This window comes from Megalops cyprinoides, chromosome 1, assembly GCF_013368585.1.
Source record: "Megalops cyprinoides isolate fMegCyp1 chromosome 1, fMegCyp1.pri, whole genome shotgun sequence".
Taxonomy (NCBI): domain Eukaryota; kingdom Metazoa; phylum Chordata; class Actinopteri; order Elopiformes; family Megalopidae; genus Megalops; species Megalops cyprinoides.
In genome coordinates this window covers 33,108,059-33,213,655 of record NC_050583.1, presented here as the reverse complement: position 1 = coordinate 33,213,655, position 105,597 = coordinate 33,108,059, and the positions used below count along the sequence as shown (strand labels likewise).

At 40.5% G+C, this 105,597-nt stretch overlaps 4 protein-coding genes across 5 annotated transcripts; all 4 read right to left on the bottom strand.

The window, feature by feature from the left end:
• Positions 1–23,256: 23,256 nt before the first annotated feature.
• Positions 23,257–29,894, bottom strand: ube2ib (ubiquitin-conjugating enzyme E2Ib). The gene is made up of 7 exons (XM_036534972.1): positions 29,766–29,894; positions 26,861–26,936; positions 26,531–26,614; positions 26,274–26,346; positions 26,061–26,170; positions 23,997–24,076; positions 23,257–23,700 (listed from the first exon to the last, which is right to left on the bottom strand). Exons 2-7 carry the CDS (start codon positions 26,924–26,926, stop codon positions 23,637–23,639), a joined length of 477 nt encoding a protein of 158 aa, XP_036390865.1. The 5' UTR covers positions 26,927–26,936; positions 29,766–29,894; the 3' UTR covers positions 23,257–23,636.
• A 3,574-nt stretch (positions 29,895–33,468) lies between these two features.
• On the bottom strand, positions 33,469–69,122 carry kctd5b (potassium channel tetramerization domain containing 5b). Of its 2 annotated transcripts, XM_036527977.1 has the most exons (7): positions 68,797–69,122; positions 50,663–50,771; positions 50,322–50,413; positions 48,170–48,265; positions 44,731–44,835; positions 39,190–39,315; positions 33,469–34,954 (listed from the first exon to the last, which is right to left on the bottom strand). In XM_036527977.1, exons 1-7 carry the CDS (start codon positions 69,016–69,018, stop codon positions 34,925–34,927), a joined length of 780 nt encoding a protein of 259 aa, XP_036383870.1. In that variant the 5' UTR covers positions 69,019–69,122; the 3' UTR covers positions 33,469–34,924. The 2 variants fall into 2 exon arrangements, with proteins under 2 accessions (XP_036383870.1, XP_036383879.1); XM_036527986.1 differs by lacking the exon at positions 44,731–44,835 and having other exon boundaries at positions 68,797–69,117.
• Positions 69,123–72,260: 3,138 nt separating this feature from the next.
• On the bottom strand, positions 72,261–90,559 carry pdpk1b (3-phosphoinositide dependent protein kinase 1b). Its single transcript, XM_036544253.1, has 14 exons — positions 90,448–90,559; positions 79,650–79,934; positions 79,285–79,327; positions 78,924–79,061; positions 78,595–78,739; positions 78,299–78,396; positions 77,868–77,943; positions 77,689–77,757; positions 77,030–77,126; positions 76,745–76,918; positions 75,723–75,919; positions 75,198–75,255; positions 74,826–74,978; positions 72,261–74,600 (listed from the first exon to the last, which is right to left on the bottom strand). Exons 1-14 carry the CDS (start codon positions 90,469–90,471, stop codon positions 74,487–74,489), a joined length of 1,671 nt encoding a protein of 556 aa, XP_036400146.1. The 5' UTR covers positions 90,472–90,559; the 3' UTR covers positions 72,261–74,486.
• Positions 90,560–94,820: 4,261 nt separating this feature from the next.
• LOC118772929 (interleukin-21 receptor) lies at positions 94,821–101,225 on the bottom strand. The gene is made up of 9 exons (XM_036521613.1): positions 101,183–101,225; positions 99,364–99,440; positions 98,737–98,863; positions 98,242–98,411; positions 97,284–97,435; positions 97,017–97,185; positions 96,770–96,881; positions 96,565–96,649; positions 94,821–96,461 (listed from the first exon to the last, which is right to left on the bottom strand). Exons 2-9 carry the CDS (start codon positions 99,425–99,427, stop codon positions 95,994–95,996), a joined length of 1,347 nt encoding a protein of 448 aa, XP_036377506.1. The 5' UTR covers positions 99,428–99,440; positions 101,183–101,225; the 3' UTR covers positions 94,821–95,993.
• Positions 101,226–105,597: the final 4,372 nt, after the last annotated feature.

Here is a 105,597-nt window from a genome sequence, read left to right as displayed (position 1 = left end):
TGCATGATTAACCCCGGCAGATTAATGGGGAGGACACATGTTTACATTTGGCACATGTCTGGGCATTGGGAGATGCTCATATTCCAGAGAGCAGATCTTCATCACTCATCTGCCAAATCCTCCACCGCTCACTGCTTCTGGCTTTCGCAAACAGCATTATGAAGCAGGGCGGTGAAATTCTGAGTAGGGATGTTTTTCTGTGCAAGATTAGTTACCAGAGTGTGTTCACTCCTGTAGATAACTGAATTCAGGATCAAACAGCAGAATGTGCAAGGCTGAGGGGATTCTGCTGCTTTACTGCCATTAGTGCTGCCAACTGCTGCCAACCAGTCACTTAGCCTTGCATGTGTAGTTCATGCACAGGGCTGAAAACCAAACACTACATCAAAAGTCATGCAATGCAGAGACAGTTGTCAGCAATTGTACAAGCAGCACAAGAGTGCCAGTTCTGTCACGGACTAGAGTGTGCGTCAGTCTACTCCAATGCTCTCCCGGTGCAATGTTACTATTCAGTGTGCCCCCTCTCAACACACACAATATACTCCCGACCATGTCTTTCTGTACATGGCAAAAAACCCTGGGCTCTGCTAGTATGGACAGGTCTCTATGGTAACAGCCAAAGAGGAAGGACGAAAAGTCCAGAGGCATAGATCCCTTCATGGTCAAATAACGAACACCCAGAAAAAGTTATTTTAGTGCTATACTCACTGGTTGAACATATTAAAAACAACAAACACATTATCCTTTAAGGTCAAATATCCTTGGTTATCACCATATTCCAGTACTCAAAGTCAGAAGCTAAAAAGATCATACAGATATACAGATAACAGTACACCATTTGAGGAGCAGTGAGTTATACTTTTCTATTTTCTCTAACAGTAAAAGTTAATGAATCTAGGATCTATAAATTTGACTATTAACATATGTAGAGTACAAGTCTTCCCTTTCTTTTACTGGTGACTCAGTGTACACTATCACTATTAATGTTATTCTCATCCATTTGGATTGGCTCCTTGCTGGTGTGTTTTAATTCACTCATCAGTATGTTGTAGACTAGGCAGCCAGGCTTCATTTCTTGTTTATTTCTGGACTCATACATACATGCAGCTGAATCTACTACATATATGAAATGAACAAGGCAGCTCAAAAGGAGAGAAAAACTCTCAGGGAGTGACAGTTTATTTTAGTCTTTGCTTTTCCTCCACACACTATGCAGGTCTAAGACATTATTAAGTGGTACTCAATGAAAATAAATATTGATAGTCTCATATGTGTGTGTCTCTTTGTCAGAAATTTATGCAAAATGTTATTTTGTATATATGCACTGTCTTTGCCATAGTTCATTGTCTCCATTGCACATCCTGATTTCAGCTCATGCATATGTAATTGTAAACGAAAAAAAAAAACTGCAATTACCATAGCCATCAGTCTCAATCCTGGAACCATGTTCCTTCCTGATTTCTGCTCATACCCTGTCCCATGAAAACAGAAGGAATATGGTTCCAGGATTGAGACTAATGTTTTTGGCAATTGCAGTTTTTTTTCTTTTACAGTTACATATGTCATATCTCCATTTCCAACAACTAGGTAAATTGTTCTCTGAATCATCTATGATAGTTGTTTGTCATTCTTGCTTGTATAATGGACTCTATAGCTGTGATTGGAAGCTACAGCTGTATCATTATGGGCATAACCTATGCACATTAAGACAATAGACCTGCTCTGTCCTGCACTGACTCAGTAGCACATCAGTCTAATTATGTCTCACAACCAATGACTAATAACCAGTAACCAATAACTAACAACATCTGGTAAACAGTATTTTGTGTCTTGTTAATCCTTGTTGCTGTATGCAGTCAGCTGGCACAATTTTTACTGAAAAACTCAGGACAAAATGATATCATAGTTTAACTGCTCACCAGATTTGCATTCAGTCTGGCGAAATTCAGTATCTCTATATTCACCTCTCCTCATTTCACCATAATTTTTGACAAGATTTTATGCACCAAATCTGACAATGATAACCAATAAATTGCTACTTGTAACGAAAGAGTCAGAAGACCCAAGTGCAGAGCTCCAGTACAATAGAGTCCACAAATCCAAAACAGAATCTTCAAGAATGGTCCAAACACAAGCCAGGGTCAAAGAACTTGGAGGGCAAACAGTAATACCAAACAACCAATCCAAACCACCAGACAATAAGCAGGGTCAAAACACAGGCAAACAGGTCAAAACAGGAACAGAACAGAGCAAAGCACAAACACCAAGACACCGGTTCAGCATGCAAGTGCAATACCTCACAAAGAGGTGCTTGAATTGTAGTCCTTAAATCCCCCGTGGTGATTAACTGGATTTGCTACAGGTGTGGTTAAAACTCAGGTGACTCAGAGCGTGGGCTTGGCTGAACAGGGAGTTGGCTGGAGGCGGGTCTGACACTACTATGGTTGCAAAAAAACATAGAGTAGTTTACAAAAAGTTTATAACATAAAATAAAAAAATAAGTTGGCCTTTTCATCAGTGCAAACTTTGCTCTCAAATACTGAACAGTTTACTGAACACTACTTTTAAAATGTCAAATGATTTGTACTATGAACAGTAACAGTGCTTTTTCCTAACCAAATCATTTTTGGGGGCGTAGATTTTATTAAAATGAATTAAATGTTCAATTTACTTCCCTATTGAATGTAATGGTGTATGCACAGCAACATGTTAACATTTCACAGCCAGAGGCCCTGCAGTATCAATCAAATGACCAGACATGGTTGTCACCACTAGCAACCCATAACAAACTGAACTGGATTGGAAGTGGAAGCTACTTCCTTTTGCAAGAGTTGAAGCAACTAATATGGTGACGAGCACACCACAACTTTGATAGTGTTTATAATAAACTAGTACAATATTAACTTCTACATTCACATTGGTATTTTCCACTTGTTTGTATTAACAATGAATATATAACATGGAAATGGTGTCTTTTGTCTTGACACCATTCCAAAATGAAGTGTGCTCGTCTGACGGACTGACTCTCTACAAGTGATGGAACAACAACAAACAGGTGACAAAGACAAAGGACTGAGTGAAAGGGATTACCACAATATACACCACAAGCGTACAGTTTGTCACCGGCACTAATTTCGCAAACAACCCCATACATTGTAAACTGTGCATTTTGTTATGCTTGTAATGATCATTTCACTATAATAAATGAATGTATAATATTGTTGCTCTCGGTGTACCTATTGGAATAAATGGCAGTAAGCACTTGCCATCAGGTACACGTACAGTACATCTTTCATGATATGGTCTTACTAATATTATAAGGACACTTGGATAGCATAATTTTGGATTTGGCTGCTAGCTAGGTGGGGGTGGACTGTGCCAAGACTAGGAGTAATATTCATGACACAGAATTGTCAGTTAAGATGGCTACTGGTGTTCCATTCAGCAATAAGTGTACTCAGTTACTGACTGTGTCATACCTGCCACTGGCTAGCTAGCCCACATTTTATTACATAATTGGTCTACCAAGACACGCTATCTCACTAGCTGTAGGAGACATATTAGTATCAGAACACTGTATAGTGGGCTTATATTGAAGCTGTTCTTATATTCTAATGCATCTCATGCATGAGTAATTTGGATAACTAGCTAACTACTACGGAATAGGTATTTGTGATTCATAAATATGTAAGCGTAAACAAGATTTATATATTACAATGAATAATACATCTCCTAGGCTAAATCAAAGTAGTCCTGCTCAATCAAGTCAAAAGATGTTTTGAGCACATAAAACCTGCATGCTTCATAATGTGTCAAATTAGCTTGATGCTCTGTAGTTGTATAAAATCATATGACACATTCTTTCTTTTTGAAGTGATCACATCAAAGTAAGAGAAAGTAGAGAAAACATTTAGCTAAACGCTTAGGCTACAGGTTTAGGATTAGCTTGTGAGTGTGTCACTGTCAGTCCCTCCAACACAGCCCACTCTCTTTCTCGACACCCATTTTGTTCATGAGGTATTTGCAGAATGCAGTTAAGACCAAAGTTTCATTGAAATTTACTTTGGGGAGTTTGGTTCAAGCCAACAGGTTCACATATTTCTTAAAGCTAATGACCTCCAGTTATTCTAAGTGGGCTCAAGCTTGTTGTAGGTGTACTTTCATTGCAACTCGTAGCATTGTTATTGTTAGCTTTGTTATTTATAGGTCAAATCACCATCTGGGTCGAAATATCTTAAATTCATTTCAGAAAATTCAGAAAAACCTACTTTTGTGTTCAAGTTGAATGCTGGCAAAAGCCAAAAAAGACAGGAAATTCATGACATCACTATGGCATTAAAGTGGGAATGTGCCCAGCTAAGGTTTTGATAACATGCTATGATGTTTCAGCTATATTGGGTTATAGTGGTATAGTACAATTATAGCCATCTGTATGCACCTGGTCTATACATAATTTTGAATGGAAATTTTAATTAAAAGTGATTTTCAGTCCAGCTGTTTGGAAAACTGACTTTGTAAGTTTTTGTGTAGTGACTCACTTGGCTACTTGCTAGAAACATAACTGGTAAATTTTATGTAGCGACTAACATCTAAGTACATTTAGTGACCAAATACTTACATGGTTATTGCCTTTATTCATCTGAGAGCTGCATATTTCACTTTTTTAGATAAAATCTGAAGTCTTAATTAATCTGCCCAGTGTTCAAATACATGCAGTGTGAAGTAACCCAATATAGCCAAAGTATTGTGCCACATATCAAATCAGTGTGCTGAAAAGCCTAAGCAATGCAAGGTAATGCAGAAATGCAGCAAGGCAGGGGTAATTTCATGAATTTCCTGTCTTTTGTGGCTTTTGCCAGAATTAAATTTGAATATAAAAGTAGTGTTCTGTAAATGAATTTAATCCTATACCCACGTCAATCAGGCAACAGCTTTGACCTTCTGTCTAGTCATAGCACTCAAATCAAATTAGTCCTTCAAGGAACACAATACTCTGTCTTCCTAAGTGGTTTTAGCAAGGCTGTGTATGCACTAAACTGCTTTCATTAAAGCGTTAAACATTAAACTGAACCCCAAACTAACACAGTTTTATATGATGCCTCACATAGGGACAAAGGCACTTCTAGAAACGTATAAGAAGAAAGACACTACCAACAGACAGATATATCTTCAGACCATGTCAATATTTTAATATTATATATCAAACAGTTCTCAAAGACAACTATTCTTTGATTTCTGTTTGATGTCCCATGGCTTTAAATTTAAAAGTTATAAGCCATTTCTGGACAGCAGTTAAACTGCCTGTTTGGTTGACAAGTAGTAGTAGACTGGGGTGGGAAATGTCAGAGAACAATGGGATTTCAGTGAGAGCTGAGTCCTATGAGCTCCCAAGCAGAGATCCAATCTGCTGTGTCGATCAGCACTGACACTGTGCCAATGAGACGGAATCACTGTGACAGTGGCTCAGCTTTAACAGTTTTGTGGGTGCAGGGGACAAAAAACCTATCCATGTGCCCGACAGTAACACTGCAGCACCATTGTGGGACCACCATTGTCTGCCACCAGATAGAACATTGCACAATGCATTAAAAAAAGAAAAGATTTTCTTCAGCTGCATTCAAAACAAGGACCTTTTCATGTTCACCATCATGATGATCCCCTGTGCTTTCCTCACAAGCTTTGCAAACTATACATAATTCAATCTAAATGACTCACATAGAGCAATTAAAACAGTCAGCTTAACATGTTACAGCAGTACGTAGATGCTAGTATTGAGAATAGTATGTTTCTTGCAGTCTAGGGAGGCAAGGTATTATCCAAGTCACTTCTGCTTCCATTTTTACTGATGTACAGCACCCACTATGAGGCTGAATGTGTTAAAGGAGAAACACCGGTGGCCATTATTTTAATGCTATCATATATGACTTTGGTGCAAGAGCTGTGGTGAGGCTTCTGTAAAAGGTGTCAGAGGGCCAAGTGGTCCTGGGTATGTGTTTTTCTCAGATCAGAGCACTAACTGAGGCCTTCTGCAGGGCAAGCCAGTTAAAAGCATTAATGCAAGTAATTGCTACCTAGATGTCACTAGGTCTAAAAGGAGATAATGTATCTCTGCAGCAGAGCTAAACTGCCACCCTCCACTTGTTATGCTTTTCCACCTGTTTTGGAATCGTCTCACCACAACAGCCTCTGTACTTGTGCAAGAGCATTGAAGTAAGACAGTGCAATCCTCTGATATAGATGCACTATACTACTATGCTCTACATTTTCGCTCTACACAGTGCACTCACATTGAAGAGATCACTCATTGGAGGATAGGTGCTACTCTACTGACATCATCCAAGCAGCTCACAGGCACCTGACAAATCACAGGGTACCTGATATTTGAAATGAGGAATTGCTTGTGGTCTTACCCACCCCTACCTTCACTGGAACAAACCCAATTGTTCTGCTGCTTGGGGCTCCAAGTCATTCTCAGCAAATGACACAGACAATGACACAACCTAAGCCTGCGCTCAAGACAAACGCCTTGCTAACTGAGCCACTTGGGAGCACCCCCTCCCTTTATAACATGTATTCCTTGTTCCAAAGGCACATGCACATGTTTGACAGTTTATGTGGTGCACTGGAAACCAATGAATGCAGTATTTTCATCAGCATTCATTAATCCTGCTTAGCTGCAGGAGCTGCAGTTAACGGGCCGTGGCTAGCAGGTGAAACGGAAAGGGGCCGATGCTCTGTGAGGTCCATGTTACGTTCTCTAATGAAGAGATGCATTCATTTAACTCTCAATCAATGAGGGAGCTCATCTGTAGCGTAACATAATTGTGATTGCCCCCCCCCCCCCCAAACACAAGCACATGCGCACGCTCCTGCGCACACACATGCACGGACACACACATTCATTCGATGAAGCACAAATAAAAAAAACTAATTTTGTCAGTTTAGCAGTGCACTCATCCTGATCTCTTTTCTCCTTCCTCTTTTGAGGACCACATTTTTGTTTGGGCTTGCTAAAAATTATTTATGCTGCTAACATATTGTCCATTTGCTGAAGAACACTTGCTTCTTGCTAAAAGGTTGAACTGTTGAGAAAAAATTGATGTCACAACGCAAGTTATCACAAATGACAGGGAGCAAGGTCATTGGACAAACAAATTAGCATTTCCCAGCAAGCCTTCTTCCTTCGTAACTTTTGAGAACAAAGCAACCAAATTAAATAAGTGGTGGGTAGAAATAATATTTATTCTTAATAAAACATACAGTTTTGGAACATTTCAATAATGACAAATAAAAATATATAAAAATAGGCTATGACTCAAAACCATAAGTGTTGTACACAAGGGGGTAAGGTAGTGTATATATAGGCCTAGCTATCACAATTACAAGTAATTTTAGTGATATTATTGAATGGTTACTTTGAAGACTGTGTGAAACAGTCAGTGCATGAGGGGGCCCACCCACAATAGTAAAGCAGCAAAAAAAAATCGCCTTCCTACATGGGCCCCTGACAGCTTCTGGGCCCTGGTGCGCTGCACCGGTTGCACCGTCGATATTTACGCCAGTGGAGCTCATGCAGTCCTGGCTCATTTAATTACCAAACTATTTTCCTATTTATAAGATCCATGTTTTCAAAAGGCTAGGCACAAAAAGGCAGGCACAAACGCTGAACAGACCCGATCAAAGTAGTGATTGGCAATTTGAATGCATTGCTAAAAGGACTAAATGATTCGGGTGGCAAATCATATTCATATCACTAGGATGACCACTATCTGCAGTGGGAGAAGAGATCCATCAACAGTGATATTGGTGCTGCTTACAAAGACAGTCTCTCACTACATATAACAGTGCTTCAGATAATGACAGAACTTGGTATTAAAGAATTTACATTTGGCTGGCTGTGTTACAGGCAGGTAATTCCACACAACTTCACAATGGGCATTTTATAGCAAGTTGAGAAAATGCAGTTTCTAATAATCTACCTTTACTGATTCTTGCCTAAGTTTCGTCATGATAACAAATCAGCAATTGCTCAATCTTAGCAACATAGTATTGGAAACCAAAACATAGACTGAAACACATTGTACAGAACAGTTGGTGGCCTGCACCCAGCCCGCTTTTGGTTTACATAGAAATTTTAGCAGGATAAGGCGAATAATATGTTGCGCTTTAGATTCATGTGCGCTGCCGTAAAAAAAAGGAAAACCCTGTACAGCATACTTCTAAGTCACCCCGCCGCACTCAAATGCAAAATACGGATTCGTACAGGGGTATGGCGTTTGAATGGTCCGAAATTCTCCATTCAGTTCGCCTGCTCCTGTACTCGGGTACTGACAAATGCCAAGAAGGAAACGGACTGAAATCTTTCTTACAAACACCTTCTGCTCAGCAACCACCTTCCTGATGTCAGCTATGGATTGCAAAACCGTTGAGTAAAGGGCGCCTTCGCCGTTTCTACGACTTTCTTCTCTCCAATCGACACTCACACAAAGAAAACCAATTTTAAAGTACTAACTTGGGTTTCTAAATAATGCTAACTGAATTTATTGACTCTCGTTCTTTAAGCCTTTAATTACAATAAACCAATGCATTTTGGGGGCACGGTCACGTTCCTCGAGCACTTAATTGACTATAATGATTCACCAAAACATAACAAAAGAGTTCCTTCACAGCCGCAATTTGGATCTGTCAGGTTCCAATAGATTGATTGGCGTAGGCTTCTGCACATGATAAAATCAATAGGGTTATTGTTGCACAGACATCTGTCAAAACAACCATGCTGCGTAAATCAGAATTCTCTATATTGTGCTCCATGCTATTCAAATGAATGATATAGTTGAAAAAGAGACAGTGATTATTGTTTTATTCATGTTTTTTACATAGCACGAAATCTCACATTTCAACATTTCATAGGAGTACAAGCAGTGACAAAAGTGCTGTAACATGCATCCTTTAAAATGTGAGGACTCAACAATAAATAACATAAGCGGCAAATCAGTCAAACTCCATGCAATAAATTATTCTTAGAGGTTCTAGATGTACTGGACACAGGAATCAACAGGTTGAATAAGTGACAACTGTGCACACGCGCGTATCACAGAACACCACATGTACCTGTACATGCTAATTGTTTATTTATCGCCAATGCTGTATTACAGTTATTCGGAAACTCAAAACTCTACATCTAAAGTTGGACACAAGAATAACACTCACCTGGTAACCAGAGATCTCTCATGCACACTGCTGCAAAGCGCTTTTGATAAGGTCTTCTATTAAGTAAAACAAGTGGTTACGTCTGTTAAAGGCTCAGGACTGTCACTTGCTACAGCAAAACACATTTATTTCTTTATTTCCGTGGACAAATCCTTTAATTTTTCTGAGATTTTTCCCCTGCGCGCGGCTCCCGGCACTTGCCATATATGGTCAGGGGGGAACTGCGCGAACACCTTTCTTGCTTGGAGTTGTTGCTGAGGGTTATCCAATCCCTTCTTAGTCAAGAAGTGGGAAGACTGTCTGCAGTTCCACATCTCACTCTTCCCCTATTTTCTAGCAAACACAAACAGATGCGCACACATAGTGACGGATAACAGTCAAAAGTCCCCATTAAATATTTATAGAAAAGGAATGATAAACATTTATTATTGTGGATTTCGGATGAGAAAGCAGTCGTACAGTTCGTGCTGCTATTTGCGTTTATCCTTATTATATCTTCAGGGTAAAAAAGGACAGAAGCAAAGCAAGATCACCCGTTCGCTAGTTAAAATACCGTAATTTTAGAATATACTTTCATTTTGCGAGGTAACTTAAACTGGTAGTGAAGTCAGTTGAGATTATTGTCTTTTAATGGAGTGAGAGAGATCGTGGATACAATGTTCATTCTAATCAAGCCCAATAAAAGTAGATAGTCCTCCTGGTGTATAATGTTCATTAGGAGTGCTGTCCCCATTGTCTGAGCTCACTGTAAGCGTGAGGAGGTATTTGGCTTATCTTAAATGTGCATTTTCCCTGAGCAATTGTATGGCACTTGGTCACAAGATTAAATGAAAAATAAACTATTCTTAAACTTTAGTCACCCGATACGAATAGGTATATAGAATATTTCAGGGTCCAATCATGTTTGATGTAACACAATGTACAGTCATGTAAAAAGAATTTGGTGAATAGCATGTATTACGGTAGCCATTTTAATGACACATAAAATTTAGCCTCATTGTTTTATAAGCTTATTATCTGTAGGTGATGCACGGGACAAAGCCATGGTTCCTGCAGTATTTTGACCAGGACAAATGTAAAAATGTACATTACATTAGTAGGCTGCACATGTTTTCTTTTGCAAAGGCTTACTGTTGTGTGCAGGTCCTCCACCTTCGTATTTTTCCCTTGAAATCACAGGAACTTAAAACACCTGCGTTATAAAAAGGCAGATCAATGCATAATAGGTTTTACACTCTGGTCATAATGTATGAAATAAAAGGAAGAGTTTTCAATGTTCAGAATGTTGACTTTTGATTGACAAGCCCTCTAACTTTCATGGACATTAGCAGATATTATCACAGGGTTTTGACAAACAGGAAAAACAGCATAAATTCCATCACAGTGGGCATGTAGCAGATGGCTCTGAGGCCTGAGTACGATAACTGCAGTAATACTACAGTAATAACTAAAGTTGGTGCATAAATCAGGAAAGATTTCATTTTCATGTCTTTTTAAGAGCTCTTAGGATCTTCATGCCAAAACCCATTACACTTAATATCAGCTAATGAGCCAAGATGGTGCTGGATTCTGCATGCCCTGCAACCTTCACAGATGGAGGGGATACATTAAAGAACACTGGGAGAAGGATTGCTGAAAAATAAATACAAGACAAGTACTGGAACCTCTGACACAAATTGATTTCTAGTAGTTCTGTACCCATATGATGGTAGGGAAGCACTTTTTCCTCAATACATCAATTGAATCTGCCAGCTTCATCTTGAAAACTCCTGGTTATGAGACAAACTGTTTCAGAGATCCCAAAGCGTGGAGAAGTTATACTTTGGAGACAGAGGAACTAGAGAATTTTTGGCAAGAGAAAAACTACAACTTTGGGCTTGTGTTTTCGAAACGGTGCCATGACTCATGCAGTCTGCAAGAAGCTGTCAGGGTTATGTGTTCAGAAGTGCCAGTGACAGCAGACGGCATATTCGGGGTACAGCAAGCGAACTCCAGTCTCAGAACACTCATTCCTCCTCAATCTGTCTCCAAAGGAAAAAGATTACAGGGCTATAACTCCTAATGCTGGTCATCATGCTGTGAGGCTAGGATAATTCAGACAAATGACTCCCAGACATCTGCTGGGGGATACGAATGAGTTTCTACTTATTTAACTTCTGCTTTAATGAAATTCTGAAATGCATTCAAACAGGTGACCCTGTTAACGGATGTACTTTATTCCAGGGCTTTCGCACTGCAGGAGGGATACCTTTTTGCTTATATGACCCAAGATTGTTCCTTCAGCAATGGCATGGCAATGCATCTCAGTTGGTGTCCCGCCAGAGCCAACCAGTGGAAATTTTTCACAATTAAAAACTCTACTCCATCTCAATCCATTCCTAAAAGTTTGTACTTAGACCATTATGGTGTCAGTTTTTGGTCAATATAGGTCCATAATGAAGGTCTACCAAAGCTACCAAGGTTTCACACTCAAAATAAGACCTGTTTATATGGTCATGATTTTAGAGGTATATAAAGTTTTGGTGGTTGGCGGAGTTAAGGGTGTGCCACACATCTTTGCTATTTATGGAAAATGAACAAACGAACAAAAAACCTCCAATAACATGTTATTCTTTCCAACAGAAGGGATGCCTGTGTGTATTCTTCCCAAAAGCTTTGGCACAGACTCACACAACATTAAGCAGTTCACTAACCACTACCCACCTGCTTGTAACATGACCAGCATCTAATAGGTTATATGACCAGAACTTTCTCTTAGATTCTCACTGGGTTCCACATTAATACAATGACAAATGTAGGAAAAGGTATTTGTGTCAAGCAGCTTGAATGGATAATATGTGTGTCATCCTGGATATAGGTTGGCCATTAAGCAAATAATTCATAACACAGTTGTTTCCTGCCATCATCAGCAGAAAGTAATAAGAGATCTGACTAATAAGGGACAGCAATGGAATGAATATTGCATTCCATATTCCCCTCCTTCGTGTCACTATGGCTACTTGTGTGATTCTTCTATCACTGTCCTTCTGACATAAAAGCACCCAGCAGGACAAGGCAGTTGCAGGATTCTCCCCATTGCACTATAAATAGACTGGGACACATTAATTAAGCTGCTGCCAGGGTGAGGCATCTCTCTGCACAGGAATTATCCTCCACGTTGATGGTAAAACACTGCCACAAATCAGGCACCATCTCGTCTTCAAAAGAGTGACACTCACTCAGAGTAGTGCCACTTGGAGCCAGTGACAAAGCCAAGGTGCTTCAGCCGACACGATGATTACAGGATGTATCCCACCGGTTGGTTGCTTTCACTGATCTTCCAAGGGCTGGCTAATTTAGTGTTATTATGCATTCCCTTTGAGTATGAATGGACCTGAATATAGTGAATGTGAATTTCAGCTCGTGTTGGATGATGTTTTCAGTGTCCAAATTGGAATAGCTCTCTCAACAAGCCCTGTCAATAAGTGAATGTTTTTCATTTTGTTTCTCGCATCCATTTTGGGGTTTGGGTTTTCATTTCCCACATCCATTTTGTTCAAAACCCATGGATACAGTACATGTCCTCTGAAGTGGAACCATGTGTGGTGTCGTCATTGTCAAATGAGTTAACAATGAGTTATCTTTTGGAAATACTATCTGACTGCATCAGAAACTCACCGTGCAGAGGATGTCAACCATAGATTAAAATATATACTTCTATTTAAAACATTTGCATTATAATTGACTCAATGGATGACAAATAAAAACATAATAATAATAATAATAATAAAATAGATAAATAAATACATGAAGAAGAGGACTATAGACCAGTGGTCCTATTTATGAGGATATCTGCATAGTGGTGAAATTGGGATTCATTTAGATGGACAGAAGAGGATTTTTGGGCAGTGGTGGCTGAGGGAGAGCGGAGCTGGAGCTCTCAGTCACAGCCCTGGGGGATTCAGAAAGTCTTCAGCAGCCTTGCTTTTTCTCACTTTGGTAAAGCTTCTACACTCTTCCCACAATCTGGGACTCCTCCAAAGAAACAGTAACACGATGGAGACTGAGATGAAGAGAGATATATGTACATGTCAGATTTGTCTTTGACAACACAGAGGGAACACAGTGTCACTGTTTCACCAACAGGTTTTTTCCATCCCCACCCAAACGGTATTGCATTTGGCTCCATATGTCCGTGCGGCTGTTTATCAAAAATGAATTTGTTTCACTAGGGGTCAAGGTGGAATCAATGAGAGGAGATTCTACAATCTTTAAATACACATTTTATTTTTGAAGGCTGAAGCCTTTAGCCTTTATCCTGAGTATCAACAGAAACCTACCACTCTATTTATGAACATATTTAGAAAAATAAATAAAAAATAATTCCATTTATGTTTTTTTTTCAATTTTTGGTGCATCTGGCTTAATAACAGTTAAATTCCATCTCTGACTAATGAGGTGATAAAGTGCTTATGCAACGGTCAGAGTCAGTAGAGTGTTTCATGGTCAGTCATTAATGTTCCCTTTATCAAATTAATTTATTTAATAAATATCCAAATCCTTATAATTATTTTCTCTAAAAACATACATGCATTCATTCAGTGAAGTGTTTATTCTCTATAGCAAATAATATGTACTTTTTGAAACTGTGTGAGTATCAGAGAAGTACAGAAAACCATGGCATCTTGCTTTGGAGCACTGTGACCTATGGGGCTGGGTCACATCTGTGCTAACACTCATACAGAACAATAGTTCTGTATGGCAATGTTCATGGTGACCAGCATTATAAGAAGTTGTTTTCCAGTCACCTTATCTGGCCTTTGCCCTGCCTAATGAGGTGTATTATCTGGCTGTGCCTAGATAATACATTGCCATGATGAACATGGTTTAAGTTGCTGAGCTCTTTTGAAGTCTTCACTTGCCTGTTCCACTGCTCCATAGAGTTGCTGCTCACAGTGCAGTTTTCTTTCCTAATCAATCATGGATTTCAGCTTAACTGTAGCATGTACACCATATCTACTATTTGAACCATGTTAATCATCACACAAATGGAAGCTTAAAAATGTCAAATGAAAAAAAAAAACCCAACAAAATATAAAACAATCTAATACAGTATAACACAGTCTATGTAACAATCAGTAGCTAAGGCCTCAGCTACACAACACTGTAAAGGCCATTACCCTCTGGTCATTGTTTGATCTCAGATGTTGAGAAAATGATGTGATATGCTGGCAGCCAGCAATGAGTTTCCCTCTTCTTTTGTGCTTGTTGTTCTTCCTTTGTAACTGTATACAATAATATACATTTTAATACCAAAGATCTCAGTGTTCATGCTGCCTCGTTGAGTGAGGGTGAATAGAGCACTGTAGGTTACATGAGCAATGCCCAGCCCCTAACTCACCTGATGGCCAGGGCAAACTTTGGCGAGGCAACTGAAATGCACTGTAAGATAACAGAAATTTCCCTGTGGCACACACTACCTTGTCCCCACACTGTGCACACGGCATGTAAATATTAAGTTTTGCTTAATCAAACATCACGCTGTTCAGGAAGAGGCTGTTTGCAACTTTGTGCATCACAGTTTCATGGTGAGATTCTGTGAGACTCTGCAGTGGCACCATGGGTGCATGATTAGCTTGTCGCCTACTGAGGAACACCTCTAGAATAAGAAGACCTCCAGTTCCCACAGACAAGGGTGGAAATAACTCGTCTGACTGACCTGAAAATACATTTGCCCTGGCCCCCTGGTGCTTCCTGCATAAATCTGTCTCTGTCTTTGAAATGTTTCCCGTCTATTTTTCTTCCACTGTAGCTTATTTCACTGCACAAGAAGATGCTCTTGCCTTGCATTTTCATTTGTTATTTTGTGAGTTTGACTGTATGTGTTTGTCCCGCTGGTCACAGTTTTGATTTTCCATAATTTCAGATGCTCACCAGGGCTGACCTATTGATGGCTTATTTTCCCTTTTTTGAATATTTGACTGTTTAAAGCTACATTCACTTTAAAGAAACGGGACAAAGCAGACAGAGCAGAGGAACTCATCAGTGGATGCAGCCCTGATTGCACACATTGATTCGGTCCTGATGGCAAAGTTGGGTCACGCTGGTGGAGGAAGAGAAGGCCAGCGGGGTCCTACCCTGCATGCACTGCTGAATCAATGGGCTGTTGAGGGGGGGATGAGCGCAGCAGAGACCTGCGCAACTCTCCCTCTAGGGATGCCTGTGTGAGCATATCTGTTGCTGTCTGTTGAGGCTCAGATAATAATGAAACACCCCCAGCAGTTAAAAATATTTTTCCACAGAGTATGCAGGGATAGACCTGGAACCAGAAGAAGGATATGCTGGATTGATTTCTTCAAATGTGCATATGTACTGTTGTTTAATGTGGAACAAAAGATCTTCCCCCAAATAGTGGAGTATTCAAATGACATACAGTTGGTGGTAAGCAGCTCTGCTGGGAAGTGACACAGTCGTGTAATGGTGTTTCTACACATCTCCTCCCATGTCCCTGGAAAGGTGTCCAAAACCACCAGCCATCTGGTGGGTTGGTGGGTTCCCAATGTGCTGCTCAGGATTCCAAGCTACAGAATATGGACTGCTAAAAGCAAAGCGTAACAAAGTAAATGTAACTTTTTGTCTCCGTATTCAGGTTAAATTATACATTTTTCACAGATATGGCATAAACATTTTTAAGATTGAAAATATCCTAAATGTATATTTTATACATATCTTACTTTGCCTTCTTGTTCCCATTTCAGATGTGGAAACTAGCTACGTTATCACGTCATCCTTCAGCCACAATATAGCTCCTTGGCACGGGTCTGTGTTTCCTCAAAGCTGTCATTTTACAGTATTTCCTTGTTTGTTCTAAGATTTCTTGGCTTATACAACTTGGCACTGTCATAATTAACTGGCTCTGCATGTGGCTAAATAGAGTACAAGTGATCCATCTATCTTGTTGCTCATCATTGCTAATGTAGCTTCATGTCCCACAGCAACAGTGCAAGTCCCTTGAAGCCCTTTTGGCTCTGCTCGGGCCAATTTTGTGCCTCGCTGCACTGCCATCCGCTGATGGGCACACATTCCCAAACATTGACCATACAAAAATGCGAGCACCTGAAAAATATGAGCAGCTTTGGGGCTACATTTGGCATGCAATGACAGACAAGCCTATAAAAAGGAAGAATGTGTAAGGATATCTGCACAGAATTACATCCATGTTATTATATTAGCATGTCTACTGACAATATCTGACATCCAAAGGCCAGCTGGAGCATGGAGGTGCATTAAAGACAGGGATTGACTGGAACTGGCAGATGCACTTTCTGATGCAGAAATGCCAGATAGCTGCCTGACTTGTCCACTCATTGCCTTCAAAACCCTGAATATCCCATCTAAGATTCTATAAACTCTTAAAGATCACTTGTCCATGGATGCAGAGTAGAGGGATTATTCACTAAATCCACACTTAGCTTTGGCCCCTCTTTTTCTGTTCAATGGCAAAGATACCTGACGTAACCTCCATGGATTAGAAAAAAAAGGATGCAAATTATAATAGATAAAATAAACAAGAGCAATCTTCATGGAGAAACAAACAGGCAACGAGATGCGGAAATGATCATTCAGCCCACACAGCATCCTACAGCCTAATAAACATGATTAACTGTCATTTCTGCTGCCACATTATTTTTAGAATTTACTCTGTGCAAAACAGGATGTACAACCTGAGTATGCGTGAGGTGGGTGATGGCACTAATGATTTAATTTGCATGGCAGAACCCCACCATTTGTATTGTGTGTTAATTGCATTTCACCTGCTGCTTTTAGCCAGTAATCAGAGAGGCCCATGGGGTTATTGAGCAGAGGATTCCCCCTGTCAAGAGCACAGGCTGCCATCAGCACTCGTTTCAAACACTGCTACATCTTTGCTTGTTCAACACTGCATTAAAGAGCTTATTGAACTCACCAATATAAAGCCTTTCAGTAATTGTAAAAATTACATATTTATCTCAGTGTTCAGAAAAATACATATCTGTTGTAGCTAACACTAATTCAATTTAGCAATAACAATTTTTGGCATTGTTTATATGAATTCAGTTGCATGTATATCTCATATATGAATTCAGTTTTGTGACCATAGAAAAAAGACGTTCTGCAATTCTGCACCCCTTCCAGTGATAGACACACCTGTGGTGTAGAGGACTGATACTATTCCAGAAAATAAACATGCCCTATATATCTTCTGTTAGGAAATGCTGCACCAAACGAATGCATCCACTTTGCCTCAGCATAACGACATTTTGTTCCATTCCTCTTTCTGGATGCTTGACCATTATTATTCTGCAAAACATCAAAGAAAATATCATCTATATATCAGACCTGAATAGAGAATATTATGAAGGTAATTAATGTAAAATGTAAGGATGTAATTAAAATAAATTGCATTGTGTGGAGGAAACAGATTTGGTCTGAGGATCCACAGATGGCATCATTTTTATGTTCTACCACTGGTGGTGATGACATCTCCTCATGATTCCATTCTGGAGAGGACAGAGGTGTTTAGCTTAACAATGGTGCTGCCACTCCCCAGGCTGCGGTTATGCAACATGAACACATGAACTCTATGTTATGATGTTCCCTCGGCTGGCTGTGAAGTAAAACTCCTTTCTTCCCTTATGAAAATCATGTCTCTTATTAAATGTGGAAATCATTATATTCCATTTGATTTGGTGTTTACCAACAAAACATTAAGCAATACAGTGCCTCGGATGTCTCCTGTGTGTAAATAAAAAGCAGTTATATGAACCAATTGATCCATATACACTTGGAAGGAAGTGGGTTAACTGTGGGTAATGTCTCAAAAACTCAAGTTCAAGACCGATGATAAGCTGTGGACAGATCTTACATAGTGACAAAATGATTATGCTTGGAAGCACAAAACCACTAGTATATAATATACATGAGAATGGAGGGACTGGGCAAACCCTTTCAGATGAAAGTCATTTGAGATTATGGCTCTATTAGGGCATAGATAGATAAAAATTTAAAAATTAATGTTACATCTTTCAAAGTTTTAGTCATACTTTCATCTTAAATTTTCAGTAACTGTCAAGTTGGTATTGACAAGAACTCCTAATGGTGCTAGTGGTTGTGAATTCCTAACACTTAGAGGTTCTGATTGCACCGGAGGCATATGTGATTGGATAATTGTGCAGCATTAGAATGTGGATGTGTGAATTTAGAATTTGATGGGGAGCAGGGGGTGGAGGGAGCAAAGAAAGAGAAAAATGAAGACAAGAGAAATACACAATTGATGTTAAAGGTGAACGTAACTGCAAAGGTTTGAGCTCAAAAATTGACCTCAAATGAAAATGAGGATTTTACTGTATTTCCACAGAATTTCTTTGCTGGTGATGTCCTGACAACTTCCTTGATGAGCTGGAAAGGTGTGACAAAATTCACAGCGTTGTAGTCCATCAGTCGGTGTATGCTGAGTTTAGTGGAGAGACATTGCTTTGTCACCTCAAGTCAAACAAAGTTCTGGAAAGCATCTGAAGGAAATTCTAAAAGTGGATCACTCCATCTGTCTGCCTGTTATTGCTGAAAATATTTGATTTGTAATTCAGCATGCGACACGAGGGTTTCATAGGGACAACTTCTCTCATATGCAATAATTCATTCCATTTGTGTTTCTCTCCTAAATGGACAGGGTGCTGAAGCGCATAGAAGTTACAATAGTGCAGTGATGTAGTGATGAGATGCAATAGTCAATATCAAAAGTTTATTCCCTTTAAAAACTGGTTCTTACATTCATTAAAAGGGGAGTTACTGAATTGAAACACATACACTACTTCAGTCACGGAGCTTAACAAATGTTGGAAAAAGTCACTAGCATGACTTTTTTTTACAAGTAAAGCATCCAGTAATTTGGTGGATGACACCAAAGGAGATTTTTTTTTTTTTTTTGGGGGGGGGGGGGGTATGAAATTGCAATAATGACAATAATGAAGGAAACTGCAATCTTTGTGCAAATTGTAAATGCTTCTTTTCTCAAAGATGCAGTCAGTACTATTCTGAGCCATGTCATTAGCTTTGCTTGCTCCTAACTATGTGGTCTTGAAATGCTTTCTTCTGAGGGCTGAGGAGCGCCGATTTCGATAATTGCTGATGAATCTAACTCCAGGAGGGCCCACGTTCAGCAGGTGTTCCAAATCTGGATCACCGACCAGTGGTCTGAAGTCAAAGTGAGTCAAAGACAGTACTCAGCTCAAGTAACTGGATTAAGCCTAGGGTGAAATATTCTATTGCACTGTGGAAACACAGGACCATTATTTAGGCACCACTGTTTAAAATCATATATTTCTGACACCATTGAAACTTCACTTAAATTTTCCACATCAACAACAAAGCTACGGGGTGTGGTACAGATTTATACACTATTCACAAGCACAAATTAAAGCTCAAGGATGCCTACAGCATCCATTGTAACCAGGTCAATGAGGTTTCCTCATTGTGTGTGGACGTATCAAAGCTGTTTTTGTTTATATAAAGCCACTTAAATGAAGGACGTGGTCAGATGCAAGCAGTACATTATCAAACAGGGGATGACTGTTTATAGCAATTATAATTATGCTTTACAGATTATTAGCATGCCTATGAAAAGAATTCCAAAGACCGGGTGAAGATCACATTCCTGCATACCACGAGCACCAAGCAGGCTTTTCTGTGAACACCATCTTTAAAAATAGTCTTTTGATAACTACAGAACATATTGTGCTTCTGTTTGTTTTCTTTATAATACAATCAATTTGGGAAGACTCCACTGTGAGTAGGTCCTAGTTATTTTATCCTTTGGATAACTCCTTTGCTCACATGAAATTGAAGTGGCTGCAAAGTATTGAGACTGCATTAGCAGCAGCTGGGTCCAATATGAAAGTCGTGTCAAAGGCTGTTCATTCTTGTGGCGGGTGACGGGAAGGGGGCATGAGAACCACCGTACAGTGCTGCCAACATGATCTCAGCAAGCACTGACCAGACAGTCAGTGCAATGATCATCAAATCATTTTAGCTCCTGTGTCTGCCCCAGACCCAGAGAGTTGTGGGTTCATTTCCCTGGTGAGTTATACCAAAAAAATTACAATTGTCGCCCATGGCCTCTATGTTTGGCTTGCAACAGTAAGAGAAGGATTGGGGTGATGTCAGCCCTTTGATGGACAAGTATCCTGACCAAGGGGGGTATCCAACGGGCTTACTGAATTCACACAGTAGTGGAGTAGGTGAAGATGATGCACACTTAAAAACAACATGACCTGGAAGCAACAGCCAGATAAGGAAAAGAGTAGTGCAGTCGGCACCATGGTTAACAACGGAGTGGGTATTCATTCTAATTCAATCCTTTACCATAATTTTGAACCAATGTGTTCAAGGCAAAGTATGATTTTATTTTTACTTAGTCTGCTTCCATATATAACTGTTCATAGAATGTGTCAATATAACTTGTCTTCCATGTAAACTGAGCTCATTTGTCAAAGGTTTCACTCCATTCACCTCTTATTGTAATGGTCCTGGTAAATCAACTGCAGCCTTTTTGATTTGGCAGTTATAGTGTTCTTCGAATGCCATGATCAGACAGTTGATGCATAAATGCATCTGAAATTTTGCCATGTTGCTCTGCATTGAGGAAGTAAAATCTTCCCCAATGGTTCTTGCAGGTACTGTCATGCATTTTGAGACAGCATTAGCAGCCAGAAGAGGTGAACTATTATTGCTGTCCCAAAAAAAGATGGCAGAGCCCAGCAGGAGCCACATACCAATTGCTTTTGCTTTCAAACCGAGGCCTGTTTAATGGCTCCTAACATAATCCCATATAAAATTTGTGATTGTGAATGAGGTAAATGAAAACAAAGACAGCTATTAAAAGTACAGCTGTAGTTGGGCTGAGTGCATATGGCATACAAAAACATTACAAATGCAGGGGAAACAATGAATACGCACTCCATAAATACCATTTTCACTACTGCAGTCATACTCTAATAAATGACATGCAAACTACTCTGGGGTCTACGGAACTAGAAGCTTAAGAAGCAGTGAGGACTACTGTTGCATATAGGACATGCTGTGCATTTGCAGGCAGTTAAGGAAACTTCATTCATTAAAGTTTTGACAGAAATAGTTACCAAACATTACACATTAAAGCTGTATCTTGGCCAAGATTTTTTTTTTTTTTTTTTTTTTTTTTAAGTTCAACTTTCTACCAAACTACATGACTGCTACAGGTTATCAACCAACTTTATTTCTACTTTCTACCAAATTGAAATAAACTGGTTTGCAACAATGGCCTTGGTACAAATGCAGCTAGAACACCCACCATTTTACATAAAATACGATATATGAGCAGAACCATAATAATTTCTCTTTCTGTGTTAGGTTCCACTTGGATGACTAAGTATGAATGCATCTTCAAAAAAAAAAAAAAGTCCAAAAGCACTACATGCTCTATTATCAGCTGTAATAAGGGCCACGTCAATAACAGTTGGCTGCTGACAGGGTTTGATCCACCTACATCTGAACATGGCCAATGACAATGAGGCATTACAGCCAATTTATTTTGACCTTTCCATCATCGTGCTCCAAGGGTATATTACATTTGTTAGGATGCCATTTAGCACTTGCCTCTTGCAAAGTGCATTACTTGTTGGCTTTATTCCACAACAGTCTACTATTTGAGAGATCAGGGCCTTCTGGGTGCCGCTACCAATCAGGCCTCTCAAAAGCAGGAATTTGTACCAGTTAACTTTTCACTCAGTCTTAGTCTTCAGCTCAGACTCATTTTCACATCTCAAAGAGAGCCATCTCATACAGGGAGCTGCTCCCACACCTCCCCTCTCCACTCAGACACTTTCTGTGAACATTTCAGAGTTGGTGTAGTGTGTGTGCACGCATGCTCATGCAAGGGTGCCACTGGGGGGCTTGATCACCATAGCACAAAAAGTTACATTTAACAGAAGGCCTGGAACCCCCCCCCCTTTCACAAAAATGGCAAGGACCCATGGCAGTTATATAGGGGCCTATTCTCATTAGTCAAACAGGAACACACAGCCCTCCATATGAGTAACATCAGCATCAATGTTAGACATAAATGAAAATTCCTTTCCTACACATATGAAATACATTACCGTTACTCCTTATAGTGTGGATCTTGTTTTTATTCCAACAAAAAAAAAAATAAATGCACAGGAGTGTAAGCAATATCCCCACCAAAATAACAGAGAAACCATTTTCCATATCAAGGCAGAGACTTCAATGTATCCAAAGTCAAAACAATGCACATCACAAAATTACAATTATGACAGCAAAGCAATGTTACTAACCTGTTATCATTTTTGATTCACATATTTCAGAATGAAATATTTGTTTTGATTGGTTACACACAACATTCCACCAATTAAGCAAACCGGTGACACAAAAATGTCTGACTAAAAATGTTCAAGATTGGCACCAATGACAAAACACTGGCTTTGTATAAACTTTTTTTATTTACTCTAAACACTTACATGAACAAAACACCATATAAACAGGAGTCTGATGCAGAAATAAGCTAATCTGCCTTTGATTCACTGTGGCTATTTTTTCCTCGTTTTTAGCTAAACATACTTAATGGCCAAGGCAGCAATATGCTATCATATATTACAACATGCCAAGTACAATGCCTGCATCAGAGATGGAAAGTAATCTAGAGACACTAGTGTAATCATAGAAAGTATAAAAGTTTTATAATTTTACAGCAGTTGAAATACTGACATTAAAGAAATAGCAAGGTTTACATCATTAAAACCATGGAAAATACAAAGACTGGAGGAATAGACCCTGTGAGAAAGTAAAGAAAGCCAAAAAAAAAATGCAACAAAGAGAAAAGGAATAAGTGAAAGACAAGTCAACCCATGGTGTGTTTGTGTAACAAAATATTTTTCAGTTGACATAGAATTGGACAATTTGCTTTATTTGGATTAGTCCTGCCCTGTGCCATGTCACTTGCGCCTAGAGAACTAAAAAAAAAAAAAAAAAAAAAAAAAAAAAAAAAAAAAAAGAATAAAAGCAAGCAACCCACCCACCCTTCCAATCCCCATATACAAACTGCAATTCACCAGACCTCAGCTGGGTTCTGAGCTCCTGCATCAGTATCAAGTCAGCTCAAGTGGGGAAACGCTGTGGCTACACTCCTGGCCTTGTGTCATTGCAGCCAATGAGAAGGTCGAGGGGAAACATAGGTGTAGGACAGGTGTCAAGACAGTAAATGGCACAAAATATATATGTAATATATATTTGGCTTTAAATAAGTCTGCAGTAAGTCTAATTGTGAGGAGCATATTTTTTGCGGAGAGAAACAAAATTGAGAAAAGAATCCTTGTCAAACCAATGCCTTCCATTAAGCAGATAAGTCTTGGTGCTTATGACGGTGAGAATTTTTTGGCCTGTGCTCGAACCCTTTTTTCATATTCTACTCTGTTTTGGCTGAAAAAAGAAAGAAATGGATTTAAATGTGATTTTTCCAAAACTGAGAACATACAATAAACAAATTCATTATGCAGCAATTTTAATGTTGCTCTACTGCCACCTACTGTGAAAGAAAGTGAAAACTAGAAGTCAGCTACATCTAAATCAGCTGCAAGCCTTATGCTGCTGATGTAAAACTTCACACCTATGACATGGACTGCCTTGTTTCAAACTTTGAAAATGACTTGATTCATTTCCTGCCTGCCTGTTATCAAGGCTTGTGTAGTCTGAAACTAACACCTAAGGAGACTCACCAGTAAATTGTATATGCCTCTGCTTGGGCAGGATCCTGGATATTTGGTTCGTTCAGAAGTTCTTGGATTCCTAACAGGATCTGTGGAGAAAGTGAAGAGGAGGACCAACACAATTATGTGCTGTACTGCTCAGCACAAGACTCACGGGTGCCATCCACTATGCTATGTGTGGCTGCAGTGCCCTTTCCAGTCATTTTCAGTGTCATCCTTGATAGAAGAGCACTGCCCAAACTTGATGAAACTGCACTTAATTGTGTGGATGCCCTCTGTTCACTTATCTTAATGGAGCCAAGAAAAGAACGTAGGAAATGAGTTACTGCATTTGTGAAATAATGATGTCAGTTGCAAAACTCAGACTTTGCCACACTGCCACACAGTGGATTTTCTAGGGTCCGGAGTAGGTTGGTGGTTAAGGTGCTTGCATTGAATGTGATCTGATCAGCTGATCATGGTAGAGGGGTAACAGTCGAACTGTTTGTTTTTGGAGTCAAAATTTAGTGACTTCACACACAGAAAAAGGGCTCTTAAGAGGCTCAGTCAGCTAAGGTGCTTGTTCTGAGTATATGCTGAGCCCTGCTGCTTTACCTGCCAACAAATGACAATGCCCACAGCAGCCCACAAATTAGCTTCATTCTGTATGACAGGGGTGGGCTTACTTGCCAGGGTTCCACCACTATAGGGCACCCTATGACCCGTGTAGAAGCTGCTCATATTATGTCCAAGATCTTCAATGTGTATTGAAGAATTGCATTTGCTACTCCCTGAGCAAGTGCAGAAGTTGTTGCAGTAAGCCAAGCCTTTAGTACAAGTGGCAATTACAAATGCTGGGGAACAAAACCGGGCAAACAAAAGTCCAACTGCCCTTAGGGATTATCCACATGATAAAACTACTAAAATAAGCAACACTGGGTATCATTGCACATTTGGACATGCGGTGCATGCAATTTAAGTGTATTCAAAGAAGAAAAAAAAAAAAAAAAAATCCAACTCACATTTCAGATGACAATGAATGTTGTCCTAACACAAAAGGACAGCTGTACTAATGCAGAATGTCAGCTTGGCATTTGCTCTTAATGACAATGTTTCCTTTACACTGACTGTGCATGAAGGCAAGAAACTGATGATGCCTTTAGCATATCACCTTCTCTGTGAGTGAGTAGAAATTAGAATGCTGGGCTAACTGAACACCTCCTGTTTCTATCACGTATGAGACACTTTACACACCAAGTGCCCCCAATAGAAGCAAAGCCATTAGCAATGACCACATACATCCAAAATGCTTTCTCTTCAAAGAAAGCATCTTCATTGCTACAGGTTTCCAACAGGAACTCAATTGCTCACCTTTTGTTGCTCAGCTTTAACACTGAAGTTGCATTTTAGGTATTGGCCTGTAAGCCTCAAGTATTTTGCTTAAACTCTATAAAACACCCTGTGCTTTTTCCACTTCGTCCTTGGATAATTTCCTAGACAGACAGTAACCACATTACTTTAAGGTGTCTGTTGTGCATTTACTAGTCTGTTGCTACTAGCCTCAAACATGAATCAGCAGTATACTAAACTATACCAACAACCGTTTTTGTAATCTACTTCTGCGGAAACTGGCAATAGCAGCCGTCACTCATCTGTAAATCTGACTATTAAAAATATTGAAAAACCTGCACCGATCAGAGAGAGCACTGGTCAGGTAAGCATTTCCGTTCACAGCTCTAGGGGCATAGGAATGTTTGTCATGATCCCTCACATTGGGATATTTCTCCACCTGACATCTAGTTTTGGTATTGACTTTCTCTGACAAGTTTGCAGGACTTCACACACTGTGTTTTGGACCCACACAGTGACTGGAGATATACAAAATGTGTGCAACAGTATTGTGTGAAACACTGCTGAAAAAGAAAAAGGGACTGCCATTCAACATATGGCAATTAATTCCCATAAAGACATTTGGTGGCCCAATGAACTAACTCTAGATCATGGCAAGTTGTATGCGAAGCAGACAGTATCCAGCCATTGGCATTTGGAGCAACACAGGGAGGGATCTACATATCATGATCACCTCCTGCTTACCTGCTTGATTGTGATGGCTGGCCTCCAATCTTTGTCTTCCTCTAGAATTGACAGACAGACTGTGCCAGATGGATATACGTTAGGATGGAATAACGGAGGCTCAAATTTACCTGGGAGAGAGAAAAGACAATCACTCAAGGTTCATAACAAATGAACCATATGACTGAAGAGCAGATTTTACAAGGAGAACTGGAGGAGGCAAAATTGCCTTACACTTTGGAGGGGAAGAAGGATAGTCATCCTTGAACAGCATTCGCAGTTTAAACAAGCCTCCCTCCCAGGGTGTCTAGACAGGAGAGGGAGAGTAGCAAGAGCTCAGCACCACATTCAAAATGCACACATAAGATGTACAGCAGCACATGGAGGTTTAATTCATCATACACACATCTTTCATAATCCACCATGCGTGCACTTCAAACCAAGGAGCAGATACATTTTCCAAGCTGAAAACTTGAGTGCTAGACTCTTACCCCTTTCTTTCCAGGAATGGCACACTCCCAGTTCATCAGGTTCATTGTTCCATCAGGATTTTTTGTTGGCACTGCCACAAAGCCCTGAAAAGTGGAGGATTTTAATGTACAACCCTGTTATCAAACTCCTGTTGAAAGAAAGTCACAAATTTCATTCAATTGCAGCAAGATTTTTTTTGTCCTTGTTTGGCCCACGAGTGTCACATAATCTGATAAACCCATAAAGGGACAGCATGACACACAGTACAGATGTGAAACTGGTCTGTGGAACCAAAAGGCCGACAAATATGTAATAAGGTAGTTACCGTTTCTGGAAAGTATATTACTTACAAATGGGTGGTCTTTTCGCCAGGCCTTTCGTTCCTGCGCAAGTCGGCTTAAAGCTATACCAGACATGACTTGTTCCCTGGAAGATGAATGAATACAGTAAACATTAAGCCCACATGAACTCTCAAGATACAAACATTCAAAATCTTAAAACCTCTTGGATCCAAATCAAAGGGCTCTTTTTTTTTTTTTTTTTTTTTAAAGTTAAAACTGGTTACTTCCCCTTACCTTCATGAGACAAGTTATCCATGATAAAATCTCATTTGTTTTAAAGAAAACATGACTATTTGAAATGCTTTTGAGGATGTGCAACTAACTTCACGCTTCAGAAGCCACTGCTCCATCTCTCTGAATTGAGTCTGCATTACTGATTCATTAAGAACTAAGAATTTAGATCAAGGTCTAAGAACCACTTGTTTTACTTAAATGCAGAGGTGTAGCATAGTGGCAAGGAGCAGGGCTTGTAACCGAAAGGTTGCGGTTTTGATTTCCTGCCAGGCTATTGCTGTTGTACCCTTGGTCAAGGTACTTAACCCACAATTGCCTCAGTAAATATCCAGCAGTATAAATGGATAAAACTGAAACCTGTGCAAGTGACTCTGGATAAGAGCATCTGCTTAATGACAATAACGCAATTTAAAATTTGTGCCATATTTTTTTCCAAACCTTTTCTTTGGGTTGGCTAAAGATTCCTATGCTGTCCATTTTTGTGCTTTAAAGCTTTTTAAAAAAAAAAAAAAAAAAAAAAAAAAGCAGCTCACTTCTAGCACATTAATAAAAACAATACAAACCAAAAATAGCATATGTACCTAGTGGTAAGCATACAAGGTTCACATTTTAATTTTCAATGCAAAGAGTTTACACACAGAGGCTGCAAAAGCAGCATTACATGTACCTAGCTTCAAATAATTCCCAGCTAATGATAGCTAACCACAAGGCAATATGCCAATAGTTAAACCCTGATTACCTCAGATTTTAGAAAGATTTGTATTATTCAATCTGAGTCATTTATCAGGAAAAAGTCAATGCCCATTTTAGGACTTTCTCCTGCACCTCTTTACTTTTGACAGGACAATTTTTTTGTTAGTGTAAAAAACATCCAAGTCCTTCAGAAAGCTGTCAGTCTCCTAACCACCATTCAAGGGCTCCTGCTTAAATGGACCATGAGCCACATCAAACACATAATACTGCAAAATCAAGCCTGAAGCCTGAAGTATACATTTCATCATGGTGTGATCAGTGACCCTGAGCTGCATGAGGCACGAAGATAAACAACGATGCCCTTAGGTTAAAGAGCACCCAATGCCTTTGAAGAGGGGAAGCATCTAAACCCACTTCCTGGCAATGCCCAAGAACGGTGGTGCCTTGGAGAGAAAACTGCTACTGAACTTAAAGTTGTACCCGTCTAACAAGTAGTTCCCATTGACCAATCTGCAGGACAAACTCCTCCACTGTCAGAGGCAGGAACATATGCTGTCACTGATTAGTCAACTTAGAACTTACTCTTACAGTTTATACGTCAAACACCCGCATTATTAACTACCTTAAATCTGTTAAACAAGTGTCTCTCCACAAACTGGCAACCTCCACAAGTCAGTGTATACAAGTGGCAGTTGATCCGTTTTAAACACATCCAATTTCACTATAGACAAACCTCACTTAAATGTAGTTACTGGATCTCCCTACTTTACTAACATCCTGCCAATTCTTAGTAGTGGGTGTTTGACAGTAAACTGCATTTCTGTACTGTGAGGTCAACATAAGTGTGTTTTATGGTTTTTGGCTCCAGGTATAACAGCACAGTCGGCCTGATCTCCCATTTTTCCCCATTCTCCAGGAAACTTTGGTCATTGTGTTAGCTGGACTAGTTCTACTGTTACCAAAAAAACTGAAATTTGTTAATAGTTTCTCGACGTTTTGATAAATTTAGGCAAGAACGACTTCTGCACCATCACTGGGAAACTAGTGGCAAAGAATTGTAAGTCAGCCGCACAATGATACAAATCCGGGTGGGACACAAACAACCCGCGTGCAAGAGGCATTGGTGAATATAGACACCCCACGCTTTACACTTTTTTCTATGTAATGTTAGCTAAGACGACAATCATCATCAAGAAGGCTGCCACCAATTTCAACGTAACGAACACAGGTAGACTATCTTGTTAGTACAACTGACGTTTCAACTGCGGTGCCATATCCTTGGTAACTACCAAACGTTCAATCGGATGTCCAATTGGTGACAATACAAAATAAATGTGGACAACAAATAAGTGAACACAAACATGAGTTGGGGGAAACATTCCGGCCGTTAAAGAAAGGGAAAATATCGCTTGAGTATCTTCCCAGGACCTTGGCTTGTAATTTCTCACCCCGTTTCAGCAGCGGTGTCTAGCTGGCTCTCTGAACTGTTTAACCCAAGTTAACCACGTACCTCAATTTCTGTTCCGCCGATTAAAGCAGTTGCGTTTATTACACATATTTTGAAACAAACCACCTAGGTAACAGAATACAGTTAAAACTACCGGATCTCAGGCTTAAACTCAGCCTTAACAGCACACTGCTTGCAGCCTTGCGCCAGTTTCACTCTAGCGCAGACTAAATTTTTTTAGCCGTGCCGACGCTAAGCTCCATGTGAAATCTCATTCCTCGTCGACCTAATACACAATATGTTCCCCGATCGACTTTTACCATTTAGGAAACTTTTCGTGTCGTAACATCAAACGAACCCTGTGGCAATATGTTCTCCCAAATACCCGCGCAGGACAAAGGACTAGCTAGGCTCTTTTGCCCAAAGCAGGCTTACATTCATTCACACAGCAACCAAACAAAAACAGCGCAAGCTCATACAAGCTACATACTTAAGGGACCTTACTGTAGTTAAAATGGTCGGGTTGTTAACAATGCTTACCTTGTGTATTAACAAATACACAAATTCTAATAATTTTCTTAGCCGCTTGGCTTTAAATGCCAATCTTAATAAACTCGGGACAAAACCCTGCGAAGTTTCCCTCCTGAAATGCACCGATTCTCACCCAGGCTAAATAGGACCTACTGTTAACTCCCAGACCGCCTGAAAACAATTACCAATAATTAAAACGTTAATGGCCTTAAATGAGTGTGACATTTTCCCGTGTAGAGTCAGCAGAACACGATTAACATTTGATAGCACATACGTAAATATAATTTGTAAATACAAGCAAGAGGAACTGTGCTGGGGAATAGAAAACAACGACAAACTATGCACATCTTAAATTTGGAAATTGGATTACATTTGCACAAAATATCTTCGACGAAGTTAAAAAAAAGCTTGGTGAGCTTATTTTTAACGATTTATAGTATTAAATTTGTCCTTGCAGGCATTTCTTTAGACAACTATGCATTTAAAGGGACCGCGTTATATCCGTAAGGGAGCATCTATAAAAAGTGCTTCAGACGCAGCTTGAACTGTCTTACTTGGGCACGTTTTTGCAGTTTCTTAATTTTGCGAAAAATTTGAATGTTCTGCAGGAAAATGAATGAAAATTACCCCCTACAATGAGAAGCGCTTCCACTTTTGGGAAAAAAAAAAAAAAAAATATATATATATATATATATATATATATATATATATATATATATATATATATATATATATATATAGCTAGAAACAGCTAGAGATTAATCTTCATTTTTTATTAGCATTTTAAACATTGTTCTTGATGTCAGTATGTTCGTTGTTGCTGTTTTAGTGGTTTTCCATATTTATTCAATTCGTGCTTATTTATTTATTTATTTATTTATTTATTTATTCATAGCCCTCCGTCAAGCAACACATCCACTAAAGCTAGAATATACACAATTAGCATTTAAGTAGGACATTGCAAAAAAGTTATAGATATATGGGCGCAAAACATACCATCAAATTTTAACTCTATAGCAATTGATTTGCTTCTAAAAGGGATACCGTGTCACCAGCTATAGTGAATATCTTTATAGATGATCCCTAGATGGGAGCGCACTCGCGGTCCTTCAAACGTTTTCCGTGTTTTTTTTTTTTTTTTTTTTTTGTAACTAAGGCGTGGCTAAACATGGAAATGTATAATTCCGTGTCAGTCTGACAAAGCTTTTTAATATGTATCACTGTGAGCAAGGTTCCATTGAAAACTTGAGTGTCTCATGTCCTGTCTGGGATCTTGACAAACTGAGTATCGCTAAGTATTGTATAGCCTAGACTCTACATTTGAATCTCTGAAGGACAATTCGAGACATTGGGAATATTAGCTAGCATGCACACTCGATCGTAGTGTCGCACTTAAAGTTATTAAATATATCCGAAAACAAATCAGTTAAACACTGGTAGTAAAAAGAAACTGGGTTCATAGGGTAAGTATTTTTTGGCGGGTCAAAACAAACGACGCCATTCCCGAGCCCAAACTGTTCAATGTGCGCATGCGGTGAGGTGTCATATGTCGACAGCCCCCGGGATTTTCCAACAGGTTTGATAGCTGTCAGCCAGGCAATTTTTTCGTGAATAGGAACAGTACAAAATTATGCCACATTACATAATTAAATAAGAAAGTAATTTACTCACACAAAAAATACTGCAGTGAAGACTAACCAGTTATTTGAATGCGGTAACATTTATTTATTTATTTAATAATTTTATTATTTGAACATATCCTTTCATCCGTAAGTGTAGATGTTTTTAGGTTTTTTTAGTCAAACATTCGAACCCCGTGAGTCGTCCGAACCTAAAAACAAAGGACATGAATCTTGTCAGGGAGATCATTTCCACGAGAAATTGGCAACCGATAGGTTGGTTTACATATGTAAGGCACTAGGGGGAGCCATCATGCAACTTATTTGGGTGACCTTCCATTTCGCAACGTGAAGAGTGGGTAAAGGAGAGTGATTAAGTGTTTGGGGTAAAAAGGACCTAGCTGGGTTCTTGCATGCGTAGTATTCGTGAAATCCTTCCTATTTAAAAGGCTCTCTAGTATAATTATTTCAAGGGTTTTCCCCTTCACATCTCCAAAAAATGACTTGCATGTGAACAAAGGTAAGTGAGGAAAGCTGTGGCAACGTTTAATTCTTTACTATGCTTAAAGTGTTTTGTACACGTACAGTTTATCCAGTATTACATGGACTGCTGTGACATTAATCTGCTGTCTAGTGAACTCCCTTTATACACCCACCAAAGAAAGGATTCCGTGATTTTGTTATAACGGAGGCCTGAGGAAACTTTACTAAAGGAGAGGCTATGGAACGTCTTGAAAAGGATCCTGCTGAGGGGTTTTAAAAGAAGACAAATTACATTCACCATGTAAGTTAAAGACCATTTATTTATTAGATTCACACTTTGCTCAGTATCACTGTCTTATGTTCTCCCAGTCATTTTATGCTATGTATATTTTATATATATGTATATGAAACAATGTAACACAAATAAAACAAACTTTGAAATGATATTAGAATCATAACAGCAGTGACAAACTGGTGCAAAAAAAACCATTTCAATCTGCTAGGCCTTGTTCTTAAAAAAGGAAAAACATGTTTTGCAGATCTGAGGATGAATGGAAATTCTGTCACAACTGGATTATACATATGTATATATAACCAGCAAAATATTTTTGCTACATTAGAGGCAGAGTAAAGATTCATACACATAGGAATAGAAACAAAACCAAGTCAAACCAGGGGGGGTATTGACATGAAGTGAAATGGGGCGGCAAAGTGAGATGACGTACAGTAGTGTTGGGGAGGAGCGGTGGGAGGCACAGCAGCACCGCACATGCTATGGCTCATGCAGCGCCTCAGTGTCAAGGAAACAGGCCAAACCACTGCAACAACACACACAGAGAGAACCAACACTGCTGAGCATCTCTTCACTTGTGTGAAGACTGGGTGTGGTCACTGTTGCTTGCACAGGCGCCCCTTCAAGGGCAACTGTGATTCCCGTACACGACAGATCCCTACAGGTCTGTGTCCACTCTAAGCTCGGCTTCTGTACTGGGGGGTATGGGGTCAAAACATTTTCCCCCGATTTTAAAACCATTTAACAGAAAACTTCTGAGAAATATATAAAGATATGCTAACATCAATGAAAAGCACAGTCCATCATTTACATCTGTGGACTCGACTGGGGAGAAACTGTGTCCCTCCAGTGAAACGTAGAATACATCTGTCACTATATTAAGGTAAGGAAAGGTGTGCAAGATTACTGGAAGGCTTCAAAACACTATAGCAAATGTAAACATTGCCTAGCTCCGGCAATAAAGTCTGTTCCATTGTTACAGAACCTCTGTACAGATTGTATAGCTTGCACTCCACAATTAAAAGCCCTTGTGTGTGTATTAGTAAAAAAGAAAAGCATGCACCCATTAGACATACACTCCCTCTTCTGTATTTACCTATATCTAAAACCACATGGGTGTGTGTATCTGTGTATGAATTTTTTTTTTTTTTTTTTTTTTTTTTTTACTCTTAACTGACCACAAGAATTCAATGTTTAAGCTGCACTTTAGACATTGGATTTGGTCATTAGGAAATGGCATCACCTCAAATCCAAACATATAAATTGCGAGCACGCACACACACACACACACACACACACACACACACACACACACACACACACACACACACACACACACACATCACAGGTTAGGCCTGAGCAAATGATAAAAAATGTATTACTAAAATATCTGAGCTCAGTGCTTTAACTTGCATGTTTGCAAACTGTGCTGCAGTCTTGAGCCAAGCTTTATAGTGTGTTTTTTTGTCTACATACAGAGCAATATTGAGAAGCTTTACTTTACACTGCAATGTTCTGATGGGTGTATATAAAATATCTACGCAGACAAACACACCCTCATTCAGAGCGTGTGCAATCATGCAAGACACAAAGGGATTCATCTTTCAATAAAAATGAAAAAATAAAAACATTTTACAGCAGAACCAGCCTAACAGTCGATGTCTGTGCCAAGATAAAATCGTGTCACTGGAAAGCATAACCTTTCCAATTAAATGTTTAATAAAACAAAAAATCACCATCATAGGCATATGAAGTCTGCCGTGATTTGTAAATCTCAATATACAGAGACTTATGTACAAACAAACCATGACTAAAACGTGTAGAAGGTCAATATATATCAGTGTCTAAGACACTCGCATTTCAATAGCTCCAGTACAACTTAATGTTTTAAGTTTATGCCACAGTATACAAAACGTGCAGTTCCAAAGTTCAAATCAAACCCATTTTTTGTTCTTTGCAATTTAACATCATAAACATAGATAGGATAGGAAAAATCTTCAAAGCATCCCTTCACCATTTCCCAAACCCCACCACTGTACAAAAAAAATCCTCTTTCCAAAACTAAAGACTATACCAAGAAAAAGAAGATGGGCACCCCCTCTTCTTTCAAGAAGAATGTGTGAGAATTAACATTTCTAAACAAAACTTGTAATTTATTTTTAGTGGATATTTTAAAACCCAAAGCACCATCCCCAACCCATTTTATCGTAACCCTCAAACTATACATCTACACAAGTCCCTTTTTCTTTAGAGTCTCAACACTCAGTCCTCTATTTGATTGAAACCTGTGAGACCTCCTTCTCTTGAAATCATTTGGGTTTTGGAGGTGTAGGCCTGGCAGACGCAATCATATACACCTTTAAAAAATCCCTTACAAGACCTTAGAGTAGGAAGGTTAATGCACCTAAAAAAAAAAAAACAAGAAGTGAACAATGGGAGACCCTGAGTAAGTCATTGGCCATGTATTTCTGTAAGACCGTCTTTGCTCAGCTTACTACAAATGACATGCATATTTCCTGCATTTGAGTTTGAAAAGAAAAAAAATCTTCTTTCCATTTGCTTAAAAAAAGATCAGTCCAGTTTTACTGTACAGGCACAAAAAGTCACTAAGTGGACTTGTTATACACAATAAAAATGAGGGAAAAAGAGGATGTAGGCCCCAAAGTAACTTCTCTTCCATCTTGCAAAATGCTCCCCGTCATCTGTGATATGTTTGTGTCTTTATACCTGGAGCTCATAGCAGAACAAAATTCTTAGGGTTTAATACTGTCTCTTCACATTCGGGATCCGCGTTCTTGAAGAATCTGAAAAATAAAGTCAATGAAAATTCAGTCTTACATTTTAAACATTACTAAGGAGGCCAACATTAAAATGTCAACATTACTCATTTCATGCTCAAGCGAGTTCAGGGAAGGGATCTACAGCAATGCACATTAATAGCTATGTATTCTGGCTGGATGATGATCCTTTGAAAATCAAGAGGGGACGTAATACTGTGTAAATGCTTTGTAGTTTTGTTTCTGGGTGTTTCCAGCCTGCTCACCATGTGGGAGAGGTGGCTGTAGGTTTAGGTAGGGTTACAGTACTTGAAAGAGGACTGATAAAAAGCTCAAACCTCTCACGAGACAGCAGTCTGTTTAGCTTTATGGTCACCTCATTGCCAGGCAGTTTTGGCTTATACAAAAATACAGCCACGAGCCTTTTTTTATTTGAAAGGAGGTCAGGAAACAAGTTATCTCATGATGATACCCACTGCACGGAGCACATAAGCATAATCACAAGTCATGGCGCTGTGTAATAGTTATAGTGTTCCCAAAATAACTCCATACTCTCATCCCGCAGCGTAAGGGTAAATCAGATGAAACATCAGACATTATCTGATCACAAAAAAGACAATTCACCTGTAAAAAAACACAAAAGAGACAATGCTTTAATGTACAGTATCCCAGCTGAAAAAACTAAGAATCCCTTGTGTAAGGAGTGATTTGGTGCAGTATATTTCTCCTCCTCTGCAGAGCTGATAAAGAAGAGGCGTTTACGGCCTAATCAATCAGAGGGAGAGAAGAGGTGGATCCAGGAGTTTGATGGGAGGGGAGACTCTGATGGCAAAGGAACGCAGAAGCTGCTGACAGGAGGTCATTAAATATTGACGTCTTGTTCCATCATTATCTTGGCATTAAACCAAACCCAAAAGGTGTATTTGCTGGGGGAGATGGCTCCGGATCGATAAATGACAGTGAGCTTTCCAAACAACCTTTTTCCTTTCTTTCTTCTTCCCCCACTTTGAGTCTGCCTGACATTCGTGATCAAAGGCTTGCAGGCTCGCTCTGTGGTGAAAAGGTCAGAGTGGAGCCCAGACTGTTGGCTTATGTTATGAGAAGACTGTTACCCCAACTCCTTTCTGAGCTGCTGCATTGCAACCTTTCCCAGGGATGGTTTTTACTGCCATTGTTTTTGTGCTGTTTTTTAATGTTCATGAATTTATTGTTTGTAGGAATGCGGTGTAAAAATCATAAATACTGAATCCTGCAGTTCCCATTTCATGACATGTCACAGGCATGTCCAGATTTGAAATAACTCACATGAATGCATGCACGCTCACACACGGAAAAATGAGTGACTAGAGTTTCATTTGTACACTTACGAGAAACAGAAAAAGCAGGTTCTCAAGAAGAAACCAGAAGCAAAATGAACTCTAACAGCAAGAATCTAAACCTTGGGGAGACCATTTTATGCAGGCCAACAACAACTGGAAATCTAGCAACAGAAATCAATTTCCTTCCAAGTGTTTTGGATTATTTTTGAGTATTATCTTGAATAAACAAATCTGATCTTTCAAACAGTTCAAATCCAAATTTGACACAACTTAGATGTTTTTGTATAAGTATATTTTTAACTACAAATTTCTAGCACAGAATAGTCCAAATAATTTACAGCTAATAAATGACTTTATGGCTAGGTCTATTCAGTGTGGACAAAGTTCTATAGTTGATATAAAATATGAGAAAAAGATGTGCATGTTCCCATGTTTTCAAGACACGTGCTTTCTTTAAACTGCACCCCCTAAATTGGGATGGTCACATCAGCAAAGCAGGCCACACTTTCACTGCAACATTGTGATTGATTGAATGACTTGCAACTGCCCAGCTGAGGGTGCAGATTTGTCTGCTTTTTGCAAGTCTGTGGTGTTCTTTTTGTCCTTATTGGCTGGTTAAACAGCAAATAATCTTCCTTTAATGAGAGATACATTGTTTACGCTGTTAGCTATGCCTCTTGAGCTACGTCTCTAATGATCATGTGATTAAGACCCACAGAAGAATTAAAACAAGAAAACCTGCAGCTGACCTTGAAGGCCCATCCTAGACCAAGTCACTTTCCCTGCCTTTCCACCTCATGAGTGGAATTCACCACATTACAAACACCACTACAATGGCCCTGAGTGCCATTGATGATGTTGTCAGAGGAAGAAGAGGAATTGTTATCTGCTTCAGTTCCCCCTTCCCTATGGTCAAGGGGATGTGCAGCACAAGTTCTGCATCAAATGGAATGTATGCATGAGTTCAAGTAAGGGGGGATGTTTCCTTCTCTAGTCTAAGGGTGTCTTGTTCTGATCCCACAGGGCCGCTGTCCAGAAGCTTGGAACTTAACTGTCTGATTCCATTAATTACTGCCCTCATCAAATCACTTGAACTACTACTCATGGTTCCAAGAAAGACAGTGCTTTATACAGAGCAAGAAACCCAGCTTGACAGAGGCTCTATAGAAACAGGACTGGTAACTCCTGCAAGGCACTAGCCAGGTTGGTAAGCATACGCTGACTAAGGGAATGGCTGGGGACTCGGCAGAGTCTAGGGAAGGCAGCTAAGTGCTCACCAATGGCTTTTAACTGCTCAAACCTAATCAGAGTCATTCATTTCGTAATCCGTCTCTTCGTCCTCGCTCTGAACAGCATGCAGACAGCAAAGAAAAAGAAGAGAAGAAAGAAGACAACACAAGTTTAAAAAAAACTAAAGAATGAGGTCTAAACGTCACGGATGAAAAATCAGGAGGGAAAAAAAACATGGGTGCGTTCACTCGGCAGAATGTGTTTAGCTGAAGGCACAGGTCACTCACGTCTGGAACCTCTGTGGAGGTGGCAATGCATGTTCCACAATTTCAGAGGACGGTGGTAGAACCACACAGTGAAGCAGCTTCAGAGTTAATTTATGATATACATCCATGTTCTAGACTTTAATACCTTTTTAAATAACTTTTTAATTCTGTGCCTTATTGTAATAACTGATAAAAATATCTAAATAGTACCAAGTTCAAAGTGACCCAAATTTTCTGTGGGTTCTCTCCACATTGCTGCTGAATTCCTATCCTTCACCAGTGCCCATGCAAAATTAAACATGCCGTTCATCAGAGGCAAGCTGTTTTCAAACCATCATTGTTCTGCCTACTGAGCACACCCTAGACAGAGCACAGTGAGTGAAAACCTGCAGATAGCGTATGAATACTTTCTAACAGGCAGCTGCCCACTGCACCAGTCTTCCAGTGGCTCCAGATTTAGTGACACCACTCTCTAACAAAGTCTCATAAATGCCCTTGTCATTGACCTCCAGGTTTTCATGGCTTGGATTTAGATGTGTTTTGTTGAGAGGTCAAACTACCATAACGAGACATCACGTAAAATCCTAAAACTAGAAAAAAGCACAGCAACTAACTGGAATCTAAATAAAGGTTTGGGGATTACTGACAAGGACATGTACAATTACTGGAAATGCCCTTTCAAGTAATATTTATGTACACACATTTCTATATATGAGACACAGACATAAGAAAGAGAGGGACCAAGAGGGGAAAAAAAAGAAAAATAATAGCCACGAACCTGAACAAAAATCAAGTACGGCCTATGAAACAAAAAAAGTCAAAGCAGATATAAACAAACAGCATGGCTTCCTGTATGGATTCCTAAAGTGTCTAGCATAAAAACAAAAGCAATCTTCTGTCCAAATTTGCTCTACCATCTGTCGTGTGGAGATGCACAGGGCTACTCCTGCCATGTTCCCTCGACCCACTACCCGGTGGCATTAGTGTGTCACACGCAATGACATTCTCACTGCATGGTAGCAGCCAGGTGCTCAAAGCACCACTGACTACATTCAACAAATTCAAATTTCCTCATGGAATCGATCAAACCTGGATCAGATTTCACAACTTGGAAATGCAAGAAATCTCAGTGAGGTAGCACTGGGGAGGAGAAAGGAGAGCCCTAATAAAGATGATGATGACTCATTTTTGACTGCCCATCTTGCACATAACCTAATCATGGACCAATCATGGGCTGAGAGAAGGTAGAGGGAACGCAAGTCTCTCCTAAACCTGCACCATGAGTAAATGTTCTAGAGATAACCACGAGCAGAGAGGAGTGTCCTGTGGTAAATTTCAAGGAGAACTAACATGAAGATTTCTCCTACTCTCTACTTCAGAGGTATTGGTGCTACGCCATTGCTGGGACACCACCAACTGCAAAAACAGGCCGGGGTACAAGGCTCACCTTGGCCTTCTCGCTTGGCTCGCTGCTCGTGCCGTATGATTGGTTGTGCAGCTCCTTGGAGACGACGCACAAGAACTCCGCCTGGTCTTCATTCCCATAGTTATAGGAGGAGCCAATGCTGACCAGCTGGATAGAAGGGAGAGAGAGAAAAGAATGATGGAAAAAGTTAAGTCACTTTTTGGGGTTCAGATTTTCCAGACAACACAGATTAACAGGACACAGAATCAAGCAAGAAAGAAAGAAAAACAAAAAATACACTGGAAAAAGAGAATTTCCATCAAGATGAAACAAATTACAAGAACCAAAGTAAGGACAACATGAATGACTCACACTTTAAATCTGAGGGACTGTTAAGGAAAACCCTTAAAGGTGTGAAACCACAACTCAGTGTTATGATTATTATTATTTATTATTATTTTTTTTTTTTACAATTACCCAAATGGGACCATTTTCTTTTGCGAGACCTGCCGCTAAAATGGCTGTGGTGGGGAGTTGTACGGCGGAACCTCTGTGGGCAGGCGTGCAGGGATGAGAACAGTGTGTGGTGATTGTGCAGTCTGCATGCCGAGGCATGCCTGGCCTCAGCAGAGACTGCAGTAGGAGCTCTGTTGCTGGGAGAGGCCTCTAATGGGAAGCTCTTCTCAGAGCAGGCTTTCTTGGCATGGGGCGATCTGCAGGACCCTCCCACTGCACTGTTGACAAGGCACACTCAGCATTTGGACAATTCTACTGGTAGAGGCCTTTTCACTTCCAAGATTTCAATAATGCGCTACTATGCTATCAACAAGAATTCTACTAAACCACAAACCGTATAAAATAAATGAACGTGCAATGTTTTTTTTATTCTAAATTGAGCCATCCTTGACGCTGCATTGCTAAATGACATACTTTCTACTCTAAAGGCAAAAATGTTTTTTTTTTTTTTTTAATTTATTACTGTTGTTAAAACCTTAGACCGTTAGTCCTGTTTTATTCAACTGCAACCACAGCAGTTTTTCCTCCCACTCCATGAATTATCGAGCAGGCTTGAGATCTGTCCGTTCATTATTTATTAGAAAGCACTCTGATAATGAGCAGGCTATATATGATTTACGATAAATGATGCACAAGCCTCCAAGGGCTTAACTTACCTCAAATCAACACCTTAGACTATAATGCTACTTACACAAACATAAAGAATATTCAAAGGTTTGGCAAATGAATGAATTAATTTAGACCTGAAGGAAACGGCAGAATATCGGCAGAATCCCCTCACTTGTTGTACTGTGGACTTCAGAAAAGTGTCAGGTGACCCCCGTTGAGCCAACTGTAAAATTTCTGGCCTGATTATCTATCTGGTGCTTTCACTGGGAGTGAGACTGTGGATGAAGAGCTTACCTCATAAAGGTGACAACTTAATAACAAATACCACATGAATCTTTGGATTCATGTTGTTGTAATCACTGTAAATTTCAACCAGTAGAATAATTACACAAAAAACAAACCCTGCATTCACATTTCTGTGATAACCACGCTGACCTCTGCACTTTAATGTGTAAATTGCCTGTACTGGGAGGATCCTACCTGGGTCCGTACCTCCAAAAAATTCTACCTATCCATGTATTTGCAGGGTTGGAGTTTAGAGTGAAAGCCATGGTTCCTCCTTGTTGGCTGTCCATATGTTCATGTTTAAACAAGTGAAAAAATTCAGAAAAAAAAAGTTTTTCACAGCACAACAGTCAGCATCTAAGAAACACAATGTAGCAGCTAATTGAATTTGTTTCCCAGTACCCAATGCAACTCTGGCAATTCCCACACCAATATGAGGCAGCAATGCTCCACGTTCAAGTCACTTTCTGTAGCATACTGGCAGTTTACTGATGACACACAGTGGGCTACAAATATGACATAATTTCCTTAAATGGTAACTACTGCCTGGTGTCCTGCGTCCCAGGCCCTATGGTGGAAACACATGCAAGCACCCACCCTGGAACCGCCCAGGGACGTGACTCTCCCGCTAGTGGAATAGGGGTCCAACAGTGCTGGACGCTGCTATAAGGTAAGGCGGGGTGAGAGAGCCAGCACCGCAGTGCCGGGGGGTCTTGTCAAGTGAGTAGGATTAACTGTATCAGCAATGTGAGAGCATCAGCACACTCCCTCCTCCAGCGGTCAGGGCTGGCAGCCAAAGGTGTGGTCGCTGAGAACAGCAAAGAGGCTTACACAGGCACTGCGTCACCGGGCCTGGGCCGAAGAGCTGCGCCGTCATGACCGAGGTAGAACAACAACACGGAGAGGTAACAGGATTTAGAGGGATCTTCGTGAGCACTAGAGGCGGTGACTGATGGAGAGAGACGTTTACAGAGAAGGCTGACTGGACAGCTCAGGGTCAGAGCCTACATGTGCACATGTCAAATGCTTCTCCAAGATTATGCAGCTTAAAAGGAAACTGTGGACCTGTCCAATGGCCTTCTTAAAACTGTACATGTGCATGTGCATGCAATTTAACACAAACAGGCACCTACAGACAACAGGGAACATTGTTTTTGGTGTTTAAATTCAGAAAAGGGCTGCCTGAGTGTGTGCGTGGCTCATTACCTTGTTTTACACTATAATCTTCCCATTAGGAAGTGTTTAAACAGCAGAGGGCAGGTCATGCCCATCTGACCCTGTAAGAGGATTAGTGAGAGCCCCCCTCGGAGGGAGAGCAGTGATCTCACACCAGGCTCTAAAGGGACCTGTGATGCACAGGTAATTAGACTGGCCTGCTATTTCTGATACAGAAGCATCCGCTTCCTTTCTCTGCGAATGGTGTCACAAGACGGTGCTGCCTAAAACACACAAGACTTTCGTCCAAAACCACACAAACCTCCAAGAGGTTTCGCTTGGTAACTGGAACAGCAACAGCTTTTCTCAGTTTCTTTGTGCCTTCATTACCAGACCAACATTTTCATCTCCTTTTTTTTTTTTTTTTTTTTTTTTTAGAAAGTCTGTCATAAAAGGACACTGTTGGGCAACCAGATTACCTTTTATCCAGCTTTCCAAGATGCAACATGGGAATTAATTGCAAATCCATTTAACCTGACAAATAACCAATGTAGTTAGAATTATTCATCTGTGAAGTGGACTGAAAAGAGTGCAATGTATTTTTTCATCAAATGCAATTTGTAGTAATTTTCCTGACATCAAAACATAAATGCCCAAAGTTCAAAACCTCGGCCACGCTGAAAACAGTCCATCAGGGACAATGGCATCACGCATCTCTGCCCGTACACCCTGAATGACCACTAGTGCGGCTGCTCAAAAGGGAAGAGAAATAAACGACTCCCAGCGCCACTTTCCTTCCTTCCACAGCCACCTAGCCTTTGCAGTTTCGCTGAAGCGCAGCAGCCTACTGGCTGCACAGAGCCTGCAGACTCCCCTGTCTGCACTCCGGCGTTTCAGTGAGGGAGCCGTGTGAAATGCCAGGGCTGCCCTGCTGAGTAAACACCACTCTGAGAAGAAAAAACGCCTCCTCTCCTCAGAAAGTGGACCATTGGCAACACACACGCGCGCTTAGACAGGAGACACACATTGCCACCTTTTGTCTCCAGAGTCACAGCAGGGCTCTGGCCTGGCTGGACGGGAACACTGCTTTGCATCAGCTCCTGGCTACAGAAACTCCAGTCTGACTCCAGCACTGCGCTGAAACAGGCGTGGTTTTGTGCTGTGCAGCCTAACATGTGTTTTGGATCACGTCAGTGGACCCCCGGTGCATTTGATCTCCTGCTGTGGTTTCTTTCATGCAGTTTCCACGAACAATGGTTTCAAAATATACATTGTCCCTCTGGTATTTTCGCCTCATAGTAAAAGTCAATATTATTCTGACCTCCAGACCGATACAATTAAAAAGCAATAATACAGTCCATAATGTCCATTCTACAATGGGATAAAAGAATTATTGCCAAGACTGCACATCTAAACTCCAGCAGAACTAAAATAAGCACTGAAATTAAATGACACAATCAATCCACAAATAACTGCCACAGTTATAAATGCATCATGGCTGCTTAAAATATCATTTAAAGACGGGTGGATCCACATAACAACAACACGCCTGAGAGAAGACATAAGAAACCTAAGCTTCAGAAGAGCTGGTGATGTGCAGATGGTTTGAGTTAATCGGGCAGGTTCAGTTCAGTCTTTAGAGACCCTCCCTGTTTACACTACACAATGAGAACCACTCTTCAACTTCAACAGTCACTTCAACAGAACTTTTCAACAGGCAGTCATACAAGCTGAAGAACAACGGAATCTTTCAGAGTAAATCTAAAACCGAGAAAACTCAAACTAAACTAAAAAAGTACAAGCCAAGACAATATAAGAAATCAGGAATAGTCAATAAGAGGCCAGCGCGCCACTTCTGGTCAGACATGACATCCAACTCATCCTGCAACCCATAAAAATATACATACACATACATATACATATACATATACATATACATACAAACATACATATTATATATGCATGTATGTGTGTTACTTATGTTTACTACAATGTACAAGTTCGTAAATACAGAAAATATTTTCTAGTGTATTAAATCTGTATCACAAAAAGGAAATCTGTACTTACAAGGAAACACTCTCACATTTTTTTTATAATGACCTCTATGTTATATCTTATTGAGTATCCCTACCCAGAAGAACTCTTTCTCCAGCTGTCAGTAATAGCAAAGCTCAATTTAATGTCAAGTGTCCAGACTGTGGCTCAACTCAACAGAGCCTTTAACATCTATCAATTTAAAGTTTTTCCCACGAACATCTGGCTAAATTCTTTCATTTAGTTGGAGCTGCATAGTTCAAATGGTTAAGAACCCGGTTCACGCGACTTCTACAACACTGGGAACTATTCAGCGATATGAGGATGGGGAGAGAACGAAAAGAACACACACTCTTTGTGTTGCCACTCCACAATGTCGACATGCCTCAGTCATAAGATTAAAATGTGTAGAGCACAAAGTTGTTGGCGTCCCACACCGCAAGCCTCAAAGGTCAGAGTAGGGCCTCCCTGAATCATCTAAAACTGCATTTTCAAATGGAAACAGCATCAGTGCTTGTTTACCTTCAACCTCCCCCTTACTCTGGCCACAGATTAACCATCTGTGTTTGTGAGGAGAATATGCCAGTCGCCTTTGATAGGGCAGTTCATAATCTAGTACTTCAACTGACACTAAATCACAAAATGGCTTCCGAGGAGACAGACAACAACAACGAAGACAACAACAAAAATAACATCACAGAGATACAATTCTACTGATATTTTAGGAGGGACTATGACAAAACCAGAAAAGAATAATGAGGATACTTGAGTTTATGTATGTCTCTCTCCTCTGATGGATGAGGCAGAAAAAAAATCAAATAAAGGAAAAAAAAAAAGGGAAAATCAAATCAAAGCGGGCACTCCCTGTGTGTCGGGAGCTGGGTGCACGAAGGCCTGGTGGAGTGATGGCAAAAGCAGAGGGGGGCGGGGAGGCCATGCAGTGACACGCCCGAGAGGGGACTGGGAGAGAATGCTGGGACACACCTCGCCGCTGCGGTTGGGGAAACCGGTCTCCTCTCCCTTCACCTCCCTGGACACAATCAGCAGAAACTCTGACTGGTGGTCCCGCCCGTAACCTATACTGACAAGCTGCAACAACCAATCAGAGCACAGAGGGGGATCATTCTGCAGGTACACTAACAGGCACAGCAGTCATTTTCCCTCAGATGACAACCCGCCCACGTTTGTATATGATGCCTGTAAAAAATTACGTTTAGAGGTAGATGTACAGCTTCTGCAGGTGATGAGCTGTACATGTCATATACAAAACATGCACAGCATGGGGGACAGTAGCTTAGTACGGCAGGTCATACCAAAGCATTTAAGCAACACACAACACCTTCCAGCAAATATTAGGTGATGAAGAAATTAAACTGCATCAACAGTGTGAAATAAAAGCTGACTGAAACAAGGAGGGAGATGCTTTGGAGGGAGAGGCGGGGGGGGGGGGGGGGGGGGGGTGGTGTGCTGTACAGTGATGCATGTACATGGTTTCTGCATGTTATAAAAGCTCTATACGAATGCATTTCAATATCCATTGGAGGAGAAATGAATACAAGTCTACCAACTGACATGAAATGTGTAAAGAGGCCTGCACAGTAGTCACATTAGTGTTTTCAACAGTGGATATGGGAGTGAAGTCATTAGGTGAACAACACAAAGGGAAAAACCAAAGTGTTGACACACACACACACACAACACAACCATGCGGTTCTAACTCAAGCAAGGACCCACTACGATAACAAAAACAAAGAGGTGACTTCCACTTATGCCTGACCCACAAGGAAACAAGCGCTTTACAAGCAAGACTCGACTACAAAAGAGAAAAAGTGTGAGCTGCGATGCATGTTGGCCATGTATTCCTCAGGCAGAGCTGTTTCGATGAACCCGTCCCAAAAATCAGCTTTATGTGAGCTTTTACTGCTGACATGAAAGCCTCTCTCCCTTCTCGTACAGTTTTCACTCAAATTTGACTTGCAAAAAAAATTAAGACATTTCTGGGATTCCAACAGTTCATTTACAGCAATAACCACCTTCAAATGTACAACTAAGCAAGCACTGTACAGTCCAAGATAACAGAGGAGTGATAAAGGGCTTTTCGTATACAGACTGCTAAATTAATTGATTTAAGTTCACTTTCAATTGAATTACTGGGTGAAAAAATAAAACTTCAGTCCTGTGTGTATTCAGACAGCAGAGGAACTGGGCTGCCTTGGAAGAAGTGTCCCTTGGAAGGGTTTGTTTCAGTTCACTCAATACATTTTGTGATTCAAGTTCCTTCTGCTTTTATTCGGTTGCTTTGGTATATACCAAAGACTTTTTGATACTGAATACTATTGCAATGCATCCATACGGCAAAACAGAAAAGCTGATTCCATCTGTGTGAAACCAATGTGTCAATAAAAAAATTCAACTGCAGTAAAATTGCTATCAAACTAAATCCAATAGGCGGAACTCAAATGTGGTTTCCATTATAATTAAAGCAGCAGTCTCTGAAATGATCACTTAATTATATAGCAAAGTTTATGCTCAGTTTGAGTGTAAATCAAGTTATTTTGCCTGATGTCTACTTGGAATGACATGGAACCTTGGTAAATGTGTTATTATGCTGGAAATGTAAGATGCTGTAAAACTTTCAATTTTGATTCTGCTCCCTGTAATCACATTACCAAAGCCAGTAAATTGAATAATCATATTTCCAAATTCCAATTCCTACTCCAAACAGTGACAAAAGAAATGAGGAGAGTAACTACAGCTGTATCCAAAAACATGCAAACATTAGAATCTATCATTCACATAAGATACTGGATATGCAGGATGGATTTAAATATATGGATTTAAACAAATATATGCAACAAATGTTATAATTAACTTCATTGTCTCATTTTATTGCATTACATTGATTATGCTTTCATACATTACTATAGGTTATATAATCATCCATTTAATTGTTTTTCATGATTTATGCAGTCAAACCGTGTGACACAATCGAAAACCACACATTGTACATCAGTATATCAGTATGATATATAGGCTGTGCTTGGAAAAGACAGGTCTTGGGCTATTTGAAGCGCAGCTAGTTAAGTCTAAGTCCAGTCCACCCTCTCTAACACAAAGCAGTTTGTGTGCCCTTGTGATAATACTACAAACAGTGCTCATGGCACCATGGAGGTTGTCTAGGGATGTGTTCAGAATTAGATAAATTTAAAGATTCTACAAAACAGAGTTCATTTTGAGACTTACACTCATAAGATCTGGACTTTTAAAAACAAAACTTAAAATAAGACAGCTAAAATGAGTGAGAATGCTCCTTTCAAACTATAATATAAAGAATACAAAAAGGGCCAAAACATTAATCATAATTAAAGTCAAGTAATCATTAATCACAATGTTTGTATAAGGTTTTAAAACCCATTATACAGTATAAACCTTATTTTTTCATTCCAGGGTACACATTTGAATATCACATAAAAATGAGCAAAAAGGCATTTGAATTCTGTGGTTGGAAAGTATATGGACATGAACATGGACATGAGTATCTTGCTTACGAGTGGTGACCTGCATTCTCTAAGACCAGAACACTTGCGAAAAAAAGAGTCTGTGGGGGTCTGCAGTGAATGCAGTTTCTGCAGCCTGAAGGCCCAAGACCTCCTTCAATGGATGGCAGCAGCATGCTCCTTGTGCAAGAAAGAAACCCCTTGACAAAAAACAGACTAAACAACTTCCACAGATGAGGTCATAGTGCCCTGTGGTTCTTTGGGACTAATTCTTTCAAATAGACGGGAATTGTAAGACATACCTTCAGGGAGCGAAGAGCAGAAACCAACTAAATATCCTTTCTCTGCTCTTTTAAAAAATTCTCAGAAAAAATTGAGGATGCTCTTAAAGGGCTGAAAAAAATATTTAGGTGATTCCCTGGGGTTGTTCAAGCGAAATTTAAGATGACAGTATGTGGGCGTGGCTATGGTGAAGAATCAATGTAGAAAATGAAGTACAGGATTCATGAGCAAAGTCTAATAAAATTTCCAATTCATGCTATGCACTATATGGCTCTACTCAAGCAAAATAAGAGTGCTGTGCATCCAAAATCATTCATCCGTTGTTAAAAGCAAAAGTGCGCCCACTGGCAATCCATGTATCTTTAACGCGGAAACCAAGTGGTTGATTAAAGAATGTAAAAGTCTTGGGATGCGTGTAGTCTTGGTCACGTTTTTACTGTGCAAAAATTCTATATAGTGGACTCACAGGACAGAAAGGAGATGGGGACACATGAGGCAGAATGTTATCAACTTGATATCTGAATGCAGTATATTATTTGTGATGCCTTGTTAAGTCTGATGAAGATGAGTTTCAGAAGACAATTGTTCAAAAAGAGAGAGGTGACAGTTGTTATTTTCATTGTTTTCCGTCGCAGGCGCGTTACCTGCTCAAATTTCCAGCCGTCGGACATGGTGGAGACCATCTGTGTGAGCTCCTCTTCCTGGCACTGCAGGACTCTGTAGACGTGCTTTACAGGCACCTGGTGGGCAGAGGACACGCATGTCACTGTGGAACAAGCTAACCACAAGCTAAGGGCCCTCCATAACCAGCCTGATGCAAAAGTGGTTAAGACCCTACAGTTAAATGAAGGCGTCTTATCTGTTCTTCTACTGGACCCTGTGTGTGTGCCTGCTTGTGCACCTCACACTCATCAGACATCATCATATCAGATGACTCTCCAGTACAGAGTCTGAAAGCCTGTGATGGCCTGACAGATGAAGGAGAAGTGGACTGAGTTGGGTCACACACAGACATGCACGCACGCACAGAGAGAACGAGAGAGAGAGAGAGAGAGAGAGAGAGAGAGAGAGAGAGAGAGAGAGAGAGAGAGAGAGACAGACAGAAAGGAAGCACATGCTGCCCAAGCCCTTGTGATCATTGCTGGCGTTTCTGCAGCCAGTCGGAGTGAACCGATCATGCTCGCAGGAAGCTGACCCCATGTGCCCGGGCCCGCCGGGGATAACACAGCCCTGGACTTGGGCCAAGGCATTTAACAAGGCCTGGAAATCCCAGCGGCATTTCCACTGAGCTGATGGCTGAAGTCACCGCGGGATTACCCTTAAAAACAACCGTAATCCAGGGGGAATGCCAGATGCACTTCACCTTGGTTAGTTAGTGAAACTCATCATGGCGGCGTGTGCCTAGCGTAGCTACTTTGTTTTCTTTGCGCCCCCCACCCCCCCCCCCCCCCCCACACCACCAGAAACTCGGGGGCGTCACGTTTCCTGGCCCATGCCTGCCCTGCCATGTGCTTCTCTCCATCCTGCCCTGCTTTCTGTCAGTGACACTCCAGTCACTGTCCCCGTCATGGCTCTCAGCGCCAGGCTGACGCTCCAACTGCACGGCAAGCTGTCGCTCTCGTAGCGGTTACACAACCAGCGCTGGCTGCACAGTAGTAACACTTTCAGGCCAATCTGACACGCCAGTCTTTCAAACTGTTCTCCCAGACTATTTTCCTGCATTGTAGATTAGGTCTCTCTCAGTCACCATTAAAGCAGAATGCTTATTTTATAAGGGAAAACCCCAAATACGAGACTTGTGTTCTATGAGGAATTCAAATCCAGAGAATTTGCTTGGTTGGAGGTACTACACGTTTACACATCTACTCTGTAGGGTAACTTACTTGATGTGAAAACACCTGCAAATATCACTGGGACTTTTCCCAGAAAACTCCAGCACTACAGCACTGACCATTATATATTATTATACAGAACAGCCCTTGGCACTCTTTAAAAGCTGCATTTACGAGAAGAACACAAATGCACGAGCCTTAATTGGGATGAAAGGGCTAATCTGCTGCTGGAGCTGAGGCAGACACATCCGCGTTGGGTGAGTGAAGTGAGACTCCACTCCTCTCTCAGTCTCTCCCATATCAGATTGCAGCAGAGGCCAGAACATGTCCGGGAGACGGAGAACTCTACAGAGCACTTCCTCAGGAATGCAACCTTGATAAGAAAACCATAATTGCCACATAACTGCAGATCAGTGTGGGTGCTCTGAACTGCGGCTGACCTCTTTCGGCTCCATTGTTTCAACACTGGAGCTTGTGTTGAGTTTTCCTCTACGCCTGCGAAAACCCTTCCACTGACGTTTGTCTCAGATTTCTCTCCAGTATCTGGTCTTTGGGTTTTTAATGGCTGCTTCACAGATTATGCAGCGGGTGTAATCTATGGAGCCATTTAAAGGATAAGCCTCTTTCTTTGTCTTGGCTTTGTGCTCTCTCAACGCACTTTAGAATAACATGGGGACAGGATCCTGGGGGATTGTTTCTGAAGTGCGCACAGGAGGTGAGAAACGGCCTCACATGGATAGCGCTGCCACAGGCTCTCTTCAGCTGAGAAAGACCATCTCCAGCCCATGTTCACACGCTCCTCCAACAAGCGCTGGAGGAGTGGAATAGCTGCTCCCCTGGTGTAGAGCTTTCTAGCACACAGAGAACGCAAAGAGGACGTGGGTTTCTGGAGTGGGCCGTGCGAGGGTGTGGCCCTTGTACCTCTGAGGTAGCTAGAGAGGGCCTGTCTCATGCGCCAGCTAACCTGTGATGTTTTGCAGTCCCGTTCCCTGATCTTGTCTTTGATGAGCTTTATCAATGATGTGATATTGTAGAATTCGGCCTCTTCCAGCACACCTTGAGGATAAATAGAGGTGTATAAATTAGTGAAACATCCTATACCTTGAAAACTACCCTTCATAACTCATAGAAATGAAGGCAGGTTTGTGTATCAAAGAGAGAAAGTTCAATTATATGGGAAATGCACACAGAGTGGATTCTATGAAACATGAATGGCAATGTGCAATGTTGAGCTATTATTTAAATGGCATTCATTTTGGTCACTGACATTCAAACACAATTTTCCAAAAATGTGAGAATTCATACCTTCCTCTGCCAGGTCTTTGTTGAGGACCAGTTTGCCATGCCTCAGATAGTTAAGCACTGGACCAAAGTATGTGGGGTCTCTGTCTATTAAATAGGCACCAGTTTCATCCTGAAAAAAGAACAGAAAGAGCAATCATTAATCAAAAGTCACTTCTTCACTTATTATGGGATAACCACAGTTACTGAGATCAGGAAGCTGATCTTCATTACTTCAACAAAACAGTAACTCAAAACCAGATGAATAATAAATACTGTACATGAACCAAGAACATCCCACTCAGAGCTGGGAAAGAGCTGCGGATATGATGCACTCCAGGGGAAATTAGGGCGCATACTTCTCACACCGGATTTTGGGAAGCCAGGTATGCCATCCCCCATGTTATGGGGTTGGCAGGGCATACTTCATTCTTACACAGCACCAAGTGTTAGGATGCCCCATAGAAATAACTTGTTGGTCCCTGTAGCGAAGGCGAGAGCAGTCGCCCCGCCCTTCCTCATAGCGAGGCGGATGTGCCCGTTTGTGCGGAGAATTCTTTCTCCGTCACATTTCCCACCCCCTCTGGTTGCTCGCACTCGGGGAGGCGAGAAAGAAAGTCTGCAGTTTTATTCTTTGCCCCACTGCAGTACTTCACTGTAAAACAAAAGGGCTGAATGGCAAGGTACCATCTTGTGAGACGAGAGTTGGTCTCACGCATTTTACCCAGCCATTGCAGTGCCTTATGGTCCGTTTCCAGGGTGAACTCCCGGCCCATCAAATAGTATTTCAAGGAGTCCAGGGCCCACTTAATCGCCAGACACTCCTTCTCCACTGTCGAATACCGTGTCTCCCTAGGAAAGAGCTTGCGGCTAATGTATGCGACTGGCTGGTAGGCTCCCGGTTCTCCCTGCAAAAGTACAGCCCCAAGACCAACCCCTGAGGCGACAGTCTGGACTGTAAACGGATTGTCAAAGTCTGGGCTCCGCAACAAGGGCTCGTGGCACATACAGTTCTTCAGATCCTGAAAGGCTCTTTCACAGTCACGAGTCCATTTCACCTTATTGCTCCCAGCCTTCTTGGTCAGCTCTGTCAGTGGAGCCGCACGGTCCGAGAAGTTCGGAATAAACCTCCGATACCAGCCCACAAGGCCAAGGAAGGACTTCACCTGCCTCTTTGTTGCTGGTGCAGGGCAGGCAAGGATTGCCTCGACCTTCCCCACCTGTGGCCGGATCTGTCCATTACCCAGCATATAGCCCAGGTACCCAGTCTCTGTGCGGGCCAGATTACACTTCTGGGGGTTGACGGTCAAGCCAGCCTCTTGGAGCTTGGTCAGCACCTGCCGCACATGGGATAGATGTTCTTCCCATGACTTGCTATAAATGACAATGTCATCCAAGTATGCAGCAGCAAATTCCTCTTTCCCCCGTAGCACTTGATCCATGAGCCGCTGGAACGTGGCTGGTGCTCCATGCAACCCAAACGGCATCACCGCGAACTGGAACAGCCCATATGGAGTACGAAAGGCAGTGTACTCTTTGGACTCTGGTGCCAACGGGACTTGCCAGTACCCCTTGCTCAAATCAAGGGTACTGATGTACCTGGCTTTTCCCAGTCTTTCGATCAGTTCATCAATGCGTGGCATTGGGTATGGGTCAAACCTGGAGATGGCGTTGATGTGGCGGAAGTCTACGCAGAAGCGGATGCTCCCGTCCTTCTTCGGCACCAACACCACCGGACTGCACCACTCACTGGAAGATGGCTCAATGACCCCCAACTCCAGCATCAGGTTCACCTTCTTGAGGTTCGACAGCAGCCTCTCTGGGATCCGGTACCACCTTTGCCTCACCGGTGTGTCCTCCTTAAGCTGGATGCTGTGCTGGCACAACTGGGTGCGACCAGGTCTTTCTTGGATGACACCTGCCCCCAGTTCTGCCCTTAGCTGTTGTTGCTGGTGAGTTGACAGGTGAGTGAGGTCAACTGAGTGAGCTCTGCTGTCGGTTGGGAAGTACTGTTCTGGTGTCTCCTCCTCTTCCTCAACGGCTTGCACAAACAGCTGCTGGCTCACTAATCCAGGAGGGGACCTCCATTCCTTCAGTAGGTTGACGTGAAACGTCTGGTAGGGCTTTTGGCGATCTGGCGTGGCAATCTTGTAAGTCACAGGCCCCATTTTCTGCACCACTCTGTATGGGCCTTGCCATTTGGCTAGCAGCTTATTCTCACTGCTAGGGAGCAGAAGCAGAACATCTTGACCTGGAGAGAAGGTACGGGTTCTTGCCTTCTTGTCGTACCAGGTTTTCTGCTTCTCCTTGGCCTCCTTCATGCTCTCCTGTGCCAGGGCCGTCATCTTCTCCAGTCTCTCCCGCATCTGTAGGATGTACGCCACAACACTCTGGCTCTCTGTTTTTCCTCCCTCCAAGGTCTCTTTTAGAACATCCAGGGGTCCCCTAACCTGGTGACCGTAGAGGAGTTCAAAGGGGAGGGCAGTGTGACGGAGTGCCGTCACTACGGTTGAGTATGCGCTCTGACTGCCATACCAACGAGCCTGGCTCTTTGGCGTCGCGGTCAAAGTTGCATGTTTGGTACCCCGTAGACCCGGGTTCAAGGCCGGGCGGGGCGACTGCTCTTGCCCTTCGCTACAGTCCCTTAGGTCTGACCATGTACATTCTACACTCAATAACTCATTCACACTGCCATCTAACCTCACCTGAATGCAAAGAATTCAGACAGAATTCTGCAGGAATACGTGAGTGGGAGGACATCTTCACTGTGTGAGGATACATGGGTAATATGTCAGTTGTATGTTGCTGTTACATTGTTCTCAAAACTTTTAATGACAGATTTTTCAGACTGAAAATGTACACATATTGACCTGCAGAGAATATTTGGTCTGTAACTAACATGTTTGTATGCTGAAACCATTTTATTAGAGAGCAACAAACCTATTTCTGCAAATGCATATGTATGATTGTGTATGTATGCGCATGTATGATTTGTACATGTGTATAACTTCGCTGCAAGCATTTTTTGTTACATATCATACATGAAGCAATGATTGTAGAGAAACACAATGCTGAAAGCACTACAACAGTGCAGACCGCAATCGTGGATTGTGGAAAACTGTGGAAAACTGTCAAACAGCCACAGATAAGGCTTATCAGTGTACGTCCAAACTCTCATGAGACACAGTGGTTAATTGCATGCCAATGTAAGATTTTTGTCCAGATCCCTAAACCAGCTCACTCAGTGCAGCATAAGATAGCACAGATCCTCTCACTTGCTAACGCTAATACCTGCATTCATTTGTCTAGATGGCCTTATTGTAACCACAGTTCTGCTCACAGACTTCAATTGTCACTTTGGCCGTAGTTGGCCATTGCAACAATTAGTACTTCTAAAGAAACCGGTGATGGGTGATTGAGAACTGTTCTTGCTAGGGAAGATAATGTAATTACCAGACCTCCTGTATTTCACCACCTGTATGCTAATTGTTGATCCTGATCAAAGCTCTGTATCAGTATAAAGAATGCTTTCACTGAGTGCTCTGGGTTCAGATTGACTCCGCTGAACCCAGAGTGCGTTTTCACGTAGTTCTGTCTTTTCTGCGAAGATCGGAATTGCACCTTGTTTTTCCTTACACCAACAATTAACCACTTTACCCTTTAAACCTTATGGACCATCTTAATGACTGGTCAACTGCTTAAAATAAGAGAAATTCATACAAGCTAAATTAAAAATAATATATAATAATATGAAAACCAACATTCAGACCAAGACTGTGATGTAATCTCCCAACTTTCTCTCATTACACATTAAATCTATATTCTTTCATTTTTCATTGATCAGCATTTACAGTTCATTTTTGGCAAGTCTCAGAACTACGAAATTGGTAAAAAATTTTTGTCTTCATCAAGAGTAGAGAGCACTGTGGATGTATTGAAGCAAACAAAATAAACAAACATGAAATCTGACTATTTTTTGTATCAGGTTTGCAGGGCAGAACAGCCTCATAAAAGTAGCAGCAGCATGTTGTAGTTACAAAATTAATAATAACAGGCAAGAGAATTCTCCATGGGAATTCTAAACATCAATCATTTAACGGATTAACAAGGCAATTCTTCAAAGGTTTCATCATTAGCATGCCCCACTGGGCAGAAGAGATGCCAACCGGGAGTCAAAGTTTGTTTTTCTTTCTTTTTAGATAAATGTCAGGATTACAGATGAACATAGGCTATCGGCATCAAGAATTTGATGGACGGGCAATCTAGCTGCCCGTTTTCTGATTTCATTTCTCCTGGTTAAGAAAAATAATTAATTTGTTTCATGACAAAGTGTGTAAAATGACATTTGTCCTGTTTTCCTTTGGCTATGAACCCAATTGCCTGTTAGGCTAAACATAGAGGTATATGTCAATATCTCCAGCACACAATTTCCTCTTAACAAATGAACTGTGTTCATTTTGTCAATGTAGATGTTTGTGATTAAAAAAAATGCTTTACTACTAGACTGGAATTTTTTCAAAATTATTTTATTAATGACTATTTCAGCACATCCCTATGAGACAGACAGACAGCCCATAGAATTCAGGTCTCACAAGTATATAGCAGGATTTTCTCTGCCAAGCAGCAAATGGAGCCCTGCTAGCTGTCTTAGTCTTCTGTTAGCAACATCTTTTCATTTTTGTCTCTACATAAGAACAATGGTATAGTGATTATTTAAATAAATAAAAAAAAATCTGAGTGAAGTGCAAGAGCTAGAAGGTGGATGTGCAAATGATCCAATGATCTGAGTGTCTAAGCATCAAATCCTCATTTGGGTCAAGAATAATCAGCAAAACAAATCAGGTGAGGTAAAGAGCCTGTCTTTCCATGCAAAAAGAGCCTAATTTTCATATTTTCCAAGTCCTTCATACTTTCCCACCCATGCACACACTGTATATTTTCTCTATATACTCTAGTCTAGACCTTATACAGAGGGGAAAAAAACCCTCCGTTCTCTTCAACAGAAGAGACTCAGAGTGAAGTGGAAACAGATGAAAATCTTACAAGTGTGTGGAAGCTTTTGCAAAGTCAGCAGTTATGTTTAACATAAAAGTACACTGGACAACTCTGGGGTGTACTATCTGCACTGAAAATATCCTTCTATGTGTTGTGGATATCCTCCTTTTTGACAACATCTCCCAAGGCAATGAGAATTACAGGCAGCCTATTCTGAACAGACCATAACTTTCTTGCACAAATGGAGGCAGACTGCTTCAAGCCCAACCAGGAGCCATCTTTACCTACACTGTTCTTCCTGCTGTTAAGGAGTGTTTGCATTGAAGTTAAAATTGTGTTGACTTTAATGTTTGTAACACATGAAAAAGCAGTTTAGCATTTCACAGTTCATTTGCTAAAGCTCAGATATTAAATGTTGTGTAAGACATGGAAGAGTAATACTGTCTAATAATGTTATTCGGTATTAAGTCTGCACTGCTTTGGTCCTTTATCAGCCTTTCCCCCATACAAAAGAAAACACGTAGATGATCTGCCCAAGGAAAGCCCAAAACAAACATCTCCTGGTATGATGCTAGTGAACATCAGCAACTTCAACCACTTCTTCTGGCATGAAAATTTAATCAAACCAGTGGAGGGTACAGCAGAAACTAATTATAACACTCTGATACATGGTCAGCCACCGGCTTCCATTTCCTGCCTGCACCTTGCTCCAAGTGCTTTCAGATGCAGCCACCAAGAGGACTGCAGATAGGCAGCATAAATAAAAAATAGCAGTTATACATCGTCAAATTCTGCAATAGAGAGAGAGAGGACAGAGAAGAGAAAAACAGGAGCAAGACAGAGAGAGCGAAATGGAAGTGAATGAGAGAAGGGAGGGTCCTGCATAAACAGAATCAAACAGCCATTTCAGTATTCATGGCTGGTGGTAACATTTCCCTGGAGTTTAAATAAAGGGTCATATTTATTTTTCAAAACAACTGGAGCAGACTGCCTTCCAGACTGAACAGTGTGTTTCAGTGTTCCTTCTGAGTAAGTCCACATACAAATCAGTTCACCAATGAACTTTACAGACCAAAGACAAACAAAACAAAACCAAAAAAAAGACAGAGAGAGAGATAAAGGGGGAGAGAGAGAGAGAGGGAGTCAGAGAGACAGAGGTTGCCATTCTCCTTCAGGAAGCTCGCTCGTGGAAGCGGGCCCCTGGCCGTGCAAGGCCTGATGGGCGTGACCCCGTTTGGGAGAGTGGTGATTAGAGGAGCAGCCGCACGTGAATAATGCGCACAGCACACAAAGGACACAGTGTTTTTAATTAAAAACAAGAAACCCTCTCCAGGGGCCTTGGCAGAGGGGTGCTGATCAACACATGGCAAGGGAGAACCGGAAAATACAAAGAAAATGTCTCGGGAGCGGCTGAACGCGCAAGAAAAACAGCGAGGCCGGCGCTACGGCTACAGATCAGACACAAACCATCACACACTGCTGACTAACTTTTCGTCACATGGTGAGGTAAGGTGGCTGTGCATGTAAAGAAAGGCAGGCACCGTCCACCATGAAGGGCAGGCACTGGCTCATTTCGACTCTTTCCAGGCCTGGAACCGGCACACTGTTGGCAGAAGTGAGCAAGCACTCAAAGTGAAATGGCTGCTCTGCCCTCCCCCGCGTCTACGGGACCTTCACCAAACACACACTTCAGTTTTCATGAGGTACTGACTTCTCAGGTCACAAGCCTGCAGTAAATGCCATTTACGCTTCCAGACAACGAGGAGGAGGTCAGCAGCTGCAGCAACCAGCTGAGCAGCGCTGTCCCTCGCTGAGGCGTGCAGGCGACTGCTGCACAGAGACGCGAGGCCCACTGAAGAATGTGGCCCCGTCACGGGGGTGACTGGAGGCAGCTCCCACCGTGTGGGCTCCAACATGTCCACACACAAACACGTTGATGGACCGGCTCCGGTCAGATCACCCCCCCCCCCACCCTCACCCTCACCCTCACTCTCCGCACACCACAGGCAAAGAGGCTTACTGCAGGAGCTTGGGATAATTACAAATCCGACAAAGCCGCTGAACGCACACCTCACGTTTTGCACACCCCAGTCACCTCCGACACCCTCCCGCTACGGAGGTGTCCGACAGCGAGAAAACGGTCATCGTGTGTCACGTTTCCATGTCTCCCTCTCTTGCGTTACTCCTCCTGCCTGCAGCTCTTCTGTGAAGAATAACAATGGTCACAGGCTGGAGCAGGAGCTCTGGGGGTGAACACTAATGTTAAGAGAGAAGGAATGAGACAAAGGACACATAAGAGAATGCCAGATGAAAAGGTAACAGATGAACTTGGGAAAGCTCGTGAAAGGGTGAAATGTCAAGATGGGGAGAAGTGAAGAGAGAAGAGAAGAAAGAAACATGAACATTGTAACAGCTGCTGTGGACAGCCAAAAAAAAAAAAAAAAGCTGATCCACAGTGAAGTTCCACATCAACTCGAACAAGCAGCTGCACTGCAAATGCAAAACCAGAGGTGCAACAAGGCTCAGAATTTGCCTTCTGTGCATCTAAAAGCCAACAATATGCATATTATTCTCCCAACGAAGCGAATGCAAATATTACCATGGACACTGCAATGTGGAAAATAAAAACAGACAGTTTCACCACAAGGTTGCTTCCCACAGACAAGACACCGCATTACGAGACATGAGAGGTCAAGATTTTTGCAAAGGGAAAGGTTAGGAGTGGGGGAGGTGGGAACTAGAAAGTTTAGAGAAAAATACAGAAAACGGAGGCGCCTGCAGTGGAGCACAAAGAGTGGCTCAGTGTCCAGAAAAGTAGGGGGTGGATAGGGCTGCTTATGAGCGGTGGGGGGGGGGTGCTCCGTCGCCTCCTGGTGCGGAGGATGACCTTCAGCAGACACTTGACATTTACCAGGTCTAATTATCTCCTGTGACCTCCTAACAGGGGGCCCTGATGACATCATGGCTCCACCTCTAACCTTCACATGCTCTCTGGAGGAGGAGGAGGAGGAGGCTCTTGGCTCTGCCAGCTCCTTCAGCAACAGATATCGTAAGGGACTGTTCGAGTTACCTTACTACGGCTCTGCACCTCGCATCCTCTCCGGCTCGCACACAGGAGAGACGAGCATACACATACTCAGAAGAGTGTTTATGGCTGTGACTACTAACATGACTGCCCCTTCTAAGAGAATATTGTACCTGATACAGTACAATGTGCAATCACCATTCTTCTATTCATCTAACAGTGTTAAAGCTCACCTTCACGGACAGTCATTAACATCTAATACACACAAACACACCAAATCTTCATCTCACAGCACTACTCCCCAGGCTGGGACCAGACTAGGGCTGCGCGATATAGCCGTCGCGATATATCACAAAGCTATTTTTAGCGCAATAACAGCTACCCCCGGAATGTGGCGATAGGTTTATTCCCATATTTTTTTCCCTTTAGTTATACCTGATGAGGGAGCACACCTCCAAATTTCAGTGAAATGCTTCCGGGGCAGAAAAATATCACTTCTATCTATATGTTGGTTAACTTACCTATTAGCTTTGAAAAACACATAACATATTTTTTCACTCTTTATCTTTGTAGCCTTGTGTTTCTATCTACCACATAAAAGCAGCATAGTGCTGTTGCTGTGGATATCAACATTGAATAGATACAAGTGGCGTTTTTTCCCCCCGGAAGCATTTCACATGGCCTCGGAAAACTGGAGGTGTGCTCCCCCATCAGGTATGACTAAAGGGAAAAAAATACGGGAATAAACCTAACGCCACATCCTGGGGATAGCTGTTATTGCACTAAAAATAGCTATTCGATATATCGCGACAGCTATATTGTGCAGCCCTAGAGCAGACTAAAAGTCAAAAGGGTTTTTGAGCTTAACATTTCGAGAGCCAAAAGCTTAAGATTAGGTCACTGCCTTTAAAGCCCATTTTCATCTTACTGTAATAGGCAAGACATATTCTTAAAGCAATTTTTAAAGGTCAGTGTTTCTCTGGGTGAGGCTGTCATTCTATACTGTTTCTGAACCCACACTGGCTTATGAATTTTAACAACCCTTTTCATATGTTCAGTGTTGATCTTTGAGTGGAAGCCTTTAAGCAAAACCCATATACTTTCCCATGAATCTGACATTTCCTTTAACAGGATAACTATATCCCTGTAACCCACTCTTCAAATGGATGAAAGCACAGGGTTGTGTTGTTTGATGTGTATTGTGAACATTCACCACCATTTTCAAATGCATATTTTGAGCACTGTCTAGTGTATGTGTGTGTGTACATGCGCGAAAGAATTTTAAAATCAGTGATGAAGGGAAAAGAACAAGGTTTTGTAGTCAGATGATAGATGGATAAACCATTTGATTAGATCAGCAGCATGAGGGCTTGACGACTCAGGCCAGCTCTGTGGAGGAATTCCCTGAGGCTGTGGTGGGTTTAGGAGAGGAGCACAATACGGCAGCTATGGGATGTCACTGTTCCGGGTACTGAAAGCTCTTCCCCATTTCCAGAACATCCCATCTTAAGACAGTAAGGGTGGTCCCATCACAAAATTTTACAATTTCATTTTAAACTACTACTTCAAATCAAGTTTCCAGTTCTAATCAGATCTACATTGCGAACGGTAATGGTGACGTACGCTACATATAGCTGATGAGACTGAAGGCTTTTAAGTGAAATTTTGCTGCTATACTGCTACCACACTGATATTTTGCTTTGTTAAATGTATTTTTTCGGTGCGTTTACAGTTTGCAATTTTGCTAATGTTTCGCTTCCAACATTAGCGAAGCACATGCAGCAAGTGCATTCAACTGCAGAATTTATGACGGAAGAATGTTTCAAATTATAAATGAACAGCTCCTTTTAGAGCACTCTAAAAGCTTTCCGTGTCTTAAGAGGCAGTTAAGGAGTTTCCGCAGCTAATCCACTGAGTGGGAAATCACTGTTGTGTTGTCCTCAGCGCTCGCTGGGGGAGAGAAAAAAGATGAGGAGGAAGGAGAAAGCACGCAGCAGAAAGCACAGCCTTAAATATTTCAGTTGCTTGATACAGTCTGTCCAGGCATGAGATAATGCTTCTCTCAACCCTGCACAAAACCAAGAGGCTTTTCTGATGTTCTGATGCAAACAATGGCTGCTCAGCAGAGAGCACCATTCTTTTGCCTCTGAGAAGGGATTAACATAATAGCAAGGCAGGAATTAAATGCAAGGAATCACTTTAAATATTGACGCAACACTCAAATGGAATTAAGAGAGAGTGAGCACAATAAAAAAACCTCTGCAATCGCAGTTTTGTTTACAGGCTGCCAACGCATGCAAAATGCAGCGTAGCATTAGCTCTGGGTCTCGTGATGCTCCTGAGGTCAAAGTGGACAGCTGGCGTTACTGCTCCATTCGCAGATGAAGCTGGCCACACCTCTCCACAGCCAGCTAACGCCACAGATCCGCACCAAGCCACCATCTGCATCCGGGTCTTAACCACTGAATAATGCACAATCCCAACCCAAAAGTATCTGTGACTTGAAATGGCTCTATTGATTCCCTTTGCTGAGAAATACAATATGGCCTTTATTGGGGAAAAATGGTGACAAGACACACAGGAGACAGTGCTAATATAGAACACTGAGTAATCTTTGAGCAAGAGATCTTTGAGTATACTACACTGCCAAGATCTTTACACCTCTCCCCCACGTTCTCTTACTTCCCCATAAGCGTACAAGGTTGTGTTGGCTCAGACCAGGGGAAATACAGGGTTTCCACTAGACTAATGGAGAGACAAACAAAGGAAAGCTGCGCAACGCTTATATTTAATGGAAAAGCCATGCTAATGGGCACTAAATTAAATTTCAGACTATAGTACACTCATACTAACACTAAAAGCTGGCTTTGATATTCTGTCTGTGATTATGTAGAAAAAAAGCAATTCAGCCTCTTAGCAGGATACATTTTCTCTCGGTCAATAGCAGCAGATTCTGTCCACATCCCCCCCTCTTTTGCTATGGTCGATTTCTCTACATTTCCGTTAGAGACACACGTACGCGGTCGCTCCGCAGAGCGCTGCATGTGATGAACAGCAACCATTGTTGTACTAGTCAAAATAAATGGTTAACATTTCAAAACCAAAGCTAATCATGACAGATAAATACTAGGCCTACATCTTATTAAAAGAGTAGACTTAACCTAACTGATTGTGTTTGCGAGTCTAACAGGGAGAACTGTTGGAGGACTAAATTTAGAAGACAGGAGTTTTGTTACAAACATAATTTAGCATTGCTTATTCAAGGAAAGAAAGCATTTCACTGTGTTTGTTGGCAAAGTACTGCCTGTGTAAATTGAGTATTCTGTGTGTACTGAACACAGTGTCTTGTGTATAGTATAGTGTAAATTGTGTAGTCTACATATTGTTACTGAACAATATGTATACAGTAGTTTTAGGTCTTCACCAAGTTTCATCAAGTGAAAGACTACTAAGCACAGTAGGGAATGGTTTCCGGTATTCGTATCTCTTATTCATTCAGCTGCTTACAAGTTTATAATTGTGCTATATTATTTCTGTCCTTCATCCTTTTCTACACATGCTACGGTAAGAGGCCTCAGAGTGTACATGAGCCAATTCAGAGATTATTTTTATACCAGTTACATGTACACTTTTGCATAATCAGGAAAGGGAAATAGAGTTTGCATATATATATATTACAGACAGGCTTTTTGAATCAAGTAACATTTTGTAAATATTTAAATAAAATGTTATCAATAGTTTGCCTGCTAGCCACAAAAGTTATGAATCAAGTTATCTAGCTAGGTATCAAGAAAGTTAGCTTTACATCTCTAGTGTAGAAAAAAAAAAAACAGACAATCAAGGTAAAGCCTGCTTGACAATCACAGATCAACTGAAACCAACTTGTGGAGTGGAGTTATATTTAACTTTAGCAAAATAACTGGCTAGCCGTCTTCCTAAATATGGTACGCTGATAAGGCTATAATTTGATGTAGCTAGGCACCTTCTGTCCTTAGTAGCTGATCCCAGATAAGAAAAAAATTTTACAGAAACTGGTGTTTGAATAAAAAAAATGCACTGATTGGGGGTGAGCAAGGCATCTTACGTTTGTTTTCAAGGGCAATGCATACCTACACAGCCTGCAATTTCAGTCGAGAAGTCACAACAGGGGAGGCTTTATGCTGCACTATGCCTGAAAGAACCCTCTTGTCAGTTGAAAATGAACATTTATATCTGTCACCACGGTACTGCAAAGCTGGACCAACACAAGTGTGAACTAATTAATATGCCATACCGCAATACTATTTTTATTATTTGTACAATGGATGCTCACACGAGTAAATGGATAATTGATCAACACTCATTCCTTTCCATCTACAGTGAAAAAAAAATGCAGCAAAGTTTTGCAAACCTATCTGAAAATGCCATCCTAAAAATGCCATCCTGTTGAAGTAGAAATATGCAAGTACTTGAAAAATACATGACCTCACATATTCCCAAACAGATGTGGTACAGGAATTCTCTGTTATCAATAGCAGGAAAGCTAAACAATGCCCAGCCCTGCCTGAAGAACAATGGGGGATGATGCTTAAATCTAAACATAAAATAGTCACACACCCACAAATATGTTCCTAACCTCTCACGAGTTCCAATGATATGCATTTCAAACCGAACAAAACACCATGACCACTTGATAAAAACACCAAATAAAAGAGAAGCTTCTTTTTCAACCATCTATTGTGAGGAAGAAATACAGCTCTGGAGTAGTGTATGTCACTATAGGGAACTAAACGTTTGCATTTCCCTTTCAACCTCAAACTGTTTTCCATCCATTTTGCATAATTAAAAAAAAAAACATAAAAAAAACAAAAAAGAAGGATTGTTCAATCACAAGAAAAATATGCTAATGCAACTTTTTTCTGATGAAGGTATTCAAAATGGAAAATAAAAATGGGGAAAAAAGTTCAAAAATCTGAATTTACAGGAAAACTTTTTTAGAAGGACCTCATGGTCATGATTTTTAAGATGAAAGAAAAATATGACAACATTTTGCTTTTTGCCAGCACACCAAATCCTCTTAAGAGAGATTCGACAAGAGGAAGAAGAACAAAAGGTTATGATATTAGAGTTTTGGAGTGGCAGTGTAAGCACTGCCACTGTCACATGAAGCACACCACAAGGGATTGGTCATGACCCAATTCAGGGGATTCCCATTGTGTTCATTCCTCAAACTACTGAAAAGAAAAAACTTTACATAATTATTTGTTAATCACTGAAACACATAATACAAAAGACTGCTTAAAGGCACAGGGACATTAATGTGACTGCGCCCTTTCAGTAATGTTATGCTAAGCAAATCAGTTTGCCACAGGATGGATATTCCCTAATTTTAGAGCTTCGTTACACACAACTGAATCTTTTAATGATTATGTTCTAAATTTGGGGAAACTCTCAACCGCTACAGTCTAACACGCTATACAAACCAACACTTTAGTTTCACAGAGCCATAGAATTTGAGATAGCTCAGATAGCCTGACCTAAAAACTGCACCTAAGTAGGACACATTTAGACAGCCTGTATGAAAGGTAATGAACTGATGAGATGATTCTGGTGTATAAAGGGATTTGCAGAACATGGCGCTGTTTGGACGAGCGAGCAGAGAGAGAGAGGAATGGAGCTTGTGCATGGGGGTGACCTGATTCGAGTGTTGAAGTGAGAGGATCAGAGGACTGTCACCCACAGGGGACCTGTCACCAGGGCTCTGGGGAAAGAGGGGGCAAAGGAGGGGGGTTCTGGCATCACTCGTTACTGGCAGTGACAGGAGGGCAGCAGGACCCAGCGGCTTAGCCAAAATGTGCATCTTTATCCTGCATTAGTCTGTCAGCCACAATGTGCCCCTAGAAAGGCGATTGGAAGTTTCTCCACTCCACTCAGGGACAGCTGTTCACATTTGAATAAACCACAAAAAACACTGATTATTCAGAGATTATGAGATGCACGCATGAATTTAATGAGGGCTGTTGGGGGAAAAAAAAACAACAAAAAATCCATATATAGAGCAATCCCAGAATGGAGAGGTGGCAGCGTTGAGCTGGCTGGAAAACAGCATGCGGAAAAAGCAGCGGGACAGACAACGAAATTGCACGTTGCTAGGTCACGTCACCGTGCGCCCAGACGGCACTTCAGCAACACTCTCTCGCTCATGAGAGCCGATCGGCACTAGCGGACCAGCAGGAACAGGACCCCGGTCCTTCATTTCAATGCCACCATTCAGGTGCCGCCAGGCCGGGCGTTGCATCTCCTGCTGTGCTCCGTGCCAGCTCCTCTCCCCTGCTGTGACAAGGCTGGAGCGCTTGGCGGGCTCTGTGACAGGGACATCCGTTCTCCAGCCCCATCGCTGAGTCACAAAGAGCGGCTGCCACGAGTATACCGAGTTCAAACCGGTAAGGGGAGGGGGTGGGCGGGGGGATATGGGGACTTCTCGTTCCTAACATTTGAGTCTCCAACTTCAAATAACAGGCCTGTGAGGATGCAGGCCTTCAAAAAGCCTGGCCCATTCCCTCCCACATCATGAACCGTAGACATGAAGTGATGTTAATACGCTGTTGCTGACACGGCTGCCCTCTAGTTACCTGAAACAGGTCACAATGCCTCTGAATCAGATTTTTTTTTTTTTATAAGCGGGCTACTTTCCCTGCATTGTGTACCAACAACCCTCACTTCCTGCCCATCTGCGTCTTCATATCCTGCCCTCCAGATCACATGCTTCACCCTCTTCTACTCACAGTTAATAACAGGACTCACAATGCATGGCAATTCAGAGAGGATTTTTACAGAAAACAAACTTCAAACTATGTCTGATGAGATCAGCTATCACAAATTAAACACAAATTGTACTGATCTTTCTTCAAGCCACTTCCTAAATGGAGAGTTGTGCTGGATTTTTACTGGACCCGTTACAGTAAAGTAGCGAGTCTGACTTCATTGTGTTTGTTAGTGGGACATGGCACCTAATTGCCCAATTTTAAATTGTCTATATCATTTCCTGCACAAGCAACATTCAACAGCTTTTACGGAGCTTTTTCAGACCTTTGTGCATTTTAACATCCCTAAGCATTACAAAATAACCAAAAATTTACCTAGAAAGAATCATGTTTCACTGTCATCACACCTCTCGCATGGACAGAAAGTGAAAACACCTTTAAATCAAACCGAACTGCCACTTTTCTGAAGGAAGGCTCTGGATGTTTCACAGAGGCCAAAGACACAGGGCATAGAAGACAGACTTCTTTTTAGGGAGGTGAAGACACCACAAACAGTGTCAGTGCCCCAGCCCTAAAGGTGAAGCTGAAGAAACTGCAGCCCCACAATTCAGCAAAAAAAATCAATAATCAGTGGGTTGTTAAGAAACACACGTAGGCTGAATGTATATTGAAAAAGACAACACTGAACTGAAAATGTATACAGCAGATGAAGATCTATAAGCCTGTTTCTGTGGAATCCCTGGGCTGCTCTCTACTATGGGCCCAGATTGGCTTGTGTCTCCTCCCTGGCACATCCACAAACACTGAAGCTGGAAAAGCTTCTTGGCTATGCATTCTAGCCTCTCTGAGGCAGTTGTATCTAAAAAATCAATTTGGGCATTTGGTGAAGCACCTCCACTACCAAAGGATTCCAGATTACTAAAATCACTTGCCGCCCCCCCACCCCCAAAATCATCTGCCAAAATGCACTGGACAGCTTCATACTTTTGCACTCTTTTTAACCAACACCTACCATACACACTGAACATACCAATGGTGAAAAAAAGAATAGCTTCATCTCTAATCTAGAAGTAGTTCAGGCCTAATACCCACATTTAATATGCAGTGAACAACAACCATGTTTATCACCAATAGAAGTTTTTGAAAACTAACCTAAAAAGGACTGTTTTTTTTTGTTAATGCCATTAACATTTGAATGCCGTTTTGTAACACAGAATCAGGAACATAAACAGACAATAAACTGAGGCTGCTTGGGAACACTTCATCTTTTATGTGCTCTGCGTAGCGATGCATCATTGTGCCAGCATTTTTTCTTCTGAGAGAGAAATACAGCTGCACGGTCTGAGTCGAATGTGAGCAAGACTGAGAACGAAGCTGTGCTCTGTGCTGGACCACACCTAGTGCTAATTCTGGCACCAGTGTGAACAAGAGTGGGCTTGTTGGAGTCCTCCTTCCTACCATGCTGCCAAGCTGAAAAACACACAGACACACATACAGACATACAGACACGCATACAGACATGCACGCACACACACACATACGGAGAGGGAAGGCCTGAGATTCTAGCAATCGGAACTTTAGCTGCATCACTGACAGACAAGTAGTGTCCACCTGACAGGTGCACACACACAACTTTGTGCTATGGATAACTGGTAGACCTTAAATACGGTCAAAACTTGAACAACCAGAGACATCTCACTGAGTGTTAATCCAACTAAACAGGCTAAACCGAAGTCGCGTTTTGTCACTGAATAGTAATGTAAAAGCTATGCGCATTGAATACATCTTCCTCACTGAGATCACTGACTGGAATTTTGTAAAGCAGCCTGTCTTGCGACTAGTGTCACTACTGTAGCATTTAATAAACTTTGTTAACCTTTTTTTTAACCAAGGGAAGTTGTGAAACAGGACATAAAAGAATACTGAAGCAATTTATGTTTGCCATTTATCACAAGATACAAATGTAATGAGTAGATCAATGGAACTATGTCGTACCTTAATTTCAAAACAACACACAGGTGCTAATTACAAACCAGAATGGCCATGTATGTTTTATTTGCATACCATACTAAACCATTTTTGTAAACTGTAACTCGCCGTGGCATTCAACACCCACATCTCCCACAAACTGGGGACAGAAGCACCAAAGCCATTCATTATTTATGGGATACGGCAAAGTATTGCAGAGAGCGGTTTAATTTAGCCCTGAAATGGAGCGTCAGACATTATTAATGAGCTCCTTTGTCTCTGCCAGCCCTTGGAGAGTCGCTTAAGTGAGGCACTTCTTTTTCCTATTCCGCCCCCTTCGGCTAGTCGGTTCTAGTCCCCAACATTTCTGAAATTCTGTTCTCAAAACATTATCAAGAAATCTCCTCAATCGGTGAGCTTAACATTCTTTGGTGCTAGCTGGTTAGTAACTTGTGCAAAGCGAGACTAGAATGCCAGCCAGCTAAAGTGTAAATATCACTATCGATTAAGACTGGAAAGTAAATTCCATCAAATCAGAAATATTACATTTTAATGACTAAACCTCACAGCACAACAATCTTTTTAGCTATGCTTATACTTGTGCATTCCTGCAGTTACCTGCCAATATCACGGGCTAAATGCACTGACAGAATAAAATCAACAGACAACACACACTACAAAGAGCAAGCTTATAAACCCAACTTTGTAAAGTTAGCTGGCTAATGTCAGCGCACTAGTTTTGAATATAGCTACAATTATGCTGTATAGCTTACAGCACTAAATTTCTGACTCGTTGGTTAAGTGTGCCCTGAATTATACCGGCCCTAACTGTACAGTAATAACTAATACAGTTCTGCAAAAGGACAAACAGTAAAATAAAGCTATTCGTAAATGAGTGGTAACTTGCTCAACTGTTGAAAATACAGCTAGCTGACGTTAGCCAACGTTGGACTCTAGCTGAACGTATGTTAGCTAGTAAATTGGTTTTCCTAGCGTCTTGGTCGAACTTGCACAAATTCCAATATAACGTTAGAGTATGTCTGGTGCACTACACTGTTAAATTGTTACCTTGGCTGTAGAAATCCCCAGTTATGTAGCAGGCTAGAAAATGATTGTTACAAATGTAACATAAAGAACAGCTATCCAGCTGACCATCCACATAAATGTCTGATAAGTCAATACAGCCCAGCTAACCCACGGGACAATTTCTAGGTTGAGTTGCAGCTAGGGACGATAGCTAGCTAGCTAGCGTTAACTGTACCCTGAACCGTGCAGTTAGTCTTCGCCATACAATTCTGTGAAAATCAGAATAGCTTGCTAGCCAGCTAATGATAATAACACTGTGTACTTTGATAAATGAACACCCCTGATTTAGCAAGCACCCATTCTCATCAGAGTCCCAGACCCCTACCCCAAATCTCTGATACCTTATCGGAGTCGAGGTCGGGGTCGGCCTGGCACAGTCGGTACAAGAAAGATTTCGGATCTCGGCACAAGGTCTGTCGCGTGGTCAAAAAATACGTGCCCCCCACGTTCAAGCGGACCCACTTGGATGCCCCGATGGCGGACGTCTGCGTTCTTTCTCCGGGAGAATGGACGGAACACCTCCGACAGCCGGAGCCGCTGAGATCGGAGCTATTCTCTGCCATTCCTCTTCTCCACCGTGTGGTACAGGAACTGAGCTCGTGGGCAGGAAGTGTCCCTTGTTTAATATCGCTCCCTCCTACAAGCTAAAGCGACGCCACTCCTTTTTTCCCTTGCTGCCTCCTTCAACGTTGGAAGCGGACCGTGATGTGCTTCCCGACGTCTTTACACTCCTTTCAGCACGGCCAGCGCTCTACACCGTCAGCCTTGTCAGTGTCGTCAGTGAAACACGTCGTACGGTAGGCCTACCCTCGTCTTGCATATGTCAAGGCAGTTAAGCAGAACGACCGACTGAAGGAGATATACTACAACAATTAGTAACCCATGGGCAAACCGAGGCGAAGTTAGGTAGCCTATACTAAACCCGTTTTATGTTTATTATTATTTTGCCGTGGAATAAAATCTATTATTAAGGCCACAAATAGCCCACACGACTTTTCATAGTCTTATAAATTAAGTACATTTTAAGTAGGCTATATTTTGTCGGTAGAAAAATACCCTCAAATGGTACACCTTGTACCCTACTTAAAATGGTAAATGATTTGAATGACAGAAAAAAATGAATTATTTACTGATTTTTATGGTTCATTTTTTCTGTCCAGAAGAAAACTAGCCCCTTGAAAACAGATAATCGCATAGAGGAAGGACAATTTTCCCATGTCAAACTAAATGTGTAAGTGTGTATTCAATGTTTCCCACAAACTGCACTGCGTAAAATATTAGTATGCAAGTTGGGTCATGGTCATGGATGCTGAAATGTGCTTTTGTATACGACCATGGTGAGAATCAAAATCTGTTTCATGAGGAATCTCTGGTTGACTTGACCAAGAAAAGAGGCTATTATATTTATGGCATCTACTGTATGCAGTATATAGCAGATTGTGTATAATGCACAGATGCGTAATTGGTAAAAATCCAACTTGATAATCACAATTCCCCAAGGGATGTGTGGTATGCTGGTTTAATTACCTAATCAGCAACTACTTTGTTTCTTTTATGTTTTTATTAATGGTGATATTCGGAGGATCACATTTGTGTCCTTTATTCAAGAAAATCTTTAATGCATAGGTGCCAGTGATTAATTAAATATTTTAGACCAATGCCATCGGGGGAATTTGTTGGGATGAAAACCAGCCATTAAAGAATTTAGTTTGACCTTTCTGTAGTACACAGTATGTATACACATGGGGCACATTAGCTTTCAGTGCAAGTGCATATTTATCAATTGTGTTCTCCAAAACTTTTTGAAAAAGACACAGCCTGAACTGAGACCAAATCCAGGGCATCTCCTATACATCCATTGAATGTAGGTGTTAGGAAGTCCAGAACATCATGAAGAATGCCTCCATTCTCCATTTCAGTGATGTTCTGTTATGTTATGTTAAGCACACAAAGAAAGATTCTTCAAGTAGTTCTGTTCAGTAGTTTAGAACACTGTATGATGTTATAAAAAACTCAGAGGGGAATTAGATTCTTGTGAAATGGATTTTTTCTATTGTGCTGGTGATGTTTCTCCACACATGTAAGAAATCAACCACTCTCCATTAGCTACCCCTTTACAAACACTGGAGTGGCAGGTACATCATCTGCCAAATTACTGGGTGGCGGGGCATGCCAAACATCTATACAGATGGTATATACATACAGGTATACACCATTTCTAGACATTCACATGACATTTATTCCAGAAGTTGTGAAAAATACATCTGACCATTTCAGGCTGTAAAGTAGACTACATTTGCTCCTCTAGAGTCCACTTCAGACTATTCTAACACTTACCAGTAGGGAGGGTGTTAATAGACGGCCCACTGGTGTTTCAACTGGATTAGCTGTCACACTCATAATTAGATCTTCTGACTCCAAAGGAGAGTACGAATGATGAGTGTGATCATTTCAGAGATTGGATAAGTCTCCTTAATAAGCTTTAGTTGTGATTTGATTAATGTCACCCCCAGTCTTTGGGAGGAGGGCTGTCTGATATGATTTAATGAGAATTAGTCTGCATTGTTAGGACGTATGTATTACACCTTGCAGCAGAGTGCACTGTCTCCTCTTCCTTTTTTGTTGGCATTTAGTAGATGCTCTTGTCCAGAGCGACTTATATTGGTTACATTTTATATTATATTATATATATATTTTTTTTTTTACAATGGTATCCATTTATATAGCTGGATATTTACTGCAGCAGTGTCCCCGTGGGGGATCGAACTGGCAACGTTTACATTACAAGTTCTACTCATTAACCACTATGCTACACTGCTGCTCTTCTTGTACTGTACCAGCATTTAAAAGGACTGTCAAGGTGTCATTCCTTGGCTTTGTGACCAATTTGTGCCTTTTGCTTTCTGCTTTTATTTTTCTGTGCATTGCTTGCTTCACAACCCTTGATGTCACAAGCCAACTAAAATACCCTGCTATGCACCCAAACACTGAAGAATGAGACAGAAGTCAAATTAGAACAATTAGGACTCATTTTGATAAAAAAAAATAGAAGTCTGTTGTTTTTAGTTGACAATATAACTTATTTCAAGAGGCACCGAATCACAATTTGTCAAAAAAGTTCTCTCTTGCTAGAAGAGCAGAAATTGACATAAATCATGAAGCCATTTTTTTAAAATGCTGACAAAAAAGTTCCTCAGAGACTGTTTGGAGCAATTTGCTTCATTTGCAACTGTTTTTTTTTACAGACATTATGTTGTTACTTTCTCATTTGGTAACTTGTGAATGAATATTTATAAATAGGTCACAATTCAAAATAAGAATATCTGATTTAAGAAATCCACAATCACATCCCAAGTGCTTTAACTGAAGTATCAGATTAATGGACTAATACAGATTTCCAACTATGCTGAGCACTTTAATTACATGTTATATAAAGTATTCCCTTTATGAGAATATATGCACTTAAAAGTTTTGCCCTTTCATCAGCAACTTGACAATTCAAATTTCATTCAATTTCATTTCTTTAAACTCAAATATTACTCACTGGGCATCATTTGTCCCCTTTTGTAACATGTGCATTGTCTATGTGCATTCTATAGCTGTATGTACAAGCTACACAACTTTTTCAAGTTGCTTTTTGCACACTCACTGTGCTGACATCACACCAGGCTTATTGCCATGCACCACACTTGCCCTTAGAGGGTAGTGTGTAGCAAGATGCATTTTTAAACCTTTTTTAAATGAATGTAAAAGTAAACTGGATGAATGTGAGGGAAATGAATAAAAATGAAGCATGTCTGAATATTTTAAAACAAGCTCAAATAAAGTAAAAAAATACATAAACCTGGCCTTATTCCTAACTGTGGTATTAAGGCTGATCGGGTGGTGCATAAAATCACAGGCTTCACACAGTGCACAAAAAGACAGGACGCAGGGTATTATTGTATGCCTAAAACCCTACATGCTTTTATTACAGGACTACCAAGCATTACGTGGAAAACTCATCATTCAACAACTATACCTAGCGCACAAATAATTGGAAAGAGAAGGAACAGATTCATTAAATTATGGGAAATATGATTAAATCACTGACCAAATAGAAAATGTATATAATATAGTAAGAAAAAAAAGCTGTAAAATATCATAGTTTACAATAATTATTCACATTCAAAGGCTTTACATCTCAATACATACACAACATGGCCCCTGAACATGACTTCAATCCAAATATGATTCATATATTAGAATTTAAATAACACAGAATGAACTAAAGGCTAAACAATAGCCAGCAAATAACCTTATACAAGAATAAAAATACAAAAAGTGTGTATCCTAATATCATTGCATTACTTGCTTTAGATTTCAATAATACGTCATCTGTACATCACAGTTCTTGTCAGTTACGAACCAGGTAGAGTATTAAATACACAATGTAACCGACTGCCGCCAACTTGATAATAATAAAAAATACTAAAAAAAAAGTCTGAGCAAGAGAAACATACACTTCCTGTAGTACTTGCTTACTTTAAAGGTAGATACAGCAATTTCAACTGCTATTTGGCCCAAATAGCTTATTGCTGATATCCAAACTAATTGATTACACTATAGTCTGAGGCTGCTCCTGTACACAGTCGCTCGCTGCAGACTGACTCAACTGCAAGATCATGACCATATCCAATCCACCGAGGACTTTTTGCAGTGTCCCATCAAAGAAAAAAAAAACATAACAAAAACCAAACAAAAATGAAAAATCAAAACCAAACTATTAAGTACAGGCCAGGTCAGATGTAGAGAGACCAAACAAATCTGTGGACATGTGTGCCTTTGTAAAGTGGGAATGAACTGTACGAGTCAAAACAACATCTAACAGGGGCAAAGGTGTGAAGCTGCTCTTGTACTGCAGACCTTGACTGCGATTGCTTCATAGTGACAGTAGTTATAATTCAGTTTGCTTCTCTATACTAGAGCTGTTCTACACATAGTGGACAGCGTTTGATTTTATTGTTCAACAGAACAAATTCAAGATGAGCATGCTGTCCTAAACAGAAAGACATTTATGATTATAAATTGTAGTTAAAATGCCAGTTACCGGCAGAATACAGCTAAATAGTTTAGTTATGTCATCTACTGTTATCAACTCAGTCAAAATACCCATCTTAACTTTAGTCACCTACTCTCAGCAATGGATCTGTGAATCCCCCTGTGTCCTCTGAAAGATGCCAATGAGGCAAAATGACAGGATTTGCAATTTCCAACTGGCCATGTGGGGAGACTATGCTAGTATTATGGTTAAAAAATGACAAGCAAGGTACATGTTTTTCACTTGCATTTTTGTATTATAGTATTATTGACAGTAAATTGTCAGTCTACCCAGAACCTATACTTAAGTACAGACACCTATGCTAATTTGTAGTACCACTGTAAACCTGCGATCATTTATAAAACAGAGTGAATTGCGCTATCACTGACTGCAAGCTGCTGATACTGAAAAAGCCAGAAAGAGGAAGGTTTAAAAAAAAGCAAACATACTGTATGCTTATTTCTCTGTTTAAAGCTCCCTGACAGTTGTGATTACAAAATGAGAAGTAGCGGGAATAAGGCCCCTGTTCCTCCTCATGACTAGAACTGTGCTCTGCATTGTCTAGGTGTATGTGCGCATGTGGCATTCTATTTTAATCCAATTGAAGCGGTCGAAAACACAAGGCTATTTCTTGTCATTGTCTCAGTTTTCTGGAGCAGGAGAAGAGAAGTGCATGGCAGCTGGATCTTCATCCGCACATGACATAATGCATTTGAAGTCTCAAGAGCACAGAGAACAAGCAAAGCAACCCTGAATACCAATTATGTCTTGTTGTCCTATTTCCATTTTTTACAGGAGGAAAACAGAGTAAAGAAGCCAGCCTTTCTAAAAGAGGTGTTAACGTGTGGTGCTGAAGGGCACTAGGGCAGGTGGTGCTGTACTGATGAGCCTCAGACGTAGAAGGGAGGTCTGGCCGTAGCAGGAGCTAGCGGGCCCTTCTCGGCCCTGGATCTATATGCCAGTGTTTTGGTGCTTGTGGTAAATCTTCCGCCACACTTCTTGAATCTTCTTGCACCACTTGTCAGCATTTCCGCTAGGGTCCATTAGATAATATGTCCTGTTGGGCTGTGAGGAGAAAATAAATTATTAAACAGACCCGTAGAAGATTTTAAAATGTAAGGATGTTCCCATTACCCATTTCTACAGCGCAACCCACTTCCTAGTGTTAACAAGAAAGTGTTCACTAAACACGTCTATATTAATTTGGTACTTCTCCCTAAATATCCGGTCCTTTCCACCTGCACTACTGTCGCTCTTTTGATGCATGCAGTAGCTGGACTTTTAAACTACCGTGTGAACAAAGAAAGTCTTGAAGTTCTTGGCCTCTGGGCGCAGCTCTGGGGACCATGGAATCTCCCCCTTCAGGACCTTGTTGACAGGGTCAACATAGTAAAGGTGCGGCCCTTCTGTCAGGAGCAGCTGACGGCGGCGGGCAAACAGTCCCTTTCACAGAAAGAAAAAAAAAAAAAAAAAAGGAAAAAGTAGTTTGTCAGGCACAGAGGAGATATATGCAATGCAGTAGCACATTTCAATGAAAGTACAAACAATGTACACTAGAGGGTGCTATGCTGGCCTTAAATGAGATGGAGGAGCACATGTAGATGTAAAGCTACATTAATGAAGCGTGAAGTCAAAACAGACCTGAAAAACATTTCCACTTACCTTCCGCTTGTCCACTGGCCCCATCTTGAGTATTAAATTATTTTCTACAAATTGGTGCCTGTGTGAAGTCAACGAGAGAGGGTCTTATACACAGGAACTTTTAATAGATAAAAGCATGTGTAAAAATGTTTAAATGAACACTGCATGATTATGGAGTACATTATTTAAACCTTGTTCATAAAAAAAAAAAATGGTAAGGCCATACAAACAGCAACTTACTTTTAAGTATGAGTCAGAACAATATTAAGTGAAGACAAATGAAAACAATAAAAAGTAATATATAACTGGTAGTGTTAAGAGTAGCTTTAAGAGTAAATGTACTATAAATTTCAGATACATAAAATCAAGAAGGCATGGGATTGTATTATAATAATGGGTAAACGAACTTTTTTTTTTTATATCAATATTAAGGAGTGACAAAGACAGTCAATCAATGAAACTCCTCTGAAACACCATCCACAGGAAGATTGTTCTTGTGTCTGCCAGTAGCGGAATGGAAGGGAGAAGAGGAGGGAAGAATAATACCAGGGGTTTCCGCTAGTCTGCTTCTCCAGCAGGAGCTGCTTCTCCTCATCAGAGAACTGCAGGTCCAGCTCAAAGGAGTTGTTGTCCAGGTCGTGGATGTACTGCTCGATGTTGCTGTTGAACCTCTGCGGGGGTGCAGTCTCAGAGCTGGGCTGGGCCACCTGCATGCTGCTGAACTGACTGAGGAGGTCATCGTACTGCAGCAGGACAAAAACACAGAGAAAGAGATTAAGACCTGCATTTACAGGGACTAATTAACCCTTTGCGCGTATGGTGACACCGGTGTGATTAGAACACTAGATTAGAAAGATTCTAGCCAACGTTGGCTTTGAGGAAACAGCAATTTAATGTTACAAAGTATAGTAAATGTGGCAGTGAAAACTATGAGACGTTTAAAGGTAATGAAAACATAACGAACCATGTAACGTAACGTGCGCTACATAGCATGAAGTAAGTCACATGCAAAAGGGTTAAAAAGTACCTTTAGTGGCTCTATGATAAAATTAAACCCAGAGAAAATGCTGGTTTGGACTTACTCAGCGCTTACAAATATACTTTTGCTTGCCCTTTGCTTGTTACATATGACTAAATACTTTCATTGTGGTTCATTTTCATATCAACCACATTTTCATTACAAAATACATTATTATTAAAATTTGATTTTTTTTCAGCAGGCCATCTTCAAGTTCCAATCAGATATGCATGTTCAGCAACATCTGTGAGGTGTATTACTGATAATGTTTTACAGAGAAGTCAAAAAAGGCTTTTAACTGATACGATGAAGGGCAGTTGTATTTCCAGTCTCAGGTGGGCCTTGTAATAATTCAGAGTAACAAGAGTCTGCAGTGTGGGCAGATACTCAGTGCAGAGCAAGCTCTTTTGAAAGGGAAATTACATTTAAAACAGGCTGTCTGACCAAGCGGTGACCTGTTGTGTTGTGACACAAGTTTGTTTACATAAACGAGAGGACTCAATTGGCCAACGCCATTGTTTGTGTCAGAAACGAGGGCAGGCAGGCTTACATTTCCATAGCAGTCCTCATCATCCTCGGACATGGCAGGTAGGTACGGGGTGAGCTTGGGGGGCGTCTGCTGGTGCAGGTTCTCCCAGGAGATGGTCTCAAAGAAGGGGTGGGCCCTCAGGGGGTCGTACCCACCCATCTCCTCACAGCCTATCCGTTTGGAAGGGTCCAAGGACTGCAAGACACCAAAAACTCAAATGCCTTTTTCAGCAAACACTTGAACAACAGAAGTTAAAAGTCTTGAAAAGGGATTTGATTTTTTTATTAGCAAATAGAAAAGGCTTACTAAAAGCTGTTTGACGAGATCCTTTGCTTTGGGAAAGAATTTCTCTGGGAATTCATACTCCAGCTTTATTATCTTCTGGAATATTAGATACTCATTCCTGATGACAGAGACAGAGACAATCTCATGAACACCCGCAGCATGTGCCACAGTACTGAAAGAAGGGAGTCCTGTTCCCTCTGAATTCAATGTGCATATGTGAACACATCCCAAATCTACTGAAATGTGAGGATCACCCCCATCCAAGCTGCTGCAGACAGGGGCTGATAGGGTCACTCAGTCTCAGACACAGTGAGGCACATATTAAGCACAGATATTGTTTACTGGGCTCCAGTTTTCACGGGGGTTAGGAGGTGATTTGTCAGTTATAGTTTAACCATGCATCAGCTTGACCATGTGACTGTGTGACTGGGGTTTCTCTGGTTCTCCTGGCACTCTACACAAACAAGTCATAAACAATGCTACGCATTACTTCCTGTTATTTGAAAGTGTTTTTGACAAGTTCATTGTGTCTTCTGTCTCTCCAGATAATAGCCAGGGCAAAGCACTACAGTAACTATTGCAGAGGGCATGTTCAGTTGAGAAGAAGAAATGATATGATAACTGTTCGATTAAAGGTTGGATGAAAAAGATTTGAGGGTCTGTAATAGATGTACACTTACCCAGCTCTAAATGGTGGTAAACCTGCTACCAACTGGTAGATTATACAGCCTAGGGCCCAGAGGTCAGAGCTAAAACACAGGACAGAAATGGAGTTTATTGATATCCATACACATCCATACAACACACTCTATAGAATGGGAGACCGCTCTGTAACAGCAGTCAAATACACTGGCATTACCTTTTGCAGGCAGATTTCTCTGTCAGCAGTTCAGGGGACACATACTGTGCAGTCCCTACAAAAGAGTTTGCTCTTGCTGCAAAAAAAATGACAGCATGATCATAATCAGACATTCTCAGTGGAGGCTTGACCTCATCTTTTCTGAAGATTTGGAAACTGCATCAAGGTAAAAGGAGTGGAAAATAATAGGAAAAAATTGATGACGCTGTCATTGTGTAAGTAGAAAAGGAGAAGCTGTGTTTCCTGGGGTGGTAGAGGACTCTACTAAATATGCACTTCCAAAGGGCAGAAGATATTGCTTAAGACCCCTGAGTCCTTACATTTAGTTTTGTAATGGCATGATGATATGTAAACTAAAACAGCCTTCACAAAGACCTGGAAAAAGATACAGTAACTGACAGAATAAATTCAAGCCATAAGTACAACCCTACCTTGCCTGCTATCAGAAGATAACTGTTTTGCTGTTCCAAAATCTGTTATCTGGATGTGCATTTCTTCGCTCAATAAAATATTCTCTGGTTTAAGGTCCCTGCAAAAACAAAAAACAAAAAGGCCTTCTTTTTCACAAATACATGGGGGACAAAGGACTAAAGTAGAAGAAAAAGGTTTTGATTCACAGATGATTCTGGATTTTACTTGCATTCATGCCTGAAGTATAATTTGAAACGAGGGAAAAAAAAATATGATGCTGTCCACATAAGACCACATTCAATCTCGACAGCCTTACCTGTGAATTATCCCCTTTGCATGCAAATATTCAAGTGCCGAAACTATTTCAGCCGAGTAGAATCTAGTACACGTCTCATCAAAAGAACCTATCTTCCGAATGTATTTAAGAAGCTCCCCATTTTTAGCGTAGCTAAGGCCAAAATCTGATAGACAGCTGTTAAGGAAGTCTGAGACACTGAACAATTTGCTATGAATGGTGAACAGTGTGCAAAAGTACTTAAATTAGACATTAAATTTGCATTGTAGCTACAACGCCCTGAGCAAGAATCCCATTTATATCTGTATATCTGTGGCCTGGATCATTTCTGTCTTCATGTGAAAGGATACAGAGCTTCTCATCATCTTGAAATGTGAAGTAGAGTTTGACAAAGAATGGGTGATCTAGGTTTGACATGACATCTCTTTCTCTTTTCACGTATTCTGCCTTTTTCTCCTTCATGATATGCCGCTTTTCCAGAATTTTAACTGAAAGACAGACACAAATGTAATTAAAATACACGTGACACAGAAACCAGACAATTCTATCATATCACAATATATCTGTGACTGGGACTACATGCTGACTAAAACCATGCTGTGTAACTAAGATCTTCTCCTCTTATTTAAAAAAATACATCTCAAATGAAATTATCTTGGCTGCTTAATTTCTGTCTACTATGAAGTAAATGCCTAAATACAAAGATCTTACTTGCATATTCCTTTCCCGTTGTCTGTTCTCTTGCCAGTACAACCTATCAAAAATGAGATGTTGTTCAGTTATAAATAGTATAGTTTTCTAATTAATAATATCAAATACATCAAAGTGCATTAGACAATTTAAACAAAGAAAATTGTATAATGTACAAGCTTTGGTTATAATAATTTCAACACCTTGCTTTTTAAATGACACTATATTCTCTGGGGAAATAATGTAGCTGAAAAATGTAATCTTAAATTAAGATATTGGTTTACATTTAAACCAACAAGGAGAAGGTAATGTTAGCGATGACCAAACACGGAAAAACATGAAGAAAGAGTTGGACCCACTCCAGATGACAAGCCCTGGCTACTTACAGTTGAGAAGGAGCCTTCCCCTAGAATTTTCCCAAATCTGAAGTCCTCAGGCCTCTTCTTGCGTGGCTGTGGGGGCTGTATTGATTGTTGCCGCGGATCAGCGCTCTTGTTGGCAGACTTGAGAGAGGCCCTGGGCTCGGTGGTGGGGCCCTCCATGCTGGAACAGTGGCTGCTACTTGCGCCCGGGACAGCAAGCGGCGAGCTGGAGTCTGGGTGATTTCTTACCATTGATGGATGTGGACAGGAACAGATGACAACGCTGGATTGAATGGGAACAGCATCATACTGCAGAAACAAAGAGACAGGAGGGGGTTGATTAAATAAAAGCACAGGCATGCAGACATGAGACTGAGGAGGAAAGCACCTTGCAACGATCAACCCAGAAGTGATAAACAGGAGTACTGCTTCAGCAAGGGGTGTGGTTGTGTGTGTTTTACACAAATTTCAACTGCTGTTCTGATTCAGTTCAGACGGGCATTTCGTTTCGCGGAGGTGAGGCCGAATGAAAACAAAGACACAGAATGGGTTGGACCCACAACCCTCACATTCATGAGCCAGCCTTCAAGTACCTCATCATGAAATGAAAGATATATGCATGTCCTCTGGCAATTTCCTTACTTTTCACTATTGAAGTTCTTCATTTTGTTGGCTTCATTTTGTTGTTTTTACAAATAAAAGCCCCTTTTGTGTAGTACTGATTGTGCAATGTTGTTTTACTGTACAATTACCCTTTTTACAAAACAACAGATAATTAACGGCAAGAAGAAAAAAAATGTGAACATATTAAAGTGACAGGTTCGGCATCCAGTTTTGATACATTGTGAAAGACTGGTACTTTCCAGACACCTGTTACAGAAGGCACTGCTCCATCAACAGCATAGCAAAACACTGCCAACCACAGAAACCGTCCGGGTCTGCCCCTTTGCGAACAAACTCATCCGTGTCAAAACAGCTTTCACAAAAGACGACAAATCATTGTCTGGCTGTTTAGTTTAAAACACGCTGACTACCAACAATGGCCTAACTGCATATAACAACATCAATGAAGTCACTCTTTTGGTTCTTTAGAATAGGATATGGTGGGCATTTCATTTATTATGAAGTTGGCCCATGCTCCATGTATATAGTACATTTCACAAACTTTCTACAGAATACCAGTTAAGTTTAAATGAAGTGGCACTGCAATCTCTCAATGAGTAAGCCACAACATTTTAAAATAAAAACAGGTACAGGTTTATCCTGAAAGTAGCAGTGTTAAGCCTAAATAGTGTTCAGTATGCAAAAAACTGGGAATTCATCAGAACATCTTTTAATAGCAATAAATGTGGATGGGAAAAAGAAGAAAATATATATGCACAAAAAATACATAAATCTGAAGGGTGTGAAGGTGGTCGTCAAGGTAGCAGAGTGGGTCTCAACATTCCAAAATTGCACAAAGAGAAAGCGTAAGCTATGTGCGAGGATGGCCTACTATCCTGAGCTGGATGCTGCTTTCATGAGTCATTTTTTTTATATCTCAGCCAAGGACATGGTCCTCATTTTCAGAGAGGTACCCTCCTCCCTAAATAAACGCTGTCTGTCTATATATCCAAGACAGTCTCTGCATCAGTGTTACCACGGAAACAGGAACAAAAGGACTGAAGAAATCAGAAGAATGTTGACTTCTGCCTAGGAAATATAAATTATCCAACTATTTAAAGGCCAATCTACTGTACAGAGCACAGACATTAAACCTAACATTTTCAGCACTTTCCAGTAAGCATTCTATTTTAAGATATGAAAATAAGAAATACAATACATAACTGTAACAGGTAATCAATTTTAGCTCCAAGTGTCCATAGTACCGCATTTTATCATCATGACACTGTGACAAATATAGAAAACACTGACCAACAAAAAAAAAAAACAAGTGATCTGAGAGATATCACTAAAGGGATTTCCCGGAAAAGTTTTCCACAAAGGCAGCAGTCAGCCATAGCCTCTCACAAAAGGAAAGACCAGTAGAGGCCAATTCCACCAGCCATGCTGACCTGTGGGCTGACAGCTCCAGCAGACACGGGTCAGAAAAATGAACTGTATTAAATCACATACATCTAGAGATGCAGTTACCTATGTCAGATGTGCACCCCTTTTCCACCACGCCTCTCTCATGGCAGTAAGATAGCAACTGGTGGGATTCCAGGCTTTCTGGCTAAAAAAGGACCTCCAGGTTGCTTTCTTGAAATAACCTTGCTAAGTAGCCAGGAAACCAGTCTAATCTGACAGATTTTAAGGTCCTCCAGTATCACTTGGCCTGTCATGTTATATAATCAGCAGTTTTTCTTTTCCTGTGTTTTGCCACTTTCATCCACTCGTAGTAAGCATACAGACCCCAGTGGGAATAAAATTCATTGAAATTTCTCCCTTCTTCCATGCAGAGAATGATGCCTCCGTCTCACTGGCCATGTTCTATGTTTACTTTTAATGAGCAGAGGAGACCCTGTACGTTTTCTGATGGTGCTCACAGCTTTAGGTGAATGCTAATTAAAAGCTGCACGTAGCCTTATTTGATTTCTGATGAGTTACAGTATGTCACAGAGGCATTTCAAGGCTTGGAAATGCCACCATTGGCAAACATGTTTTTATAAAAGCAGCAAACCCCATTTAAGAAAATGCCTTCTTAATGTGCATTAGTCTTTCAGGTGGGAGGTGAGAATCATCAGTATGACATGTTGTGGAGCATATATTTTGTGTGAGTGCTAGATACGTTTCAGTTGCCATTTCCCTGAAAAGGGCCACGAACAATCACTACATTTCATTTTTACTGTGATGACTGCTCTGCAATTTAGGCTGGGATATGTAGGCAAAAAAGTAAAACAGCATTTTCTAATGACCACTGCAATAGCCCCATTCTGAAAAGACCCATGATTCAACCAAAACATTTGTTCCTTTTTTACAAGAAACATCCCACATAGGGAGCTAAAAGCCAGTGCTGGGTGAACACCTGCGTGAGGCCTGAGTCATAACATGCCACTCCACAGCATGCAACACAAAGGCACTGCAGAGCACTCATACCCCATTTTCCCTGCTTATCAATTCGGTCCTTAACATTTTAATGATCCACTAGCAGAGCCACTAAAACAATGTCACAGATACTCCATTATACAGCTCTGCAGAGCAAACTTCAGGACATGGCTCTCCCAGCACTAGGGACAGAGTAGTTTACAGCGTTCAGCAAAAGGACCATCTTGGAGATTAGACACAATGAACAATCATACAACTGAAGAAATAACAACCTTTTCAACAAAATTCTCAAAAAATAAACTACTTCACTACAGCCCCAACAGATGATCTGTGAATGAGATACAATCAGAGGAATTTCCGTAAGACTCAAGACTAGCCATGTTTTACCAGGCAAGAGTAGTTTACGTTATCAACTACACTTAACTAAAAGATAATTATGATTATTTTAAACATGATGAATGTTTAACATGAACATGATTTACAGAGAGTGAAACTAAGGTACAGACAGTAGATTGGTAGGACATCAACCAAATCAATACTTGAAATAAACACTGTTCGACATAAGAACCTGTCACATAATACAATATAGACATATTTCCTTCTTCAGGGGCTTCAATAAATCCTCTAAAAAGAATCAATTTTGATGCTCCATTTTAAATGCTGCATCAATAGACATATGATACTAGACCATGAATCTATGGCAGCAAGGGTTCAGCCAATGTGCATTAGTATTAAAGGCACAACATGGAGGATTTAACTTTCAGTCAGCGTGCAGGGTTCTTGTTTGTGACTTCAGTCAGATGTATGCAGGACTGTGCAAAACTCTGCAAAGACTAGCAATGTAATTCCAGTCTCCATTATGGCCAATGAAAGGGGATTCTTGCTTCAAAATAGAAACATACTGTAGGCAGCAGAGTTTACATGCCAGAAGAAAAAAATAAGCTTGATGATACTACCCAGAGAGAAATCCACAATTCTGAATTCAAACAGGCAGCCAGATACTCACTTGGAGACAAGACTTAAAATAAGTAGCCTAAATAACAGTAGTGATTTAGGTTAGGAGAGGCTTTCAAGGACTGGTTTAATTCATAGCTATAGCAACACACACACACATGCAGCTGCACGGTGAACTATCCTAAGCATGTGATGCCACCTTTGTGCCACCACCTCATCTCTACCACCGCAACCACCACCAGGCAAACAAAACTGAAAACACAACACTGAAAAATAATAAAGTACTATAAATACTACAAATGATCAGTCATGATTTCTTCTGAGGAACTCCTGGAAATTGGACAGTGTGAAGGAATGGAGACCAAGGCAACATTATCCTTCCTGCTGCCATTATCTGTACCCTGTGACAACTTGCTCTCTGACATCTACTGTAATTCCAATAAGATGTTAGAACTATTCAAAAAAACATCACTAATGTTTCAAAACGAGTTTTACATGTCTAACGAGTTGTGAAAGGAAGAAAGGTATGTTAAGTTTTATTACACCTATCCCAATTCAGATTGTGACAGTGACATTACGATACACAAAGCTTGTGAACAGGGGGAAATGGAATCTTCAGAGAACATCTAGAGCATTCCAGGGTAAGTTTATGCATGTGAGAAGTTAATTTACACAGTGTGTGTAGTGTGGTTTTAGCTTAAGATGTAAATGTACAGAACAGACCAGTCACCCCAGTTAAAGAGGACACCCTGAGCACTGGTCCAGAATAGTCTTTCTCCATCTTGATTCTTCTTTTACCTTATGAGTTATTAACCAAAACTGATCCTGGATCAGCTCAGAAGCTCTCAAACATTATTAGCTACACAATGTACAACAATAAAATGTACATAGTACAGTTGTTTTGAAAAAGTATAAAATAAACTCGCTGTCTGAACATATAATACACTACCATCTGTTTCAGCCTTTTCGCTTTGCAAATATTATCAAGCTAATCCTTTCCTAATATTCATATCATCATAACAAATTTGTTTAAGTAGCCACCAAAAACCAAAAACCAAAAAATCTGAAACACTAAACTAAGTACACCAAAAGCATCAGCTACAACACTTTATTCAGAAGAAATCTCTACAGTAATACATAACATGTCCCTGGGTAATGAAGATGCAACTCAATACTTCTCACAGTTCACCAGAGAGCAGTATGTCTGAGGGACTGGCATTTCATGCGATTTTACAATTTGAATATTCAAAAGGGAATGGAAATGGGTAATGAAATACTCATAATAAAACAACAAAAAGCAAAACATTCTGAGTGAGCTTCTTACATTTTTTTGTCTAACAATGTTTGCTATAACATTGTCCACTAGTTGCCAGACTGGCATGTACTATGAGGTGATTACAATTGGGTAGGCTAGGTGTTCTAAGTTGGCTAATATGCCTTCCCGAGCATGTAAACAACATTTAGTATTAACCATCATTAAATAAAACATGCCTTACTACTGTCAACATTAATTACTGGCTTGATTAGAATGTAAATTGTAAACATTTACAAGTCTTAAAATGTCAATGGTGCAGATGCATATAAAAAGACTATTCGCACTACTACTGTACTATTGCAAGTATTTACTATTGTAAGTGCAACACATCATCATCCACTGCCCAAGAAGGATGAACCTTTGTCTCTCACCTCATTGTTGTGGTTATATTTTAGATGCTCCACTCAAATGTGATTTGGTAGCTTCAACAATTCTGAATTAAGTAAAAAGTGAAGTAGCCAAAAAACTCTCTTACCCTCTCTTTGCATTTCAACACTGTTTAGCTAATACTGTTTAAAAATAAAGGTTAGTCGGGACTTTCAAGGTGAAAAGGTCATATATCAACATACCACTTGATTTTATTTATTTTTATTTATTTAATATTTACTGACTGTTGGAAACAATGTGGCAGATAGCATTTCATTTTTAAAAAGCTGCATCAGGTCCAAGACTACCACTATCACTTACCTCTAGACCTCCTATAGGCTATATTTCAAATAAATCTATGTCTAACACTGATAACAAATTATGGAGACTCTAAAATGATACAATTAAGAGAAAACTAAGTAAAATCAAATCAACACTAAAATACAGTAGGTTGAAATAAAACACAGAGGGCACCATAAACAACGTTTATAAACACTCATCTATTGTCTTTGAACATCTGAGAACAGAGGCCCAGTATTGAAACAGCCACCTGCTACTTGGTGTGCCACCATCACTTTGACTGTGTAAACGTGTGTAGTACAACACCTGTACTTTGAGACCTTCCTACACAACATCAGTTAGTATCTATACAGAGACTAAATGAGGCAATCATGTATACACTGAACACATTAGATGACTATAGTTTCCCATTCAAACACATCTTGCAGAGAACATAAGTGTCCCTCACAGTTCGACTACATAAGACACTTACCTCTGAGCTCCAGCAGCCCTTTTTATAAAAGACCAGGAAACCTTGAAGAAAATTTCATATTAATTCAGGATTAAAAGGGCCTCTCAGGTACAATTTTTGATTGGCCAGTACAGACTTTGTGCACTGGAGGGGGAGCAGAGCTGATTGGCATGTCAGGCTCACAGTTTTGTCTCTGTCCCCAAAACCACAGCCATCTTCATATCACCAGCTGGTAGAAAGCTAAACAAAAACAGCCAGAGCAATTCAATTGACAAACATCACACAGGAACGCAGACAGTCCCTCTGTGTGGAATGTAGCACATACCGCACACAAAGCTTAAAATACATTTGAAAAGGAAAAGAAATGCTATACTAAAAAAAAAACTAACAGTGACAGGAAAAGATTAAAATTTTGATCATTCAGCCTGATGCATCTGTTACATACAGCAGGGTGAATAACTGATTTTAGATCAATTTCTCCCCTTCAGCCCAAAACAGCTTGCTATGACTCTCAGCTAACAGAGCATCAGGATAGGATACTGAGATCGGTTAACGGCTCATCTGTCTGAAGGGCTTCTGTTTTTCTGCTCCCGGAAAACATGCTGCAGAGGGTGACAGCGCACTCAGTGACACCCTCTGTCCCTGCACAGCAGGGCCTGGAAATCGCATACTCTGCCCTCCCCTGACCCAAATTTAGCCTCTGGGAGGCTGTGGTGACTTGAGCTGAAACGGAAACGAAGATGACTTGGTCGGGAGCCAGTGGTGTCAGGCAACTGAACGCCAGTATCAAAGCAAAGCTGCTGGAAGTGCAATCCGGCCGCTTGGAATTCCACGCTGCTAAGCAGAGCCCTGCCACCCAGCACCGAGCAAAATTCGCCTATGTGCTCCATAGAGCACAGCTGTGTCACTCCATGGTCTTACTTAAGAATCAAAAAGAGCAAGTGCAAGCTACTGTGAAGTCAGACAGCCCCTGGCCTTTGCAGACACTCCCCACGAGCTTGTCCCTGCAAAACCAGCTAACAATAAACAGGCTTTAAAATATTTGCCTACCAAAAGAGGACCTACTGCAGCAGCATCAGTGATTCAGAGAAAACCATCATCAAGAGTAGTGCTCCAGCATTACTGTGCTTTCCCTGTTGAGCAGGGAATGACATCAACTTCATGAAGATGAGGTGCTGAGAGGTGTTGTCTCACTTCTTTAAAGGAAACATCAAATAAAAAAAAAAATGTAAATATCATTAACCTTCCAATATGAACTGAATGAATTTATTGTTAGGCTAATGACTGGTCTATTACTGCATCAATAACATCAGAGAGAGAGAACAAAACATGTAAGTTGTTGAGTAGCCTTCATAAAATAGTTATAGGTCTTCTGCATTGGTTTTACATACAGTAGAGGGCAAAGCTTAAGACAAAACAGCTGTAACACAGCAGACACATTCAATCTGGCTGGAACAGAAGGAACATACAGAGAAGAGTTCTGAAAGAAATGTGAATACACTTGAAGTACTACTTGGTGCTCAGTCTTGTAATGCAACAAAATGATGAGACACCAGACTATGAAATAAATGCCCCCTTCGAATCTATCTGCTCTTTGACCATCAGGGTCTGCTGACTAATCTGCACCCAAGGCTTGCACTTTTGTTGCGGAATTAAGATACTCTTTCTTTCAGGTGTCATAGAAGTCCACAGTGAGAGTAGAATGGTTTCGAAATTTTAACAGAGCGGGAGCAGTCGCTGTGCCAGTTGCCTTCAAGAAGGATATGCCATTTCTATAGACAGCCTGTGGTCTGTGGCTTCTTGAGTGAAACTTACATTTAGATGTTTTGACAAACTGTTTACGCTTTTTAAGACTCCAAAGCCTTGCAAGAATACGAACAACTGTTTTGGGTTCTCCGAGTTAGCTCCACACAAGCAGCTTAAAACACACATACACACACATACACACACACACACACAAACCTAACACCAAATAGCACCTAAGAATACAGTATGCTGCTAAAAGGAGAAAGCCCTTGTCGACTAACAGCTACATATTTGAAGTCTAATTCAAGAAATTATTTCAATTTATCAGCTTTTGTCCTTTTCACAAGAGGACATTTCCATAATTAATTAATTAATTAATTAATTAATAATACCTCATTTGCAACCAACAGCCATTTAACATTTTGTCATATTACTACAGCTGTAGGCAGCAATTCAAGTTTGGCTGAAATGCCTCCTGCTCACACTATTTTTATTACTGACCCCAGCCTACAACACAATTCTCTTAGCATGCATTCCCCAAGAATAAACCCACATCAACAGTGAAGCCATTTTTATTTCTATTACAGTTCAATTATCTGGAAGCATTTCAGCCCATTTGTGCATTAACCAAAAAACAGCAGCTGACCCAATTAATCCCCCAAACAGCAGCTGACACAAAACTGATAAGGAGGAGCATTTGGTTAGGGGCCATTCATGAATTTCTTTCACTCCTGACTACTGTGGACTACTCTAAGACACACCCTACTACTGTAAGTCTTATCAATTGGCCTTTTGAGACTAAATGTTTTCAGTAAACACATGTTTTCAGATAAATTACCTCAGACAGTGGTATAAGAAATAAATGTAGAAAAGCAACTGCACGCAACACAAGAATTTGAGATATCTGGCACCTGTTGAATGTGCTCTTAAAGTGTTTAACCGGAAGGAGACTTAGGAGGGAGACTTCATAAAATCAGTAAAATCAATGGAAACAACATCAGCTTTTTCAAAGTTCTGCCTCAGCTGCTACAGAATAACACTAAAACGTTGTGACATGAACTAATCAAATGTAAACCCCAAGATTAATTACAATGAACCGGTTACTTTGAAATCTTTGTTACAATTAAACCTATACTGTTGTGTTTATGACTGCTACTTTAACAAGTTACTTTTACACTGTGTTGATGTTAGTGATTGGAGTTAACTAAGGTACAAAGATTCATGTCGTAAATACCTACACTTGGAGGCAGATTATGAATATTGAAAACAGCTGGCTAACTAGCTGTACTGTCATAATTAACCAGCTATTCTTTGCACAAACTATTTGTAGCAACCAGGACTAGCCACAGATACAATTTATTTGTCGGTTAAAGTAAAGCTAAAGTTGAAACCTCTATGGCACATCGACAATCAGCCACATGACACCGCCAAATTTGCACACGCAGCTAGTTTAAGATTACACTTCTCACAATGGCAAATTCAACATAATAGGCTATACCCAGACCCACGATAACTACCAAACTGCTGCACACCCCTTCAAACGCCTTACTTCGTGCAAACTTGAGCTGCCTGACAGACATGATACCCACCGCCTAAATATGATAATTATAATTACTGACATGTCTTATTAAACAACACAGCCCCCAAGGATAAATAGCTAGTCAGACAAATATCAAGGAATACAGACTTGTATGTTGCTTACTAGCTCAATAACCATAATCTCTAGCTAACGCTACTGAAAATTTACCTAACAAGTTATCCATCTATACATCTACATCTTAGATTTATTACTGCACACAAACTATAGCCATCTAGCGAATATTTTTTCTAGAATTTTCCGATTCAATTGCTAGCTAACAGGCTAGCCACATATATAGCCACCGAGCCACTTAGCAAACTCTCTCTACCCAAGGGCGATCTTAAGCAATTTGCTCTGGCCTTTCAAAATAGTGGAGTTTTTTTTAACCTTGTTCCAGTATTTTCCTCGAAACGTGTTTGTACCAAGTAATCGATAGAGCTACCTACCTAGCTAGCAACAACTGTAGCCTATATTAGCCAGACAGCTAGCTAGGTGTAAGGTGATTTAGCTACAGCGACATAACTCACTTGCTAGCTAGCTAACATTAGACGTTGGCTGCGTCAAAAATCTTGCTACCTATGTGGCTAACAAGCTAGCAACCCAACTTAGACTATTAAACGACCTATGAATTTATGAATGTCTGTTTTTAAGTCACTTCATACTGACAGATAGCTAACTACACAGCACACTTAGTTTGCGTTAAGAAATCTAATCCAGCTAGCTAGTTACCTCGCTCACGAACTAGGATAATACATCTTTTTAAAGAAGCTATCCAGCTAGGTAGGTTGCAAGATATACAAGTAGCGACCTAACAATATTCTTAACATAAACATCCTCCTTCTGTAATGCTAGCAAGCAATGTCATAATCTGATCGTGTGGCTAGCAAGCTATCAATCAAGTTTACAGAAGTTAGCTAGCTAGCAAGCTAAACAAAATCAAGTCCTCTCCAGCTAAGAAGTCCTTCTCGGGCACCCCAGCTTGAAATGAGGGCCTAACGTACATTTCTTCTAACAACTACCATAATATCTCCCTGCTTGAACAACGGCCTCTCACTAGCAGCCGGGCAAAAGTCACAATACTTACAATTTGACTAGTGGTTCTTGCCATGGAAGTTTTCCACCAGTATTTATTTGGATTTAATAATTACAGAGCCTCCAGTAATGGCTGCCTCTGCGCCTTCATTTTCTAGCTGTGACGTCACTCCACAACAATGTTACCACGACCGACTCGAGTGGATACTTCTCTGCGTCCGCCTCCTGGAAAACATAGCGCTGCTGCACTGGGCTTCCCTGCTGCCAATCAAGATTTTTGCTAGAGTTGGCAGAGTAACGTCGAATGTTGCACAGTCACTCTTCACTTTCGCTGTCAAGTAACATTTGTCTTAGTCAACGTAACCTTCCGTGGCTGAGAAGGGCATGACGCTGCACGTTTGAAAGTTTTTCGGTTTTCGTAATCGACACACCCAGCTCTTTAAAAGCTATACCAAATGCAAAATATTATAGGTTCTTCTGTGAAAATTATGTGAGAAACCCAATCGACCTTTAAAAGCTGTATAGTTAACGCCAGTTTTTCCAAACACGTATGCCACTGCTGACCAATTTAGCAAACAGAAATGCAGCTATTATTAAAAAAAAAAAGGGGGGGGGGGGTGTAGCATTATGTAAGAGATATTCTAATAGGTTTTCAAAAGCTATATTCAGAGTCAGTGGTAACACCCACATTACACAGGTGGAAACAGCTTGGGATGACCCAACTTTAAGTTAATTAAATTGCACTGTAACTTGGCACAGTGTACCAAAACACCTGTCTAATAATTAATCCATCTTGATAAAATTCTTGGACATATACTTCTCTGTATTGCCAAGAAGAAGAATGGGTATCACCTGTTTGTGATGTTGTATGCATAAGAGTGAAATAAGATTTTTTTTTTTTTTTGCAAATTATGTGATTAAGGTGCAGTATATAGGACTGATCACTGAGGGACTCTGAAGAAGGGAATGTGAGCCATGGAAGACATTCACAACCATCTGCAACTGAAACATTTTGAGCAGACATATATGAGCTAAACCAGCCTAGTACATTGCCAGCAAGAAGCACACAAGTTCCAATTGTGTGTCATCAATCCAACTAATCAGGTCTGAATCCCTCAACCCAATTGCTCCATAATTACCATTTATGCTCTGAGGCACACAGGACTGGTGTTCCTTCACTGAATCTTCTCTCATGATATTGGGGGGAGAACAAATCATACACAAAGCAGATTTCTTTATGTCTTCACAATCAAAGGTAAATACACGTTTAGATCAAACTGTGTCCATACTGCACACTTTGCAAACAACAGATGTAATGGTGTTGGCAGGGAGGTTAAAGTGGTGCTCGAGGTCTTTTCAGATTGAGCTGGAATAGAGTTACATTTAGTGGTCAAATTTAAACCAGGAGCATAACCATGTGCTTATTTTTCTATGTGCTATGTGCAAATTTGGATCAGTTGATTTGTTAATTAGTTATTGTTTGCATCCTTCCATTTATTCATAGTGAATGCTGAAAGCGATGCCTGTGCCCTGCCTGCTAATGTTTACTCCACAAGCTCACGTGATATTCAAATTTTAGCTTGCTACTCTCAGATAAGCTGAATGGTTAAAGGGTGCTTGCATTAATCAATAAAGCCTGCATTTGTATAACTGGGTGAGACCACTTTGGATTATTATCCATTTATGGCCAGCTGGAATATCTTGCTGGACTCACTTGAGTCAGTGTATCATTGTCACAAATTCTATGTTACAGTTACCATTCATATATTTGAAGTGGCACCGGCAGAGGAGCGGTCATGACAGGGGAGGCTGTAGATCCAGCAGAGACACCTCACTGGGGGGAATAGGCTGTAAATGAGTGTAAGAGCAGTGGAATCAGCAACATGACTGACAGGGCACACATTATGGCTGCATTTTACAACACAAACTGCTTCACTTTATGATAACTTAAGGTGCTTGCAGCCTGAGTGAACGCAGCTATTATCACCTTCTTCACTTTGATGATATAACTGAAGGTGGCAGCACACTGCAAGAGCAAAGCCCTCAGTGTGATCACTTAAACCCTCTGTCTCAGGCCACTGGTACAACTCTTCATTTGTCCCGCTCGTGAAGTAACTCATTTCTACAGAAAAGAAACAAGAAGCAAAGAACAGCATTAAATAAACAGTTTACCTTCTTCCACAAAACTCCTTAGTGTAATGTGTGTGATTGTGACGTTAGGGCTAGGTGTGAACAGTAGTATTCACCTGATGTAATTTAAACCTGTTCTATGGTGGTAGAAACAGCCGCAGCACACAGCATATGTATCCCCCTCGCTCATTTGGCTTAACTTCTTTTCATCTTTCATCTTTTTGATTGTTTAAGTTAATTATTGATTAGTTCATGTTTGGAGACAGTGGCACATCTTTTCGTGTTTTATTTGTAAGAACCATTTTGTTGGTTTAGTTAGCATGGGCACCCCAGTCTTGCAGCCTATTGCAAGCTGACTGGGGCAATCACTTTTAATCATGCTGGATAAATGTACCAGCAAATTGTGATATATTATGTATTAGAAAATATCAAACGTAAGCACTACAATACATTAACCCTTGCTTTGCATCACTACTTTTCCCACACATAAAGGTTCTTTGGATTCTTTGAATAAAAAGGGTTCTAGATGGAATCTTTTGTCTCATAAAGAACCCTTAAGGAACCCTTTCTTCATCAAAGGGTTCTTTGGATGAAATAGTTCTATGTAGAACCTTACTCCTCCAAGAAGCACTCATTTGGAACCATTTTTTCTAAGATTTTTTCTAAGAGCGCAGTTTGAATAATATGGTGAGAATGGAAACCATATTTATAGCAAGCACTGCTGCACTGCGTGCTGTTAGCCCAGAGTTGTTAAGGGAAGCTGTTTGGGAGACTAGGTGGCTAAGGCACATAGGAGCCACCATATTTAATCTTGTGGTATCTTTTCAAGGGGAGTGGGTTGTGCTAATGGAACACAGGAGCTCAGGGAAAAGTCTCTTGTTGCAATTGATGACAGATATCTATTGTTGTATCAGTGTGCTGTATTCAATGTTATTATAACATCACATTTCCATACAATAGGCCACCCTCAGTCAAAGGCTAAAGGGGTGGAGCCAACTACCTCAAGTGCAGTTGCTATCGCTATTAATGTAATGTGTCTAAGCTTTGTTCATAATAAGTATTTCAATGTACCATTTATGTGGAGTTAGTAAATTGTGGTAAACGTCTGTGTATTTTACTCAGTCAGATGCTATGTATGTTCATTATCCAATTTCTGCAATTTTGTGATTTGAAATCAAAGATCTTGTACCTACTCAGACAAACAATCTCTGCTTTATAGTAAGAATATTTATAGTAACATTTATAAAGTATACCAAGACTTTCTAAAATTGTGGAAATAAATTTTAGTTTTACGGGCCTATAATCATGATTCCGCTGAATCACATCATTATTAGCATGTGGATTTAGGCATTGGTAGAGATAATTAATACTGGCTGATAAGTGAGTGGTGAAGTGGTTGTATTTACCATTTTTCAAGTTCAAAGTTTATAGTTTACAGTCTCTTTTTACATGTTTCTGTGCACTATTTGTGGATTTCCCCATTTGCTTGAATTTCAATAAATGACCCCTCTGAATAGCGAAGGTTCCCTGCATATGCGATTAAATAATAAATACTGTGTGTTAGAAGTTATTTATCATGAGTCAAGTTACATGTCTGTGCGGTGCATTTTTTTCCACCAGAGGGAGACAGAGAATTCACGTTGTACATCAGCTTCTCAGCTGCGTTGGTGACAGCGTCTGTACCTCGTCAGAATAACACTAAATTTTCAAAAACACTGTCAAACGTGAAGGTTTTTAGCCAGTTATTTAAACCTCCTGAAATTTACCCCCAGCATTACCCCCCCAGCCCCCCCCCCTAAAAAAAAAAGAAACTTAAGGAAAAGGTGCAGTTATGTATGTATTCATGTGCACAAAGATGTAAGTCAATTGTAATGTACTTGACACACAAACATGTCTTCCACATTTATCAGTTCTTGTGCGCCTTGTTTCTTCTTGAGTCATTGAATATTTTGTGGAAAACGCGAGTATGCCATTCAAACACATATATATATTTTGATATGCACTACATTTTAAGTGGCCAATTTTTCTCGCTCTTTTCCGAAATTTTCAAGAAATATCTACAATATTGCAACACCTTAGAGAGGCCCCATCTGTAATAAGCAGTTGGGTGTGCTGTTCACTGCTTCAGGCTGAATTCTGATCTGTTCGGTTTGTGGGACAGGACAGTTTAGGAAGACGGGGGAAAACACTTTTAGCAGATCATCAGCCGCTCAAGTTTAAAAATAACAAACGTCAAGACAGCAAGCGCTGTGCATTTCTAAAATATTCCAACAGAGGGGGCTAAGTGCACAAAAATGTTTTTATTTAAAGCTTACATTCAGGTTCGTTCTCTTGAGCTTTCAAGTCTGTGATGAAATGTAACACCAGTCCACCAGCTCTTCTCTTATTCATTAGATGTCAAGTTTGCAGTGGTTGTGAAATTAGAATAAACATTAAAATTAAAATTCCTCTGTCCATTTACATTTTGGATAGTTTGTCAAGCTTTTCTTCTGTCAGTCATAACATAGCACAGCTGCTGAAGTGAGACTCACTAGTTGTGCAATTCATCCTATTTATGCAAAAACATGCCTTCGCAATCCAGTACCCTGTTATGATGGAAATCATCAGTATCTCACTTCAACCTGGAGCTGTGCTGAAAATTTAACTGAAAACCTAGCACTGCCCTTCTTCTTAGAAAGCCTCGCTTGGACCCTTTTTAAGCATGTATCATCATTTGCTAAATCTTTTCTATCCTAACAGTGTATGGTGGCAACCCAATACCAAAATGCACTCTTATGTAATGGATTTATGGCTCTCTTAAGATTACTCTTATTTTTTTTTATATATATTAGATTAGCCGTGGCTACAGGGTGTCATGAGGTTTTACTGCATTGTAGGTGGATGATACTGATTCTTGTTGGCAGATTTAGGTTTAGATCTTACTTCTAATATATTACTGTCAGCAATTTGTGGCCCTTCATAATGATCACACTCATCCAGGGTGTCTTCCAGGGCCCCACCCAATTCCATTCCTGGTTTGCATTTACATGCTCTTACTTTGATCAGAACACAATGTGACATCTGCTCGTTTTTTTGACCATGGGCAAATCACGTTACAAATAAAATGTACAACAAAAATAATATATGAAAATAAAAATAGGCCTGGGAACACAATAAGTGTGGGAATATTCTCTTGTGTATACATGTGACTGTGCCATAACTCCTCCAACTGACAGAAGAGAAAACTGTGGTGCTTTTAGCAAAATCAACATGTATTTGCCCAAACATCAGGACACACTGTCAACAGTTTATCTGATGAAGGAAAAAGTATAAATGGATGTGGTGTAATTATCATGGGAAAATATGATAATTCAGATCATGTTAAGACAAAATCACAAGCTTGAGCAAATGAAGCTGCTAGTCATGCTTAGGCTGTGCCAGAGGATAAAACTTCAATTCTCAACTGAAATGTTTCCATCAGAGATGACCTCAGTGAGAACTGCCCGAGAAGCTGGACTGCTCCACCCCATTGGTGGGAATGAGGTCAATGTGGGTGTCAGAGAGGGTGCAGTAGTCTTCACTGTAAGCCATGCTCTCTGCCTCAAAGGACAACACGGTATCGTGAGGCCAGCTGCTGTCGACGCTGCGGACTGGATCTTCACACCCTGAGTCATCCCTGCTAGTGCCTGCAAGGCCCAGAGAGAGGGTGCTGAGCATTTTGGAGCTAGAGCTCTGCATGGAAGCTGGTAGCACTGTGTGATGGTTGTCTTCTTTGGCCATACTACAAACATTACCACATGGGTTGACATAGGCAGGTTGACACTGGGTCTGGTAAAATGCGAGTGACAAGAACTTGTCTTCGTCATCTACAGCTGTAGCTTCAGTCAGGGTGTCAATTTTCAAAACTTCTTCCATCTTGAACGGTTCACCCAGATTGCCTGAAGACACAAGCCAGCTCTACAGTCACAATGAAAGTATATTTGTTAGTGGTTGCTCTGGGGCAGGACTTTCCAGACATTTTAAAGTAAGAAACAAATATTATAGAGTAAATAAACCTTACCTGGAAATCTCCATCATAGTGGCTATAGAGTGTCTGAAAGTATGCAGCTGGTGTTGGTACCTTAGAACATGACTTTATCTTCAACCTACAACACATGATTGATTACTGTGTGTATGTCCGGGTCATCGTTTCCTCGCATATCAGATAAAGAAAGGACAAAGCCTTTCCATTGCCATCTTCACAATGCATAAACAATTACAGTTACCTGATTCTGGGACTGAGACACAGAAAAAACAGCAAACCAGCTATCACACACACTGGGAAAGCAAGAGACCCAATGAACAGGAATACATCTGCATTCATTGGGGGTGAAACATCTGAAAGAACATTAAAAAACATACAATAAAAATGGTGAGAACATGAAAAACTAAAGAAAAAATAGGAACATTAGTTTCCACATAACATACTGTATGTCTTGCAGTAATATTACTGATTTGACTAGTTGTTTTCACCTTGACTTGCATTGGTTCTCCACTGAACCGCAGGGCTCCACTCACTCCACTGTCCTTGATAATATATCTGGTCTGGACTGGAGCGCACTTTTGCAATATATTCAGTATCTGGTTCAAAGTTGATGGCATCAATATGTTGTGTTGTATTAAATGGGTGTATCATTAGTGCCTGCAAATAAATCCACGTGCACAAAGAAATAATACTGTCAGCTGAGTTTATCATGATTTTTTGCTCTGAAACAAAAAGATTTGATATGCAGATCTTACGCTGTCTGCATGTCCACGCTTGTAGTACTGGAGATGGTATTTCAGAATCAGTAAAACAGGAGGTGTGTATTTCTCATAGCCATTCTCCCAAGTAAACCTGTAGTGACCAGAATTCCAGCGGACATTAAGGTTGCCTGGAGTAGTTGGTTTAACTGGGGGGAGGGAGAAAGCAACTGTTAGCCACTAAAGGCAGAGCATATTTTAGGGTGAGAACATCAACATAACCACATGTCCTGAGGTAACTGAGAAGACAGGGCTACTTGTACTGGTATCACAATGGCTTTGAGAACACACCTTCCTTTAGGTATAGTTAGTAAATATATCAAATATTGCACCTAAAATTGCTTAACAACTATAATAAAGAGCTAAAAGTAAAATGCAACACAGGTGAGTGAGCAGTGTGAATGAGACCAAGCACCCAGCTCATTATAAACAGCATCTGTATTGTTGCAACTGCACTATGTATATTTCATGGCTGGTTCAAAGTGTCATTATTTCTTCACATTAAATAAGAATTATAAAATAAATCAACATATAAACTCACATTTTTGCGGTGTGATTAATTGTATTGATTATTTTATTTGATTAATATGGTTTCTCTTTTTACTTTTTTTCATGTGTTTTCATTCTTTATTTTTGTTGATGTTAATTATTTCTTCATGTATTTCTATGTCCCCAATTGCTGATATGATCAAAAAGATATCTTAAAAAAAAGACTTGTGACTAATTGCACAAGTTAACTTGTGGTAGGGTTTGAGTGGTGTTATGCTCACACTCACTGGTCTGGGAGTGTTGTTAGCCTGGTCTGACACTGTTGATCATTTCACTGGAATGGATACACTAACACTGGAAGTCATTCTGTATAAGAGCGTCTGCTAAATGCATGTAATGTAATGTAATTTAATGTAATGAATAACACATAACTTGTTAAAACAATGTGGAGAATGAAATCACTTACTGTGAACCATTGGTATGTACATATTTTCCATGGCCAGACAGTGTGTTTTTCCATTTGTTTTTGAACAAAGGGCAATCACAAAATGTTCAGAATCTATAAATTCATCTGTTGATTCAAATGTACAGTAATAATGGTCCGTTACTTTCACAAGTGAGCACTCAAATGTTTCACTGTGGAAAGAGAAGTGAGTTTGAGAGATTCTGTAGATGAAATCAATGACAAAATGGTTCAGAATGTTTAAGCTAGGAAAGCAAAAACCTATTAAAAATAAACATGTTAATCACATTGGCTTGGATATGATCGCATTTCTTCATCAACAATAAGTGACTACCCTTTGTTAGAGATAAAAAAACGTTTTACCAAACACACAAAAACGTAAGTACAAATTCCCTTCTTTTTTCACCTTTTCATCAGCTTTTAATAAAATCTGACAACCCTGCAGACATTTCTGAGCATGCACTCATGTATAACCAATTGAGAAAATAAAAACCTCACTTGTCATTCCGTACAAATTCCAGCCAATAGGAGACATTTTCCACTTGGAGGGGATGTGAAGACATGTTAAGTATGCATCTTACAGTGACCACATAATCATTCAAACATGAGAGCGTGTTCCCTTGCACTGAAACAACATACAGAGCACGACATTGTTACCTCCTCACACCATGTAGGACAGCTTATAGCTTTATCCAGTGAAGTTGATTGCACTGCCTGGTGTGTACATCTGCCTGCCCATATTGGGACTTACTGTACAATATCAACATCACCTTATGGCTCTACATGCACACATACAAGACTTAGTGCAGCCTGTAGTATTATACTTTCAGCACTACACATTGGGACAAGTTCTAGGTTTGCTCTAGGCTTGTCTGCTGTAAGCATATTCATATAAACTTATTTACAAGAAAAAGAAACTAACTTATTTCTGAAATTTTATGTATGAATCTTATTTACTTATTTATGAAATTTAAATATTTACGACAACTTTATCTTTATTACAACTTATGTATAAAATTATTACAAAAACTAGATATACAGGTTTGAAAATGACAAAGAAATGATTCTGTTTAAAAAAACATCACAAACAAACAACATTTTTGAAAAGCATAAAAGCATGATTACCTTCTGCACCAGAGAGAAGACCAATACTGTTAAGTCCAAGGAGAAAGCTGAGGAGTATTCTCATATTCAGACCGTCTCTGTGAAGAGAAACAAGGAGAAGAGGATGAGCAGCAGTAGCCAAACTTGTCATCACTCGCACTCTGCTCACACTGATAATCCACTAAACTGAGTACCTACGTGAGGGCTATGAGGGGAGGTTTGCAAAGTTACAGATCTCTAGTTTACTCTGTCAGACATATGATGGCATATGACAGACACTATCCTATCAAAAAATATGGGGCACCCCATCTAACTGCAGGAAAACAGGCATGACTTCGGATGTGACTACAGATGGTATGAAAAGGATAACATCAGAGCAACTTACAAGTGAGGCAGAGTACAACACAAGCAAACACTCATATAAGGGGTCAACAATATTACAGTCGCTGCATGACCAAGTTTCAATAGTTGGCTAGGCAAGGTACAACATGTTTTATTCATAACTATCCATGTCCCATGACATTTGGTGGTCATCAAGGAAGACTTTGACCACATGAGTGGGAATCAATATTCTAGCTGATTTTCTCTTTCACAGAGTCAATATTACTCTGTACAAGCCATCTATTTCATAGATATTTCAAATGTTTACCCTACTTGTAGTATTGAAATAGCATTTCAAAAACAAACCCATTATTTTCCCCATTGCTCATGGTCCCAGAGCAGAACTATATTTGTCTATATTATTAAGTCTGACATATACAATTACATAGCAGCATTTGAAGGGTTAATGACAGCATAAATTATCAGGGAAGTGGTGAAGATTAATTTAGGAAACTGCACACACTTTTGTATGGAGGCTGCAGTGGAAGTCACAGGCCATGTGAAAATACTGTGTGCTAAACCCACACCCAAAATCTGACAGTGACAACCTTTATCTGTTTTTCACATCTACTTGAGCTATTAAAACATCCGGCATTATGATGCCACTTCAATGACTTTTATAAGATTCAGAGCGTAATACACTTGCAAACAGGCAACTTTGCAGACAGTTGTTTATTCTGTTACCGATGATGTAGTTGCTTGATCCCTGCAGTGGTAAATGCAAGGGCATCTGCACAAGATCTGGAGGTAAATTTCAAAGGAACATGAAACATTGATACCATTTTCTTAGGTGTGTTGACCCTCTTTTGGTGCATCTTGAGTGTCCTACCAAACAAAATCATTCCAAAACCCGTTGTTAACATGGTTGTGTGTGTTCATTGATGGAGTTCCCGTTTCTTTCTACATTTTCTATGCTAGCAGTGAAGTTTTTGCATGTTTTATACGTGGACGGCAACTGCTGTTACAGGAATCATAACAGCTTTACCATGAATGTGTATACTAGTAACAGAGGGATCGCAAAGCTGCTGCAGTATAAACACAATTCTACAGACACACTGCACCCCACAGAATGGTCCTCTGTGCCCCAGTCAGTAAACTCACACTACATATTCTCACATATAAACTCACATATATTCTTATACACCTTGCTATGTTACTGAGTTACACATAGTGGGTCTGACGCATATGCTGAAATAAATAATCTTAAAACTGTGTGCGTTCGCCGTGAAAACTGCCCACCCGTACACGGTAAGTCTCACGACCGAGTCCGGTTCCAGAAGAAAACACCTCCAAACAATACCAACAAACTAAAGTTATACTATAAAACTATGATACAAGTACGAAGTAGATAATTATAAAATAAAACTTCGTAATTTTTGTTCACATTAATGTACCTGGAATCGTCATTCTCTACACTGTACGGATACTGTTCATATAAAGTAACGTTGTCAAACTTTACCTTGATGTTTGAGGTTTGTCGATGGTGCTACGCTTTGTGAACATGAATGAGCCCCTGAGACGCACAGCAGCATGATGCTATTAAAGAGCACGGAAACCACAGTTTTTGTAGTCACGTGAGCTGCTCACTTGCGTATGTATGCTCTATTTATTTGGAGTATGACATATCAGTTATTTCAAATTGCATGCGTATTTCCGGCGCTACACCTATTTATCTTATTTCTATATTTCTAAGAAAGTGGCTTTTTTTGTCATTCTAATGTCTCGTAAATGTACGCATGAAACCACACAACTTGCAAATGGTGCAACCTACACTAAATTTAGTTATGAATTTAAATATTATCGTAAATACATTATCCTAATTTCATTGCGAACATATTTTAATATTTCATGCCAGCTGTTGTCCAGGAAGCTGCCCACTTATGACATGCCGGCCTATGATTTGTCAAAGTAAACTAGTGCACACCAGGTTTCTGTTCATGGTATTATGATTAATGTGATATGTCTCGCACAGAGCTCCCATTATTTTGTATTGTTTTAACATCAGTCTGATTGATCATAATGCATGTTTTTGTAATGTTGTTCAGATTCAGATTCATTGTTTATTGTCCCGTGGGGAAATTTGTTTTCACAGTCTGTACAACAAGAAACATTCAACATAACAGACAAGACAAGACAAAACATTAAGCATAACAACCCTAACAGTTAACACAGAGACAGTAAAGCAACTACAACAACACTGTTATCTTCTGCACAAGTTATTCAAAGCAGTTATGGCAGATGGGATGAAACTTTTTCCAAATTTTGTCTTTTTATAAGTTATCTGTTTGTATCTGATACCAGAGGGGAGGACTGAGAAGCATGTATTTAGAGGATGGCAGGGGTCCTGTGCTATGGTTTGTGCTTTGCGAATAATGGCAGTGTCAATGAGGGCTGATAAGTTGGGAGTGGGAAGGCCGATTATTTTGGAACGTGTGTGAGGGATTTTTATGAGCTTATTCCTATTGTTGATGGGGAGCATGGTGAAGTAGCAGGTGGCACAGTACAGAAGGATGGACTCGATGATGCTGCGATACAGAAGGAGTAAAAGGTGGGATTTGACTGAGAGGGACCTGAGTGTACGGATAACATGGAGTCTCTGCTGACAACGTTTATGGATGTCTGTGGTGTGTTGGTTGAAGTTCAGTTTATTGTCCAGAGTGACACCAAAGTATCTGAAGCTGTCCACTATCTCCACTGGTTAGCTGTTGATGTATATGGGGTCATGTTGGGTGGTGTTCTTGCAGGTATTGAATATGAGTTCCTTTGTTTTTGTGACGTTGAGGAGGAGGTAATTGTCTGTGCACCACTGGGAGAAGTGAGCAACAGATTGCATGGGATCATCTGATGCACTGAAAATTGAAGTGTACTAGGACTATATATTAATATGTTTTCTTGCAACCTCTTTGCTCTTGATGGCAGATACACTTCAGGATTGCATCAGATTGTTGGTGTGAGACGTGGCTGTCCTGATGACTTCCTCAGCACGAACAGTACAAAAGAAAGACCTGATAAGAATCTAGGGCAATGCACCAGAGTGATAGTGGCAATTTAATGCCACTGCCATCTGTAATTCTGTCACAAAGGTGACTACTAAAGCAAATATATGGTTTTGATATTATCACCTGTATGTCCTCCAAAGTTTAATAAGTTGATATTTGTGTTGTAGTATTTTGTTGTAGATATTAAATGCACAAATTTGGTATGTTTGGTTAACATTGACTTCTGATTAACTGTAAAGGTTTGGTCACATTTGCATTGTATCACCTCGTTTACCTCTGTTTTCTACTTTCCTTGACTTATTTAGCTGAGTTTAGTTGTTTAGGTTGCACTTAAAGCTTACTCCAAGGTCTCCTACACTATCATAGCTTGCTTGCTGTTCCTCACTTGTAAGTCGCTTTGGATAAAAGCGTCTGCCAAATGACCTAAATGTAATGTAATGTAATGTATCAAGAGTGTACGAAAACCCATCTCTCCATGTACTGTAAAATACCACAAGCTAGAAAACAGCATGATTTACAAATAATTGTATTCTTCAAAATCTCTCATCCTCTCCCAGGTCAAGGTCAAGTCAAATCAAACTAACTGATTCTGGCTCAGGGAAGTCAGATGTGGGACCATGTGAACTTGTGCAGCCCCAAGCAGCTCCAAGGTCAGTGTGCTGTGTCAGTCACACACTTTAGCCTATGCCTATGCCCAAAGTAATTGCCACAAGGTGGACCATATGCTCATCTTAACATTTCCAGCTTCCAAATGGAGAACCATGGCATGGTCCTCTGGCCTGCAGAGGTAATGGCAGGGAAACCTCTCTCATTAGACCAGAGGTGGGGTGGCATCTTCAAGTGAGGATGACCGTACTGGTGCTGGGTCAGGACTGATCGATGGTGGCTTTAGCAGAGCCACAGTCCTCATACAAGCACTCGAACTCAGGGAAATGCTAAGACACACAGTATCAGGTGCGCATTTCCAAACAGACTCTATAGGAAACTGGTAACATATCCTGAAATGTATGAAAACCTCCCCACACAGCTCTAGGATACATGATGCCGCTCAGCACAGCATGCTGTGATGGTAGTGGACATAGGATCACAAAATGCAGAATTATTGAGTTAGATAAAGGAAAAAAGAGGTGTAAAAAAGTAGAGGTGTAGAACCTTGTGTGAGGTTAACAAGCAGCACAACAGAAATGCATAGCACAAGGACAATCTGTGCTGTGAGGCACATCACAGCAAAATTAGAAGGAGCACAGGCCTCCTCTGCTTACTTCACCATATACAAGACCCAACAAGCTGTACCAGGATTACATGAAACACATTCAACAACAGGGCACAGGACTGGGAAAAATTGGAGATTGATTGCGTAATGAACAAAGACTAGTGAGTCTGTGAGGTGTCAGGTAGTACTCCTCAGGGGACTGTTAATCTCCCAAGACTGCGCATCAAAGTACATTTTACACATGGATGGTTGGTTTAAATACTCCCACAGTGACATCCAGACACCCATAACCATAAATGTCACTGTGGAATATTTTTCAGGAAATTATTACTGTCACAAGTCTGATTAGCTGTCACACAGTACTTCACATAAACAGAAGACTGACTGGAGAAATATGACATCCATCTTTTAATTGCTAAATCTTAGCCTGAGAGCAAAGATCAACCACTGCTACTCAGCTTTACAACACAGCACATTCAAATGCTGAAATTCACAGTTTTTATGTATTAGTACAATTTCATTTTTTCATTCCCAAACAATTCCTTTTTAGAAACTGCAGAATATAATGTAATATTACTATGATGTCATAATCATAATCAATTACTTAATACCTCCAAGACATTGAACAGTCACTTAAAATTTAACTAGGAACAGTCTGGTTCATGGTTCATCTCTATCCTCCTGTGCATTCATGCAACTACAAAAAAGGCTTTGTGATAATTTTTAATAATTTCACCATTGTCATAACGTCTTGAAGATCTGGAAAGAGGTAGATACCTTCATGATAAAAGTAACTACCCAGTTGTTATAGTGTGGTAATTCCCAGAGATTTAAAAGGTTGTCGTGGCTCAACTGGGTATGACCCAGGAGGTTAGAAGGGCAGTAAAAGGGCCCAGGTGGTATGTCTGTCTCTGGAGCTCTCCTCCTGAGCTTGTGCAGTATAATCCCAGGGTTACACTAATAACACAAGCCCTGATTCAATGCAATAATGAGCAAGCACTCATTCTAACAGCAGTGGTGGCTAAACAGAGTTGTAAACATCAAAGGGATGATGATCATTGCCTTGTATGCCCTCCATCATCAGCAGAGGAGGGCGGCCCACACACAGCCTCTCCATCAGGCGTCACGGCACAGTCACCAAAAACAGCTCCTCGCTCAGCTGTGGGGGCTGCTGCAGTGCGCCGATGTAATAACCACAACACATGAACACAGTGTAGAGGGGGTTATAAAAACCACCCAATGCATGGACCATTACAGCCGAGTGGTGTCCTACATAGTTATACAGTACACTTACGTTCTATTGTGCTGGAAGTCGCTCTGGATAAGAGCATCTGCTAAATTAATGTAATGCAATGTAATGTAACATAGGGAGAATTCATGTCATTTGGTAAAAGAGTATGTGTACCTGCATATTACTGCACTCACAGTATCGTACTAGGATAGAGACCATGTCTATTACTGCTTTACATTTTTGTGTTATAGGTTAGGTGTACCTCACTGAATAGGGCTACAGCTTTAATTTCTGCCCTCAGATGTGTGTGCCTTGCAAATGGGTTATGTAAGAGAATCCTTTCCTGGTTGGTAGATTGCAGATGGTAACATATCATGCATCATCAAAGTGTTGCTGTACCTTGCGGTTGTAAAGGCAGAAGTGTTTACATG

Bases quoted from the DNA above. Each gene is read 5' to 3' on its own strand.
- ube2ib (XM_036534972.1), bottom strand. From the start codon at position 26,926: ATGTCTGGTATAGCTTTAAGCCGACTTGCGCAGGAACGAAAGGCCTGG. The intron at 26,615-26,860 runs GTAAGTAATATA...TCCACTTTTCAG, and splicing joins GGCGAAAAGACCACCCATTT to GGCTTTGTGGCAGTGCCAAC. The intron at 23,701-23,996 runs GTGAGTCTCCTT...TTCTTTTTTCAG, and splicing joins GAGGCATATACAATTTACTG to CCAAAACAGAGTAGAATATG.
- kctd5b (XM_036527977.1), bottom strand. From the start codon at position 69,018: ATGGCAGAGAATAGCTCCGATCTCAGCGGCTCCGGCTGTCGGAGGTGT. The intron at 44,836-48,169 runs GTAACGCGCCTG...TGGTTGTTGCAG, and splicing joins ACGGCTGGAAATTTGAGCAG to CTTGTCAGTATAGGTTACGG. The intron at 34,955-39,189 runs GTGAGCCTTGTA...TTTATTTTTCAG, and splicing joins AGCCAAGCGAGAAGGCCAAG to ATTCTTCAAGAACGCGGATC.
- pdpk1b (XM_036544253.1), bottom strand. From the start codon at position 90,471: ATGGCAAGAACCACTAGTCAAATT. The intron at 78,397-78,594 runs GTAAGGCTGTCG...TTGTTTTTGCAG, and splicing joins GCAAAGGGGATAATTCACAG to GGACCTTAAACCAGAGAATA. The intron at 75,256-75,722 runs GTATTATTCTTC...GACTTCACACAG, and splicing joins CAGACTAGCGGAAACCCCTG to GCACCAATTTGTAGAAAATA.
- LOC118772929 (XM_036521613.1), bottom strand. From the start codon at position 99,427: ATGAGAATACTCCTCAGCTTTCTCCTTGGACTTAACAGTATTGGTCTT. The intron at 97,186-97,283 runs GTAAGATCTGCA...ATTTATTTGCAG, and splicing joins AGCGTGGACATGCAGACAGC to GCACTAATGATACACCCATT. The intron at 96,882-97,016 runs GTGAAAACAACT...ATGTTCTTTCAG, and splicing joins GAGAACCAATGCAAGTCAAG to ATGTTTCACCCCCAATGAAT.